The sequence below is a fragment of the Nannobrachium achirus genome, assembly GCF_963921795.1.
Source record: "Nannobrachium achirus genome assembly, chromosome: 2".
NCBI lineage: Eukaryota > Metazoa > Chordata > Actinopteri > Myctophiformes > Myctophidae > Nannobrachium > Nannobrachium achirus.
In genome coordinates, this window is record NC_137811.1 from 18,274,105 (window position 1) to 18,416,127 (window position 142,023).

Consider the following 142,023-nt stretch of genomic DNA (forward strand, 5'->3'; position numbering starts at 1 on the left):
GCCTTTTGACTCGGAGGCTTTCAGCTTTCAGGAAGTAACCAATAATGTACCAGGGTAGACATATTTGCATAATATTATTATAAACACACCTGGGCGTCTATTAGAGTAATGTTAACTCCATAGACACATACAAAACAGAAAAAGTATGGCACCACCACCTCTTTAAAATAACATTATCTTCACTATGTATTTACTTAAGTCCCAAGCATTGTTTCTAACGTATTTAAACTTGAGTGCCACAAGTAACTCCTCTCAAATCAGGCAGAGAGAGGAAAAATGTAACCTGTTGGTAAGCAGGTAAGAGTAAGAGTAAGAGTTCCATGTTGGCAGCATAGTCCCCCATGCAGGCCCAACCCAGAGCCCCCTCCAAAGGGCAGCTGAGCCCTCCCTCCCGCCCTCACCTCCAGAAGGTGCTCTGAAAGAGAGTGCTGGCTTTATTGGAAATGTGCTGAGCCAAGCGAAAGGAATGCTCGGCTCCCAGCAGGCCAGGAGAGAGCTGGTTTGAAGTGGTGCGTGGGGGCAGGAGGATGGCGGTGTGCTCAGTGGCGTCAGTTCAGAAAAAGCTAAGGTACGGCAACATGACTGGTGTCTTGCATGCGCGCCCTCGCGTGCATGCAAGACACCAGTCATGTTGCCATACCTTAGCAACAGGCAAAACATTTTTTTTTAAAGAAGTACATTTAATTTTTTTCCCTCTGTAGCCACAGTATGGCAGCTACCATAGCTTGCCATACCCAATTGACGCCTCTGGGTGTGCTTCCAACAGACTGGGAACGATCACAGTGTTCTTAAAGCTCTGTTTACAGATGTGCCGTTTCAATCTTCAGGCTTTACTGCTCGAAAAATCCTGCAAATGTATTTTTTCTTTCCTTGTTTTTCTTTTCTAATTTCTATGGAGAATGGAGCGTATTTTTTGCAGAAACCTGCAAATGGCAAGAAACCACTCCATTCAAAGCATAATCCACCTTCATAGCTTTATTTAAGGTAATAACAATAGCAAAAACAGCTGATCTACAAGCTCAATGTCCTGCCAATCCACTGGAAATCTACTGCCATTGCCAATGGCAGAACGTGGGAAGTTTTGAAATGGCACTTCTGTAGGCCTATGTATCCTCGCCGAAGGTCCGTCTATATCCCTGAACCCCCTATCCCACACTGTGTGAGGTAATGCCGAAACATTAGCATTATTACACAGATAGATCTCAAAGACAAAATCCCCTCAGAATATGATGGCGTCGTGCGAAAATAGCTGCATCACAACACGCTTGTAGATCTGCTATTATTGAACAGTTTTATGATTTTTCCCTACAATGACATGCCCAAAATGTGGAAGCCAGGTTGAAAGTGGTTACATTCTGCAGTGGATGTCGGCCATTGCCGAGTCTCATTTATACTGACAGCCCTATTTTCACCACTGCCTTGCCCCGTATCATAAACTTTTTCGCCATTTTTAAATAGTTCAAATTAGCCTATCTACAAGCTCACAACGTGTCCATGTAGATCGGCTATTTGAACTTGAAGACGTTTAGGGATATAGGGGTAAGGGCCTCTGAGTGTACACTGGCTCTGGGCAAAGGGACGGAGTCAGGAGCCGAGATCCAAGTCTAACACCACAACCTCATTTAGACATCCATGCAGGACAAGAAAGTAAGAGAAGACACAGACACATATAATCTGCATCAATCAACCATGCCAGATAACATTCCACCGTGCAGCCATGAATAGCACAGTTTTCCATTTCCAGTATGTCTTCACCAGACGACTCTGCTTTTAGGTGTGTGCTGCACAGTATATGAAAACATACATGAAGACCATGTTGTGTTTATCTTGCGACTAATCCTGTATCCAAGCAGCCATATGTTCTAATTCTGGTATCTTTTGATTTCCTCAGAGTACACTCTGAGCCAAGCAGAGGACAGGTACTCCATTCTTTTTTTTCCAAAAGTGACATTACTGGCTAAACCACAGCGAAGTCTTGCTATGGGCCATATCATGTGCTGTGTGTGTGCATCTTATATAAATACCCAAGATCCCATCCCAGGTGATGACCACAGCCTCGTTAATCAATCTAAAGTAGAAACAGTCTAAAGTAGGTCTGGCCGCTGGTGTCATCTCATGACAGAGCTCATGTGCGATTCATGAAATGGACATATTCTGCCAGTCATAGCATAAGAATGTTTGAGTGCTATATATAAAAATATCACTCCCTTAAATATTATTGTTTTAGAGGCCCCGCCCCCTCAAGGTTCTGACATTAAGAAACGGAATATGGCCCATAAGATAAACTTCTAAAAAATCAATGTTGTTTTTAAATGCAACATTTTTATTGCATGTAATTATGTGTCACCCGCTATCACAATCCTGTTGGGACGAGCCGTCCCGGAACATTATAAGCCCCTTTTCCACCCAGGTTGAAAAGGTTTTGTCCTTTTTTCCGTCTAATGTTTAACCAGTTCAGAGTGTTTCCACTGAAAATGAATTGGTTCAGAACCCTAACATTTTTCAGAACAAAGATAACTTGTTTTTTCTTGCCGGGAACTGGGAACCAAAGTGGGCGAGTCACTATTCTACAGGTTAGAAGATGCAGATGTGATATAAACAATGGCAAAACCAAGTAGAAAATCGTCACCAAAAAAAAAAGAAAAGTGAAACGGTTACTGCCATTTACGACCAAATTTCTCCCGTTAAATGGACACTTTGACCGGTCATATTCACACATTGCTGGCCAGGCCTGGAATTGAACCTGGGGCAACTAGTGACTCCTGCTCCTGAAATGGTTCTGCTTTAAACTGGTGGAAACGTTTGTGACCGGTTCTGTGTAAGCACCAAAGGTTCCAAGAAACTCAAACAGAATCAGTTCTAGAACCAAAGTTAGTTCTTTTGGTGGAACAGGGGCCAAAATTGAGAAGAAGGGGCCAAAAATGCTCTAAACAAGTCTGTGAGCGATCAGGGGCGATTTGCAATCTTACTGAATTCCCAAAGGAGCTGTGCTCGACTTTCGGTGGCTTTACTCTGTCTTAAACAGACACAACTTTGAGCGGATGTGACACCTCCTCCCCACCTCCGTTTCGTCTTTACAGTTGTGCAAATTTGTCCGAATACCAGTAAGACTCCCTAATCGGGAGATAAGCGACCATCAGGTCAGCAGCCAGTGTTCAAAAATGTGTTTGAAAAAATGGGCCTGATGGTGGCGCTAAATGGGACAGATGACGAACAGATGCAGGCTTCCTGTCTCGGATTTTGAGAGGTGCAGTTCCAGACTTCATATTGCATTCGGGGAATGTGGAATAGTTGTTTATGCGAGACTACTTCTCAGTCAATCCATCCCCTTCCATCTATGTTTGTTAGGAATCATTAAAGTCCTATCTCATCCCTTCCCATCTCAGTCAACCCATCCCATTCCCATGCAATATCCCCCATATTAGGAAACATCAAAATCCTATACGTAAGCTCGTCTCATCACATCCCATGTTTTCTTTTCCTAGTTACAAATGAGTTGTTTTACTTTTCAGTTGCGTTTCTTTCTTGTTGAAGTACAGTTGTATAGATCTCTTTCTTAATTGCAGTTAGGGTTTTACTTTACAGTCGTGTGCCTTTATTTTGCAGTGATGTGTTTCCTGCTTTTCTTAGTTACTTTCTGTCTCATTGGCCTTTCATGTTGTGTCTTGTAGTCCTAGCCAATCATGTGTTAATTTGTCCTTAGTGCTCACCTGTCCTGTTAGTCCCTATCTATTGAAAGCCCTGTGTTTGCACTTGACTGCCATTGTTAATTATACTATGTTGTTGGTACGTAAACATTGTTCCAGTTTCTTTGATTCCCAGTTTATATTCATCTCTATAGTGTTTTCCCAGTATAGTTTAGTTCCATGGCTAGTCCCTGCAGTTTACTTCCCTGTGTTCCCTGTTTTTTGTCATATTAAACCCCCTTGAATTTGGATTGCTCTGCCTTATCGTTTTTGCACTCTTGACACACTTTAGCGGGCTCTTTTCCACAGGCCCAACACCACACTCCACACCGCACCGCCCACTTGAGCCAGGTTTTCCACTACAAGGACCTGGGTAGAGTGGTGTAAAAGTGGTACTAAACGTGGTACTAAAAAGTATCCAATCTTGAGTAGGTCTGAGCTAGGCCAAACAGGGCCAAACACTTCATAATGACTGATCACTCACTGACTTTTCATTTTGACCACCAGGATATAGTTGTAATACATGATAATAGTATATTGTGTTATAACCACAATTATAATCTATTATAGTGTATTATAATTATCATGGTAATACATTAATCCATTATAGTGTATTATAATTTAGGATAGTTGTAATACAAATTGATATTATATTATAATCACAGTTAAAAGGGTAAATTTGTTTCTTACCGATAGGGGTACTTTTGTGTAATGGAAAATGTCGATATTTGTATGTGGTGCGGTGTGGTGTGGTGTAGTGTGGTGTGGTGTGGTGCTAAAGCTGCAGTCGAAAAGGGGCTTAGACATCCTATCCCATTTGTCTCCTTTAGGAATCTATAGATCTCATCTCATCCCATTTAATCTCATGTCATTGTCCCGCTATTAAGAATCCTTAAAATCCTATGCAATGCAATCCCATCTCCTCATCCTAGTGTGTCCCCATTGTGTTGGATTCGTACATTTTTTGAATCAAACTTGGGTATTTTATTGAACAAGAAAAAGCAGACTTGAGACCCACTTAAGCCACATTTATTCCAATCGAGTGAGACAGTGCATAATCTTAATGACAGTAGTAGTGGGGTGGCATCATATACCTTGACGGCCTAACAGAGGTGTTAGAGAGTGTGCAGAGATGGAAGGGTCGGACGGAAGAGAACAATACAATCCAAAATGTCACAATCAAAAAAGAAATATCTCACTCTTTGTTACATGTCTTAACAACACAGCTGATGATGATGCGTGAGGACAAACGACAACAGAACAGAAACTGTCGGCACTTTCGTATAAGGACTCGCCGCGACCGAGCTGTCTTTTACAGACGTCAGAAACCTGCACACACACGCGCACACACACGCGCACACACACACACACACACACACACACACACACACACACACACACACACACACACACACACACACACACACACACACACACATGCACGTGCACAAGTTCATCTGGAAAGTGAGATGTGTGATCTGATCTCCTCTCCTCTGGACTTCCCGGGGTCCTGATTCCTCCTCGTTTCTCAAACAAACAATTTGTTTTGTTTTTCAGGGCTGGAGAGGTCATACGATGGGGAAAGGAACATTCTTTTAGCCGTGGGTTGCGGGGGAGAAGCCGGCTGGTCTGATCTTCATCTCGGTGAAGGGGATGGACGAGTCTTTGCCCTTCCAGTCTATCCAGACCACACCCTGCATCGGGACACAAAACAGTGGAGGAATTACCATTTGGAGATAATGTACCACAGTGGTTCTCAAACCTTTTCATGTCAAGGAACCCCAAAATTGACACTTTCTTTCTTTCTTTCTTTCTTTCTTTCTTTCTTTCTTTCTTTCTGTTTATTTCGAACATCATACAATAAAAAGTCACAGTAAAAACAATAGTAAAAATATAATATAAAAACAATTCAGATCATCTCAATAAACAATAAATCATAAATGTGTTCGAGTAGGAAGAAGCTGATGCTTATAATATCCTACCCCTTCATATCAGTTTTATACAGTGTTAACACAAATCTTATGAGAAATATATACTATATTAAAACAAAAAACAAATAGATGAACACACACATTTGAATTTCACATACCGTAACTTCCGCATCCTTTCCATAATTAACAATTTCAAATTCCCTCCTCATTTCTGTACATAAAAATGCTTTTTTAATATTTATATTTAAATTGTGGCATACTAGTGCTTTGTCTTATCTCCTCCTGCAGTTCACACTTATTAGCCTGTGGACCCCCATAAGAGAAGGTACCGGTATTTAAGGCTCTAGCAGTGAATCTGAAACATTCTAATTTCAAGGAACACCATTTAATGGCATTTCAATCTCTGAAACCCCAATTTATATTGCAAAATCAATGTTAATTTATCTCTGAGAGAGTACAAATGGAACCAAATAGACCCTTATGTGTACCTGATTGTTGCTGTTCATGCCGTAGAGGCCGTTGAGGTTGGTCTTGTAGCAGTTCTTGTACCACCAGCCACCCATGTAGGCCCGGGAACAGTGGATGCCCAGAGGGTCGGGGTCCTTGTCCTTGGTGGAGAACGGGCGCCCGTTGTGGTACTTCATAGAATCACCTACAGCAAAGCGACATGGAAATGATCACACTTCAGGGAGGGTGGGAATTATACAGGCACAGCAGAATTCTCCTTTTATCCAATAGTAAGCAAAACATACTTTTTGTGCAATCAATTCAAGTGAACATATCGTCGTTGTCGGGTGAAAACCTTGTATGTCCAAAACAGCTTCTTTCACATTTTTTATTTTAAAAACGATTTAAACTAGTGAAAACAGCCGATCTGCAAGCACACAACGCCTCGCGGTGCAAGGTGTTTGCACGTAGATCTGCTGTTTTCACTACTTTTGTGCGACGGACTTGTATGATGAAGCAGGGCTTTACTTTGCGAAAGAACGTACACATTTGAAACTTGGAGATACGAGGTTTCCACCCGACGACGACGATATATTTGTGTGAGAGTATATTCACACAAAATGCTAATATTAAACGTAATTTGTATATGTATAAATGAGTCATCGACTACTGTATATGAATAGGTTTGATTCTTAACATATGGTGGTGAGTATTTAGCAGTTGAGTATGGCCCTGGTGTGTAAAGGCCTTTATCAAAAGTACAATTTTCAATTTAGGCATTTAGCAGACGCGGCGGAAGCTAGGGAGTGAGTCTGCAGTTCTAATTGCAATGGGGAGTTTATTCCACAGTCTGGGGGCCAGAAGGGAGACGAGTGGATCTTTGTCCTGGGGTATTTAGCGAGGGTTCTCTCAGCTTCCCTGTGTTAGCTGAATGTTACAAGCCGCGCTAGGAGGACAGACGTTATAATATAACTGCACCTGCTGTTCCAGTGTAGCCGGAGAGCGTGAGGGTGTACTGATTCTCCTCTGAGTCCACAGAGAAGTTGGCGTAGTGAGCGTAGGCAGTGTCCGGTCCAGACGTCATGTCCACCCTCAGACTCACAGCGCCCCTGGTGGTCAGGTTGTGCAGCAGTTCGTTTCCTGGTGGTGGAATGGAGAACAAACTGACTTGAATGCTCTGCTTGTAGATCTGCTATCTTCACTAGTTTCCCAGTAAACACTAGCCGTCATTTAGCCCAATGGTTATGTTTAGCCCTCATTTGAACCGTCTATCGTCAGTCTGATATAGACCGATTGTAGCTGATTTGAGCATTTAATCCATTATTCCATACTTGTTGATTAAAAAAAACAGCTTTAATATCCACACCTGGTTTTCAAATATTGGACTAAAGTAATTTTAAGAGCCAATTTCACTATATAGTCTAGTTGAGTTGTAGCCGTCATCTGAACGCTTCCATGTAACGATATATCACCGTTTTGGGCAAACGTGTGTTAGACCATCTTTTTTTTAAATACATTTTTATCAAGTTGTTCATTATCGGATGCTAACAGTAACGTTTGAAATGATTAGATCTCCCGGTTCTACCTCGTAGTTGTAGTTGGATCCACATGAGCAGTTTCCTGGCTAATTAGCGTCTGTCAGACGTCTATTAGTCCTTTTAAAAGGGATATTAAATAACGCCGTACTAAATGCCTCGGCGCTCGACAGTCGACTAAACTTAAAAAATAAACTCAGATAATGACCCACAAGCTCTCTATAGCAGACCATTGGGTTACATAATTCATTCTGACACCAACAGACACAAACACACAAGACCGGCCACATTCCCACCCCCACCATACGATAATGATTAAATAAAATCGTTTTATAGCTATCCATCAATATAAAGTTAGTTTGTGTTGTCAAACAAAATGCACCGACCCAAAACGAACAGCGGGAGGCGATATCAACTACTAATAGCTGCTGGAACACCTACGGAATCACAAGCTGCCGTGGCCGAGCGGTAGCGCGCAGGTTTCAAGTACAGAGGATCCCGAGTTCGAACCCCGTCGACTCCCAGTGTCAAGTAATAACAGTGCAAGAAATCATCACAAACTCGATCAGCTGCGGTGGTTCAGGTAGGATACGGCTCTCAGAACCGAGGAATAATGATTTTAAACCCTGCTGGCTGCCATCATTTTCACTACATTTTCACTACTTTCGGCGGCCGCTAGGGGCCGCTAAAGGCGTTTAAATGACGGTGATGTATAGCCGCTGAAAAAACGTTAAAATTTAAACTCGTCACAGACCGGATCTAGCTAGACGTCCGGTTAGTGCGAAGACGTGTTTTGAACGCGATTTAACCCCCAAATTGCTTAGTGGGTTGGGTCCCGAGCAAAAGTCTAATCTATCTTTAACTGAAAAGTTTGGGAACCACTGTGTTGCTGCATGTCGCTGTATGAAAAGTGCTATGATAAATAAAGCTCATTATCATTATCATTGAATTGAATTATCTTGTGGAATGACTGTAGGAAACACTGTTCACAGGAGTGGATCCTGCAAATTTAACTCTGAGAGCATAATGTAATCAAATTGACCTGTACGGGTCCATTTGATTACATTTGTACGCTCTGAGAGTTATAAAACCATAAGGAGCCATTTGGTTCCTGTCAATCATTTAGCTGTTACTGTACTTCATCATTTACAGGCTTTCTTTTTTCTTTTCTTTTTAGCAAAGGATGTAATAAGAATCGGGACGAGCCCCCATCTTTACCGAGCCAGAACTCTTCACTGATGTTTCCAAAGCCAGTGCTGTATTCACTCCAGGTTCTGTAGAAATCTGTTTTTCCGTTCATCCTTCTCTGGAACACCTAGATGATGATCACAACACAACAAATTAAGACACTCTGCAAACTAAACATGCCCCTTATCAACGATAACATAGGTAAATCTTGTTTTGGATGGCACTGTTCATGTTGGGAAACTTGCTTTTTAGAAGCAGCGCTTTGAATATTTTTTAGGATAGCTGCCTATTTCTAAAGTTACAATTTAAGGACTTTTTAAAAACAAATTGGCCAAATTGTCAAATCGTAAATAAGAAAGAGGCAGACATTTAGAAAATAGCTGATTTGCAAGCTCACATTACATTGCAGTGCAAATCAACTGCTAGACTATTTTCACAATATTCATCTGTGGAATCAAACCAAACTAAATGTAATGTCTCAACTCCTACAATAACGAGCGTTTGTCAGGGTGGGGGGGTCACCAGTTTAGATATGATTATTTTTCGTGGTCCCCAGTTCAAATTATGGAGGGCCCCAGTTCAAATATGACTATCTTGGCGGGTCCCCAGTTAATATTTTGGGGGGAGGTCGCACCCTGTAGAGTTTGGGAACCCTAGCTCTCTCACCGTCCAGCCGCCTCCGTCGGTCTCCATGTCGCAGTAGACCCTGACGGGACCCCCCTCTCTGCCGGACGGGTAGATGTCCACCTCCCCGGACTGCAGCGCTCCATTCAGCAGCTCCTGAGCACACTCCGCGGGGAAGGGGAAACGCAGCTTCCCTGCAACATGACAGTTGGTTTAACGGTAAGTTAGAGCAGTGGTTCTCAGCCTGTACAGGCCGTGACCCTGCTAAAATAATCATATTTGGACTGGAGACCCACTAAAATAATCATATTTGGACTGGGGACCCACTAAAATAAAAAAAGTCATGGAAGGGGAAATTTCTCAGACCTTCACAGGGAGAGTTATTGCACTTTGCGATCTCAAAACCGGCCAAAATGACCTGTTAGTCACCCGTGCGTTAAACAGACACAGCATTAAGTGTAACACTCTAGAATGGACAGTTGCAGCTTTTAGTGTAACACTGTGGTAGAATCTTGCAAGGCAGTTTTATTTGTATGGCATATTTCAACAACAAAGCAATGCTTTAAGCAGAACATCAAGCAAGGAAAAACAGTTTTAAAATGACTTTAGGATGCATAAAACAACAGAAGGTAGCGGCAAGCAGAAAGGTATTTCATCACGCTGCGAACTCTCAGAGCCATACATATCTTATCAGAATGTTCCCTATTTGGAATCAATCAATCTCAGCTCATCTTATCCCATTCATGTTTACCACTCATCTCATGCCACTGCCTGTCTGCCTCCCGTCCCATCTAATCTCATCTCATCCATCCATGTTTATTAGTTAGGAATCAATAAAGTCCTTTCCCTTCCCATCTCAGTGGCCAGGCTGTTTTCTCACACAATGTTCAAATGCTTCCGTCATCCAGTCTGGAGCAACGGAAGCTCTGGAAATGAATAGAGGAGGAAGCGGATGTGAGGCCTCCTCCCCGCCTCCGTTTCGCCTTTAAAGTTACGCACATTTGTCCTAATACCAGTAAGACTCCCTAATCGGGAGATAAGCGACCGTCAGGTCAGCAGTGTCCAAAAAATGGGCCTGATGGTGGCACTAAATGGGACGGATCCATGTTGATGACATGAGTCTAGACATACTGTGTATACAGCTTTGCGTGATTTTAGGGCAAAATATGTAGGAGCAGTGTCCAAAAATGTGTTCGAAAAAATCGGCCTGATGGTGGCGCTAAATGAGACAGATGACGAACAAATGCGCAGCTTCCCGTCTCGGATTTTGGGAGGTGTAGTTCCAGTCTTTATATAGCATTCGGGGAATGTTAGTTGTCTATGCAAGACTACTTTTCTCAGTCAATCCATCCCCTCCATCCGTCCCATATCAGGCAGCCCATCCCATATATCTCCCATATTAGGAAACAATAAAATCCTATAAGCTCATCTCATCACATCCCATGTCAGGATCTGTCGTGTTCTGTCTCCCTGCTGCGTTTTCTTGTGTTTTCGTTTCCTAGTGCAAAATAGTAGTTTTACTTTTAGTTGCGTTTCTTTCTTGTTCAAGTAACGTTGTATAGATCTCTTTCTTAATTGCAGTTAGGGGTTTATTTTGCAGTCGTGTGCCTTTATTTTGCAGTGATGTCCTAGTGTTTCCTGCTTTTCTTAGTTACTCTCTGTCTCATTGGCCTTTCATGTTGTGTCTTGTATAGTCCTGGCCAATCATGTGTTAATTGTCCTTAGTGCTCACCTGTCCTGTTAGTCCCTATCTATTGAAAGCCCTGTGTTTGCACTTGACTGCCATTGTTATACTATGTTGTTGGTACGTAAACATTGTTCCAGTTTCTTTGATTCCCTGTTTATATTCATCTCTATAGTGTTTTCCCAGTATAGTTTAGTTCCATGGCTAGTCCCTGCAGTTTGCTTCCTTGTGTTCCCTGTTTTTTGTCATATTAAACCCCCTTGAATTTGGATTGCTCTGCCTCATCGTTTCACACTTTAGCCCCTTTTCCACTGGCCCAACACCACACCACTCCACACCGCACCGCCCACTTGTGCCAGGTTTTCCACTACAAGGACCAGGGTAGAGTGGTGTAAAAGTGGTACTAAAAAGTATCCAATCTAGAGTAGGTCTGAGCTAGGCCAAACAGGGCCAAACACTTCATAATGACTGATCACTCACTGACTTTTCATTTTGACCACCAGGATATAGTTGTAATACATGATAATAGTATATTGTGTTATAACCACTATTATAATCTATTATAGTGTATTATAATTATCATGGTAATACATTAATCCATTATAGTGTATTATAATTTAGGATAGTTGTAATACAAATTGATATTATATTATAATCACAGTTAAAAGGGTAAATTTGTTTCTTACCGATAGGGGTACTTTTGTGTAATGGAAGATGTCGATATTTGTATGTGGTGCGGTGTGGTGTGGTGTGGTGTAGTGTGGTGTGGTGTGGTGCTAAAGCTGCAGTCGAAAAGGGGCTTAGACATCCTATCCCATTTGTCTCCTTCTTTCTTTCTAGTGTGTCCCCAGTGTGTTGGATTCGTACATTTTTTGAATCAAACTTGGGTATTTTATTGAACAAGAAAAAGCACACTTGAGACCCACTTAAGCCACATTTATTCCAATCGAGTGAGACAGTGCATAATCTTAATGACAGTAGTAGTGGGGTGGCATCATATACCTTGACGGCCTAACAGAGGTGTTAGAGAGTGTGCAGAGATGGAAGGGTCGGACGGAAGAGAACAATACAATCCAAAATGTCACAATCAAAAAAAGAATATCTCACTCTTTGTTACATGTCTTAAAAACACAGCTGATGATGATGCGTGAGGACAAACGACAACAGAACAGAAACTGTCGGCACTTTCGTATAAGGACTCGCCGCGACCGAGCTGTCTTTTACAGACGTCAGAAACCTGCACACACACGCACACACACACGCACACACACAGACACACACACATACACACACACACACACACACATGCACGTGCACAAGTTCATCTGGAAAGTGAGATGTGTGATCTGATCTCCTCTCCTCTGGACTTCCCGGGGTCCTGATTCCTCCTTGTTTCTCAAACAAACAATTTGTTTTGTTTTTCAGGGCTGGAGAGGTCATACGGATGGGGAAAGTAACATTCTTTTAGCCGTGGGTTGCGGGGGAGAAGCCGGCTGGTCTGATCTTCATCTCGGTGAAGGGGATGGACGAGTCTTTGCCCTTCCAGTCTATCCAGACCACACCCTGCGTCGGGACACAAAACAGTGGGGGAATTATCATTTGGAGATAACGTACCACAGTGGTTCTCAAACCTTTTCATGTCAAGGAACCTCTAAATTGACTTTCTTTCTTTCTTTCTTTCTTTCTTTCTTTCTTTCTTTCTTTCTTTCTTTCTTTCTTTCTGTTTATTTCGAACATCATACAATAAAAGGTCACAGTAAAAACAATAGTAAAAATATAATGTAAAAACAATTCAGATCATCTCAATAAACAATAAATCATAAATGTGTTCGAAAAGGAGTAGGAAGAAGCTGATGCTTATAATATCCTACCCCTTCATATCAGTTTTATACAGTGTTAACACAAATCGTATGCTAAATATATACTATAGGCCTATATTAAAACAAAAAACAAATAGATCAACACACACATTTGAACTTCACATACCGTGACTTCAGCATCCTTTCCATAATTAACAATTTCAAATTCCCTCCTCATTTCTGTACATAAAAATACTTTTTTAATATTTATATTTAAATTGTGGCATACTAGTGCTTTGTCTTATCTCCTCCTGCAGTTCACACGTATTAGCCCGTGGACCCCCATTTGAAAAGATACACCAGGGACCCCCATAAGAGAAGGTATTTAAGGCTCTAGCAGTGAATCTGAAACATTCTAATTTCAAGGAAACCCCTATTTATATTGCAAAATCAATGTTAATTTATCTCTGAGAGTACAAATGGAACCAAATGGACCCTTCTGTGTACCTGATTGTTGCTGTTCATGCCGTAGAGGCCGTTGAGGTTGGTCTTGTAGCAGTTCTTGTACCACCAGCCACCCATGTAGGCCCGGGAACAGTGGATGCCCAGAGGGTCGGGGTCCTTGTCCTTGGTGGAGAACGGACGCCCGTTGTGGTACTTCATAGAATCACCTACAGCACAGCGACATGGAAACTGTTTGTTTCTTACAAAGGAAATGATCAGACTTCAGGGAGGGTGTGAATTATACACGCACATGCAGAATTCTCCTTTTATCCAATAGTAAACAAAACCTACTTTTCGAGATCAATTCATCTGAACATATATTTGTGTGAGAGTATATTCACACAAAATACTAATATTAAACGTAATTTGTATATGTATAAATGAGTCATCGACTACTGTATATGAATAGGTTTGATTCTTAACATTCGGTGGGGAGTATTTAGCAGTTGAGTATGGCCCTGGTGTGTAAAGGCCTTTATCAAAAGTACAATTTTCAATTTAGGCATTTAGCAGACGCGGCGGAAGCTAGGGAGTGAGTCTGCTGTTCTAATTGCATTGGGGAGTTTATTCCACAGTCTGGGGGCCAGAAGGGAGACGAGTGGATCTTTGTCCTGGGGTATTTAGCGAGGGTTCTCTCAGCTTCCCTGTGTTAGCTGAATGTTACAAGCCGCGCTAGGAGGACAGACGTTATAATATAACTGCACCTGCTGTTCCAGTGTAGCCGGAGAGCGTGAGGGTGTACTGATTCTCCTCTGAGTCCACAGAGAAGTTGGCGTAGTGAGCGTAGGCAGTGTCCGGTCCAGACGTCATGTCCACCCTCAGACTCACAGCGCCCCTGGTGGTCAGGTTGTGCAGCAGTTCGTTTCCTGGTGGTGGAATGGAGAACAAACTGACTTGAATGCTCTGCTTGTAGATCTGCTATCTTCACTAGTTTGGGTCCCGAGCAAAAGTCTAATCTATCTTTAACTGAAAAGTTTGGGAACCACTGTGTTGCTGTATTTCGCTGTATGAAAAGTGCTATGATAAATAAAGCTCATTATCATTATCATTGAATTGAATTATCTTGTGGAATGACTGTAGGAAACACTGTTAACAGGAGTGGATCCTGCAAATTTAACTCTGAGAGCATAATGTAATCAAATTGACCTGTACGGGTCCATTTGAATACATTTGTACGCTCTGAGAGTTATACAACCATAAGGAGCCATTTGGTTCCTGTCAATCATTTAGCTGTTACTGTACTTCATCATTTACAGGCTTTCTTTTTTCTTTTCTTTTTAGCAAAGGATGTAATAAGAATCGGGACGAGCCCCCATCTTTACCGAGCCAGAACTCTTCACTGATGTTTCCAAAGCCAGTGCTGTATTCACTCCAGGTTCTGTAGAAATCTGTTTTTCCGTTCATCCTTCTCTGGAACACCTAGATGATGATCACAACACAACAAATTAAGACACTCTGCAAACTAAACATGCCCCTTATCAACGATAACATAGGTAAATCTTGTTTTGGATGGCACTGTTCATGTTGGGAAACTTGCTTTTTAGAAGCAGCGCTTTGAATATTTTTTAGGATAGCTGCCTATTTCTAAAGTTACAATTTAAGGACTTTTTAAAAACAAATTGGCCAAATTGTCAAATCGTAAATAAGAAAGAGGCAGACATTTAGAAAATAGCTGATTTGCAAGCTCACATTACATTGCAGTGCAAATCAACTGCTAGACTATTTTCACAATATTCATCTGTGGAATCAAACCAAACTAAATGTAATGTCTCAACTCCTACAATAACGAGCGTTTGTCAGGGTGGGGGGGTCACCAGTTTAGATATGATTATTTTTCGTGGTCCCCAGTTCAAATTATGGAGGGCCCCAGTTCAAATATGACTATCTTGGCGGGTCCCCAGTTAATATTTTGGGGGGAGGTCGCACCCTGTAGAGTTTGGGAACCCTAGCTCTCTCACCGTCCAGCCGCCTCCGTCGGTCTCCATGTCGCAGTAGACCCTGACGGGACCCCCCTCTCTGCCGGACGGGTAGATGTCCACCTCCCCGGACTGCAGCGCTCCATTCAGCAGCTCCTGAGCACACTCCGCGGGGAAGGGGAAACGCAGCTTCCCTGCAACATGACAGTTGGTTTAACGGTAAGTTAGAGCAGTGGTTCTCAGCCTGTACAGGCCGTGACCCTGCTAAAATAATCATATTTGGACTGGAGACCCACTAAAATAATCATATTTGGACTGGGGACCCACTAAAATAATCATATTTGGACTGGAGACCCACTAAAATAATCATATTTGGACTGGGGACCCACTAAAATAATCATATTTGGACTGGAGACCCACTAAAATAATCATATTTGGACTGGGGACCCACTAAAATAATCATATTTGGACTGGAGACCCACTAAAATAATCATATTTGGACTGGGGACCCACTAAAATAATCATATTTGGACTGGGGATCTTCTAAAAATCTTCTTTGTGAGCTTGTAGATCGGGTATTTTCAAAGGTTTTACCTCTTTCTTATATTATTTGACAATGTGACCAATGTTTGACCAGTTTTTAAAGTATATAGTTTGTTGATTACTTTTGATGCAGTAATGGTCTTTTTTTTCTCTCTATTTGAAAATAGCAGAGCTTGTAGATCTGCAATGTTTTCAAAATGTTTTCAGATCGGTTTACAAGGAAATTGCACATTAATCTGGGGGTCCTTGACATGTTTGAGAACCACTGGTTTAGCCAACATTAGGAGACAATGCCAAATAGGCAAAAAATGCAACCAATATTTACAAGCTAATAGAAAGAAAAACACGCCCCAAAGCTGCTTATAATAAGTGGATGTGGCAACACTGGCTGGAACAGATACGTGTTTTGGGGCGTAGAGATGAAAATAAAAATGTAACTTGTCAAAAATAACACATTTTAGGCTTTAGAAAACACTAGTTGTTGTAACGCTGTACCTGTGATGAACTCTGTGGTGATGATGGAGGTGTAGTGTCCATCTCTCTCTCCTTGGACCAGAACAAAGTACTTTGACATGGCAAACAGACCTGTCAGCTTATACTCTGTGATGGTGGACTCCAAGGTCACCTCCTGAACCACACATGCACGCATGCACACACACACACACACACACACACACACACACACACACACACACACACACACACACACACACACACACACACACACACACACACACACACACACACACACACACACACACACACACATACAGACAGACAGACAGACAGACAGACAGACAGACAGACACACACACACACACACACACAGATAAATAGACAAACATACCTACAGTACAGTACAGTACAGTACAGTACAGTACAGTACAGTACAGTACAGAACAGTACAGTACCCACCAATACATCTTGTTTCCAAACAAATAAAATCTACAATAGAATAGATCAGGGGTCTTCAACAGGGGGTCCGGGACCCCTAGGGGGTCCTCAGAGTTACTACAGGGGGTCCTCCAAATCTTTTTATGATAGAAATTTTGTTTCTCCTTTTTACAGTAGATTAACCACTTGAACCCTAGCGTCAATATTCTGGAACAAAAATAGCAGATCTACAAGCTCACAACGCCTCGCAGAGCGAGGCGTTGTGAGCTTGTAGATCTGCTATTTTTGGCAAAGAGGTTTGGTGTAGAGAGGAAAAAGAGCAGACTAAGTACAAAGTGAAAGGTCAAGTTTATTAAGTATTGACGGTTCAAGTGGTTAAATATCTGAAAACACAAATTAACATGAATCCAAAATACGCTGATGATTGTGCTGTCAAACAATGAAACGCTATGGAATCTATGAATAGGTTGTGGGGGTCCCTGCTTCATCTCTCTCTCAACTAAGGGGTCCTTGGCCTGAAAACATTGAAGACCCCTAGAATAGATTTTAAGTCCATTTTCACCCTCTCCTGGCAGAGCGAGGGAACTGCTACAGTTACAGTATAGTGTCTGAACTGCAATAAGCCATGTAGTAGCCCTAAAAGGGCATTTTTGACAAATCTGCCAACTAAATCGTTTACAAGAAAAGGTGTGTAATAACATGCACTAAAAAAATCGTAAAAACGCCTCTCACAAAACTGTGAAAAGTGATGACTCATCACTCAACCATAGTTCTGTGGGGCCATAATGTTTTTCGTGCAAATCAAATACTTGCAATGGATTCAGAATCATGAAAAAACTCTAATTTGTCCCCTCACATGCTACTGTTTTCGACCCTCAACTGGAGAACAAACCAAGGATAAGTGTGAATGTTCAGATGACTCTCTGACCTTGGCCTCCTCTCCTGCTACCTGGTACGTCACTCGGTAGCTGTGGAAAGGAACAGCAGGGGCTTTCCATGAGATCACCGCAGAGCGAGCAGACACCTCGCTGGCTTTAACCGCTGTGGGACACAATATGAAGCAGTTAGTTAAACTATTAGTCATGAAGAACACAATATGAAGCACTTAAGCTGGTTGCACACTGCTGCGTTTTTCGTTGCAAAATGCGTTTTTCAGGGCAAGGAGAGAGAGAGAGATAGAGAGAGCAAGGGACCGAGTGGTGCGCGAAACGGGCGGCAGTGTGCAAACGTGACTGACATAACGTGAGGTTGATTTTTTTATTCACGCGCTCCGAAATTCACCCCGATATTCGGCCCGAAAAACGCAGCGGTGTGCAACCACCTTTAGTTCAACTATTACCTGTACTCATAAAGAACACAATATGAAGCAGTTAATTAAACTCAGATTGTTTTCTCCAAGTTTTTCCACGTTGTCCTTTGTCATGGGAGAACTGCCTTTGAGGCCACTTAAAGAGTCTGGGTCCCCTGAGAACATCATGCACCACAGTGTATGCCCGATCCTCTACAAACCGTGACATCTAGAGACAAACTTGACCTGATTTCAGCTGTCAGCTGTACATGTACATGGGATTTCAGCTCAGGGTTGTATCTGACACATCTTTAAAGGGTCTTGCAACACAATATGAATAAGCTTTCAAATCAGCCCGCTACTACAGGCCCACAATAAAAGTCATGTTTGTTGTTGTTTGTTCACCGTTAGCAGTGGTGAAGGTGGTGGAGATGGAGGTGCTCTGCAGGCTGTCCTTCTGGCTCAGGGCTTTGACGGTGTACAGAGTACCTCTCTGCAGCCCTTTCAGGTGGTGTTCCACCGAGGCCCCAGACACCATCACCGTCACCGTCACGTTGGGGGCTGCAGAGAGTGTGGGGAGGGAGAAAACAAAACAAAACACAAGAAATAGGTAAATCTCAAAACACATATTTCCATTGAACAATGGGTGTTGCCTGCCGAACTCACAACGCCCTGTGAGCTTGTACTGTAGGTCGGCTATTTTCCTTATTTGAAATAGGGCTTGATGTTGATTCACAATGTACTTTTCCCTTTCCTAGACAAGTACTGTAGCTCTAAGTGTAAATTCAATAAGGAAGATCTATGTTGTCATTCACAGCTCAAGTGTGAGCACTTCTAGCCAATCTGCAGTCAGCCAGTCAGGCAATTGGACTCAGTTAAATATCAGTGCCACTGACCCTTTCTCAAGCTTCTCAAGTCAATCTCTTTTCAGCAACCCAACAAGCAACCCACCTCCATCCCCAACTCCACCTTGTCTCAATCATCTAGAGTTAAGAAGGAGGTTCATCTGCACTGCCACCATCGGCGTATAGACTCCATGGGGGGGCTAATCTTATGTGTTTACTGTTAAGGTCTAATTTCCAAAATGTTTTAGGCCTATTCCATTCAATCATCAGCAATAAAACATTTTGTTTCTCTCTCTCATTGAAGTCAAATAAGGCACAATATTTGTCTTTGAAATGTAGTGTAGCTCACAACGGACTGAAAATAGCCGACCTTCCGGCTATTTTCAGTCCGTTGTGAGATGGAGCAAACGTTAGTCATTAGCCTTTCCAAGGTTATTTGAAGGCATTTCTGGATTAAGGTTGGAATAGTGCTAGGATTGTGGGATGTCACCAAAACGCTTCACTCACTCTTTGAGGACTCGTAGCTGATGATGAAGCGGTCCACCTTCCCCAGACTGGGGGTCCATTGCAGCACAGCCCTGGTGTCTGTGATGTTCACCACCTGGAGAAGAGTTGGTGGGGCGGGCACTGCAAGCAGGACACATGACAGGTTATTATCTTCAAGTTCTTCCATGCGTGTCACTGTTCATCTAGACCAGTGGTTCTCTAATTGTGTGCAGGGGAACGTTGGTGTGCCGTCAATACTTTGTGTGCGCTCATTTACCAATACAGGGGCAAGTTCTATACCCCCAAAAAGTAAGTTAAACACTTTCAACCCAGTGCCCCTATTTAGGGCATGTCATTGTAGGCGAACATTCACATTTATATTTTCATTCATTCTTTACATATTTTATCACAATTTCTTTATATCATGAGGACCAGTTATATGAAGATTGAAAACGGGAGAGGTCGTATTTTTTAAATGATAACTTTTTTTGGCCACCCCTTATTTTCTTTCTGAACATCTCTGACTGAGCTAAAGCCAAATGGCCATGGGAAAGTACATAAAAGAGACCATAAGGCACACTAAGGTAAGCTGATGAAATGATTAGACATGAAATGATCCCTGGAGGGGATTTGGAGTCAAACACAAGTGCAGTTGGCTGTGTGTATACTGTATGTGGGCCTACCTGTGGTGATGGTGGAGGTGAGGGCATCGCTCTGGATCTTGCCCTGTGTGACGGTGACGCTGACCATGTAGGAGGCTCCGGCAGACAGCTGGGACAGAACCACATGGGACTGCTGGGGGTCCACGTTCACAAAGCCGCTTTGGCCTGCATGGTTGGGCGATTTGCACAAACATCACCAATAAGCGACTTACTGCAATAAATTAAAAAATGTACTCTTAAGTAATGTGGTCAATGCTGGCAGGGAGTAGAAATGTCAGCCAGAGATTCATTTAGCCCCATTTGGAACCTCTCTTTCCACAATAGCTAAACTCTGAGATCTCTGGGAAGGCACAGATTATTACCCTTTTCCGCACATCGAAATCCAAAAAGTAAAGGTACTGTAGTCCGAAACAACCGTTTACATAGCTTATTTAGTCAGCCTGATCCATGTTTTCCGATTCAACCCCGGACCACAGGTGTCAGCTCTGCTCGCTCACTTAAATTTTACTTTCTGTGACTTCCGCCGTGCGCAACCTCCGCCGGGGCTGGACGCAGCAGAACCTCATCTCTGAGCTATTGTGGAGAGTGATGTTCCAAACAAGGCTGGGCTCATATACCGTAGGTATGAGGTAGTTGTGACCAGTGTTGTCAATTGTGACAGACCTGTGACAGAGTGAGTGTAGGTGATCTTGAAGCCTGTAAGTGTGGTCTTTGGTTTGGTCCAGGAGACAGCCAGAGAAGACTCTGTCACATTGCTGAACACAAGCTCTGTGGCAGGCTCAGGTCCTGGTGTGAGAAAGAGAGAAATGAAGGCAGTATGAACTAGAGCAGATTCAACATTACATAGTCTTCGTGAACTTGTACAGGAAGGAACCAATGCTAAGTAAGTCTGAAAGTAGTTTTTTATAAGATTAACTTTTATGAACCACCTCTATTTGCTTTGCGTTGACTATGATTACCTGTCATAACGGTCACTCTGTGAATCTTGGACCTTCGCGTGGTGCCAACGCCGAATACGTGCAGAGAATAGCGGGTGAGCGGACGGAGGGAAGTGAACTCCACGGAGCGCTCGGTTCCGGGAACGATCACGGAGAATCTCTTGCTCTCGGCTTTGCCTCTGGTGGCGGGAACTTTAGTGGTGGAAGCGGTGGCGTTGCTGCCGTCGCCGCCGTGTACCAGGAGGTCGGTGGCGTTCTTGGCCTTGTCGTCAAGAAGTCCTTCCTCGACCTCCTCTTCTTCGTCTTCTTCCTCTTCCTCGCCCTCTGCTCTGTACTCCCTTCTGTTGACGGTGAAGGAGTTGAACATGCCCTGCGGGGCGGCCCACGTCAGGGTGAAGGTGTAGGACGTGATGTTTGTGACCTTGACGGAGCCGAGGCCAGTCGCTGGTGCCCTCTTGATGGTGTCGCCTGCAGCTTCTGTGTGGCTCACGTTCACCATATACTGACTTCTCTGCACGCCTTTCCCTTTCCCAGGAGCTGTCTTCTCAGCCAAGGTGGACTGTTCAAAGGCCTCTTTCCCTGCTCTGGTCTTGTTGTTGGACGCTGCGGTAACCTTGGTCAGAATGGTCAGGACTTTAGCCGTACCATTGGATTTCTTCACCGTGCTCTGAGTCACGTTGATTTGAGGCTGGTCTTGTGGTTGGCTGGTTCTGGCATTGGCTTTGTCTGCAGCTGCCTCTTTAACTAGCTTGACGTCGGTCTTGGAAAAAGTTTTTGAAGTCAGGACTGTGGTTTTGCCTTTGCGGGCCTCCTCGTGCTTTCTGCCCTCGTGTTTCAGGAGAACCTGGCCAACAGTCGGGCGGAGGGTTGTTTTGCCACTTGCAGAATCTTTAACAGTTGTTTTGATAACGGAGGCTCCCTGGTTTGCTTGTGTTTTAACGAGACCCACTTTTACATGTGTGGCTACTTTCTGTTTAGTGTCGACCTCTGTAGCCTTCTTCTGGTCCTTCTTCTGTGTGGCATCCCTGATGGCGTTGCTTTCTTGGTTCGCCTGCAGTGTCATGGAATCCACGGTTACCTTCTCTTTAGCACTTCCTGGAATTGAACAGAGCAGAGGTTGGGAGAAGAAGATACATGGGATTATGTAAAGGCACAGAAACCTGTCTAGTAGCCCTCTCTGGCTCTACCATGTTCAATTGCATTTGTAAGCTACAAACGGACACTTACTCTTGTTACAGTCGACTCCAGGGGCGCATTTACTGCAGTCTGGACCTAGGAATCCCTGCTGGCAGACGCATTTCCCCTTGTCACATCTGCCATTGGCACTGCACTCATTTGGACAGTTGAGTGAGCACGGACCTTGGCACAGATAAAAAGAAACTCCATTAGAGAGGTTGCTTATGAACCAAAGAGTGTTGTGGATCATGTCAGTCATAAACCCTCATCTGTAATGTATGTATGCGTATTTACTAATTAAACCATCAATAAATAAAAAACACATTGTACATTTCATCTTGAGGCTGGACATCTCTTTCTCGAGCCTTGCCACGCGTCCTTTGAGCGCGGCCATCTCCACCAAGCAGCTCCCGGTGCAGGATCCAGGCACCAGGCTGATCTTATGCGTCAGGACCAGGGGAGCACCAGGCTTCAGCTTGATCTCCTGCTCCTTGGTCTGGCTGGGGTCAAAGCCACTGATCACCACCTGGATGGGCTGGACTGGAGCCGGCTTGTCTTTGGCTGCCGCAGTCTGGTTGGTGGAGGAGGTGGTGGCCTTGTCTTTGACTGTGGCGGTACTTGTAGTGGCGGCAGGCTTGGCGGTGGTCGATGGGACAGTCTGAACCTTGTCTTTGGCGGCAGGCTTTGCGGTGGTCGACGGGACAGTCTGAACTTTTGTGTCGGGCTTGGTCAGGGTCTGACTGACGGGCTTGTCTTTGTTGGTCTTTGTTTCGTCGGTTGCAGGGGACTTGGCGGCAGCTGTCTGGCTGGCTTTGTCTTTGTTAGTCTTTGTTTCATCGGTTGCAGGGGACTTGGTGGCAGCCGTCTGGCCTTTGTTAGTCTTTGTCTCGTCGGTTGCAGGGGACTTGGTGGCAGCCGTCTGGCTGGCTTTGTCTTTGTTAGTCTTTGTTTCGTCGGTTGCAGGGGACTTGGTGGCAGCCGTCTGGCTGGCTTTGTCTTTGATGGTTGCAGTGCCGCTTGCCGTGGCAGCCTTGGAAGGAGTGGAGAGAACGGTCTGGACCACTGTGGGAGTGTTCTTGTCTTTGACGGTCTTCGGGCCGCTGGTCGCTGCAGGCTTTGAGAGAGCGGTCTGAATCACCGCTGCCATGGGCTTGCTTTTGGTGGTCTTTGCAGCGTTAACCACTGGAGGTTTTTGGTTGGTGGCCGGGGTGGCTGCAACGGTCTGATTACCGATGTTTGGCTTCGGGGTGGCCCGAGGGCTCTGTCTGGCAAGAGCAACAGTGGTTTTTGGTTTAGTGAGGGTGAGAGCGACGTTGGGTTTGGCCATGTCACTTCCTGTGGAGTTTCTCCTTTCATTGGCCGGGCTTTGAAGGGAGGGGAATGGGGTGAGCAGGAGGAGAAGGCCTAGAGTAAACAACATCTTTACCGGGCCAGTCGTAAACCTGAGACGGAACAGCCTTGTGGAGGATGTGTGTATGTACAGTGTGCTGTAGGAATAGTATGAACTCCTCCCTCTACTTGTCAGAGACCAGGAGGTTAGGTCCTTTCCTAGGAAAAACAAAAAAACAAGAAGTAGAAGATTAATCGCCGTTCAGATGATTACTTCACTTTTACTACAAGCCCTGATGAGGAGGTATTCACGCACCTCAGATGCCATTGATATACTGTATAAAACACAGCTGTAAACAATGGATATCTCTAAGAGAGCAAACCACAATGTTGGTCCCACGTTATACATCAAGCTCATCAGTATTTATTAAAAGCACATTCTTGAAAGCAGCTGCTGAAATGAACCACTGATGTTGTTGTAGGAGGTGATGTACAGTATATCAAATTGCTGTATCAGGTAAAGAATAAAATGCCTAAATGTTTTGGCTGTAGTACAGTAATTGCTGTGCAAGCCCTTATATTGCTTTGGGGCCATAATTTATCTGACTGAACTCAAAACATTTATAAAAGTCAAAATTGAATACAATATTGTGCCCAAGTCAACGGTGGATTTTAATTTAATGGCAGGGTCAATGAAACCTTAGTGAGACATTAAAGGAGTAGTTCACCCCCAAAATGACTTTCTTTCTATTGATTACTCATGCCATGGAGACTTGAGTTCAATAATATTTATTCGTATTTGTCGCATTCCTAAAACAAAAAAAATGTATTATAGTAAATGTACCCCCAAAATTACCCCCCATTGATTCCCAAATGCATTTGGGTCCCCATCCAGAATCAATGGGGGTACATTTATCGTAATCAAATTATTGTCTTAGGAATCGACAAATGCGAATAAATATTATTGAACTCAAGTCTCCATGGCATGAGTAATCAATGGGAAACAAGTCAATTTAGGGGTGAACTACTCCTTTAACCACTGATGCCCTTTATACCTCGCCATTCGGCAAATGTGGAAGAATTGCCAATCTGCTATTATTTATACCTATAAAAAATACATCCAGTACATAAAAGATATTTAGAAAAGTCTCTGGAAATGGAGAGGGCCAGGCAGGAAGGAGAGAGGTGGCTGCATGGTGCCTGTTCTGTGGAGAGGCTGTTGGCCATCAGGAGACAGAGTGAGCAGAGTGCTAACAGAGCCGTACTGTATGCACCGCTGGGACACTGTATGTCTTTGACTATACAGACCTACAGTTACATAATCCTCCTGCACCCGCATATCATGAAAACCGCTAGGAGAAATATGTTGCCCTCTCGGCCCTTAAATCTCCCAGGGAATTAAATAAATCAAGGTAGTATGTTGGAGATCCATGAAGGAACTCCAAACATCTTAGCCAGCAAATATTTTCTGAGCCCACGCAGGGGGTTGTTTGTTTGTTTGTGTTAATTGGGCTTCGTGGCTAATTCGGTTTTATGGCTGAATTACAGCCAGTCACCCGCTGCTTTGCTTTACTGCTGGACATGGACAAACTACCACAGTGATTGGAAAATGGAATGTGAAAAATAAACGACATATAAATAATGAAAATATAAAGTCAAAGTTACAATTGCTGAAATAACATATTTCAACAAACATAAAACTATAAAGATCATTACCTCGCATCCAGTTATGAAAAGCTAAAGCTATGGTGCATTTAAATTCATCAGTGCATAGCAACAGTACTTTTGGATGAATAAAACTGGATTCTACTTGTTGTTGGAAATTATTGTCCCCTCTCCTCACAGGAGATACTTACTAATGTGTTATTCACATCTGTCTATTTTGTCTTCATTTCTCCAAAACATCACTCAGTTATCTGGCCACAGATTCCAGCTGTGCTGATAATAACAATGTCAAGCAATATACTGTACAATATACACTACATAGTAAATCCTCAGTGTTGATTCATCCATTTGTTCATCTGAGTTCCATTTAACGGGGAGGGGGAATTTATACTGTGTAACTACTGTCCATCAGTGCATTGACTCAGTTGATCTGCCTTACTGTACAACACATACTGTATTGTTTAAATTAAATGATCAATAACTCACCTGGATAAAGGATTGTTTTCCCTCCTCTTGACTGATTGCTTGTCTTTCTGTCTATCTGCACGTTTCTCCCTCCATCTGTCAGGGACAGCTCTGGTAGAGGTGCTGGAGGCTGACGAGGAGAGCAGAGGAGAGGAGAGGAGGAGAAAGGACCACCACTAGAAAGGAGGCGAGTGATAAAGTCTGCTCCTACTTAAGGACCCCCCTCTTCTCCTCCTTCTCCTCCTCCTCCTCCTCCTCCCCTACCCGTTCCCAACTTGTGGAGGCTGCATGCATGCATGCATCCACCGCAGAAAATATTTGTATTGGACAGGTAAGAACAGTGGCATTTCTGCATAGATTAGCACTCTGTCCCGAAGTAATCCGCAGCTGTGATTTACAGCATAGATCGTTTGTTTGTTCTTAAAGGAGTAGTTCACCCGCAAAATGACTTTTTTTCCATTGATTACTCATGCCATGCACATTCCTAAGACAAACATTTGATTCGAGTAAATTTACCCCCATTGATTCCGGATTCCGGAACGAATGGGGGTACATTTATTGTTATCACATTTTTGTCTTAGGAATGCGACAAAAAACTAAAAATATTATTGAACTCTAGTCTCCATGGCGTGACTAATCAATAGAAAAAAAGTCATTTTGGGGTGAACTACTCCTTTAAACTTCACTGGGGAGTATTGTGTTTTTTGGCAGAACACTGGTGTAAATAATCAATAATTGATCAGTTGGATGATTGTAATTCTCAAAGCAGAGATTCGCTGTTAACATGAATGATTTGTCTGTTTAGAGTCAATAGTGTTTCGTAAAATGAGCAGTCATAGCTGAGTGGGTATAACGAGTCTGTCTGGGAATTAACCAGAAGGCCGCTGGTTAAAAATCCATGGCTTTCAAAGTGCCCCTGAGCAAGAAACTCAGAGTAAACCTATAAATTCTCAGCCCAAAATAGCAGATCTACAAGCCCAGAAGGGCTCACATTGTGAGCCTGTAGACCCGTTCTGTTATGTAACATTTAGGACAAATTTTGCTCAGTGTAATGTTTGTGGAATGTCACATTCTCTTTCTCTCTCAAAAAAAAAGAAGAAGCTGCATGACATGCATGCGTGTTTCACTCGACGATGTTTTGTCACAGAACACGAACACGAAGGGAACAGCATGAATCCACCGTGGGTACGGCCTGTATCGGTCGGGAGTTACGTGACTAACACCTAGAGAGGGCCAGCTTGCCCTTTCGTTGAATAAAGCCCTTAGTCTGCGAAGCGTGATTCAGCTGGAACGCATAGCTCCACACCGCAGGTATTCACCGCGGCCCTGCGCGGCTGGACAGGAACCTCTCTCCGTATGAATCGGCTGTTTGTCGGGGCTAATGAGATGTAACTACGTGGGAGTTATGTAAGTGACCAAATATCCAGCGGCCTCTAACGGATGCTCTATGCAGGGCGTTGCGACTCCCACCGGCCACCCACCGGCCCACCTTTTGTAGACCACATGAAGATCAGTACACTCTGCTCACATACACACACACACACACACACACACACACACACACACACACACACACACACACACACACACACACACACACACACACACACACACACACACACACACACACACACACACACACACGCGCGCGCACACACACACACACACACACGCGCGCGCACACACGCACACACACACACACACACACACACCGGGCACTCAACCCTGAAAACATGTGCCAGCCCACATGGACACTGACACGTACGCTATGCGCGCACGCACGCACGTGTCCAAACACGCGTTATGCATGCACAGATGTGCCCATGCCGTGCACGCACCTTTTCGCGCGAACGCTCACACCTCTCACCTGTCCAAACGTTCTCCAGAACGCTGTACAGCAGAGCCGGCTTCATTTATAGTCTTTCTTCGGTGTGTTTTTGCTTTATTTACTTTCATGTATCTTTTCATCGCGTTTGATTTCCAGCCACGCAGCTGTTGACAGAAGGCTGCCTGCCCCAGCACCCCCCGTAAACTTTGTGACCCGCGCTAGAAAGTGGAAAAATACTGGAAAACAATGTGTCCTATCATGTCTCCTACAGGCCTGATAAGGTAGTGCAATAAGGAGTGCATCTCGCATGGGTCTGAGATGTGAGTGCCGTGCCATGCAGGTACACTCCACTTCACGCTGAGATGAAACGGCACAAAGAGCACTTGTCACTCGCCTGCGGACATTCAGAGTGGGTGGTCCCGTCTCGTTAGCGCCTCCGTGTGGTGGTGGCCTGTAGGAGCGGCTCCGCCCTCTCTGCCTCCCACTCCCACCCCCTCGCTACACACCACGGAAGGACCACCATCACACCGCTGACCCTGCTTTGGCCTTTTGGAGAAGAAAAAAAAATAGCGGCTGTCAAACCTCCGACAGTCACGATACAGAACGTTACGCGTTACACAGATTTCAGCGCGGTTCGGTCACACTCGTTTCAGTCTCTTAGCCACAATTCACAGAAGCTATAATACGGAAGAATGATCTGTACTTATAGCTGAGAATAATGGAGGATTAATCCCCGGATATTCGAAATTTGGGTTCCTTTATCAACTGCTCATGTTTATTGTCAAAAGCATATATGTGTTTCGTTGTCATCATTTTGACATAAGCATGACATGCCATTATTATTGGGCACTGGGGTGGAAATAGAAATCTAGGTACTGTATACTGTATGAAGAATCATGACGGGGAGAAGGTTTAAGTATGCGTCTTCCCGTCCTCGTGTAAGCCCAATAATAGACCATTTACAAGCACCGCTAACCACAGGGATAAAAGTTGCTTACACAGGGGGAAAAAAGTGACGAACTTGTGACGCGCTGACGGTGTCGGCTAAGGTCTCCTGAACCATAGAAGTGTGATGTTGAAGGCAGCGGACTGGCCTGCCCCCTTTATTGATTCAGATTTAATGAGAAGTCTAATGGTAAAGGCTGAAACAGTGGGGGCTTTGAGTGAGCCTGTGATTAAAGTGATGGTCGCTCCTCCGCGTTGCTTACGTTGGACTTGGCTTCACAGATTAGAATAATACAGGCACTATAAGCCGGGGCCTGTTCCACTCTGCTCAGCCCCAGAGCCCACTGCCCGGCCCCCAACCTCATGTTGCCTCCTTCTCATTATAATGAGTGTCTTTAGGTCTATCTATACCTGTATGCTGTATACATACTGTATGTATCTTTAGCATCCACTGAATCTACAGGAATGAAGCAGTGATTCTCTGCTCTTTTCATTTCCAGGACCCACAGTTTTCTATGCATTAGGCCACAGACCCCCATTTGATACAATTTATTTTTTCTTATTATCCCTGGGACCCTGATCTACGGTACACTGCAATATCCCCCAGTGTAACTCTGGGGCGGCAGTGGCTCAGGGGTAGAGAGTTGTTCCCAAAGGGATCCCAGTTCGATCCCGGGCTCCCCCAGAGTTAGTGTTGATGATTCCTTGAGCAAGACTCTCAACCCCTAGTTGCTCCCAATGAGCAAGTTAGTGCCTTGCATGGTTTCCTCCGCCATCGGTGTGTGAATGTGTGTGAATGGGTGAATGTAATGAACAATCTCTGTAAAGGGCCTTTACTGTAAATGCACCATCTGTACAAATGGAACCAAACGTGAGGGTCCATTTGGTTCCCAACTACCATGATGTGGGGGACCCCCTGGAACCCACTCAAGGACCCCATGGGGGTCCCTGCCCAGACCCCGTGTTGAGAAGGAAGGGTATGTGAGCGCAGCATTTTGCTTGGCTCTGGTCGCCATATATGAGGCCACCTGTCACTCTGTAACTCCACCTAGAAGCATCTCAGGCCAGGCTCTTAGGGAGCGCTTGCCATGTCTGCTTATTATGAGCGACTTTGGGTTTTCTTTCTTTCTTTTTTAAAATGTATTAGTATTTATTTACCCCGTTATGGCAATTAATTCCTCCGCACACACAAGTACAAGTCTGTGTTGCCACTGCTACTGACACTGCCCTGTAGTAGATTATATATTATCATGATTGATTATGTGTGACGTTATAGAGTAGATCATGTGTTCATTGATTATATTAATATCTAGTTCTTATTCTTATCTCATTGATACTGGAAAGCTTGTAAGAGTCTAGGTGTCTCACTAGGACTGAGCTAGTGTTTTGGTAAAGCCTATACAGCTCGTCCCAAAGGCCTTGGAGCCATACAGTATAACTCTAGTGTCTGACCATTATTCTTGGCAGAACTACTTTGCACTGACCGAGTGTTAATCGTACTTCTGTCCATGATATTGCATAACCACCATCGCCTAATACATTGTCTTGTCTCCTCATCTTCTCATTGATTATTGATTGATCTGAATTTCCACCACAGCCCCCACCGGGAGGACATAGAGCCTTTATCCTACGTCCTCCCACCCAACACTCCCTGCTGACATGTCATGGTGCCGCCACAGGCCGTATCACCCTCCCCGCCCAGCTTCCCACCCCGAAAAAAAGGCAATTTCTTTTTATCCCACCCACCTCTGACCGGAGGTGAGTCGAAGGCATTTTTTGCAGCAGCCCATTATTGACAACACTGTGGATACGTCACCGCCATTATGCAGGACAGATTTAAACAAGGAAAAGGAATTGTCGAGCGATACAAATAAGTGATTTAGCATTCCCAACGATCGCAGTCGGAGCTGACGATGGACTTGAGATGAAAAATTAATAAATACAATGTACAGACCGTTCTGGAATAATATAACACCAGATAAAAATGGCTAGTCCGGAATTCTCCTTTAAATGTTTCACAGATATTCCAAATATTTCACTTTTATCACCTGCGACGTCCCTTGAAAGGTCACGAGCCTCGCATAGCGACACGTAGTGAACTTGTAGATCTGCTCTGTAATACATAACGTGCAAGTGTAGGTTTAAAAGTGCTCATGCGGCCTCTCGTCCCCATAGCCGCGGGAACTAATTTACAGTAGGGGGTGCTGTCACGAGCTCCTCATGCACGCGCAAGCAGCGCACGTGTCGCGCGCGCAGCGTGCGCAGCGTGCGCAGCGTCTGGATTTCTTGGTACCAACAGTCAGACAACAAGTGCCAGTTTCATAAAATCATTCAGTTCCCGGAGCGTTTCAGTTAATCTACTTAGTTACTTTACACCACTGTCTACAACAGCAAGCATGATGGTTCCCAAACTGTTTAGCCTGTGAACCAAGAGACATTAGGGTACCCTGTACCAAACAAGTAGTAATGAATAGCAGATCTACAAGCTCACAATGAGTCGCTTCGCACTGCGTTGTGACCCATACAATGTGTCCGCCGCATCGGTCCCGACCCCAGTGTTAGGAAACAGCTGGTTCTGGTTAGCCCAAACAGTACATTAGCCAGCACAGCAGCATAGCATAGCATTCATCATTATAAGTATATATAACCAGTGTTGCAGTGGTCTTGGGTCGCGCGCCCCCGACGACCCAAACCTTTTCTGAGCCGGGGTCTCGCACCCGCCCAAGTTCACACCTCGACAACTGTTTAACAAAGAAACTAGCCTATTTGCATATCAATAGACCTGTATAGTAGGTGTCGAGCGACGTCCGCGACCCCCCAAACATTGAATCACCACTGCACCACTGTATATAACCACGACTCACCAGTGAGGACGCAACGTCACGCGAGGACTAGCAGAGGGTCGATGTTTAATGCCTAGGTTGTGTTGTCTTGGTGTTCTGTTTATATTCCTTTATGCCCGTGTTGTTATATTTCACCGAGTCCAAGACGCACCGCACCGTAGTACGCACGGGGAGAAAGTTAAAAGGGAAGGCCTTTGAAAGCTATTTCCTCTCTAAACAGTGCCCAGAAGCACATTTCAAAACAAGAGTCTTTCTTTTTTTTTTTGTCTATACAATCGATCATTCAACACATGTTTATTTTGAAATTGTACTGGAAATAGAAGTAGCCAATAGCTCCTACTTCACGCCACTGATGTCAGAGCCTCTACTTGCCGAGGGGCAATATTTTTCCCCCAACCCCCCTTTAGGGGGTGCGGTGGGGGGTGCGGTGGGACCTGGGGGAGAGGGTGCGGGCACACCCCCAGCACCCCTACTTCCCTCGGGTATGCTCGTCCCTTATTTTGGGCTTGTTGGTCCTTTTCTTTTTGATCCGCGGCTGCTTATTTCCCTCGCTAAATCTGGCAACACTGATCCCCCCCCCCGGCCTTCACCACCACTCGTCCTCATCTCACAGATGTGAGTGGAGGAGGAGGAGGGGGGAGGGCATGGGGGGTGCTTTCAGCACAGAGGCCTCTCTCATATCCTTCACTGCCAGCAAAAGAAGAAAAAATATATATACCGACATAAAAAATAAACACATTTCGGTAGGAAAGCTAAGTCACACCAGTAAAGAGCCAACTGGATCTCAACTCTCCGCATGGCTGGACATCAAAGAAAGACATCATGTTTGTGGATGCTCTCTAGCTAGCTAGCTGCCCCGCTGCAGCGCTATAAGCTGGCTGGCTTGTTCTTGAGTATAGCCAGGAGTGAGTGATTTGTTAAAAGTGGTCCACGGTTCTGTTCCATTCCAAATATTATGTTGGGTGTAGTATCTCAGATCACAGTGATTACTGTGTACCGTTCGGGCATGTCTACCAACACCACAGCATTTGACAAGATGGCAGTTTCTTTTTTTCTTTTCTTTTTTAATTTTTTTTATTATCATTGGTTAGCACTGAAATGTGTTTTGAAAATAAAATGTAGCTCTACAGTGCCTAAGCAGTACAAGTTTTTAAGACAAGAAACTTTTAAGTAATACAGCTCTAAAAATATATATTTTGAGATATGGACTTTTGATTTTCATAAGCTGTAGGCCTATCCCATAAAGTTTTGAATATTTCACTGCATGGGCAATGTATCTAGAATAAATGAAAGTTAATATTTTTACGGAGTTAGGGATAATAATGACGTTTTCCACAATATTCTAATTGTTTTAGACAAAGCTGTATTTCAGCCAGTGGCAGTGTTTTCTCAGAGTTGATAACTAAATCGTCTCTGTCGGGTGGAAACCTCCTACCGGTATGTCCAAAACAGTTTTCAGATATAAATTCAAAAATAGCAAAAGTAAAGATCCAAGCTCAAAAGCATCGCTTCACACTGCGTTCACTGTCTGCAGCCGTCTGTTTGGTACTCAGACACAAAGTCCTTGAACCAGCGGCAGAACTTTTTCATTCTGCTCTTTGCACATTGTTTTGCTCCAAGCTTCTGTTCAATCCATGTGTTAGATTCCAACAGATACTGCATCCTGGAGAGAGAGAGAGAGAGAGAGAGAGAGAGAGAGAGAGAGAGAGAGAGAGAGAGAGAGAGAGAGAGAGAGAGAGAGAATATAATGAGCTTATAAACATCTATCCAGTTATACATTCGCTTTCTAGATATTATTTTAACCTTGTATCCACCTGTTTCCGCGAGAATTTACTGTAGCATTATTTGCGGTACACATACAAGCTCACGTCGCGTCGCAGATGCAACCGTTGTGAGCTTGTAGATCACTCTCGGCTGCGGCGCCGGAAGCTGCCTGCACATTCTGTGCAATGCACGATGGGATGTTGGAAAGTTGTGGATAGGCACAGTACACCAGGCCCATTGCAAGATGCTGTACTCTGTCACCTACTTTGAACTACACCACGCTTTCATGGTGATGAACGGTAAGGTGGGCCCGAGGAGGAAGATCAAGCACGACCCTAATCAGTTTGTTCTGGGCTCTGAATGTACCTGGGTTGCCATGTCTGCTTATAATAAGCAATTTGTATCTATATATATCTATAATATAGTATCTAGTTGCTTATTGGGCTTACATTCTAATATTTTTTAAACCAGTGGTTCCCATATTTTTTCCCCTCAATATTTTTTAAATAGCAAATATACAGGCTCACAATGTGTCGCAATGTGACACAATTGTGAGCTTGCTGATCTGCTATTTTCAAATGTAAAGTAGTATAGCCTACTGTAGTTGCTTCTGTTGGGCTTATTTTTTTGGCAAAATCTGGCAACAGACAATTCCATGTCACTTCCTTACTTGGGAGGAAGTGAAAAGATGTTTTTGAAGCAGCACACAGAGAAAAACTCTCTAGCGCCCTCTGTAAAAGAAAATGGCAGCCTCCATAGAGAGGGCCAGGAATATGGTGAATAGGTTAGCCTCCAGGATACAACCCAGGTAGAAGACGTGTTTTTTCTTGTTATCACAGTGTCACCTACTTTAATTGTGACTTTGCTGAGTTTCTGACTAGATCCAAAGAGGATACGTTCAGTTTTACCTAGGTGAATTGAGAGTCTGTTGTCATTGAGCCAGGTAAGGTGCAGATCATGTTTAGTTCACAGTTAAGGGCCTTTTCAACCTGCAATATGTATCTACCTGAGACTAGGAGAGCCTAGTCATCCACTCACAAGCAGATGACATGTCGTTTAATATGTATATTAAGAACAACAGTGGTCAAAGTATACTCCCTTGGGGGACTCCACAGTTTACTGATAGGGGGGGGGGGACAGGGTTCCGTTGACTTCCACCATCTGTTCCATCCCCACCAAGTAAGAGTGCATCCATCTCACTGCTGTGCTGTCAAGACTGATAGCTTTACGTTTATCAATCAGAATAGAGTGATCAACGGTGTCAAATGCCTTCTGGAGGTCCAGCATGACCATGCTGTAATATTTGCCATCGTGAATCGCACGTTTGATGTAATCATTCAAATAGATGAGGCATGTGTCTGTGGAATGGGACTCTCTGAAGCCAGATTGGAACTCATGAATCAATTTTTCTCTTCAAGATATCTAGCCAACTGTTCGTAGGCAATTTTTGCCATTAGAGATGGAACTAAGGATTGAAATTGGGTGGTAGTTGCCAGGGTCACTGTGTTTTTTGTGCAGGGGGGTTACTTTGGCTTGAATTCCTGGGGGATGTAACCCTGCTTGATAGATAGATGATGACACTTACTTTCCGTTTGAGTCTGTGGTTTCTCCATCTTTGCCCATGATCAGATATTGTTTTCCTGTGACCAGCTTCCCCTTACACTGAAACCTCTTGGCGAACACGCGAGTGTCGCTCACCGTCACCAGCGTGTCTCCGTCTGTAAGGCACAGTGCATACCGTTACTCACACTCAAGCCCCCAGTACCACGATAGAACGTTGAAGCAGCCTTAGCCTGGTGGTCAATGCGTGCGTATGCTAATGCTACTGTATACTCTAGTCAGTGTGCCTGCTCGGTGCCTTGCGGTGCTCAATACTTCTGCAAAATTGGCTTCCTTCTCGTTGCCAATTCTAGTATTTCCAGCAGTCTTCTGGGTGCTTCAAACACCACTGAGTAACTTTCATTGAAATGAATTGCTGGGGGCGGGGTAGTCCGCTCTCTATTATATATTACCTCTATGCTCACACTACCTTTCACGTCAGGTGGAAATCTCATGAGTCCAAAAACTGTTCAAGGCAGTGGTACTCAGTGAGTACCATTCTAGATGCGGACGGATATTCTGTCTATTTCAAAATAGACAGTGCTTGATATAGAAATCTACGACTCAGTCAATGTTCCACAGGAGGGTTCAGAAATGTCAATGTTCAGTGTATGACAAACAGGTGAGAGATAAATTAACACACTAAACAGCATTTCTCAAACAACATTTCTGGTGAGTATTACTTACTTGCTTTGAGCACCTCCAGTACTCTGGTGGTGTACAGCTCAAAGTTGCTCTTCACAGAGATATTGAGGACCTCAACGATGAATCCTGAAACAAACATCACAAATCACACAGTATCGTTCATGAAAGGATTTAAACTTTTTTTATGTGTGTGTCATTTTACCAAACTCTGTATACCAAGTCTGTATTTATAATGACTTTCTTTATGGATCGGTTGGGGTTTTATTTTGGAGCCTTATACTTACCATAGTCTACTGTAGGGAAGTAACACGCATGCTGCTGACGCTCATCTGATCTTTTTGCTCCAGATACACTCCTCTCCTTATGGCAGGGTCCTCCAGGAAGGAAGAGAATGTATTGAAAAACAACAACAACCAACCTGTATAGTCATTGGTAAATGGTGCTTTTATATAACGCCTTTATCCAAGTCACTTGGTAGATTGTGGATTACATTCAGCCATTCACACACACAGATTCATACACCAATGGCGGAAGATACCATGCAAGGCAGCAACCTGCTCATCGGGAGCAGTTAGGGGTTCAGTGTCTTGCTCAAGGACACTTCGACAGTAACTCTGGGGGAGCCCGGGCCGCTCTACTCTACTGTTGTTGTGTCATCATGAGATGTAGTTTCAATATGAATTTATTTTGAGGTGAGAATGATTTGTTTCAAATTTCAAATCCATGGTCGATTTTATCAAGATAAGAACCTGCTTGAAAATGTGCTCGCATGTTTTCGAAGCCGTGAGGTACCCATGTATGAGGACCACTTTTTATGGGTCGGAAGTAAATATCCACTTTTTCATTTCGATCAATTAAAAACAATTCCGACATTTTTCAAAAGTATTTCACAAATAAATAAATAAATAAAAACATTTTAGAAGGAGTGAAAATAGCAAATCTACACGCTTGTAGGTCTGCTATTTTCACTAAAGTTTGGGTCCCGGACAAAAAATATTATTTCTCTTTTGGGTCTTGAGTGCGTGCGTGCGTGCGTGTGTGCGTGTGTGCGTGCGTGCGTGCGTGCCTGCGGGCGTGCGCGAAATTACAGTATGCATGTCTGTGAGGAAGGATAGAGGTGGGAATAAAAAGGCCTACTTTCTGCACATTGGCACACATCCCCTGAACAAAGTTTGGAGACCATCTTGCTTCTTTGGGGGGCAGAGTAGAACACAGTGCACTTTCTGTCTGTGGAGGAAGGAAAACACAGAGAGCCAGTTGTATTCCCTAAATGAAACACAGGTGACCTCCAGTCCCTTAAAGGTGATTCCACAGAATCCACACAGAACCAGAACATACAGTATGTATGGCTGCTGTCAGGTGGAAACCTTGTATGTCCAAAACTCTTGGAGGAAAAACTAAAGAATCTGTGTTAGTCAATCCACTGTAGTTATTTTTAGTCACAAGCTCTGGTTGCACTGGTTAAATATTCATGAAAACCCACTTTGAAAATCTGCTGATAAATCTACCTCTGATTTCTTTTCCCAGATTGAGATTTTGGTGATAACAAGCTCTATTCAACTGCCCATAACTCGGCTATTTTCTCTACAAGTAACTAATCAAAAGATTAATTATGGAGATACAAGGTTTATGTCCAACAGTGATGATATATCCAGAACACATTAGATGTAGGTTTGAACAGAAGAAAGGCTTACAGTGTGCTTACTTGCAGTGGAATAATTACCCCGATATTTTACTTAAAGGTGTGATGTCACGCACGGACGTTTAACATTATGAAACAGTAACACGTGGTCTCTCTGTAAATGTTCTAAAACAGGCAGCGAGAGGCAGCAGCGCAGACCTGGAAATTGAGGAAGTAGCCTCAACTTAAAATGTATTTTAATTGTAATTCTGCACACGTATATAGAATATACCGGTATACGAATTTTGTTATCTTAGTTACCTCAATATCGTCCACGGGAACTAGTCTGTTCACGCTATCAACACCTCCACCGGCTGTCAGTCAGTCTGTCAGTCAGTCAGTCTGTCTGTCCGTCACACGTCACATCACACTTTTGCCCTACTCATATCTCCGCCACCGTTGCCTCTATCCATGCCAAACTTTGACACATACTCCTTGGTTGCCAAACTACAACCTCCACCCCTCATTTCTCACATGGCCCTCTTCTAGCGCCACCATCAGGCTGATATTTTCAAACACATTTTTGGACACTGCTCCTACAGATTTTGCCCTAAAATCACGCAAAGCCGTACACAGCATCTCTAAATTCATGTCATCAACATGGATCTGTCCCATTTCCCACATTCCCTCCTGGCTACCATTGCCTTCTAAAGTTTTTGTATGCGACCTGACGGTCGCTTAATTATCTCCCGATTAGGGAGTCTTACTGTTATTTTTGTACAGTACTTGAATAAATACTTACCTGGCTCATAATAGTCATAGACTGAGGCTGAGGCAGGCTGTAGGAGGCCTACAGGAACGTTCTGCACTGCCCCAAATGTGATGCATTCTCTGGGGTTCAGGAGCTAGAGCAGCATGGAAGATGTAAACAAAAAAATCAGAACCAGTGTGAAGTGAGCGGTGCTAAATATACGTTAATTTCATTAAGCTTCCCGCGAAGCTTGGCCAGTGTGGGATGGGGCGGGACATACGTACATACTGACGCGGGACATGGATACATACAGACAAAGACAGATGTAGGAGCAGTTAGCACCGCTCAAACACATTTACTTTTTAAAGTACCGGTACATTTTCAATGACAGTGGGACACATTTAGCTTTGTTTCGCTTCATTTTGACAGAGAGGCAGCTGAGATTGAGTTACTTCAGTACATGAGAAACTAAACTCAGTCCATTTCGATCATAAAAACGGATTCCCTTGTGATATGTTGTTGTTGGTAGAACATAAACAATAAATAAGTTGAACTAAAATTGGCATAATAGTGATCATATATTTTTACAAGACGTTTTTGTATATTATGTTTAAATCTGTCTCTTACCTCATTGAAGTAGAGCACCACTCTTCCCTGGATGACTTCATAATGTGAAATGTATTGTTCGGGTGTCTCTTTTAGCTGTGGAAACAAGAAGAGTTCAGAATGGGGGAGTTCAATCTTTCCTGGTTCCTTAAAAGCTGCAATTTTACTATTGGTCGAAGAGAACCCTTACAGTAATGATGATGATGATGATGAAGAGGAGGATGGTAACTCACCTTTTCCAGATCTGTGATTTGGGCCTCAAAGCCACTGAGCAGTCTGATGTCAGCGATGGCCATTCCTGTGAGGTTTCTACTCAGACTATGACTGGACAGACAGACAGACAGACAGACAGACAGACAGACAGACAGACAGACAGACAGACAGACAGACAGGTTGATACAGGGCAGTAAAGACAGACAGAAATTAAATTGTGTACGGTATGTACTTCTGAGCCTACTGAAGAAATGAGTGAGATTGTGAGATTAGCTCCGGAAAGACAGACGGCTCGTTATCGTGATTATTGGAACGCATGTGTTGCCGCAGCCACGAGCCGAAGGCGAGTGCCCGTAGGCAGCGCAGAAGTTCCAATAATCACATAACCCACACCCTCTTGTGTAATATTGTGATTATAGTTGCCCTAAAAAAAACGTGTCAACTTAATTTCATTGTAATTAAGATATTCAAGCTACTATGTCCCTGAACTTCACATGAAAACTGCTAGCCTAATAGCCGCTAGCATAGTGTTGGGAGAGGGAGCGCTTCAGCTCTTTCGCAACCAGCACAGCTGATATCTTTGTTTGATGAGACCTTTGTGGTAATGCTCATTATTCGCACAGGTAGAGAGCTATTTCAGATTGCTTCGTCTGAACTACCTGTTGTATAATAATATGTAACTGATACAGACTTCATAGTGATTATTAACTGACCTGATGCAGACGTCATAGTTCACAGCATTGAGTGCACTGAGGCTGTGCTGTGTGTCTCTCCTGCGTCTGCTACGAGCGTCGAACCACTCGATGGCTGACGGCGGGACAGGCTCCTCTCTCACAGCACCTCCATCACTCTGATCGTCTTCGTAGTCATAGTAATCGTAGTTTTCCTCAATCTTAGCTGGTGAGAATGAAGCAGTCTGAGGCATTATAATGATTCTCTTTCCATAGTTCATAATTTTCAGATTCTTTTGACATTTTGATTGTTTTCAATGCAAAAGTATTGAGTTATGCAATTATTCAAACAATGATGTATGGATTTATTGAAACCGAATGGCAAAAAATTACAACAATAACTAGAAATCATAGCTGATAGAACTGCAGCTAATTTGCTTAATTTGCCTAATTTCTGCTCAAAAACAAGAACCCAATGGCATATTTCTTTTAAAACAAAACAGTTAAATAAATACCCAATAAAGCTCACCAGTATACTGCACTTTGCCCTCCACCTTGACTTGGATTGAAAGGAGTTCACACTTCACGTCCTTGGGTTCCATTAAATGGTAGACCTTTACAACCTGCCAGCAAGAAGCTCATTAACTGTACTAACTACTGTATGCCAGACACTTTCAATAACTTCTGCATGCACAACAAACAGGGACGATAAATAATAATAACTGAAAAGTGAGGATTTGAATGAAGACCTGCTTACACTCTAATCTCCTTGATACACCACATAGAGATCCACTTACAGTAAAAGCAACACACTCACTCACCCTTATCTTGGTTTCCCCCATTCCTGTTATCTGCATAGTTATATTGTTCCCTATTAATTTCTAATAGGAGAAAAGAGGAGAGAGAAAAGAACGGAGTGAATGCAAGTCCAGGGGTAATCAAAATATTTTCAAAACACAAAGAAGTATAGAAGAACAGGACGGGACAGGACCTTCAGTTCTGTTTCCACCTTGTCGCTGCTATCTCTCAGTGCCATCTTGACAACGTTAGACCTTCCCTGGACAGAGAACACTATGTCCATGTTGGTGGGTTCTTTGGGGGTGGTCCTGGTGGACAGATCGTACTCTGAGAGGGCCTCCAAGGCTATGAGGGTGTCCTGAACACAGTGGTTATGCAGTTTTAGCACACATCCCTTTGAACTAAGACAGTTGTTCTCAAAGTGTACTATTATAGCCTACTATGTACATAGCAGAGTTGATTGAAGTATCTGAGCTCTGTGTGATTCCAAATGAATTACAACATTCAAAGGTTATTTGAGACAAATCTCAAGTCACATTTTGAGAAAAGTCACACATCACAATTTCTGCACGTTGCTTTGCGTCCAACTCAGTCTCAAGTGTACCAGGTCTGCCCTTCCCCATAATTGAATATCCATGGCATATCCATATTTAGTTTCTTGTTTACATAAAGGCAAACGTGCGTAAAACAAGAGGCTACGGTAACCAAGTATGTTAGTGATATCTGCTTCACTTTCATAGTGTTCTAGTTAACATTTTGTCTGCCCATTTATGTATCATAACTTCTAATTTTACTTGTTTAATCTCTGCCCTGACAGAGTTCTCTCTCCTGATTGGATTAGAGACAGAGAAGCCCTTGTTAATGAACAAACACTCTATAGCAATGATTACCAAGACTATATTTAACATGATTATAATTACATCTAACAATGCTTCTCCTCCATTCACGTTTGGTGAACGTAGCCTTGGCCAGGAAAATTTGATGTCTTCAGGTGGTAACCATCGATCATAAGGTGTTTCGAACCGCAAACCACAACACCCTCCTGATGGCCGGTTCGGCAGTGGTGGCCAAATCACTGCCCATCTCCTCCTCCTGACCAAGGCTAAACTCCCCTCTCCTGCACTATTTGTTTTTTTCCCAACAAGAGGCTTCTCTGGGGAGGTATTGGGTGGGTCCCTCCTGAGGTCTTGAGGTGACACAGGTGCGTAGAGTTCTCCAGTACTGTGGGGTTATTCCTGCCTGGAGTTCTCCTTCGTCTCACCAACTCACCAACCAAGTTGTGCGCTGCACCTGTGACCCCTCTTCTCCAATGTATTATAACCAGAACAAAATACAAAATGCACCTTATTGCCACTTTACAGCTCACTAGCTCTGCCACTTTCATTAACGCGTCATTCCCACCGGGCAGATAAAGATACATTTGAACATTTAAAAAATCGTTCTCAACTCATTTGGATGGTAACGTCCACATCACAACAATAATGCCGACATCATTGATGTGAACGCAGACATAATTATCGTTACAAATAATTATCGTTGTAGTTATCTTTATCATTCCCACCGATTTATTGTATCGGTGGGAATGACGTTTAAGTCTGACATTCAAATGGACCTGTGTTGATTTGAAGCCTCCCCCATAGTTCTCCTGTGAAGTCAGCCAGCAGGCGGCGCTCTTTGCCCACTCGGTGTCGCGGTGTGCCACCGCTGTGAGGAGGGCGTAGGCCGTGGTCTCCACGGACACGGCCTCGGCAGACGGCTTTTGAGCATAATAGGCACTTGATCTCACCACCTCTTCACGGAGCGCTGCATCACTGGCTGTCCACGACCTGCAACCATCTTTATCTGGTGAGTTAAAGAAACAAAAGGGGAAAACAGTTTTTTTCAACAGCACAAAGTTAAACCTAATTTCAACTAGTGTGAAGTGAGCGGTGCTATTTATGAGTTAATTTCATTAAGTGTCCTGCAAAGCTTGGTCAATGTAACCCCCGGAAATTGTCAATCCGGTTGTACGTCACACACTGAGAGTGTGGACCCAGTTCAGGAGAACCTATAATTATGGAGATTTGTCTCTGCTAACCCCGGTAGCCTCCAACCACGTTTTCGCTCCCTCATTAAGTGACATTACCTTTCGAAATTGGCGCGGGAAAGGCATCAAAAGTCTCAAGAATTTGTTCTTAGACGGGGTCTTCGCCTCTTTCGAACAACTAATGAGGAAATATGGCCTGCCTAGATCAGATCAATTTAGGTTCTTCCAAGTCAGGCATTACGTGAGATCTATAATACCCGATTTCCCTGACAAACCTAATACTAACCCCATAGATACCTTTTTATCTTTTGATCCGACAACAAAAGGCGCTATATCAATCCTATATGACACCATCTCTAATCTGAGATTCGCGCCGTTAGATAGGATAAGAGCTGACTGGGAGCGGGATCTAGGGCTCACATTATCGGAGGAAAAGTGGGACTCAATTTTTTCTTCTATACACAAATCTTCCCTCTGTGCCCGTCACTGTTTAATACAGTTCAAGATAGTTCATAGGGCCCACATTTCTAAAACCAGACTTGCAAGCATATATCCCGACGTAAGTTCTAGCTGTGATAAATGTAACAATGAGGCCACTCTTATACATCAATACTGGACGTGCCCACGGCTACAGCCGTTCTGGGAGGGTGTATTCAGCACGCTATCCAACATTTTACATCGTGACATAGACCCAGACCCCTTATTAGCTCTGTTTGGTACAGTTGGAAGCGAGGGCCTTCCTCTAACACGGACGGAAAGTCGTATGGTCGACTTTGCTTTATTGATCGCTAGGCGCGCCATTTTGCTTAAGTGGAAGGATGCTGCCCCGCCTGTGCTCAACCTGTGGCTTCGCGCTATAATGTCCTGTCTGGAATTGGAAATGTTGAGGTTCTCCATTGCCGGCTCTGAAAAGAAATTTTATAAAACCTGGAGCCCTTTTATGATGTTCTATCATAATACTCAAACGGTGTAGTGTGGCGCTTACCTGTTTGACCAACCCAATACGCAGCAAGCTTTGATTATTTATTCTGCTTTATTGTTTTGATTATTTACTTACTTACTTTGTTTTGACAGTTCAACCGTCCTGGGGATTGAGGGTGGGGGGAGGGGGGATAGGGGATGGGTTTTATTCACTCTGTTTTTCTACATGTGATGTATCCATCTTTTTGAGATTGTTTACCCGCCTCTGGGCTTTGCTCATTTGAAAATTGAATAAAAAGATTTGAAAAGAAAGAAAACCCAGTATCCATATCATGTGGAAAGCTTATGCTGAAAATCTCAGATCGACAAGCTCACGACACTAACAGAAAACAGGAAAGACACCAGTATAGAGCCCTGAGGGACTCAACCATTGTGGGGTTTAAGTGGTTAAAACCAAGACTAAAAGTGCTCTGGGTGTAATGTTTAGTCCAGAATGGGACGTGCCTGGTTCCGTGGCCAGGTCCTGGAGTTTCTTCCAGGCGATGGCAGCGTCTCTGTGTCCGTGGGGCAGGCAGAGAGACAGGCAGTAGGCTGTGATGGCTACAGCGTAAGGCCTCTGCAGTCCATCCATTTGACTCACGAGGTACGCCGTCGACCGAGAGATGCTTTTCTCCTAATGAAAAACAGCACAGAATGAACACATGCTTTCAGCCACAATCCTTATTGTTTTAATGTATAAAACTTGATTTTAACCGTTTTAAACAACTACACTTCTACTTCTGTGGTTGAAGGTGCCACTTCCCCTTAGGTCAATTCAGGGCAATGGTTTCTAACACCTTTGTTCTAGATTGTAACTGCTTTCATTATTTTTTGTTAATATCTGTTTTGTTCCTTGAACATTTTTAGTATTCTGTCTTCTGATTTATATTTTAATATTGCTGCAAATACATGTCTATTCCTGATGATTGTATCTTGGCTACGATGATGATGATGATGATGATGATGATGATGATGATGATGATGATGATGATGATGATGATGAAGGTGGTCTCCCTACTCTTCCATTGGGACAATTTGACCCGGGTAGGACAACTACTGTATTGCTCGACAATGTCAATAAAGTTATTTGCACTGGATCGGACACTAGAGGAGCCTCCATCTTTAATCTAGTTTGGACATTGTTGCAGTTACCTCTCTGCGTCAGGAGAGGGAGACAACAGATATAAAAAAGTAGTGATATCTTTTTTGCAGATTTCATCATTATATTGAAACACAAGAAAACAAAACAACTACTGTAACAAAAGCATCAGTACTGTCGGCATCATTCAGAGAGATGTTTCAGCTCACCACTTGTCTTCCCTCGTCCGCAGATGAATTGTATGAAGTTATAAATTGCAGGGACCGTTTCAGTGCAATAGTTATGAAGGCAGTCATGGATGCTTCTTGCTCTTTGCCTCCCATGCCCCCCTACAGCAAAACAGAGAGATTAGGTTATATTTCACCTCCCTTGCATTGTATTTCGCATATTACGTGATCAAAACACACCCAACAAATGTCCTCAGCCCCTCCTCACGCCTGAACCAGATTGGCTCTCCCATATTTTTATCCTGAGCGCATTGATTTATCTATATTCTATCTTAATTTCAGGAATCTCTGCATGTACTGATTATTTGTCCTTTGCATTATGAGAATCGCTCATGCGATAAGCTTCACACTTGACGGGTGTATTACTGTTGACCCAAAGGAGTGCAGCGTCGAGTGTTAAGTCCATCGGTTTTCGAAAGAAACCTGCAAGCACTCATAACCACAATTCTCGACAACACTGCAAGCAGCACTTCCAGCGTTTCGAACTGTCATCACGTGCCAAAATGGTGTCAAAATTGCATCCACAACTACTAGCGTTTTATATTTGAAAAGCAGTGTTACTGTTACCTGCATCTCTCTGGTTATGACGGGATGTGGGTCTTTGAAGGAGCCGTCTCCACTCTGCACAGAGACCAGGTACCTGGTGGAGAGGGTGATCTCCTCTGGAGATACAAACTGTGAGCCCCTGCCTTGCTCTTGCTTCACCGTCTGGCGCTCTGCTACCATGGAGAGGACTTTAACTACAAGGCCTGTAAGCCTGAGGAAGGAGGCCAAGGCAATGAGGGGAAGGAGAGAACAAGAGGGGGGAAGTTTAGGTTTAGGTTGTGCAGTGTAAAGTGTATAACAATAATGACAAGGACCCCCAAATTGATATGTACTGTATTTGGCCACGGACAACCCTCTGAAAAGAGTTTGTGCCAGCAATCCCCAGAAGAGAAGATTTGTGTGTGTGTTTTTTTTTAAAGGTTCAATATGTAATGAATAAATAAATGCCACTCATGCTCTCAACAAGCTCACATTTCTAGCTTGTATATCTGCTTTTTTTCAATACAAAGTATAACATTTAAACTGATTGTGATGCCATATTAACACATTTTGCTGCATGGGGACACCTGGAAGTAACTTTACTTACCAATAACTTGATGGATACGTAACCCATGCTCCATAAGATCCATCTCCTTTTTTGAAAGTTAAAATTCTCATGTAGCCTGAAGAGGAAGAGATTTTTTATATTGTAACTGTCTGATTTTCCAAAACTGTCTCCCTTTCCAAACACGAGTCATCCGCACCTTGCTCAGTCGTATGGAGGGCCTTGTCTCTGGTGCCAGGCAGCAGCTCACGCCAAAGCTGACCATCATCAAGGTAGCGCAGGGCTATGGCCGTAGGGGCCAGCTTTTGCATAGTCTGCTCTGCACACCCATAGGGCAGCCTGAGCAGGCCAGAAACGCCCTCAGGAGAGAGGAGGGTCCGGGCTGTGGTCTCACCAAAGCCATCCCCTGTCCCTGATCGGATGAGAGCGTGGAACAGAAGCATACAGTTATGGTCAAATATCAACCTCAGCCATAGCCACTTAAAACCGACTGTGCCGTTGTATGATCTACTGCAAGCTCAACACACTGTGAACTTGTAGATATGCCATGCATTTTCACCAAACGTTGGCCTATTTTTTGCCGAATGTTCACCTGTTATCTCTGAAAGTCTGCCTATTATGACATGCCCAGAATGGGGACACTGTGGTTCATGGGGTGAAATATTACAAGTAAACTGTGTTTTGGTTGATGGAGAGTAAGGAGAATCAAGTTAAACTGCACACGCACGCACGCACGCACACACACCTTCTATCGTGATGAAGATGTTGGAGGTGGAGTCAGGGACAGTGTCGTCAGGCAGTCGTCCATCTATGAACCTGAGGGAGGTAGAGCTGCTCCTCCCTGTCCAGACCATGGAGAAAATTTAACAATGAATATAGCATGGCTGAAAGATGACTTCATTCATTGCAGTGTTGATTTTATCGTCTAAAGCCCGGAACATAGTCGGGTCCGCGGTGGAAGGCTATCCACCGCAGTGTAGTCTTTTCGAGTCTTTTTGAGTCATGAAACTATACGTTACATCATTCCTCGCGGTGGAGAGCTTTCCACCTCGAGTCCCAACACATCTCTCTGTTTTTACTATCAGACAGACAGGCTCTACACCCCGTTCACTGATTGGTCAATCTAGACTAGTCAGTCACGGTGAATAGGACTCCACCGTGGCGTACTATGATGGCCTGCACTTATTTTCTGACTTCTGACCATTATCTTGCTGCTCCTAAATTTGCGGTGGATAGCTCTCCACCGTAGACTCTGATCCGGGCTTAAAGCTACGAGGAAAATCTTTCGTCAACGACCTTTTTTCACTGACTAAAATGAAATGAAAACTAAACAAAAACTAAGCTACGATGACTAAAACTAATCTAAATATATTGATGACACACATTTTGTCAACAAATAAAAACTAGACTAAAATGTCAGGTTAATGTTTTTGTTTACTGTTTTTGTGTGGATTTTTCTTTTTGCTCTATGTGGTGGTGGAAAAAATATATATAAAAATGTGTCAAAATGTCCTTAAAAAAAACAAAAAAAAGGACATAACATGTTAAAAGTTCTGAAGAATGTTATGATGAAGTGATGTGCATGTTCTGACACAATAAAGTATAAAAAGAAATGTCAGGTAGGGACTAGTGGAAAAGAGATACTGCAAAACTAAAAAGACAAGTCATTTTATGTTTGGTTGCGCTCCTGTATTGTTATTATATTCAGTCGACTAAAACTAGACTAAAACTAAAACATTTCAGATGACTAAAAGTGTACTAAAACTAAATGGAACTTTATTCAAAGGACTAAAACAATAATCTGTAAAAATCAACACTATAATTCATGGCACTCAGTTGACACGCACTGAAAGTACCACATTGGCGCTCATGTTTGATTGTTTTTTGTGTGTGTGCTTTTCACAGATATGTACAAATATATGTTCATGCACGTTGTGTACGCACGTTGTGACAATCAATGAACTGAAAAACAAATACGAACATCTCACCATGTTTTACAACAGCAGCTCCAACTTCCTCTCGTGCCACTATTCCCTCTGTCTAAAAGAATAAGAAAGGTTGAGTGCTTCTTTCGTGCCATCAATCGTTTGTCGTATTTAAATGGTTATTAAAATCACTCCAGGTTCCTAGTCTGTGGTTAGCAGCACTTCAAAGACTTTACAGTTCATCACATAAGGATAGATTATCCGCACGCCATTATCTTGCTGCTCCTAAGTCACTCACAGTGTCTGTTTTGTTTTTTCCACAATTTATTTGTTTATTTATGTTTTATCTTATTTTATTTCTCCCTGTTTATTGGATTGTGCCTTCTCCTCACTGTCTGGGTTTGTTTGCTGTGGCCGGAATGATTTCTCATGTTTGTATGGACTTTGCCTTGTGCTCTGGTTTGGATGTGTGCCTTCTCCCTGTTTTGGATTTGTTCACCTGTATTCATCCTGCTTACATGTGTAGGCCCTATCCTGCTTCCCCGAGGGACAGCGAGTGCAATGCACTGGCCCCCCCCCCTTTTTTTTTCTTCTTCACTGTGTCATAATAAAGGAACTTTCAAGCTACTTACCGAAACCTTCAGTATCTTTTCAATGGCGTCTATGCCCCATTCGTGTGTTATACTGTAGAGGCGTATTTTGACGGGTATCTCCCCCGTTTCCATAGGGACCGCGGAGAAAGAGACCAGCTGGGAGGACTCAGGCTGCACCGTGACGTTCACATAACTGATAGAGGTGGCCGACCCTGGAGAGCAGAGGCCTGGGCTTTGAGCCATGTGCACCGCTATCTACAAAGACAGGCACGTTTTTAGAGAATTTTACAGTTTAGTCATTTAGCAGATGCTCTTAATCCAGGGCGACGTACAAAATACAAGGTAAACACATGCATCAAATACAAAGAGTTGTGTAGTGTGTTGCCTCTGTAAACTTGGATCACAGATAGACCAAGAACCTAGAGGATCAGTCTAACAATATAGGTAGCCTACTATTAATACCTGCACATTGAAGCTCTAGGATACCAGATAAAAAATACCTAGCTATTTAGATCTAAATTACATTTTAACCTTGTGGTCAAGAAGAACAAATGATCATGGTAAGACTGCATATTGAATATTGTAACCAAATGGACCCTTACAGGTCTGTAACTAACCCTACTGAGAGTGTATAAATGTATACTCTCCAAGTTATGAGGGTTTGTGGCCTATAATACATGCTGTGTCAAACTGGGGGTGGTTGAAATAAAAAGGTTTGAGAGCCTCTGCTTTGGCATTCAGTACCTTCACTTCCTCGTCACCATAGTTGTAGATGACAGGCTCGATGGCTATCTGCTCATGTCGTCTCACTGAATAAGGCAGTCTCAGAGACACGAATATCCGCTTTAAAACCTTGAACTCGTAGGGCTCGGCTACACAGAATCCTGAAGACACGCGGGGACGAAGCAGTAAGTGAATTGCCGTGGATAATTTCATTCAAAGATACAACCGAAGATGAAACAAAGGGGAATCCATCTTACCGTGACTTGCAGAGAGACTGACAGCTTGTATCTCCCATGTGGTGATGGAGTCGGGCAAGACAAAAGAGTGACTGTAAAGAATGTCATTGTTTATTTTTCTTGTGATAATAGTGATTCTGACATCGACTGTGAATAACTTGATATTTCAGGCTCTTTTACAAAGCAATGCTACCGTGTGTAAGCTTGAATTCTAAGGTCACTCATATTACAACCAACAAACTTATATTTATTTGTCTATTTTTCATTCATGTTTTGTAACTTAAACATGTCCGGATCCTACCTTTTTTCACCCTTTACATCTAATACTCTAAATTCAAAGCTTGGGGGGAAATGTCGCCGAATCTCTTGAGTGGTTTGGTCGAAGAAATCTTCAATGTCTGATTCACTTGCAGCTATAGGGACACAGAAATATTGTTCCGTGATTAAACTCTCTTTAAATGATCAAGTTGAGCTCTAAAATGTTAATGGTCTGTGATCTGACAAAAACTTCTCACTTCGTGCAAAATCTCTCTGAGCGACCTCTTGCCTTCTCCTCTCTCTCAGCTTTTCTCCTTGGCGGCAGCATTCAAGGAAGGCCTCAGTGCAGGCCTCTGCGTCTGTATTGAGCTGAGAAACCCTTCCTGCTCTTTCTTCACACGTTCGCTTCATAGGAATGCGTTGAAGACCGCTGGAACAGCACTTTTGTAGCTTCTCATCAGTGTAGTTTGACTCTGTAGCGAACACATGGGAGAAACATGCATGGTGATATACATTTGGTTTTGTTTAATTTTTTAGAAGAAGCCACTGCCTTCTCGAGAGTGTAGCTGATGGTTACTGTAGTATAGAGGGTAAGCGCATGCATAAAGTGAATGGCAAATCGAGTGGCAAAGTGAATGCCAAAGTGAGTTGTTTAAAGGGCCTACACCATGCTTTTAAAACTATATTTTTTGTATAAATATATGCTCAAAATTGAGTCTTAGACAGGTTTTAACCCTCAACAAACACTCTGACCATTCTTTTTGTTTGTTCTAGCTCTACTATAATGAGGCTCTCCAGCTGCAATACCAAAACGGCCTCTGTTTGCTCAGGGGCGCATCTAGTGGGGTTTTTCCACCCCTCCCCCCTCCCCTCCTCTTCACTCCTCCCCGGACCCCACGTTGACAACAAATAATGTTAATATTGGGCCAATACAAAAATAGGATAATGTTGCAGCTCTGATTATAGCCTACTGTAGGCCTATGTTGTATGTTATAGGCCTACTGTCAAATGACACAGGGCGACCGTTGCTAGACCAGACATTGCAGAAAGTTAATCTACATTAGACAATCAATCCCACCTGCATTGTATTTATGTCTAAAAAAAAAGTAAAAAAAAAAAAAAAATGTTTTGAAAAAAAAAGAAAAGTTTTTTGAAAAAAAGAAAAGCTTTTTGAAAAAAAAGAAAAGTTTTTTGAAAAAAAAAAAGTTTTTGAAAAAAAGTTTTTTGAAAAAAAGTTTTTTGAAAAAAAAAGTTTTAAATTTTTTTTGAAAAAAAGATTTTTTTGAAAAAAAAAACAATTTTGAAAAAAAATATTTTTTGAAAAAAAAAAATTGAAACAAAAAAAATGGGAATCCGTGTGACGTCACACGGATCAACTCTCAGAACAGCACTGTTCTGAGAACCCGTGGAAAGCTTTTCATCTCTGTCTTCCCAAAACCAGAGAAAGACACAATGGTCAGAAATAGGACTTTGTGAGGATAGAAGGTGCCAGTGGGACCCCAAAAAAAGGTTTTAATATAGAAAAAGTGAAAATTCATGGTGTAGGTCCTTTAATGCAATCAGAATTTTCAGTTTGGATGTATGGGCTGAAAGTATTTTTTTGCCACTCAGTAGGTGTTCCCGCATAACTTCCGGGTATGATGATGATGTCACTTGCATACTCTCTATTCAAATACACTTGCTTACACAAATCATACATGGAGGCGATATATAATGGTAGGCTACTCATCTTTCCACCTCCAAGCCGGGAATGGAACTGAGGATTCGCTGTCAGGATTTGAGTGGTACGCGCCTTAACCATTCAGCTATCGGGCGCCACAGCCATTGTATACTCTTAATTCAGTTATTACTTGGTTGCTTGCAGGACACTTTGTTGTAGGCTCTGTTGTAGCCTTTTCTCCACCAGCCTAATGTTGTGACTCTGTTACTGCTTATATTGGTAGCCTACTAACTCGCCTTGATTATCTTATTATCAACATTTTGTTGTTTGTGTTCTATATCAGTTTTCTAATTATGAACCACAGTCGAACCTTAGTTTGCAAAGATGCCACATAAAACAGCGCATTACTTACTTAAGTTTTGAAACGCTTGTCGTAGGTCTAATGAGCGCTTATTCCGTGTAGGACGTGATTCACAGCCAAACCCTGGGAAAGGAAAGACATAATATGGTTAGTATTTGTCCATAGGGTGTTTCTTTAGGCCTACTTCATTCACATCACAATAATAACATGCATGGTCTCTTTCTGCGTGGGGAAGATAGGATCCCAGGTTCAGTCCAATTATCCCGCTTCGCCATCTAATGTCTCCATGAGCAAGACACCAGAATCCCTATTTATTCACTCATTCTCATCTGTTGCTCTGTACTCGAATATCAGCCAAATGTCTAAACTCTAAAAAACTGAAGTAAAACGTCCTGCTGGTTATAGCAAGTGGTTTCTTCTGTGTCCCTTTGGCTGCCGTATAGTTTTTTATGTGAGGGTGAGCAGTCTGGATTGCTTTGGAACAAAAGCAGCTTGCCTTGCCTTGTTATCATAATTCCCCTTGTTCATCGGGAGGGCCTACATATCGGACAAAGCAGCTTTAAGTAAAACAATAACCAATGCGAAACATGATGCAGCAAATTAAAACCCATACCCTTTCTCAGTAATGACTGCTGTGATGATCTCTCGGATGGAGAGAGGAAGGCGAGGCCTGCGCCGTTTAATGTTGAAACGAGGTCTGATCCTCCGCTATATGAGCAGCCCAGGTCATAGGACATCATGGAAGAAAACACCTGGACACAACATGGAAAAGTTAAATAATAGGCTTTATATTGGACAGTCATATTGGACAGAAATTGGGCCTCAATTCCTTGCTTCCTTCACATGTGTTACCAATCAAACATATAATTTTCCAAATGTCTGAGTGTCTGTCTGTCTGTGTCGGCGTTTCTCCTCAGTGGCTGGAGCAGTTGATCTGAAATCGCATCACCATTAGCATATGAACACACCTGACATAACTGTGAAGCCTGTTTGTCACTTTCACAAATCATGTGCTGTATATTAGCATTTTTATGGTGTATCTACCATCTATTCTGCATCTAGCATGAGGCTTATCTATTCTGCATCTAGCATGAGGCAACATGTTTAACCAGCTGTGTGTGTGTGTGTGTGTGTGTGTGTGTGTGTGTGTGTGTGTGTGTGTGTGTGTGTGTGTGTGTGTGTGTGTGTGTGTGTGTGTGTGTGTGTGTGTGTGTGTGTGTGTGTGTGTGTGTGTGTGTGTGTGTGCCATTAAACAAACAGGTATTTTTTACATTGATGCTCCTCCATATTATCATGCAAGCACCAGTTAAAGTTACTTTCCATCCCTCATATAGTGTGCACAGTGCACAACCCATAACCCACACACTGCACATCATTTCAGAGCTCATATCTTTGAACGGGTAAGGGCTAGTAATACTAATTAAGGCTCTGTGCAGTACAGTGGTGTAGCACAGTGGTTCTCAAACGTTTTAATTTCGAGGACCCTCATAACTCTGAGAGAGTACAAATGGAACCTTTACGGTCCATTTGTTTCTATTTGTACACTCAGTTACACAACCGTAAGGGCCCAACCCTCTCAAGGAACCATGAGGGTCCCTGGATCTCACTTTGAGACCCACTGGTGTAGCAGAGAGTTTCCAGTGAGATACATGCACAATATCAGCACCCTGAGCACCCATTGGCAACACATGTGAAGGAAGTAAGGTAGAGACCCAATTTCAATAGGGATGGCCTATCTTCCTATTAAAAATCTTTTATGTGGATACTGGGAAGAATAAAAAACAAGAAAAAATAGAAACATTTGAATTTTATGGTGTAGCCCCTTTAAGTGAACTTGACACCAGCTTACCTGTTTTTATGACACTAGAGCTTACCTGTCTGGCAGTCAGCTTGTTGTTGGCTTTCAGAGCGTAGATGGCCTTGTCCACGGCCAGCAAGGCTACTTTGGCTCTCTGGCCTTCTAAGTCGATCTTCAATGTTGCAATTTTCCCAGGGGTAAAAACGTGTTGACTTGAGGTGACCTGGTATTTGAGTGCAAGCGATGAAAACGACGAAAACATACATTTGACCTCATCATAAATTTGTGCACACCCATGTCCATGTGCACACACATACTGGAATATTACGACACTATCATGCACCACAAAGTATAAATATAAAACAGGAGGTATTAGATATTAAGATGGCTCTCCATCAAACAGATTAGGCCTACTTCCAACTGCATCAAACTGCTAGTCTGTTGTAGTCTGCTGTGCTGGGAGGGAGCGTGTCGCTGTTACTACATGTCATCTTTTCGACACCCGACTCTAACCCTCACCCTAACCCTAACCTCCGTGGAGTGAGTCGCTAACCCTCCGGTCGAAATGATGGTCGTTCGAAAGAGCGTGATTTTACCGTGCTGGGATTAGTTGGCAAACTTGGCATTTAAAAGTCGGCGACGATGATTGCATTCAGATGACACCTCCACACCACAGCAGGAGGTGGATGCCAGTTGCAGGTCTGCTTATTATAAGCGACTTTGGGCATTTTTTATTGTAAGGTCGCTTGTAAATATTCATAGTTGCGGGTTGCTTTTGTTTGGTTTGATTCTGAAGTGTAGTTGCTTATGGCCTACTTTCAAAAAGCTATTTTTCTTTTTGAAAATAGCTGATGTAATAGCTATGGCTCAAGTGGTGAAACTGGTTGCTTCTTTTGGTGTTGTTTTCATAGACCTGGTCGCTTGTATGTCTCACGATTTAACATCGTTCCTCTAGTTCATATAGCTTAATCAAATTAACTCCTCAGAGGCATCACTCACTTCACAATGGGTGTGACACTCTTAAGGTCTTTGCACACTGCTGCGTTTTTCGTTGCGAAATGCGTTTTTCAGGGCAAGAAGAGAGAGAGAGATAAAGAGAGCAAGGGACCGAGTGGTGCGTGAAACGGGCGGCAGTGTGCAAACGTGACTGACATAACGTGAGGTAATTGTTTTATTTGCGCGCTCCGAAATTCACTCGGATATTCGGCCAGAAAAACGCAGGAGTGTGCAACCAGCTTTAATCCAGAGCGATTTACAGCTAGAAAGATGCAATTGGAAATTGCAAGTGTGGTTGCTGACGTGACTATATTCTGCAGCAAGCTGAAGCTCGACCAATTGATTCCCTATTGATTCCCACTCCCATTGATTCCCTACTGATTCCCACTCCCATTGATTCCCTATTGATTCCCACTCCCATTGATTCCCTACTGATTCCCACTCCCATTGATTCCCTACTGATTCCCACTCCCATTGATTCCCTATTGATTCCCACTCCCATTGATTCCCTACTGATTCCCATTCCCATTGATTCCATCAATTTCCAATGGCAGCGGAAAAGTTTATCTAGTGAAGTTTATCTATTGAAAATGACGTTTCCCCAGAACTACAGTGTGTTGCCCTTCGGGCAACCACACTAATAAGCAGGTAATACATCAATACAATACGCAGTCAATACATCAACAAATAACTCTATGGTTAGTTGTATATTCTAACGGTATGGTTCTCTGGACTCCTCCTCACCTTGAGCTTTCCCTCACATTCATCCTTGACATCCACCCACACAGAGTCAGCAACCACGTCACCGTTGGAGTGGTAGTAGTAGCCAATCAGACGGAAGGATGGGATCATGGCGGCTGTGATCCGCAACAGGTGTTTTGATAACAGTCCAGACGACAGGGAGCCATGTTTAACGAGCAGTCCACGGCTAATTACCTGTAACACACAGATGTGTTCCCTTCTAGATGAGAATAACATTTCAAATGTTACAAAACTATGAAACATAATTATGTATTTTGGAGAAAATGTATAGCATAAACTATGATAATCTAAATGTTTTACTTTGATTTTCTCCAATGTAAATGTTTAATTCAATTTGTAAGTTTGTAAACATCTGCAATGACGTGTTTATATTTTGCAACCATAGTTTATATATATATTAGGGCTGGGATGCGATTAAATATTTTAATCTAATTAATTACAGGCTCTGTGATTAATTAATCGCAATTAATCGCACATCGATATTTGACCTGAGAAGCATTTTTTTTTTCAAGTAAAACACATTTTGTTGTACGAGTGAATCAACGGGTGAGTTTTTTTAATCTAAATTTCTCATCCACTGGGCCAAGCAAAGCGCTCTGATCGGCTACTTCTCCCTTTGTGTTTGTTGTCTCTTCTTGGTTGGTGCATCGCTATGATCGGTATGCCCGAAACTGAAGGTTCTGTGGTGCAAAACTTTTTTCATTTATGAAAAAGGGGGTAAAGATTTAATACAATAAAATATTATTAAAAAGTTATCAAAAAAACACGGCCAGCTCACGTATTAGGAGGGTATTATAAGTCCCCAGATAAAATATGGGTGTTTTTGATGACTTTATCATGGAAAAATGGAGTTACAAAGAATGGGCCCTGGATGGTGGTGTCTGATAAAATGAATATCAAATATCTAAATATTGAATCAAGCAACTTCTGTCCAGGGTGTTCACAAAAGCCTGATTAGACGATAAGCTTTTTTGAAAGTGGAATATCCCTTTAAGCCCATATCTGGGAATGCCCACACAATAGAATCCCTTTCATGCCATCAATATTAAGCCCATATATTGCTCAACCTCGCCCTTTAGGGGAAGGTCGCTTTTCGCCCTTAGGCGTCTTGGCTGGTATGTCTCAAGTTCTCTGAACCTTATTCCTAAACTTTGAAACTATGCCTAAACCTAAACGTATTCCTAACCTTAACCTCACTAAAACAAATAGAAGAATACAAGAACTGCTAGGGGTGAGCGGGTCCACGGAAAAAAAGTGGAAGGCGAGTGTGTTTTGGAGCAAGCGTTCCGCAACTTCCGCTTACCGGCGATAGGCTATGCCATGTCTACAAGTCTTACCATGTAGTACAGAGTTCCATCCTGTGGCTGCCCACCAATAACCTGGAACGTAACACTGAGCTCATCACCCACAGGGTGAATTTTGTTGCTGACGCTCAGGTACAAGTAACTGTTGCTTCCCGAAGAGGCTTGTCTAATTGCTTTCCTCTCACGCTGACCCTCTACTGTAACCTATATTAGAAACAGCGGGGAGATAAAACAAATGTAAAATAAAACAAACAAACAAACAAAGGAGGCGAGGGAATCAAAGAGGCAATCAAAACTGTCAGCAGAAAATAAACCATAGAGTTTGACTGCACTGACTTCAACATTAACAGCATTGTTAGAAGTGGAACTGGGGAGATTAAAGGAGGAAAACATTGCCCCCTCCTGGCTTGTTTCTGCTTGATGAGCCGCCTCCCCAGATGTTGGTACATTAACATGCACTGTCACTCCAGCTGCCGGGGACCCATTTGGGTGACGCACCACCACCTGTGGGCAATATATTACCATATTGATGCACGCACGCACGCACGCACGCACGCACACACACACACACACACACACACACAGAAACCCTTAGAAGTCTTATAGCCAACTAGAACCATTTATCCTTTTTTTTTTGGTCTTTTCATTTGACTTGTCTTGCCTACCACCACATCCAGCGGGACCCCAGGTATGAAGTGGGAGCGGGTTCGAGACAGATCAATGGTGTAGCGCTGTGAGACGACGGGGAGAGAGATGTCTGCTTCCTGTAGCTCACCACCTGTGTACATAATGCAGAGACATTTATTTACATTATGAACAGGCATTTAAAGATCTGTGTGAACTGTACAAATGACATTTCGAATGGGGGGGGGGGGGGGGGGGGCATTGGTTCCATTTGTACACTCACAGTTAAACTAAAACTCAGTATTTTACAGATACAGGATTTGAGTGTCCAGATTGGAATCCATACCATAAAGCCTCAAAATGTGTGGTGCTGCGCTGCTGAGTCAGTGACAGACAGTGTGGTATGCTGCTCTGACGCCTGTGTGGAGAGGCAACATCTTAACCACCTATTCACCATATTCCTGGCCCTCTCTATGGAGGCTGCCATTTTCTTTTACAGAGGGCACTAGAGAGTTTATCTCTGTGTGCTGCTTCAAAAACATCTTTTCACTTCCTCCCAAGTAAGGAAGTGACACGGAATTGTCTGTTGCCAGATTTTGCCAAAGAAATAAGCCCAACAGAAGCAACTATAGGCTACTTTACATTTACAATTGAAAATAGCAGATCAGCAAGCTCACAATGTGTCACATTGCGACTGGGACGTTTCTCCATTCCCACATGTCTCCATTAGAGACACAAATTGCTTATTAAAAGCAGACATGGCAACCCAGGTACATTCAGACTCAGAGCCCAAAGCCTAGAACGCCAACTACCGACACTTTAATGCAAGGACAACAGGAAACCAAATTATGTTTTTCAGGCCAGCTTTTTCAGCCTCCGCCTCTTTGAGGATATGAACAGGAAGCCGGGGGCGAGGCCAGGAATAACGTGAACAGGGTTTTGTTTTTTTGTTTTATAAATGGTCATCAGGCAGAGCCACTCTGTGCTGTGCTGCATGCGCTGTGCTGTGCTGTGCTGTGCTGTGCTGTGCCGTGCTGTGCTGTGCCGTGCTACGCTGTGTGTTGTGTCCTGGGGCCTTACTGTAGATGTCAGTGACAGACACAGCCATGTAAAGCTGTGCTCCACTCTGCTCCAGGTCAGACAGTTCCTTGTTCACTTGTTTCTGTAGATGTTCATTCAGTTTAGCAGTCGATAGATTGTATCTCGCTTCACCGTGCTGGATCTGTAAAACATGTTTTATTTTAATTTAAGTACATTGAGGTCACTTGAACACAAAGAGTCTACACAAGCTGGCAAGATTGGCAAGAGCCTCTAAACTTAACTTCATCACCCTGAGTTCTTGAAAGGAGATGTCTAACAGATGCTAATCTAATGATGTACGGTACCGTGTCTATTTACATAATATTTGAATGTTTGAGTGTGTATAGGCCTACTGTGGTTTATCAGCTCAGTGGCCTTGTGGTTAGAGTGTCAGCCCGCCCTGACTTTGGGAGGTCAGGGTTCGATCCCCACCCGGGTCTTACCAAAGACTATAAAAATGGGACCCAATGCCTCCCTGCTTGGCACTCAGCATCAGGGGTTGGATTGCGGGTTAAGTACCTGTTACATACTAGACTACAATTTACAATTTAGGCATTTAGCAGACTAGAGTGAGTCCATGTCCATCAAGCTGCCTCGCGCTACAGAAACGGGAGATATAGGGTTCTGCCCCATGGGCCACACAGCCTCGGCAAGGCTTACTTACTTTTAATGTGGTTTATGGGACAAAACACTGAGGCTGGTGTGGTTCTACGTTTATTCAGAATTAAAAAAAAGAAGAAAAAAAAAGAAATATACTTATATATATTTTTTTTATATATACTATATATATATATATATATATATATAAATTAAACTAAAAGTCAGGGTAATTCAGTGTGTAGATATGTATTTGTGTTTAGTTTAGTTAGTTCTTCTCACCGAGCCAGTCATCTCCAGTCCCTTGATGAAGACAGGCTTTGCTTTTGGTCCTCCTTCAGAACCTGGTATTATCACTCCAACACGGCTATGGTAGGATCCTTTCACCTTCTTACCGTACGAGTACCTATAGATGTAAACATGTTATTAAACACTATGGTAGGGTCCTTTCACTGTACGACATGTGCACACATCTAAGGGGGCTTGAGCCCCTGCCCTTTTATCCGTCTGTATAAGTGCCCTCTCCAGACCATGAATGCCGTTTTTACTATGATGAAAGAAATGCAAATGCCCTCTTTCCATGCCATACCTGAAGGCAGTATTCAAGAGAATTGCCTTGTCCAAACTCTCTGAACTTGAATGCAACATCTTATGTTGAAAGAATTGCCCTCTTTGTGAAGAAATCTATGTCGTACCCCCCTTGATTATGCTTAGTTCAGTGTGGTATCAAGCACCGAAAATAGCCGACCTCCAAGCTCACAACTCGTTGCGCTGCGAGATTGGAGGGCTGCTATTTACGATATTTTCATGTCTATCTATTTTCATCTGGTCTTTGTCTCGACTTGGACCCCCTTTCACCCCCTCGGACTTGTTCTTGACTTGGACTTGCTTTAGGTGGACTCGACTACAACACTAGTAAACATGTTATTATAAACACTATGGTAGGCTGCTTTCACCTTCTTACCGTACAAGTACCTGTAGAGGTAAACATGTTATTAAACACTATGGCAGGCTGCTTTCACCTTAAAAATATGTTTTGTACATGTTTTTTACATGAAATTATGTATGTCATATGTATATATTCTTACTGGGCTGTGATGGTGAAATCCATCCGTTCTGCATCCAGGAGCACATAGCTCTGCTCTGATTGGATGTTCACCTCGAAACTCGGCATCACTGACGTGCAACGACAAAGCATTGAGCAACGTTACCTATTTGGTGTGTGTGTGTGTGTGTGTGTGGGGGGGGGGGGGTATCCCTAAGGTGGGTTTTGTTTAAAGTTCCCTGATTTTGCATAGCAAGCATGCATGTACAAAATTCAGAATTCACGGAGCCATTTAAAGCCAAGTCTAACTGTATTCCATCTGTTGCAATAAATCTACTATGATGTGAGTGTTCCTGACACAACTATAATTATGATATGCCGTTTAGGGTTAGGCAAGGCATTAAGGTTACCTGATCCTAGATTACCGTGGCACTACAAACTTCACTTTGGTTTTAGTGTAAGAGATTGGGATTTTAACCACTTAAACCCCATATGGGAAGCCGGCTTCCCATAACCAGTACACAACTGTTCATTGGTCAATAAATCAATAGAGACCAAATCAAATTACAATTTCAATGTTGATTCTGCTACAGGGGCCCTACAGCACATATAATCAGTTGCCATTGTATTTTTCATCCATGCATTACTCATATTACATTATTATTACACCTTATTTTTACTTGTTTTTATCATTACTCACCCTATACTTTTACATTACTAATATTACAGCACTACTCTCACTAAAACATCTGTAGAGTTTACATAGTTTGAAATATATTCATAAGATTTTGCCTATCAATTGATGACAACTTGATGGACAATTTCTCTATTCACTATATATGTCTCCAATGAGGTTGTGGAAAAGTTCACTGGACAGTCCCTCCCCCTGGCCCATCATGAACAGCTCCACCCACCACACCTGCACTCACTCCCTAATCATAGCCTACTGACTATATAAACTGCCTGAGTTCCTCACTCTGGTGTGGCAGCAGCAGAGGCAACAGCAGCAGCAGCAGAGCCTAGCACCAACACCAGAACTCTGGCCTGATGGCACACCAAATCCAGTTATGCGTTACTGACTAATAAACCATAACATAAAATGGACAACCTCCCCTTCATGGCATTCTTACCGATGCAACCGTGGTGATGTTAAAACCCCTAGCCAGCCCCAAACCTAGAGATACCCTATCTACTTTACATGGTCCTTCGAAGCCGAGAAGTGTAACATCGCCATGGCTCAAGAGGAGCTCAGCACCAGCCTAAGCCGTTACCTGGAGGGCAACAGCAGGATGCAGGAGAACTACAAGAGAATGCAGGAGAACTACAATAGAATGCAGGAGAACAACAGCAGAATGCTGGACGTACTGTCCTCCCTCCAGTCCAGGCCTCCAAAGGCCCCTCCTGTCTCCATGCCTGCTCCCAAGGCTCCCAAGGCTCCTGTGCCCAAGACTCCGCCTCCACCTCAGGCTCCTGCACCCAAGACTCCGCCTCCTCCTCAGGCTCCTGCGCCCAAGACTCCGCCTCTTCCTCAGGCTCCTGCGCCCAAGACTCCACCTCCTCCTCAGGCTCCTGCGCCCAAGACTCCGCCTCCTCCTCAGGCTCCTGCGCCCAAGACTCCGCCTCCTCCTCAGGCTCCTGAGCCCAAGACTCCGCCTCCTCCTCAGGCTCCTGCAACCAAGACCTCGCCACCAGTGCCCCGGGCTCCTCCTCCTGCCTCCTTGTCCCCGGCGCCCCGGGCTCCACCTAGTTCTCCTCCTCCTGCCGGGCTCCCTAGTCGTCCTCCTCCTGCCGGGCTCCCTAGTCGTCCTCCTCCTGCCGGGCTCCCTAGTCGTCCTCCTCCTGCCGGGCTCCCTAGTCGTCCTCCTCCTGCCGGGCTCCCTAGTCGTCGTCCTCCTGCCGGGCTCCCTAGTCGTCCTCCTCCTGCCGGGCTCCCTAGTCGTCGTCCTCCTCCCGGGCTCCCCAGTCCTCCTCCTCCTCCTGCAGCGCCACCCAGTCCTCTTCCTCCGCCTGCAGCGCCACCCAGGGCTCCTCCTCCTCCTGCAGTGCTGCCCAGGGCTCCTCCTCCTCCTGCAGTGCTGCCCAGGGCTCCTCCTCCTCCTGCAGTGCCGCCCAGGGCTCCTCCTCCTCCTGCAGTGCCGCCCAGGGCTCCTCCTCCTCCTGCAGTGCTGCCCAGGGCTCCTCCTCCTCCTGCAGCCAGGGCTCCTCAGTCTCCGTCTCCCCCTGCATGTGGGCCCCCACAGCCACCACCGGAGCCTCCCCCAGCACCTGGGCCCCCTCATCTGCCACCACCTGAGCCTCCCCCAGCACCTAGGCCCCCTCGTCTGCAACCACCTGAGCCTCCCCCAGCACCCATTGTTCTTCATGGGGCGGCCCTAGAGCCAGTGACTTTTTTTCGGGTAAATACTGTCGTATTTGGGGCGGCTGTGGAAAAGTTCACTGGACAGTCCCTCCCCCTGGCCCGTCCCTCCCCCTGGCCCATCATGAACAGCTCCACCCACCACACCTGCACTCACTCCCTAATCATAGCCTACTGACTATATAAACTGCCTGAGTTCCTCACTCTGGTGTGGCAGCAGCAGAGGCAACAGCAGCAGCAGCAGAGCCTAGCACCAACACCAGAACTCTGGCCTGATGGCACACCAAATCCAGTTATGCGTTACTGACTAATAAACCATAACATAAAATGGACAACCTCCCCTTCATGGCATTCTTACCGATGCAACCGTGGTGATGTTAAAACCCCTAGCCAGCCCCAAACCTAGAGATACCCTATCTACTTTAAAGTCTTTTTCACTATTCAGAATGCAAATTTTCCATAGGCGGAGGTGTTTTTCAATCCTCTTTTCACTAGTAAGTGATCACAGCAGGACAATTTGGTAAGAGGAATGTGATATTTTACACTGCATTTGTGAATCTTCAGGGGTTAGCTTACATTTGGTGGGTCAAGAGTAGCCACAATCATTGTAGTCTTGTGTCCACAACTGTTCCAATTTGGGCATGCATTTTCTGCTGCATGTTCCAGTGTAGGCTTAGGTTGTGGTTAGATTAAGTTTAGTGTTTAAAACGGCAGATTAAATAAAAATTGCAATATTGATGAATGACAAAATGTGTATGAGTCTGGTGGAGATTATAATAATGCGTATGAGTCTGGTGAAGTGGATACCAAGTCTGTCTACTCACCAAATTTCTGGACCTTGAACTCTCTAGTCGCAATGTTTGATTTAGAATCATCGTCTTCATAGTGAGCCTGGATCTTCCATGTACCCGTTCTGTACAACAAACCATACATACATCATGATAAATGTGAATCGTGTCGCTTTCTGAAATTGCGTTCGCACGCTAGCTTAAAATGTGGTTTGTGATCATCAACATACTCTGACACATCAGGGATGTAGAAGGAGTCGGTCCATATCCCTCCTGTAACCCTTCGATCTGTCTTCATTACACTGTTTCCAGCCGCATTCTGAGGGAGAAATGAGATACTGTAAAAATACATTTATGAATCCCTCTCTACAAGCTTAAGCTTGTAGATCTAAGATCAACAACACTGTTGCACGACAAAATCATCAGAAATTGTATTTAATCAAACAGCTTACCTTCGAACCAATCAGTGCACAAATGTGTTGTACTCACAATTATAGAGAAGTGGACAGTTTCCTCCTGTTGTGGTCTCATGGTGTGGTCCAGAGTGAAAATCCTGTACCTTACTAGCAGAAATAAAATGGTAAATGGTGCATTTACTGTATATTCTCCAAAGGGCATCACATGATTCACCCATTCACACACCAGAGACAATCTGTTCATCAGGAGCAATAGGCTAAGTGTCTTGCTCAAGGACACTTGAGCAACCCATTAACCCACAGGAACTAGGAAACTTGCGATAGAGGATATGCGTGTGACATCATCCTCATACCCGGAAGTTATGCTTACTGAGTGGCAAAAAACATTCTGGCCTCTACAGCCCATCCAAACAGAAAAGTCCTATCTGATTGCATTAAACGACGTTAAACGGTGTTAAACTAACTTTGCCACTCACTTTGCCATTCACTTTATGCATGTGCATATACCCTCTATTCCCAAGCGGCCGCTGAGTCATTGCCACAATAACTATTGTAGAGTATAGTTGAAACGACTAAAAAAAGATCAAAACATCAACCTGGTTTCGTCACTCTTGTACTGTACATTTTATAGATCAAACCATTTCATTCTCTCTCCTTACCCTTCTGCATGGGGGTTTGAATGGGCTGGTCGGTCCTTACCTCTCTGTACAGGGGTGTAGATGGGCTGGTCGGTCTGGATAAAGATGTAACCCCTGTGTTTGGACAGTAAGACCCTGGTTTGTTTGACTCGTCTCCCGCCTGTCGTCACAGGGAAGGAGTCACACTCTGCCACCAGCATGAGGTAGGGGGTTCCAATGAATGGGAGGCGCAGTTCTGTGGCTGCCATCTTCTCCCTGTCTATCTATACAGACAAGACATTACCTCCTTTTATGTAAATACTTTGAAAAGTACAAGGCACAGAGTGGAGGAGGGGGACAAGGGAAAACACCATGGGTCATCAACATGTTGGCTTGGGGTGGACATTTTTGTCTAAATATCTTTTTTTTGCCATGGACAAAAAAATGAGCGAACAATAAGATCACCAGAAACACGTAAAGAGCTAGCCCTGAATTACCATAGCAGGTCTGTAACTCTGAGAGCCTACAAATGGAACCAAATCCATTTGTACGATGTCAGAGTTATTAAGTGGAGGTGGGGTCTATGTATTCCTGACAGGTGTACGCCCTTCCATATTATGGAGTTCCAGATGCGCTTATCTCCTTATATGGAGTTCCATCTTCATATATGGAGTTCCAGACAGATGCACTTATCTGTGTATATATATATATAGAGAGAGAGAGAGATCCAGATGCAGTTGGGTGGGCCTTGCGGCAAAAAAAGGTGGCTAAAATGTGCCTGAATACTTTTATATTTATATCATTTTATATTATATTATATATTTTATATTACAATATGTAAGCACATTCATGGTGGGGAATATAGCTTATTATAGGAATAAGTCGGACAAGTATTACAGACACACTAATTATGACAAACAATAGTGTTGTACAAAAGAGAAGAAGTTTTGCTTTAACTAGAACTCTCTGTCGAGGTCCTAACTTGCAATTTGTTATTTATCAGGTCTTACTTATTTATTAGTGGTGACGCTGCTCCCTAGGCTAAAGGCCCTGCCTCTGTACTGTCGGCCGGAAACAGATGGCACCGTAGCGTGCTCTAATAATTTATGTAGGATCCAATGTGTTACGTGTTTGCAACACTGTGTGTTATTGGTGTTCATATGATGTGGGTGGGCACTGATACCATGAGCTCCACTGTAGCGATCTCTCCATCCCTAGAACAGGAGGTGGACACTCTGTCAGACACCAATCTTCCCTGATCGTGCTCGGCCTCCAGGTAGAGGGTGACCTGTCTGTTCAGGAGGGATCCTCCCATCTGGACAAAGACCCTCTCTTTCACCCCCAGGTGGAACACATTGGGAGCTGAGATGAAGAATCTGGACATTTGGACAGAAACAGAGTTAATAGCCTGTGCGTTTACACGGTCAAATCCTTAGTGTTCATTCATCCATTTGTAACTCTGAGTGTACAAGTGTAACCAAATGGACCCTTTTGCTCTCCATTTGCTCACCGCCCATTTGGTTGGTTACATTTGTGTAGTACTCTCAAAGCTAAATGAACACTTTACTTGGAGCTGTGTGTAGAATAATCATGCTTCTCTGCCTAAACATGAAGGTGCATGTAGATTTTGTCCAACCTACGAGTATGTAGCCCTACAAAATAATTTGACACTGACAGTACAACGCGCTTCAATAAAAGTAAATGAATAGTTTACATGAAAACATAAATTCACATGCCCAAACACATGCGAGCGTGCACGCACGTGCACGCACGCACGCATGCATGCACACACACACAAATAGGGACTTAGACCTTTGGCATCTGCAACCGTTCAAATGTTGCAAGAGAAACAAATTGCAGACAGATTAGTCTACTAAACATTTAAGAGAAAACCACCAAATATGAATGCAATTTATTGAGCACCTTTAATCTAACCTTGGGAAGCAATATAGGAATTGTATCTTCTGAAGAACACAGCTCTAAATAAAAAAGCCAGGCCATGACATGAAATTAAAGGCAGGGTATTATGTGATATATTTGTAGAAACGCTCTATATTCTGATAGTACTCATTGCTATAGAGTGTCTGTTCAGTAACATGAGTCTCCATGTCTCTCTCCAGCTCTTCAATAAACAGAAAATGCATGTCCAGGTCAAATCAGGACAGAGATCTATCCAGATTAAACAAGTGAATTTAGAAATGAGCAGACAAAACAGGAACTGGAACACTATACAATTGAACCTGAAAAATGTGTACTCTCTTAACGTACCTGAACATTTTCTATTCTCTGTTTATCAAAGAGACAGGGAGACTCCAAAACATTTCACTTACCCTACCTTTAATCATCATGAGACCCATTCTGAAACTAACTGGAAGCCATTTTATAGTGTTTATAATTGGACTGATGCTCTCCCCTGGTAATGCTTGTCGAATGCCTGCCTGCATTATCCCATTTAGGACAGGAACACCTTTTGGGGGTTGTTGTTGCTATGTACAGTATATATAGTATTAGCAACATCATGTTTTTGTACATTTTCAATAAATATTTGATTATTTATTTATTTTAGAAAAACTAAAGATTTAGATGGTGTTTTTTTTTTGGCCTCAGTACTAAATGGGTTCATCTATTCACGTTGAACATAATTATGATGCTTTCAAGGTTGAACTACTTCTAAATAATTGAAATATGAAATCCCAAAGACTCCCTGCACTAAACTCAACATGATCTCCAACAACAACAACAACAACAACACACACACACACACACACACACACACACACACACACACACACACACACACACACACACACACACACACACACACACACACACACACACACACACACACACGAATATAAGGCATGCTCAATATAGTGTTAATAATGCAATGTACCTGTCCTGTGCACTCACACAGCCCAGGGTGAAGATGAACAGCAGTGCAGGACCAATGGGAACCTCCATTGTGGTTCTCTTCTTGTTTGATGTGGTGGTGTTTTGGTCTGAGCTGGGTGCTTTTATAAGCTCTCTCTCTGTCTCTCTCTGTCTCTCTGTCCTTCTGTGTGTGTGTGTGTGTGTGTGTGTGTGTGTGTGTGTGTGTGTGTGTGTGTGTGTGTGTGTGTGTGTGTGTGTGTCTCTCTCTCTCTCTCCTCTCTCTCTCTCTCTCTCTCTCTCTCTCTCTCTCTCTCTGTCTCTCTCTCTCTCTCTCTCTCTCTACCCCTCTTATTTCTCAATCTCTGAATTCCCCTCAACTTTTTTGTTGTTTTCATAGCTTTGTAAACAAATGGCCTACTAGGCCAGTGGTGGAAAGTCAATAAATACATGTACTCAAGTACTGTACTTGAATAATATACTTTGAGGTATTTTTTACTTTGCTGGAGTATTTATGGGACATTCTGCATAATGAGTAAGCATACTTTCTACTTTTGGTAGGCTACTTTAAGAACATTTTGATGCCAATACTGTTTTACTTTTACTCAAGTAAATGTTGAGTAGGGCTACTGTTCCCACCAACTGACCGGGGGGACATAATTTGGGGTCTTTGGGGACTTGAGACATGCCCATGCCGTAGTCCCTTCTTTATCCTGCACCTCAGTCCAGTTGTGTTGGACAGTGGTTCTCAAAGTGGGGTTTTCTAAACATCACTGACCATTATTCTGGTCCCAGGCCAGACTGTGTCTGTGCCTTGCACACAGTATAGTTTTTTTGGAAGCTGTGTCTGTCTGTCATTTCATAATCTACACAATCCCTTCAATTTCGATTTCCCCAAAATCATGTGACTTTAAAGAATTCTGAAGCCTTCCCATGTCGCCCCCTGTTGGACAACTGGGTGATTTGCAAATGATTCACCCAACATGTTTTCATGACTTTATGAAACTAGCCCTTACCCGTTCAAAGATATGAGCTCCAAAATGATGTGCAGTGTGTGGGTTATGGGATGTGCACTGTGCAGTATATGAGGGATGGAAAGTAACTTTAACTGGTGCTTGCATGATAATATGTAGGAGCATCAATGTAAGAAATACCCGTTTCGTTAATGGCTAACCCCCCCCCCCCCCCCCCCCCCCCCCCCCGCCCGCCCGCCCGCCTGCACACACACACACACACACACTCACCCCCCCCCCCCCCCCCGTGTGTGTGTGTGTTGTGTGTGTGTGTGTGTGGGTTTGTGTGTGATTGTGCATGGGCTGAACAACAGCGCCCCTCCCTTAACATGTGTGGTCACAAAAGGTACTGTAGGCTAAATAGATATAGATACACCATAAAAATGCTATTATACAGCATACGATTTGTGAAAGTGACAAACGGGCTTCACAGTTATGTCAGGTGTGTTCATATGCTGATGGTGATGCGATTTCAGATCAATTGCTCCAGCCACCGAGGAGAAACGCTGTTTCATACAGACAGACACTCACTCAGACAGACATTCGCAAAATTATAGTATAGATGTACCTACAGTATCACACCCCTTTACCTTGTTTTTTTTTCTTTTTTTTTTTTTTTCAATCAGATGTATTAAATTATCTTGTACTACTACCACAAGTACTACTATTACAACTACTACTTTATAGGGGTGGCAGTGGCTCAGGGGTAGAGTGGCCAGGTAAAGAAGCCATTGGGAAACTTGAGGTTCCCAACTTCCCAGTTCGAGACTGCCCACTCTGAACCCCTAATTGCTGCCGATGTGCAGGTTTACTTTTGTTACTTTTTGTGTGACGTTGTAGGGTGTTAATTTATGAAAAAAGAAAGAAAGAAAGAAAGAAAGAAGGAAAAAACTCAAAAGTTACAAAATGTAAGACGTTTCTGTCTGACAGCAACTAAATATCCCAACAGTATCTGCATTCACAAGTATAGTGACCATAAGCATGGATGTGGTGCTCTTGACAAAAGCACCTGTCGCCTTAACAGAGTCAGCAAGAGGAAGCAAGAGGAAGCATTTCTGGGAGATGGTTTTCTACCAGAGCCCTGGGAGAACGTTCAATTCAATTTTATTCAATTCAAATGAGCTTTATTGGCATGAGAAAACATACGTTTACATTGCCAAAGCAAGTGACACAAATAAAATAAAAACAGTTGAAAATGGGGAACATATACAGTTGGAGGGGGTACAGCATTGTATAAACAGAGCTATGTCACATGTTATACATATACAGGCTATAAAGCTTTTGGAACAAATAACAGCATTATTTTTTTAAAGGTAGCAGCTCTGTTTCATACTGTATGTGCAGTAGGTCTAGATGTCAATCCATGGTTTTAGTACTTAGGATGGTTGTGTTCACTGTCTGCAGCCGTCTGTTTGGTACTCAGACACAAAGTCGTTGAACCAGCGGCAGAACTTTTTCATTCTGCTCTTTGCACATTGTTTTGCTCCAAGCTTCTGTTCAATCCATGTGTTAGATTCCAACAGATACTGCATCCTGGAGAGAGAGAGAGAGAGAGAGAGAGAGAGAGAGAGAGAGAGAGAGAGAGCGAAAGAGAATATATAGACAGAAGCTTAAAAACATCTATCCAGTTCAGCAGTAATCATATAGCCTACTTTCAATTCTGGATATTATTTTAACCTTGTATAGGTACACATTGTTAATGCGTCCATTTGTAGTCTATCATAGTTAACTCACTACCAATGATGAGATACAGTGAGTATGACAGGCTATTTTAAAAAGCATTCTGTACCAATGACGAGTCTTGACAGATATCGTTTTTATTGCATTTAACATTACACTGCTCAAAAAGTAGCGATTCTTGTTTTGACCTGAAACAGTTAAAAATGGATGGATGGATGGATGGATGGATGGATGGATGGATGGAAGGATGGATGGATGGATGGATGGATGGATGGATGGATGGATGGATGGATGGAAGGATGGATGGATGGATGGAAGGATGGATGGATGGATGGATGGATGGATGGATGGATGGATGGATGGATGGATGGATGGAAAAACTAAAAATAACCGGGATATGATGAGTAGTTTGGTACTGGTTGTGTGATCATTGATCACTTACTTTCCGTTTGAGTCTGTGGTTTCACCATCTTTGCCCATGATCAGATATTGTTTTCCTGTGACCAGCTTCCCCTTACACTGAAACCTCTTGGCGAACACGCGAGTGTCGCTCACCGTCACCAGCGTGTCTCCGTCTGAAAGGCACAGTGCATACCGTTACTCACACATACCTTTCACGTGTTGGCAGCCATGCTGTAATATGATCAAGCATGGGTGTTAATTTGACTGGAAAAGTTGAAATATGGACATAAGAGGTTTATATGATAAACGGATATTCAGTCTATTTCAGAATAGACAGTGCTTGATATAGAAATCTACGACTCAGTCAATGTTCAACAGAGGAGGGTCAATGTTCAGTGTATGACAAACAGGATGGAGGGATAAATTAACACACTAAACGTAGCATTTCTCAAACAACGTTTCTGGTGAGTATTACTTACTTGCTTTGAGCACCTCCAGTACTCTGGTGGTGTACAGCTCAAAGTTGCTCTTCACAGAGACATTGAGGACCTCAAGGATGAATCCTGAAACAAACATCAAGTCACACAGTATCGTTCATGAAAGGATTTAAACCTTTTTGAATGTGTGTGTCATTTTACCAAACTCTTTAAGAGTCTGTATTTATAATGACTTTCTTTATGGATCGGTTGAGGTTTTATTTTGGAGCCTTATACTTACCATAGTCTACTGTAGGGAAGTAACACGCATGCTGCTGACGCTCGTCTGGTCTTTTTGCTCCAGATACACTCCTCTCCTTATGGCAGGGTCCTCCAGGAAGGAAGAGAATGTATGAATGTATTGAAAAACAACAACAACCAACCTGTATATTCATTGGTGCTTTTATGTATCACCTTTATCCAAGGCACTTGGTAGATTGTGCATTACATTCAGCCATTCACACAAACACATTCATACACCAATGGCGGAGGAAACCATGCAAGGCAGCAACCTTCTCATCGGGAGCAGTTAGAGGTTCAGTGTCTTGCTCAAGGACACTTCGACAGTAACTCTGGGGGAGCCCGGCCGCTCACTACTGTTGTTGTGTCATGAGATGTAGTTTCAAGATGAATTTATTTTTAGGTGAGAATGATTTGTTTCAAATTTCAAATCCGTGGTCGATTTTATCAAGATCTGCTATTTTAACTAAAGTTTAGGTCCCTGACAAAAAATGTTATTTCTCTTTTGGGTCTTGAGTGCGTGCGTGCGTGCGTGCGTGCGTGCGTGCATGCGCGAAATTACAGTATGCATGTCTGTGAGGAAGGATAGAGGTGGGAATAAAAAGGCCTACTTTCTGCACATTGGCACACATCCCCTGAACAAAGTTTGGAGACCATCTTGCTTCTTTGGGGGGCAGAGTAGAACACAGTGCACTTTCTGTCTGTGGAGGAAGGAAAACACAGAGAGCCAGTTGTATTCCCTGCTAAATGAAACACAGGTGACCTCCAGTCCCTTAAAGGTGATTCCACAGAATCCACACAGAACCAGAACATACAGTATGTATGGCTGCTGTCAGGTGGAAACCTTGTATGTCCAAAACTCTTGGAGGAAAAACTAAAGAATCTGTGTTCCAGTCAATCCACTGTAGTTATTTTTAGTCACAAGCTCTGGTTGCACTGGTTAAATATTCATGAAAACCCACTTTGCTGATAAATCTACTTCTGATTTCTTTTCCCAGATTGAGATTTTGGTGATAACAAGCTCTATTCAACTGCCCATAACTCGGTCGGCTATTTTCTCTACATTTGAGCCACACAATGAAGTATAAAGTACTAGGCCAGTAGGGCAATCATTTATGAAGAAAGTAACTAAACAAAAGATGAATTATGGAGATACAAGGTTTATGTCCAACAGTGATGATATATCCAGAACACATTAGATTTAGGCTATGACACCACACTGTGCCGCATTTGTCACGGTCACTGAGCACAACCACCATGTATCCATCTTAAGCTCCCTCCTAAAATACATTTTCTCGTAAGGCGACTTGGTTTTCATAGTGTGGGCAAGGGGAGACGGACCGGCCGGCGACCAACAGTACAGTACATACAGTGAAGTAGAGTAGAGGCGTGCTGTGACGTCATCAACAATATTAGCCAAAGAGATAGCTTGATTTAGCTGTTTTGGGCGTGTCATCACAGCTTCAAGTAAAGCATCCACACCACAATACTGTATTCAAAATGTACAGAAATATCAGAAGTGTATCTACAAGTAAATCTACAAAGTAAATTGTAACTAAAGTGTGGAGTATAAGTAAACATACAGACAAAGCTACATACAAACATACACACAGTCACGCATAGGAGACGGTGTGCCAATGCTCAAATACAGTATATTAAAAAAAAGAAATGTATTTTTGTACAGTACTTGAATAAATACTTACCAGGCTCATAGTAGTCATACACTGAGGCTGAGGCAGGTTGTAGGAGGCCTACAGGAACGTTCTGCACTGCCCCAAATGTGATGCATTCGCTGGTGTTCAGGAGCTAGAGCAGCATGGAAGAAGTACAAAAAAATCACACCCAGTATGAAGTGAGCGGTGCTAAATATGAGTTAATTTCATTAAAAGGATCCCTGGCTAATACAACAAATATGCCTTACTTACATACTGATGCGGGACATGCGTACATACAGACAAAGCCAGATTTACTTACTGAGTTACTTCAGTACATGAGAAACTAAACACAGTCCATTTTGATCATAAAAACGGATTCCCTTGTGATATGTTGTTGTTGGTAAAACATTAAAAATAAGTGTAATGAAATTGGCATAATAGTGATCATATATTTTTATAAGACTTTTAATGTCTTGTTGTGACCGAAGGTTGCAGTATACCATGAGAAATGTCGCAGCCTGTCCGTACAGGAAGTGCGTCCGTACAGGAAGTGATGTCACAAGACATCACCTCATCAATGTCTCTGTGACATCACAGGTGATATCAAAGGTGACATCACCTATGTAAAAGTCCATATATGGGTATCCCTTTTATGCCCATATAGGCTATGAACATCTCTGATGTCATCGATATATATCACTAGCCAGATGGAAAAGGCATGGCCCATATATGTGTGGCTGGTTCAGATAGGGATCTCCATGTATGGGCATAAAATATATTTTATGTATATGGATACATATATTATTAATTAATAAAGGATAAAATTAAATAAAAAGTCCATAAACAAAATCCCTTTTATGCCCATGTATGGAGATTTCTGAAGTCATCAATCCCAGGCCCAAGAGCCTGCTTTAATTTGATTTACACCCTATACCTTCCCCAAAAACGTTAATATTAAGTATATATATATATATATATATATATATATATATATAAATATATATATATATATATATATATGTGCGCTATATAGGATAAAATAAATAAAATGTCCATATACAGTATGGGCATTCCCATACCCCCTTAATGCCCATATATGGGCATGTTTTGACCTAACATTGTTGACTACCATATATGGGTAACTGGTTCGATATAGATCACTGGCCAGATGGCACGACCTCGCCCTTTAAGGCGAGGTTGCATGTCTAAATGTGTCTCTTACCTCATTGAAGTAGAGCACCACTCTTCCCTGGATGACTTCATAATGTGAAATGTATTGTTCTGGTGTCTCTTTTAGCTGTGGATCAAGAGTTCAGAATGGGGGAGTTTAATCATTCCTGGTTCCTTAAAGATGGGGTGCCATGATGATGATTTTTTCCCCCTCTAAAACATGATTATCATCTGTAAAGTGTAAAGTGGAAAAATGTGGCCACACCCACTAAGTATGCCTGGTTGTCATGGTAGGTGGTGACCCAGCTGAAGTTAGCCACACCCACAGTGTGGGTGTGGCTAACTCCGTGGCTAACAAAGTGAATGGTTGATTCCATGATGTAATTGTATCTGTGTTTTTCGACCGGCACTTTTGACCCAAAAGGTGGCATCCTCCAGGAAAAAACCCAAATACAAAGGGAATACATAATTGCTCATAACGACCACACCAGGGGGTCTAATGAAGTACTGTCAACCTCCTAGACACATGAAAACCAGAAAAAGTACAAATCTATGGCACCGCCTCTTTAAAAGCTGTAATTTTTACTATTGGTCGAGGAGAACCCTAATAGTAATGATGATGATGATGATGATGATGATGATGATGAAGAGGAGGATGGTAACTCACCTTTTCCAGATCTGTGATTTGGGCCTCAAAGCCACTGAGCAGTCTGATATCTGCGATGGCCATTCCTGTGAGGTTTCTACTCAGACTGTGACTGGAATGACAGACAGACAGACAGACAGACAGACAGACAGACAGACAGACAGACAGGTTGATACAGCCATACAGGGCAGTAAAGACAGACAGAAATTTAAGTGTGTAGTCACTTCTGTTTATATAGCTGTAGCCTACTGAAGAAATTAGTGAGATTGTGAGATTAGCTCCGGACAGACGGCTTATAGACGGCTAACTCCACAAAAGCACACCACAAAAATGTGCAATTATTATATACTTTGAAGATTCTTTGAGGCACACATGGGTATTTCTGGGTTTTCTTCTCTGGGTGAAACAGCTTTCATCATTGGAATTGCATTAGGGAACATATACACGTTGTTACATTTAATGGTTTTGTTCTGTCATAACACAAAACACAGTGAAGTATTGTAGTGCAGGAACAACCACCGATCTTGTGGAAAAAATAAAAACGTGACCGCTAAATATCCAACACTTTTCATGATTCTCCCAATAATCATATTATTTGAGTCACACATCCGAGTTTTTGCCGTGGCCAAACAAGGGAACCATGTGACGTTGGTCCCCTTCTCCTATTCGCTCATACTAGGACATGATGTATGTGTAAGCAGAAGAATTAAGCAATATTACACGCAGCCACAAGCCGCAAGTAGAAGTTTGCAGAAGTTCCAATAATCACATAACCAACACCCTCTCGTGTAATATTGCGATTATACAACTGTTGCCCTTAAAAATACACATCAACTTAATTTCATTGTAATTAAGATATTTGATAGAAAATGTGTAGGCCCTAATGCCACATTTAGTGTCCCTGAACCTCACATGGAAACTGCTACCCTATAGCCGCTAGCATAGTGTTGGGAGAGGGAGCGCTTCAGCTCTTTCGCAACCAGCGCAGCTGATATCTTTGTTTGATGAGACCTGTGTGGTAATGCTCATTATTCGCACCTGATGCAGACTTCATAGTTCACAGCATTGAGTGAACTGAGGCTGTGCTGTGTGTCTCTCCTGCGTCTGCTACGAGCGTCGAACCACTCGATGGCTGACGGCTGGACAGGCTCCTCTCTCACAGCACCTCCATCACTCTGATAGTCTTCGTCGTCGTAGTAATCGTAGTTATCCTCAATCTTAGCTGGTGGGAATAAAGCAGTCTGAGGCTTTATAATGATTCTCTCTCCACAGTGCGTCATTTTCAGATTATTTTTACATTTTTGAAATTGAAATTGTTTTCTAGGCAAACGTATTGAACTATGCAATTATTCAAACAGTGACGTATGGCTTTACTGAAACCGAATGGCAACAGATTTCAACAACAACAAAACATTTATAGAACTGCAGCTAATTTACTTAATTTGCCTAATTTTGCTAAAAACAAGAACCCAATGGCAATAAATTGTTCAAAAACTAAAAAGCTAAATAAATGCCCCATAAAGCTCACCAGTATACTGCACTTTGCCCTCCACCTTGACTTTGATTGAAAGGAGTTCACACTTGTCCTTGGGTTCCATTAAATGGTAGACCTTTACAACCTGCCAGAGAGAAACTTGTTAATTGTGCTACCGTATGCCAGGCACTTTCAATAACCTCGTACAATAAACAGGGACCATAAATAATAACTGAAAAGTGATGGGTGTGAATGAAGCTTTTTGATGAAGCAGGCATCAAAATGTACAAGTACCAAAAGTACTCATTATTATGCAGAATGTCCTGTTTCAAGTTTTCAAATGTATCAAATATTTTTGAAATATATATAAATATAGGCTATATATCTTTTGAAAATAGCAGATTTACAAGTTCACAATGCGACGCATTGTGACCTAGTAGATCGGCTGCAGTATTTTGGCCGAAATGTACAGCCTATTAATGTTTTGTAATAAAAATGGATCTACAAAGTCACTAGTAACTAATGTTTTCAAATAATTGTAGTGGAGTAAAAGTACAATACTTGCCTCTGAGATGTAGTGGTGTAGAAGTAAAAGTATTGAAAATTGGAAATACTCAAGTAAAGTACAAATACCTCAGTGTTTTACTTAAGTACGGTACTTAAGTACATTTACTTAGTTACTTTACATCACTGTAAATCAACACACACACACTCACTCACCCTTATCTTGGTTTCCCCCATTCCTGTTATCTGCATAGTTATATTGTTTCCTATTAATTTCTAATAGGAGAAAAGATGAGAGAGAAAAGAACGTGAATGCAAGTCCAGGGGTAGACAAGGTATCTTCAAAACACAAAGATGGCGGCAGTGTGGGCGAACAGGACGGGACAGGACCTTCAGTTCTGTTTCCACCTTGTCGCTGCTATCTCTCAGTGCCATCTTGACAAGGGTACTCTTTCCCTGGACAGAGAACACTATGTCCATGTTGGTGGGTTCTTTGGGGGTGGTCCTGGTGGACAGATCGTACTCTGAGAGGGCCTCCAAGGCTATGAGGGTGTCCTGTACACAGTGGTTATGCAGTGTTAGCACTAGGGATGGGACGATAAGCGATATTATCGTTTATCGTGATAAAAAAAACACTCACTATAATCGTATCGTGGAAATTCAATTTATCGTGAAATCATCCTCCGTCATGCACTGGGATTAATTCATATTTTATTTGACGATCTGCATATCCGGTACCATTTAAACCCTCTATTGGTAAAACGTACTTATAATATACGTACTTGATACAGTCTTTTTTTCTCACTCTCTACCACATCTCGTTGCCAAAAAATAGCCGATCTACAATCTCACATCTCAATCTTGTGTGCTTGTAGATGTGCTATTTTGTGGCAAATGTTCTGCCACAGGATAATGGATGATGGGGATATTTTGATTATCATGATAATATCGTAAATCACGATTTCTTTGGTCACAATAATTGTGATATGAAATTTTCATATCGTCCCATCCTTAGTTAGCACACATCCCAGTGAACTAAGACAGTTGTTCTGAAAATATACTTCTTATACTATGTGCCGCACATAGCAGAGTTGATTGAAGTCTATGAGCTCTGTGCAATTCCAAATTAATTATAACATTCAAGGTCATTATTTGAGACAAACAAGTCTACCAACTCTGCCCTTCCCCATAATTGAATATCCATGGCATATCCATTTAGTTTGTTTGCAAAATGCAGAACTGTGCACAAAGCAGTAGGCTAATAGTTAGTGATATCTATCACTTTTATAGTGTTCTACTTAAAAATGTGTCTGCTCATTTCTGTGTCATCACTTCTAATTGTACTTATTTAATCTACTGTATCCTGTAATCCTAATTCTCTCTTAATTGGATTAGAGACAGGAAGGACCCTGTTAATGAACAAACACTCTATAGCAATGATCACTAAGCCTATTTTACATGCATTTTAACCAGAACTAAATACGAAATGCACCTTATTTCACCTTTACAGCTCACTAGCTCTGCCACTTTCATTAAATCTGACATTCAAGTGGACCTGTGTTGATTTGAAGCCTCCCCCGTAGTTCTCCTGTGAAGTCAGCCAGCAGGCGGCGCTCTTTGCCCACTCGGTGTCTCGGTGTGCCACCGCGGTGAGGAGGGCGTAGGCCGTGGTCTCTACGGACACGGCCTCGGCCGACGGCTTGCGGGCCCATGAGGTTCCCACCACCTCCTCACGGAGCGCTGCATCACTGGCATTCCACGACCTGCAACCATCTTTATCTGGTGAGTTAAAGAAACAAAAAGGGGGAAAACTATGGTGAGCATACAGTTTTTTGTTGTTTTTTTGTTGTTTAGTTAAATCTAAAAAAAAAAAAAAGTGAAGTGAGCGGTGCTATTTATGACCCCCAATGTGACCCTGGGGTGTACAGCAAACTTTGAGCGCTTTGTGAAAGGATGTAGGCCAGATGTAGGCCAAGCTTTGCGTTTTCTTTTAGGACAATTCTTAACAGTTACTGCACTTTTCACCAGAACCAGAACATGATAAACACCATATAAGCACTCAAAACAAGTGTTATTATTTCAATTGTGGTGAAAACCAGTTTGTTAGTGAATGTTGAAAACCGTGACATTTTAGCATTTGTCACGGTGACCAGATGTCCCAGCTTGAAACTGGGACTGATGTCCCATTAAAACAGACAGAGTTTACCACTTCACCACTTAAACCCTAATCTGGCTAGCCATCGTCAAAGAAAAGGGAACGCCCACTCGGGTTGTCCCTCTTCCTTTGAAGCGTAAGCTATCATGACTCTGTCTCGAGAGAATGTTTAAACCCCAGTATCCAAATTGTGGGGAAAGCTCTGAAAACAGGAAAGACACCAGTATAGAGCCCTGAGGGACTCTGCTCAACCATTATGGGGTGTAAGTGGTTAAAACCAAGACTAAAAGTGCTCTGGGTGTAATGTTTAGTCCAGATGGGACGTGCCTGGTTTTGTGGCCAGATCCTGGAGTTTCTTCCAGGCGATGGCGGCGTCTCTGTGTCCGCAGAGAGACAGGCAGTAGGCTGTGATGGCTACGGCGTAGGGCCTCTGCAGTCCATCCATTTCACTCACGAGGTACGCCGTCGACCGAGAGATGCTATTCTTCTAATGAAAAACAGCACAGAATTAAGGCATACTTTCAGCCACAATCCAGGACTTATTGTTTTAATGGATAAAACATGATTTTAACCAACGTGTAAACTAGTACATCTACGGTGCCACTGCCTTCCTTAGGACAATTCAGGGCAATGGTTTCTAACACTTTTGTTCTAGGTTGTAACTGCTTTAATAGATTTTTGTTAATATCTGTTTTAGTTCTTTAAACATGTTTTTGTTTTCTGGTATTCTGTTTTCTGATTTATATTTTAATATTGCCGCATATAAATGTCTATTCCTGTTGATTATTGTGTTGTATCTTGGCTACATTGAAAATGAGGGCCTGGCCCTGCCCTCAAATGTACTCCGGGTTGAAGGTTGATGATGATGATGATGATGATGATGAGGATGATGATGAAGGTGATCTCCACACATACATTACATTGTGACAATTTGACCCTGGTGTCTGGTAGGTTTGATTTACAATGTCAATCAAGCGCCTTCATCTAGTTTGGACATTGTTGCGGTTACCTCTCTCCACCAGGAGAGGGAGACAACGGATATAAAATGTAGTTTTGCAGATTTCATCATTATATTGAAACACAAGAAAACTAGACTACTGTAACAAAAGCATTAGTACTGCCTGCATCATGTTCAGAGAGATGTTTCAGCTCACCACTTGTCTTCTCTCTTCCGCCGATGAATTGCCTGAAGCTATGAATTGCAGGGACCGTTGCAGTGCAATAGTTATGAAAGCAGTCATGGATGCTTCTTGCTCTTTGCCTCCCATGCCCCCCTACAGCAAAACAGAGAGATTAGGTTATATTTCACCTCCCTCACACTGTCATTCTCAGTTTTTCTTGATCACAACATGCCCAACAAAAGTCCTCAGCCCTTCCCCACCCCTGAACCAGAACTCTCCCATATGTTTACCCTGAGCTCATTCATTTATCTATCTTCTATCTTATATCTACACATTTCAGGAATATCTGCGTGTACTGTTTATTTGTCCTTGGCATTTTGAGAACCATGCGATAAGCTTCACACTTGAGGGTGTATTGCTGTTGACCCAAAGGAGTGCAGTGTCGAGTGTGAAGTCCATCGGTTCTCGAAAGAACGTTGCAAGCACTCATATATCTCGACAACATTACAAGCAACACACACATCAAACGTTTCGAGCTGTCATCGCATGCCAAAAGGGTGTCAAAATTGCATCCACAACAACTATATTTTGAAAAGCAGAGTTACCTGCATCTCTCTGTGCAGGACGGGATGTGGGTCTTTGAAGGAGCCGTCTCCACTCTGCACAGAGACCAGGTACCTGGCGGAGAGGGTGATCTCCTCTGGAGATACAAACTGTGAGCCCCTGCCTTGCTCTTGCTTCACCGTCTGGCGCTCTGCCACCATGGAGAGGACTTTAACTACAAGGCCTGAAAGCCTGAGGACGGAGGCGTAGGCAATGAGGGGAAGGAGAGAACCAAATGTGGGGGAAAGAGAGAGAGGAAATGGGGAGATTGGGTTTAGGTTGTGTAGAGCAGGGGTTCCCAAACTTTTTTGTCTCAGGGCACCCCATAAACATATTTTTAATCCGAGGCACCCCTACATTATAATTTTCACTCCCAGCACCTTATATTTATAGCATATCGTCGTTGTCGGGTGGAAACTTTGTATGTCCCAAACCGTTCATTTTGTATTTATTGTGTGCTTGTAGATCTGCTGTTTTCACTAGTTTTGTGCGACAGTCTTGTATGATTAGTCGGGGGACTTAAGGATATCTCGCGCTAATCAGTCTAAAAGCGCGGAATTTTGCACAGATGTAGCTCAGGGCATGCTCTAATGATTTAGCTAGGGCGCCCGAGTCGGCGACCTTCGGGGTCGCCACAGCGGCCAAATCAAGTTGGGCTCACATTGACTTTCTATACAGGAGGAAAATACCCAGAAAAACTTTTTTTTTCTGGGTATTTAAGTAGGATCTGAGGGGTCTAACTAGGGGTTTGTCATCATGCTGAATCCATTGCAAGCATTTGTTTTGCACAAAAAATATTCCTTGGGCTAGAAATGGCATCAGAAAACGATGCATGTATGGGTGAGCATTCATGTTAGTCGGAGGCCTTAGGTTTTTTTTTCTCGTGCTAATCAGTCTAAAAGCGACACATTTTGCACAGATGTAGCCCAAGGCATGCTCTAATGATTTAGCTAGGGCGCCCGAGTCGGCGACTTTCGGGGTCGCCACAGCTCCAGAAAACACCCAAAAAACTCTGAAAAGTGATGACTCATCACTTTTCATCACTAAACCATCGTTTTCTTGGGCCATTTGTAGCCCAAGGAATGTTTTTTGTGCAAAACAAATGCTTGCAATGGATTCAGCATCATTACAAACCCCTAGTTAGACCCCTCAAATCCAACTTAAATATCCAGAAAAAAGTGTTTTTCTGGGTATTTTCCTCCTGTATATAAAGTCGATGGGAGCCCAACTTGATTTGGCCGCTGTGGCGACCCCGAAGGTCGCCGACTCGGGCGCCCTAGCTAAATCATTAGAGCATACCCTGGGCTACATCTGTGCAAAATTTTGCGCTTTTAGACTAATTAGCGCGAGATTACCATGTCATCTCCCTTAGGCCCCCGACTAGATGAAGCAGGGCTTTGCTTTACCAAAAGACGTACACATTTGAAACTTGGAGATACCGGTACGAGGTTTATGCCCGACAATGACGATATTTTTGTGATTATGTTGCGAGGAAAACGTTGAGATAATATTTTTTCAAGTGTCCAAATAAATTCCAAATATTATCAAATGGACTGCTGTCGCGGCACCCCAGGGTGCCCCGTCACCCACTTTGAAAACCCCTGGTGTAGAGTAAAGGGAATATAACAATAACAGAATTCTGTACTGTATGAACTAAGCCAGTGGACACCCATTTGTATGACAAGGACGCCCAAATTGATATGTACTGTATTTGGCCACGGACAACCATCTGAAAAGAGTCTGTGCATGCCAGGAATCCCCCTAAAATCTAAAATTGCCAGTCACGCTCACAACAAGCTCATGTTTCTAGCTTGTCTGCTTTTTAGTGTAAAATATAAACTGATTGTGATGCTATATTAACACATTTTGCTGGCTGGGGACCACTGAACCATTAAACTACTGTAAGTAACTTTACTCACCAATAACTTGACGGTCTATGGAGCCATGCTCCATAAGATCCATCTCTTTTTTTGTAAGTTAAGATTCTCATGTAGCCTGAAGAGGAAGAGATTTTTAAATTGTAAATCGATTTCCCAACACTTTAAACTAAGCAACTACATTAATCTTCTCTCCCTTTCCAAACTCTTTCTCCAAACACGAGTCATCCGCACCTTGCTCAGTCGTATGGAGGGCCTTGTCTCTGGTGCCAGGTGGCAGCTCACGCCAAAGCTGACCATCATCAAGGTAGCGCAGGGCTATGGCCGTAGGGGCCAGCATTTTCATTGTCTGCTCTGCACACCCAAAGGGCAGCCTGAGCAGACCAGAAACGCCCTCAGGAGAGAGGAGGGTCCGGGCTGTGCTCTCACCAAAGCCATCCCCCGTCCCTGATGGGATGAGAGCGTGGAACAGAAGCATACAGTTATGGTCAAATATCAACCTCTGTGATTAAACTCCTCCTCACCCATAGCCACTTAAACCCGACAGTGCCATTGTATGTTCTACTGCAAGCTCAACACACTGTGAGCTTGTAGATATGCCATTTCCACCAAACGTTGGCCTATTCTTTGCCGAACGTTCACCTGTTATCTCTGAAAGTCTGCCTATTATGACATGCCCAGAATGGGGTGAGCTGTGGCTCATGGGGTGAAATAACACAAAGTATTACAAGTGTGGTAGATGGTGAGTAAGGAGAATCGAGTTAACTGCACGCACGCATGCATGCATGTATTGCTGTGTTGATATGGCGGTTTGATACTTGACAGCATTGACTAGCATTGACTGTTGTGTGCACTTTTTTTTTGTTTGGCACTGTTTGTTAAGTTATGCTTTGAGTATAGCTTTTTTTTGTGTGTGTGACGTGTCACTTATAAGCGTTGAATGTTTCGTGGTCACTTTATGTATATATTCTTATTTTTTTTGTTTTGTTTTTGTTGCAATAGCTCTTCAACACTTTGTTTATATTTTCTTTTTTTGTGCTTGCTCTTTGGACTAGTACAGTACTATTTTTCTTTCTCTTACTTCTTTGTAACTTGTAACCTTAAACTGCTGTGCTGCCTCTGGGCAACTGAATTTCCCCCGTGGGATAATAAAGGTATCTATCTATCTATCTATGTATGCATGCAGTCACACGCTCACACACACGCACGCACACACACCTTCTATCTTGATGAAGATGTTGGAGGAGGAGTCAGGGACAGTGTTATCTGGCAGTTGTCCATCTATGTACCTGAGGGTGGTAGAGCTGCTCCTCCCTGTCCAGACCATGGAGAGAAGAGATCATAAGCAGTTGACTGAAATGCACCGTTCAATTTAACAACGAATAGAGCGCGGCCGAAAGATGACTTCATTCATGGCAGTGTTGATTTCGTCGACTACCTTTTTTCACTGACGAAAACTAAATAAAAACTAAACAAAAACTAAGTTATGATGACTAAAACTAAGACTAAATATATTAACACCAAATTTTGTCAACAAAAACTAAAAAAAAAAATAGACTAAAATGTTAAAAGAGTAGACAGTACAGTACAGTAGAACTAAGTCATTTTATGATTGGTTGCACTCCGAAAATAGCCGATCTACAAGCCCATAACGCGTCGCGCTGTGAGCTTTTTGTGAGCTTGTAGATCGGTTATTTTCAGCATGCAACCAAGTGACGAGGTCATCAAGGCCTGCCAAAATACTTTTTTGTAGACTGTCTAAATCACATTTTAGTCTACATTTAGTAGACTAAAATGATATTTGGTCGACTAAAACTAAATGGAACTTTATTCAAATGACTATGACTAAAACTAAATAAAAAATGTCTGTCAAAATCAACAAAATCAATTCATGATGCATTGAAAGGACCACATCGGAAATAAACGCTCTATGTGTTTGTTTGTTTTTTGTGTGTGTGCTTTTCACAGATATGTAAAAATATACGTTCATGCATATGCACGTTGTGAATATCAACTGAAAAACAAATACAAACATCTCACCCTCCAGTTTTACTACTTCAGCTCCAACTTCCACTCTCTCCACTATTCCCTCTGTCTGAAAGAAGAGAAAAGGTGTTGATAGTAGATAGATAGTTACCTACTCCTCCCACGAGGGAAATTCAGATATAGCAGCCCAACCCAGCTGCTTTTTTTCAGCTTAACCCACAAGGAGCGCGAGGGGGGGAGCAGTGATAGCTGGAGCAGGGAATCGTACCTGCGACCTCTGGGGTCTCCGGAGTCCTAGGTATGGACACTAACCACTCAGCCATCACTGCTCTTGAGTTCTTCTTTCGTGCCATCATTGTGGCAGGTTCCTAGACTTTGAAGTTCATCACATAAGACTAGATTATCCACACGCCATTATCTTGCTGCTCCTAAAGTAATCCGAGTCCCCAGAAGATTTTTTTTTTTTTTTTTTTGCCACTTGGGGGAGGGGGGGCGAAAACCCCTAAAGTCACTCACAGTGTCTGTTTTTCAATGATTATCTATTTATGTATTTATTTATTTATGTTTTATCTTCTTTTATGTTATTTATTGGATTGTGCCTTCTCTCATCTGGGTTTGTTTGCTGTGGCCGGACTGATTTCTCATGTTTGTATGGACTTTGCCTTGTGCTCTGGTTTGGATGTGTGCCTTCTCCCTGTTTTGGATTTGTATTCAGACTGCTTACATGTGTATCCTGCTTTTTCTTCTTCACTGTGTCATAATAAAGGAACGTTCAAGCTACTTACCGAAACCTTCAGCATCTTTTCAATGGCGTCTACGCCAAACTCGTGTGTTATACTGTAGAGGCGTATTTTGATGGGTATCTCGCCCGTTTCCATAGGGACTGCGGAGAAAGAGACCAGCTGGGAGGACTCAGGCTGCACCGTGATGTTCACAAAACTTGTAGAGGTGGCCGAGCCCGGAGAGCAGAGGCCTGGGCTTTGAGCCATGTGCACCGCTATCTACAGAGAAAGGCACGTTTTTAGAGCAATTTACAGTTTAGTCATTTAGCAGGCGCTTTTTATCCAGGGCGATTTACAATAAGCAAGGTAAACAAATGCAAAGAGGCAGTGTAGTGCGGTGCCTCAGTAAACTAGGATCACAGGTAGACCAAGAACCCATGGGATCAGTCACTATAGGTACTATCTAAATAATGATCTGCACATTGAAGCTCTAGGATACCAGACACAATAATGACCTATTGCTCATTTAGATCTAAAATATACATTAACCTGTGGTCAAGAACAAATGATCATGGTAAGACCAAGAAAGTGTTTGGATAGATGTTATTACAGGTCTGCAAAAAAAAAAAAAAGAAAAGGAAAAAGAAAAGAAAAAACAAATACATCAGTAGTTCTCAAAATGGGGTCATTGAGGGGGTACCAGGGGGTCCCCAGCTAAATGGGTGATGGTTAGGAGGAACCAAATGGACCCTTACAGGTCTGTAACTCTGAGAGTGTACAAATGGAACCAAATCGACCCTTACAGGTCTGTAACTCTGAGAGTGTACAAATGTGTAATCTCTGAGTTATAAGGGTTTGTAGTTTGTACATAGGCTACCGGTATACATGTATATGTACTGTATAACACTGGGGGTGGTTGAAATAAAAAAGGTTTGAGTGCGGCACACCACATAGGCGCTGATTCCTGACAGTGTGTCACGGGTTCGTGTGCCGAACCCGACGACCTATGTTGCGTGTCATTCCCCATCTTTCTCTCCCCGTTTCCTGGCATAAAAAGCCCAAAAAACACATCTAAAAAAAGGTTTGAGAGCCTCTGCTTTGGCATTCAGTACCTGCACTTCCTCTTCGCCATAGTTGTAGATGACGGGCTCGATGGCTATCTGCTCGTATCGTCTCACTGAATAAGGCAGTCTCAGAGACACGAATATCCGCTTTAAAACCTTGAACTCGTAGGGCTCGGCTAAACAGAATCCTGAAGACATGCGGGGGTGAAGCATTAAGCGAATTGCAGTGGATCATTTCATTCAAAGATACAACCGAAGATGAAACAAAGGGGAATCCATCTTACCGTGACTTGCAGAGAGACTGACAGCTTGTATCTCCCATGTGGTGATGGAGTCGGGCAAGATCACAGAGTGACTATAAAGAATGTCATTATTAATTATTCTTGTTATAATAGTGATTCTGGCATCGATTGTGAATAACTTGATTTTTCAGGCCTTTACAGCACTACCTAAAACTCTTTTACAAAGCAAATCAACCATGCGTAAGCTTGAATTCTAACGTCACGCATATTACAACCAACAAACTTTGTTTATTTGTCTATTTTTCATTCATGTTTTGTAACTTAAGTGTCTGGCGCCTACCTTTTTTCACCCTTTACATCTAATACTGTAAATTCAAAGCTTGGAGGGAAATGTCGCCGAATGTCTTGAGTGGTTTGGTCGAAGAATTCTTCAATGTCCGATTCACTTGCAGCTATAGGGACACAGAAATATTGTTCCGTGATTAAACTCTCTTTAATGATAAAGTTGAGCTCTAAAATGTTAATGGTCTGTAATAGTACAAATCCTTCTCACTTCGTGCAAAATCTCTCTGAGCGACCTCTTGCCTTCTCCTCTCTCTCAGCTTTTCTCCTTGGCGGCAGCATTCGAGGAAGGCCTCAGTGCAGGCCTCTGCGTCTGCATCTGTGTTGAGCTGAGAAACCCTCTGCGCTCTTTCTTCACAGGTTCGCTTCATAGGAATGCGTTCAAGACCGCTGGTACAGCACCTATGTAGCGTCTCATCAGTGTAGTTTGACTCTGTAGTGAACACATGGGAGAAATATATGTGGTGATACATTTGGTTTTGTTTAATTTTTCAGAAGAAGCCAGGAATGGTACTGAGGATTCGCTGTCAGGATTTGAGTGCGCCTTAACCATGGTCATGGTATACTGACTCTAACTTAATTCATGGCTAGTTCTTTACTTGGTTGCTTGCATTACACTTTGTTGTAGCCTATAGGCAAAGTATGAATTATCCTTTTCTCCACCAGCCTAATGTTGGGACTCTGTTACTGCTTATATTGGTACTAACTCGCCTCTTATTATCAACCTTTTGTTGGTTGTGTTCTATATCAGTTTTCATATTATGAACCACAGTGGAAACTTGGTTTGCAAAGATGCCACATAAAAAAACAGGGCATTACTTACTTAAGTTTTGAAACGCTTGCCGTAGGTCTAACGAGCGCTTATTCCGTGTAGGACGTGATTCACAGCCAAACCCTGGGAATTACATAATATGGTTAGTATATGTCTAGGGCGTTTCTTAGGCCTACTTCATTCACATCAACATAATAACAGCATGGTCTCTTTCTGCATGGGGAAGATAGGATCACAGGTTCAGTCCAATTATCTAGCGTCCCCATCCAATGTGTCCATGAGCAAGAAACCAGAATCCCTATTTATTCACTCATTCTCTGTTGCTCTGTACTCGAATATCATCCAAATGTCTGAACTATTAAGTAAAACAGCCTGCTGGTTATAGCCAATTGGTTTCTTCTATGTCACACTGCTGTGTAGGCCTAGTCTTTTATGTGGGGTGAGCTTTCTGGATTGCTTTGGAACACCAGCAGCTTGCCTTGCCTGTTATATCGGTAATAATAATTACTTGCGCCAGCAGAGCGCGCAAGTACTGCGTTCGGTGACGTATCTGTCGCGTATCTGTCTGTGTTTACGCCCGTAGCCAATCAGGGACCAGCATTCTTGGTGACCTCACCATCAACAGCCAATGAGGGACCAGCATTCTTGGTCACCATCAACAAGTGCGACCTGATATAAATAACAGGGTGCGCACTGCTGGTGCACAAGTAGTCCATACTTGGCCACGAGTGCAGAAGGGCCCACTTCCTTGTTCATCAGAAGGGCCCATATATCGGACAAAGCATCTTTAAGTAAAGCAATACGTATTGCTTTACTTAAAGATGCTTTGTCCGATCAAAACCTCGGTTCGAAGTGAAGCGGTGAATTTTTATTGTATGTGTACTAGAGCTTTGAAATCAGTGTTCCAGATCTATACATCCTGTGTTCTAGATCTATACTTTCTATGTGCTTTAGTTCTATACTTTTATGAATTCTGAATGAATGAATGATTTTGTCTGGAGGGCCAAATTGTCATGTGAAGCTTGACCAATCCTCAATTCTGCATGCACGAGACATGTACGGGACATGTACGGGACAGACATTCTCACTCCTTGAGAATCTATGGGAATCCTCAAAAAAACAGGTACAGGACATGTACGGGACAGACATTCTCACTCCTTGAGAATCTATGGGAATCCTCAAAAAAACAGGTACGGGACAGACAAAGCCACTCCTTGGAAGCGGCTTTCACTGCTTCAAAAATAATGCAGCAAATTAAAACCTGTACCCTTTCTCTCTAATGACTTCTGTGACGCAGATGGAGAGAGAAAGGCGAGGCCTGCGCCGTTTAATGTTGAAACAAGGTCTGATCCTCCGCTATATGAGCAGCCCAGGTCATAGGACATCATGGAAGAAAACACCTGGACACAACATAGAAAGGTTAAAGGATGGGCTTTATGCACAGCAGCAATATTGGACAGAAATTGGGCCTCTTCCATACTTCCTTCACAGGTGTTACCAATGATTACAATTTACAATTTAAGCATTTAGCAGACGCTCTTAATTCAGAGCGACTTACAATAATGATACTAACTACAAAGATGCAATTTGAAATTGCGAGCGTGGTTGCTGACGGTTGCTGACTATATTCTACAGTAAGCTAACTGTCATGTGAAGCTCGACCAAATGATTTCCTATTGATTCCCACTCCCATTGATTCCCTACTGATTCCCACTCCCATTGATTCCCTATTGATTCCCTATTGATTCCCTATCACTGCCATTTCCAATGGCAGACCCTAGAAGACTATAAAGAGTCTATAAACGGTTACCCTATAAGTCTATCAAGTTTCCCTAGAACTATAATGTGTTGCTCTGTCAGACAACCACATTAACTAGAAATATATGCAATTGGAAATTACAAGTGTGGTAATCTTTAATATGGTCTATAAAGCCTGCTGTCAACCGGGGTGAACTTAAAAGTGAACTTGACACCATAGCTTACCTGTTTTCATGACATTAAGTGAACCTGGAAGTGAACTTTATGACACTATAGCTTACCTGTCTGGCAGTGAGCTTGTTGTTGGCTTTCAGAGCGTAGATGGCCTTGTCCACGGCCAGCAAGGCTACTTTAGCTCTCTGGCCCTCCAAGTCAATCTTAAATGTTGCGCTTTTCCCAGGGTTAAAAACGTGTTGACTTGAGGTGACCTGGTATTTGAGAGCAAGTGATGAATAACATTTTAAATGACATCATAAATTTGTGCACACCTACTGTATGTCCATGTGAACACACATACTTTAAGTTAATATTGCGACACTGTCATACTCAACAAAGTATAAAACAGGACAAGGTATTACGTATTAAGGTGGCTCTCCACCAAACAGACTACTTCTGACTGCATCAAACTGCTTCAGACTGCTAGTCTGTTGTAGTCTGCTGGCATTAGTTGGCAAACTTGGCATTTAAAAGTCGGGTGATGATCAATGCATTCAAATGACACCTCCACACCACACCAGGAGGTGGATGCCAGTGTTGCCAGGTCTGCTTATTAAGCGACTTTGGGCATGTTTTCTTGTAAAGTCGCTTGTAAATATTCATAGTTGTGGGTTGTGTTTGTTTGGGCTTGTTTCTAAAGTGTAGTTGCTTATGGCATCCCTTTTGCATATAGCTGATGTAATAGGGCTCAACTGGTGAAACTGGTCGATTCTTTTGGGCTTGTTTTCATAGACCTGGACGCTTGTATGTCTCACGAGACAACAACAGACAACAACAGCTGCAGTCACTGTCTGAGTGGTGCTGTTGGGCTGCCTTGAAATGAATGGACAGGGATTTAACATTATAGCTTAATGAAATTAAATCCTCTCACTTCACACTGGGCGTGATTCTTTTTACAGTTAGTGACACTATTTTCTAACACTATGGTTAGTCTATGTTCTAACTCTATGATTAGTCTATGTTCTAACTATATGGTTAGTCTATGTTCTAACTCTATGGTTAGTCTATGTTCTAACTCTATGGTTAGTCTATGTTCTAACTCTATGGTTAGTCTATGTTCTAACTCTATGGTTAGTCTATGTTCTAACTCTATGGTTAGTCTATGTTCTAACTCTATGGTTAGTCTATGTTCTAACTCTATGGTTAGTCTATGTTCTAACTCTATGGTTAGTCTATGTTCTAACTCTATGGTTAGTCTATGTTCTAACTCTATGGTTAGTCTATGTTCTAACTCTATGGTTAGTCTATGTTCTAACTCTATGATTAGTCATATATTCTTACTCTATGGTTATTTGTATATTCTAACTCTACGGTTAGTCTATATTCTAACTCTATGGTTAGTCTAAAGCAGTGTTTCTCAAACTTTCAAATTTCAAGGTCTCCCCTTAACTCTGGCAGGGTTCATTTGGTTCAACCCATACAAACCTGTATGGGTCAATTTACTATAGAACCCCCCAAAAGAACCCACAGAGTACCTGAAATCCACTTTGAGAACAACTGTTCTAACTGTATGGTTAGTTCTGGCCTCTGGACTCCTCCTCACCTTGAGCTTTCCCTCACATTCATCCTTGACATCCACCCACACAGAGTCAGCAACCACGTCACCGTTGGAGTGGTAGTAGTAGCCAATCAGACGGAAGGATGGGATCATGTCGGCTGTGATCCGCAACAGGTGTTTTGATAACAGTCCAGATGTCAGGGAGCCATGTTTAACGAGCACTCCACGGCTAATTACCTGCAACACACACATGTATAATGGTCTGTAGTACTGTCCGTTCCCTTCTAGGCAAGAATAACGTTTCAAATGTTTCAAAACTATGAAAACTATGTACCGGTATTTTGGAGAAAATATATAGCATAAATTATGTTAATCCAAATGTTTTACTTTGATTCCAAAGTAAATGTTTTATTCAATGTGTAAGTTCGTAAACGTATGCAATGATGTGTTTTTATGTTATATGTCTAAACCTAACCTCATTCCTAAACTTCAGTAAAACTATCAATAAAGCTAACCTTATTCCTAAATGTAACCTGTAAAACTATGCCTAAACCTTAAGGGAAACTAGGCAAGTCTGTGTGTATAGAAACACATTCCCCCCTCCCCCTCCACTCTATGACAGGCATCAAACCGGTAGTTGTCTTTGATGCTTTTATTGATTAGAGAGATCACTAACGAGCACTTGACACTTTTATGGCCCAATCAATTATCTCAGTACACAACCCCTTTGAAGTTCAAAGGGAGCATTTAAGAGCTCTGGCCAGCTCCCCCTGACAAAAACGTCCATCCATGGCATGAATGTCAACATAAACACAGGAACAGAATCAAAATACAGACAGGGGGATGTGTCTTTCTGCAAGGAAACACCCCAGCAAAATAATATAGTGAAATGACTGCTAAAAAATGTATACATATATTAAAAATAGTCTTAAAGTTACCTAGTTTCCCTTTAACTTATTCCTAAACGTAACCTCCGTAAAACTATACCTAAACCTAACCTTATTCCTAAACGTAACCTCAGTAAAACTATACCTAAACCTAACCTTATTCCTATAACTTAACCTCTGTAAAACTATAGAAGAATACAAGAACTGATGGGGGTGAGCGGTCCATGGAAAAAAAGGTGGGCAGGTGTGTTTTGGGGCGAACGTTCCAATATGTCATGTCTACATGCCTTACCATGTAGTACAGAGTTCTATCCTGAGACTACAAGTCTTACCATGTAGTACAGAGTTCTATACTGTGACTACAAGTCTTACCATGTAGTACAGCGTTCTATCCTGTGACTAACAAGTCTTACCATGTAGTACAGCGTTCTATCCTGTGACTAACAAGTCTTACCATGTAGTACAGAGTTGCATCCTGTGGCTGCCCACCAATAACCTGGAACGTAACACTGAGCTCATCCCCCACAGGGTGAATTTTGTTGTTGCCGACACTCAGGTACAAGTAACTGTTACTTCTCGAAGAGGCTCGTCCAATGGCTTTCCTCTCATGCTGACCCTCTACTGTGACCTATTTAACAGCGGGGGGGGGAGGAAAATAAAAACAAAGGAAGTGAGGGAATCAAAAAGGCAAGCAAAACAGTCAGCAGAAAATAAACCATAGAGTTTGACTGCACTGACTTCAACATTAACAGCATTGTTAGAAGTGGAACTGGGGAGATTAAAGGAGGAAAACATTGCCCCCTCCTGGCTTGTTTCTGCTTGATGAGCCGCCTCCCCAGATGTTGGTACATTAACATGCACTGTCACTCCAGCTGCCGGGGACCCATTTGGGTGACGCACCACCACCTGTGGGCAATATATTACCATATTGACACACACACACACACACACACACACACACACACACACACACACACACACACACACACACACACACACACACACACACACACACACACACACACACAGGGAGAGAGAGAGAGAACCCCTTAGTAGCCAATTGAACCATTTATCTTTTTTTCTTCTTTTTTTTGGTCTTTTCATTTGACTTGTCATGCCTACCACCACATCCAGCGGGACCCCAGGTATGAAGTGGGAGCGGGTTCGAGACAGATCAATGGTGTAGCGCTGTGAGACGACGAGGAGAGAGATGTCTGCTTCCTGTAGCTCACCACCTGTGTACATAATGACATTTATTTACATCATGAACAGGCTTTTAAAGACCTGCGCGAACTGTACAGATGACATGGGGACCATTGGTTCCATTTATGTATACTCACAGTTAAATTAACACTCAGGATTTTACCGATAAGGAATTTGAGTCCCCAGGTTGGAAATCCATCTCCCGTGATAAAGATAAATATAAAAATAACGATAACGATGAAAAAATATTGTTCTCAATTGAAGTGGGTGGCAGCATCCACACCACAACGATAAAGACAGCGATAGCCATAAATGATATTGTTTCAATCACTTTACGCACTATCATGGCGTCAGATAATTATCGTTATCTTTGTGCTGTGCTGTGCTGTGCTGTGCTGTGCTGTGCTGTGCTGTGCTGTGATGTGTCTAGGTCTTACTGTAGATGTCAGTGACAGACACGGCCATGTAAAGCTGTGCTCCACTCTGCTCCAGGTCAGACAGTTCCTTGTTCACTTGTTTCTGTAGATGCTCATTCAGTTTAGCAGTCGATAGATTGTATCTCGCTTCACCGTGCTGGATCTGTAAAGCATGTTTTTTTATGAAGTACTGTACAGTACACATGAGGAGTCACCTGGACACAAAGTGTGCAGAGTCTACACAGGCTGGCAAGATTCAAATAAAGAGCCTCTAAAACAGGGGTTCCCAAACTTTTTGGGCTCAGGGCACCCCTATAAATATTTTTTTCATCTGAGGCATTATATTCATAATTTTCACTCCCAGCACCTTATATTTTAGCGATTATCTTGCACGGAAAGCGTTGAGATAATAGCCATTTTGGTTAGTACTGACTGAAAATAACTTTTTTTAAGTGTCCAAATAAATTCCAAATATTATCAAATTAGCTTGCGGCACTGGACTGCTGTCACCCACTTTGAAAACCCCTGCTCTAAACTTAACTTCATCACCCCGAGTTCTTGAAAGGAGATGTCTAACAAATGCTAATCTACCTTGTCTATTGACAAGGTAGATTAGCATTTGAATGTTTGAGTGTGGATACTGTGGTTTATCAGCTCAGTGGCCTACCAAAGACTCTGAAAAATGAGACCCAATGCCTCCCTGCTTGTCACTCAGCATCAGGGGTTGGAATGGGGGTTAAGTACCTGTTACATACTAGACTATGTCCAGGTGTACTTGTACATATAAAATAAACGTACAGTCAGGATAATTCAGCGTGTAGATATTTATTTTTGTTTAGTTTAGTTCTTCTCACCGAGCCAGTCATCTCCAATCCCCTGATGAAGACTGGCTTTGTTTTTGGTCCTTCTTCAGAACCTGGTATTATCACTCCAACACGGCTATGGAAGGATCCTTTCACCTTCTTACCGTACGAGTACCTATGGTGTTAGTAAACACTATGGTAGGCTGCTCTCACCTTAAAAATATGTTTTTTACATGTATTTCACAAGAATTTATGTATGTACGTAAGTATATATAGGCTACTTACAGGGCTGTGATGGTGAAATCCAGCCGCTCTGCATTCAGGAGCACATAGCTCTGCTCTGATTGGATGTTCACCTCGAAACTCGGCATCACTGACGGGCAACAACAAAACATTGAGCAACATTACCTATTTGGTGTGTGTGTGATTCTGTTCAGTGTCTGTGATAATTGACAGCTGTCTGTGATAATTGACAGCTGCCTTATAGGCATGCTTCCTGTACCCGTGATCTGTGTTCTGACATTTCTTTGTTGAGTTTCCCAAGTTTGTGCATCTACTGTACCATTGTTTCTGTTCAAGAATTTCTTGTTAAATGAACGCAAATAAAGATGTTAATGTGTGTGTCTACCATGTTTACTATCCTTGTGGGGACACCACGAGGACATAAAACCAGAACAGGCAGTGTTCTGGATCCCATGTGGAAAAGGGTCATTTATGGTTTAAAAGTATTTAAAGAAATATTTGAAAGTACAAAATATATTTATGAATAATCAGGTGTTAAGGTTACCTATGATCCTAGAATACTGAGGCACCGTCTCTATGCATGTGATGTCTTACCTTGTGTTTACCTTGCTTGCTTACTTACTGTAAATCGCTCTGCATTAAGAGCGTCTGCTAAATGCTTAAATTGTAAATTGGTCAGGAATAATTTGGTTTTAGTTTAAGAGATTGGGATTTTAATGTAAGGCTTAGGTTGTGGTTAGATTAAGTTTAGTGTTTAAACCGGCATATTAAATAAAAATGGCATTATTGATGAAAGACAAAATGTGTATGAGTCTGGTGAAGTGGATACTGGATACCAAGTCTGTCTGCTCACCAAATTTCTGGACCTTGAACTCTCTAGTCGCAATGTTTGATTTAGAATCATCGTCTTCATAGTGAGCCTGGATCTTCCATGTACCCGTTCTGTACAACAAACCATACGGTACATCAATGATAAATGTGACATGTACAAGGTACGTTTTTAATTATATAATTATACTTCATTGAATGATTGTACAGGGTTCCCACACATTTTTACCAATGAATTTCCAAAACCTTTCCAGAATATTTAACCCAATTTCCAAGACTATATTATAACAATAATTCCGCTCAAACACGGTTCTATTGTGAAAATAGCCGATCTACATGCTCACAACGCCTCGCAACGAGGCGTTGTGAGCATGTAGATCTGCTATTTTCACAATTTCTGACTCTAATATTTAACAATTTGGCCAATGTTTAATTTGTCATTTCAGAGGTATTAACAAAATCAATAACCAAAGACAATGCACAGCTATTTTTTCCAGGACCTTGCAGGACCCTTGATCAATTCCAAAACTTTTCCAGTACTGGAAAAATATTTGTCAAATTTCAAAATATTTCCAGGAATTTCATGACCGTGGGAACCCTGATTGAATTATTGTGTCGCTTGCTGAAATTGCGATCAACGCGGTCTCACGACAGTGTAAAATGTGTCTTGTGATCAGAGCAGCTCTCAACATACTCTGACACATCAGGGATGTTGAAGGAGTCGGTCCATATCCCTCCTGTAACTTTTCGCTCGCCCTTCATTATTCTGTTTCCAGCCGCATTCTGAGGGAGAAATGTCAGATGAGCTCAATGTTACTGTAAACATAGTTCAAACATGTATGAATCCCTCTCTACAAGCTTGAGCTTGTAGATCAACTCTGATCAACACTGTTGCACGACGAAATAAATCAGTCAGAATTTGTATTTAATCAACAGCTTAAAGGTAGGGTAAGTGATTTCACTTAAAGAGGTGGTGCCATAGTTTTGTACTTTTTCAGGTTTTCTTGTGTCGTGTGTCAGAGGTTGACAGTATTTCATTAGACCCCCTGGTGTGGTTGTTATGAGCAATTATGTATTCCCTTTGCCTTTTGGATTTCTTTCTTGAGGCTGCCACCTTGTGGTCAAAAGTGCCCATCCAAAAACACAGAGTGACATCACTCTATCTGGAGATAATCATCCCCTCTCCTTTTACCATTCACCCAACACACGTGGTGTGGCTTCAGCTGGGTCACCACCCACCATGACAACCAGGCATACTTAATGAACTGGTGGGTGTGGCCACATAAAAACCTAAGTTTAACTCTTTCTGTACACTTTTTTGGAAAGAATCTTCCTCCTATTATCATAATACATGATAATCATGATAATCAAGGGGGGGTAAAAATCATGGCACTTCATAGCTTCAGTTTTCATGTAGGTGACAGGCAGGGGCCTTCCTCCAATCATGATCAAGTGTGGGCAGGCCTTGTTGTGCATAATGTCCGCCCCCACTCGACCATGATTGGAGGAAGGCCCCACTCTATCCTGATTGGAGGAAAGCTTGTCAACCTCACAGGAGATAAGGCTGATGTCCAAACATGGACCAAACACTCTATAATAGTAACTATGATCAGAACATATATCCTTTTTGTTATTATTTTAATTAAATGAAATCACTTACCCTACCTTTAAATTTGAACCAATCAGTGCACAAATGTGTTGTACTCACAATTATAGAGAAGTGGATATTTTCCTCCTGCTTGTGTGGTCTCATCGTGTGGTCCAGAGTGAAAATCCTGTACCTTACTAGCAGAAATAAAATGGTAAATGGTGCATTTACTGTATATTCTCCAAAGTGCATCACACGATTCACCCATTCACACTCCAGTGGCAGAGACAATCTGTTCATCGGGAGCAATAGGCTAAGTGTCTTGCTCAAGGACACTTCGACACTAACCCATGGAGAACCGGGGATCAAACCGGGAACCTTGCGATTCCCAAACGGCCGCTGAGCCACTGCCACAATAACTATTGTAGAGTAGTTGAAATGACTAGCTAAGATTGAAACGTCAGCCTGGTTTTGTGACTCGTACTGCACATTTTATAGATCAAACATTAGGTCGTTTCATTCTGTCTCTCTACCTTTCTGTACGGGGGTGTAGATGGGCTGGTTGGTCTGGATAAAGATGTAGCCCCTGTGTTTGGACACTAAGACCCTGGTTTGTTTGACTCGTCTCCCGCCCTCCGCCACGGGGAAGGAGTCACACTCTGCCACCAGCATGAGGTAGGGGGTTCCAACGTAGGCTTTCAGTCCTGCCATCTTCTCCCTGTCTATCTATACAGACAAGACATGACCTTTCTGTATATACTTTGAAAGGGACAAGGCATGGGGGGGGGGGGGGGGCAATGGACATACAAAATGAACGGACAATAATATTACCAGAAACTGGTAACAGGTCTGTAACTCTGAGAGTGTACAAATGGAACCACCATTTGTACACTGTCAGAGTTATGGTGGTCCTTGCAAATAAAACATTTGAGAACCCCTAGTACTAGTGGACTCATAATGTGCCATAGCGACGTAGTAAATATATAGGCTATATGTGAAGAAAACCTGGAGACTTGACGTTCAGTAATTGGGTATTATGATGAAAATAATAAATGTAATATGTCAAACTGAAAATCAAACATTTGCCACGGACACCTTTGTCCGTGTACGGACATTTAGAGAGATATTGATTGATTCTGGGCATGTCATAACTAGTATAAATAAATGGACATGAGTCTTCCAATGAGTGACAATATACTGTATAGGACCTTTCATACATAATGAATAACTTGAATGACTGTCATGAGAAACAATTATGACAAACTATAGTGTTGTACACAAGAGAAGACGTTTTGCTTGAACTTGACTATACACTCTGTCCAGGTGCCAACTTGCGTCTTGCGCACTTGTACAAGTACTGTGATCGGTGATGAGTGCTGTCTGTATGTATGTGGGAGGGCAAGTTGGCACTCTGCCGGGGTGTCAACTTGCGATCTGTTATTTATATCAGGTCGCACTTGTTGGTGGTGACATCACCGAGAACGCTGCTCCCTTATTGGCTAAAGGCCGGAAACAGATGGCACCAAAAGTAGTACTTGCGTGTAATAATTTAGGTAGGATCCAGTGTGGTACGTGTTTGCAACACTGTGTGTTATTGGTGTTCATATGATGTAAGTGGTCTCTGATACCATGAGCTCCACTGTAGTGATCTCTCCATCCCTAGAACAGGAGGTGGACACTCTGTCAGACACCAATCTTCCTTGATCGTGCTCGGCCTCCAGGTAGAGGGTGACCTGTCTGTTCAGGAGGGATCCTCCCATCTGGACAAACACCTTCTCTTTCACCCCCAGGTGGAACACATTGGGAGCTGAGATGAAGAATCTGGACATTTGGACAGAAACAGATTCAAAGGACAACTTTGTTTTTTTACAACAAGGGTTCATATTTTAGATTGTAATTAGAGAAAAGAAAACATGAGTGTTAAAATGTTTTCATTTACTGCTTCTACTGTGTAGAAGAATCATGCTTCTCGGCCTAAAACATGAAGGTGCATGTAGATTTTGTCCAACCTATATCTACGAGTACGTGTACGTGAATATTTTGACAGTACAAAGCGCTTCAATAAAAGTAAATAGATAGTTTACACGAAAACATAAATTCACATGACCAAACCTCGCTCACGCACGCACGCACGCACGCACGCACGCACGCACGCACGCACGCACGCACGCACGCACACACACACACACACACACACACACACACACACACACACACACACACACACACACACACACACACACACACACACACAAATAGGGACTTAGACCTTTGGCATCTGCAACCGTTCAAATGTTGCAAGAGAAACAAATTACATGGACAGATTAGTCTTCTAAACATTTAAGAGAAAACCACCAAATATGAATGGAATGTATTGAGCACCTTTGTCTTTAATCTAACCTTGGGAAGCAATATTATAATATTGGAATATTGTATCTTCTGAAGAAAACAGCTCTTAATAATCTGCAGAAGCCAGGCCATGACATGTGATATATTTGTTGAAAAGCTCTATATTCTGATAGTACTCATTGCTATAGAGTGTTTGTTCAGTAACAAGAGTCTCATGTCTCTTTAATAAACAAAAAATGCATGTCCAGGTCAAATCAGGACAGAGAACTCAGTCAGTATCCAGATTAGTGAATTTAGAAATGAGCAGACAAAATAGGAACTGGAACACTATTATAATATTTGAACCTGAAATGTGTAGCCTACTCTCTCCTGTTTTTCAGAAAACTGAGGTCAGGATTTAGATGGCGTTTCTTTTAATCGGCCTCAGTACTAAATGGGTTCATCTATTCACGTTGAACATAATTAATGTGTGAGAGAGAGGATTTGAAATCAAGTATTTTGTTTTAAATGTGGTCAATTAAATTAAGTCGCCTAATTTACAGCAAATTACATCCTACACATAATTCTACATTCATTATAATTCTGACTGGGATATAGGTGGGTTATTGCTCTGAGTCTAATGATCGTTACTTATAACAATGTCCCTTGATGGGTTCTCATTACATTTTATGTTGACCTGGCACACTGACTATCTAGAAAAAAAACAAAAAGAAACATGGCACTTTATTTCAAAAAGGTTGCTGACCCCTGATGTAAATAATTGAACAATATAGCACAATATAGAGTGTTAATAATGCCATGTACCTGTCCTGTGCACTCACACAGCCCAGGGTGAAGATGAAGACCAGTGCAGGACCAATGGGAACCTCCATTGTTGTCGTCCGGCTTCAGAAAGGTTCTCTTCTTGTTTGATGTGGTGTTTGGTCTGAGCTGGGTGCTTTTATAAGCTTCTCTCTCTCTCTCTCTCTCTCTCTCTCTCTCTCTCCCCTCTCTCTCTCTCTCTCTCTCTCTCCCCTCTCTCTCTCTCTCTCTCTCCCCCTCTTATTTCTCAATCTGTGAATTCCCCTCTGCCTGTCCCAGTCTCCCCGCTGTGTGTCTCTAGATACAAATGCTGTGTTTGTTTGTTTTTTGTTGTTTTCATAGCTTTGTAAACAGAAGTACCTGTAGGCCAGTGGTGGAAAGTAACTAAATACATTTACTCAAGAACTGTACTTGGGGCTGTACTTAAGTAACATTATAAGGTATTGTTTGACTTTACTGAGATATTTTTACATTTTAGTTATACCTTTACTAGGCCTACTCCCCTAGCCTACATCTCAGAGGCATATATTATACGTTTACTCCAATACAATCATTTAAAAAACCTAATTAAGTTACCAGTTACGTTGTAGATTTTAGATTATTATTACAAAACATACATTAGCTATCCACTTCAACCTTGTAGGCCTATATATTTTGGCCAACTAAAAATAGACAATCTTGTAGATCTGCTATTTTCAAAAGATCCTGGGACATTCTGCATAATGAGTAGGCTACTTTCTACTTTTGGTAGCCTACTTTAAGATTTTTTTTTTAATACCAATATGTTTGTACTTTTGCTCAAGTCAATGCTGAGCACTTTTTTCCATCAACTGACGTTTAGGTCATATTTGGGGGGCTATAGACTTGAGACATGATAACATGTAATACTTAAAGAATACAGCAGGTAAACTGATAATTCTTGTTTGTACAACATACACAGTATGTTTTTGTTGTAATTCCTTATCCTGCACCTCAGTCCAGTTGTGTGGTTCTCAAAGTGGGGTCCTTGAGGAGTTTCCAGGGGGTCCCCAGCTAAATGTGACGTCACTTTAACCCTGGCTATTTGACAGCAGCTGATCTACAAGCTCAAAACATTAACAACACCCTGGCACAAAATGTTTTCGGATGGGGGTCCTCGGCAAAATACATGTTCATTTGGGAGTCCGAGACCCACCACTGGTGATGGATGTGCACGCCAGTAACCTTTAGTTTTTCTTTTAAATAACTGACCATTCTGGTCCCAGGCCAGACTGTGTCTCTGTGCCTTGCACACAGTAGTTATTTTTCTTCTTTTTTTGGAAGCTGTGTCTATGTGTCATTTCATAATCAGTACACAATCCCTTCAATTTCGATTTCCCCAAAATCATGTGACTTTATGGAATTCTGAAGCCTTCCCATGTCGCCCCCTGTTGGACAACTGGGTGATTTGCAAATGATTCACCCAACATGTTTTCATGGCTTTATGAAATGTACCTATCACACATGTTAGACCCCTTTACCTTGGTTTTCTCTCTCAAAATCAATCAGATTTATTATATTATCTAGTTCTACTACTACTACTACTACTACTACTACTACTACTACTACTACTACTACTACTACTATACTACAACTACTTTATAGGGGTGGCATTGGCTCAAGATCCGGTAGAGAGGTAGATGGGAAAGTTGAGGTTCCCAGTTCGATCCCGGGCTCCCTATATGTAAAGTGCTTTGGATAAAAAGCGCTATATAAATGAAACTACTACTACTAATAATAATAACACTAATAATCAGCATAATAATTAACTTTATTTGTAAAGTACCGTTCATGGTGCTAAGCGTTTTACATTTGAGATTAAAAAATAATTACACAGAATAAAAGAATGCAAACAAGAGAAAGTGCTTTGCATTCCAAGAAGAAAAAACAAGAATATTCTAAAAGGAAAACAGACTTGTCTTAACTAAAGCACATAATCACCCAACAGGAATGTGACATTTATAACACAGGTCTATGCAGTTGATGCACGGTCAAAACATGAAACTGTACTTTTTTCTATTGCAAACTTCTAATAAATTCTTCAATCAATCAATCAAAGCTTTATTCATGCTGGATTCATCTTGTATACTTGCATAGTAGCCTGATTGTGGGTCAAAGGGAATTGAACAAATATTGAAGAGCCAAGCTCTGCTGACCATAAACACTCTTGCCAAACCCAGACACGCTTAGGCTACGCCATGCTGAAAGGAAGCAGCTCAGTAGGTTACTCTAGCCCAGAGGCGTCAATTGGGTATCGCAAGGTATGGCAGCTGCCATACCTTGGCTACAGGGGAAAACAATAAAATGTACTTCTTAAAATAAATTCATCATGCCTGTTGCTAAGGTATGGCAACATGACGGTGTCTTGCACACCCGCCTTCGCGTGCGTGCAAGACACCAGTCATGTTGCCATACCTTAGCTTTTGCTGAACTGACGCCACTGCTCTTATCAAACCTAATGGCACTGTAATCAGTGGGGGAAAGCAACCAAGTACCATGCACTCAAGTACTGTACTTAAAGATGCAGTGCCATGATTTCCCCCCTAAAACATGAGGTATTATGATTATACTAGGAGGAAGATTTTTTCCAAAAAAAAAGAAAGTGTACAGAAAGTGTTAGAATTGTGTTTTATGTGGCCACACCCACCAGTTCATTAAGTATGCCTGGTTGTCTGGTGGGTGGTGACCCAGCTGAGGTTAGCCACACCCACAGTGTTGGGTGAATGGTAATGAGTTTATGATGCCATTTAATCTGTGTCTTTCAGCTTTCAGGAAGTAACCAATAATACACAGGTAAGACAAATCTACACATTATAACCACACCTGGGGGTCTATTAGAGTAATGTCAACTCCATAGACACTCACAAAACAGAAAAAGTACAAAACTATGGCACCACCTCTTTAAGTAAAGTGTGTGCTTTTACTTCTACTCCACTTAATAGGCCTACTACATCTCAGAGGCAAATATTGTACTTTTTACTCCACTACAATTATTTGCAAACTTTAGTTACAAGTTACTTTGTTGATTTGGATTATTATTACATAATAAACATACACTAACCACTTCAGCCCTATTTCAGCTTTGGCTATTTGAAAATAGGCGATATATACAAGCTCACAACTGGTCGCATTGCAACGTGTAGATTCTCAGCATGTAGATCTGGAAACTAAAATGAGACATTCTGCATAAAATGAATACTTTTACTTTTGGTACTTTAGCCCATTTAGGCCTAGAATTATTGAGTGCTTTAACCTGTGAAAAATAGCAGATATACAAGCTCACAGCGCGGCACCGAGTGCCGCGCTGCGAGCTTGTAGATCTGCTATTTTTGAAAAAAAGTTGTAAAAATGTGTGCAAATCTTTGAATATATGTATTTTCAAAGCGAACAGTTGTAACTCAAATTTTACTTCTGGGACTAAATATTTTGAGATGGGGGTCCGTGGCCCAAGGTTATTATAGTAAACGAAAACTAACTAAAAAACGAAAACTAGAATGGAAAAACATTTTAGTTAACTGAAATAAAAATAAAAAGCTTTTTAAAAAAAACGAAAACTAACTGAAACGGTATTGTGTGTTTACAAAACTAACTAAAATAAACTAAAATTATAGAGAAAATCTCCTTAGTTTTCGTCTTTTGTCTTTCGTGGAAATAAAAAATAAAAAAACACCAGTTGGTGAGGTCAAAGAGAGAAGTTGTATGTCTCAACATTCCTGCCACTCAACAATATGATGTTTTGTTGATTTTCTTTATTAGACAATACTTTTTCCGGAGCTTTTTTTATCTCACCCCTGAAAAATACCCCATATTAGGTAAAAGACTAAAACTAACACTAAAACTAGTAAAAACTAAACTAAAACTAAGCATTTTCAAAAAATAAAAACGAAACGAAACTAGCAACCTCACTTTAAAAACGAATTAAAACTAAACTGTAATTGAAAACAAAACCTCAAAACTAATACAAATAAAAACTAATGGAAAAATCCAAAACTATTATAACCTTGCCGTGGCCAAATAAATATCATTTTGGGGGTCCTTCAACTGAAAAGGTTTGAGAACCACTGACACAGTAGTCTCTCAAGAACAGACTAACTGAGCGAGTTCAGTGAAAAGGACCTTTTCTTTGACGATGGCTGGCCAGATTGCTGACATATAGAAACATAGGTTTTTAAAAAAATCTTAGAAGAATTCAAAAGACACTTATAGAATCGGGTCAAAATTCTAATTTTCACGATTTTTCAAAAATAGTTAAGTATATTTGATGCCAATACTTTTGTACTTTTTACTCGAGTAAGTTTTGAATACTGGGCTTTTACATGTAAGGGCACGGTCACACAGCACTTTTATTCTACCTATGAATAAATTGGTGAATTCTGCCAATGCATATCAATGGGAATGGAGCGGTTTGCTACCATTTGCGGATTTCTGCAAAAAAGTATTGATACCAGGGGTGGACTGGGCATCTTGGAATACCAGGCATATGCCCGGTGGGCCGACTATACAAGTGGGCCTGTGGGCCTGTTTATTTTTTATTTTTGCCACCATTTTAGGATAGTTATTTTTGGGGTTGGGCAGCCACTAAGTGGAGAGGGACAATCCTTCAGTAAGCACCGGCCCACAGAGCAGAGAGACGTCACATGATTGGCCCACTGGCTTGTCTATCATCTGAATACTGGCTTAGTAGTCCAATCACCGGCCCTGATTGATACTTTTATTTAAGTAAGAAATGTAAGTACTTTTATCTCCACTGACTGTAACACTGGCTCACTGTTTCAAGTTCACACACAGATTTGATCTCAATGAAGATAGAGAATATATATTGTGAGAGGGAAAAAAGGGGTAAAATGTTGCTCTAAATATAAGCAAAGAAAAGGTAGGCCTTTAGTCTTTCTTGGGTGGAAACCTTATATGTCCAAAACAGTTACTTTTCAGGATTCAAATTCAAAAACAGCAAAAGTAGCAGATCTACAAGCTCAAAACGTGTTTCTAGCTTGTAGATCTGCTCCTTTTTATGCTTTTGTGTGACGCTGTAGTATGATCAAGTAGGGTGTTGTGTTAATTTACGAAAAAACACAAAGTAATAAGAGTTTATGTTCAAAAGCAATGATATAAAAAATAATGTGAATGATCTCTCTCTAAAGAATGAATGTGAATAATTGTTATCTCTCTACATTTGGCATAATGCAGAAAGATTCATGACATGAGTATGCATTAGTTGAGTCAGAAGTACTCAAATGTTTTACTTAAAGGAGTAGTTCACCCTCAAAATGACTTATTTTCTATTGATTACTCATAACATGGAGACTTGAGTTCAATAATATTTTTTTGTTTTTTTGTCACATTCCTAAGACAATAATTTGATTACAATAATCAATAAGAGTAATCAATTGAAAAAAGTCATTTTGGGGGTGAACTACTCCTTTAAGTACAAGTAGCAATACCATTGTAAAAATAAAAATAAAATAATTCAACATTTTTAAGTACAAAAGTATTGGCATTACGCGCCAAAAATAAAGACTCAAATTTCTTTTTTGAAAATAGCAGATCTATAAGCTCACAACTTGACTTGTAGATCAGCTGAATAAGCCATAGTATAAAACAGGGCTTGATTGGTTAATTTTTTTTAAATTAATAATCTAAATCTGCAAAGTATAGCAACAATGCCGTCAAATAATCATAGTGGAATAAAAGAAAAGTACAATATTTGCCTTTGAGATGTGGTATAAAGAATAGAAGCAATAATTCATCTTTGTTACGTTAGATTCACCACTTTAACCATTATTTTATGCTTTAACTATTAAAAAAATAGCAGATATACAAGCTCACAGCGTGCCACCGAGTGTCGCATTGTGAGCTTGTGGATCTGCTATGTTTTCAATAAACGTGAAAATGTGTTAAAATCTTTAAATATATAAGGGGGACGGGGGTATATTTTGAGATGGTGGTTGGCGGTCAAATACATATATTTCTACAGGTCCTTGACATTAAAAGGTTTGAGCACCACTGATCATATAGAAACATGTTTTTCAGAAAACCGTTTTAGAAGACATTTCTAGGCATTTCTCAGGCCTAAATGGTCCATGTATATCAGAGTAAATGTCCTTTAGTTACTTTCCAGCGCAGTGATCCATCATGGTCCAGGTGTCAGCGGCCCGGGGCTAGCAGAGGGCCGGGGGGATGATGTCCATCCACAACTCCTGAATATGCATCAAGGAATACAAGAATTGCGTTTGGACAATCAAACCCTGGCTCCCCGTGGCGTCTGGGGGGGATGAATGGAGTCATACGTGGCCATCGATAATCCCCCGGCTGTCAAAACCTGCAATGGATGGAATTATATTAAGTATGAAGATATCACATACTGTAAGGTTACACCAACAACTGTCATCGTCACTATATATAGTATAATAATATACTAATAATAATATACTAATAATAAATAATATTAGACACATTCATGTCTGCTACAGACTCTGCCTTGCTGCTTGAGCATTGGGCTTAATATGTAATGTCAGTGAATTAACTGGAAGCATAGGAAAACATGTTTGTAAGCTAAAAGAAAAGCACAGTTTTAGAGGATTATGATTATCTAATAAAATAGAAGAAATTAGAGGATGGAAAAAGTCAACAGATAATCTAGCATCTTGTTTGTGTCTTGGGAGAGACACATCTTGTTTCAAAGGTCTCTTCAGCCATCAAGTTAAACATCACATAGAGCCATCACTGTTGTTTTTTTGTAATTACTTAGTTTTAGTTTTTCCTCAACAAACAAATAGTAATTGAGTATAAAGCATATGAGGGTTAGGGTTAGGGTTAGGGTCATTCCTTATAGCTGGCTTCCAACATCATTTGAATGAGTGACCCGCTGATGCAAAGTGCACAGAGGCCATTTTCATACTTACATCTCTTTGGTGCCCAAGTGAGTCAATACTCAATAATAATCCTGAAGAAAGTGTTTGTTTGTTCTCTAGCTCTATATGAACGCGAGACAACAAAATGTTCTTTTTCACTGCCTAACCTAACTAACTCAAATAATATAGTTCCATGTTGGTTGCACAGCACAGCGCGCAGTGTCCCGCGTCCGTCCTGGAGAGCTGTGTGTCCCGTCTGGCTGTCCATGTCCCTCTCTCTCTCTCTCTCTGTCTCTGTCTCTGTCTCTCTCCCTCTGTCATCTCATTTCATGCAGCACTGGGGTTACCTAAGAGACTGGGCCTCAATGGAGAAAATCTCTTTTGCTACGATTAACTGTGAAAGTGACAGAGGGCGGGGAAGGAGGGAGAGAGAGAGAGAGAGGGGGGTGCAGAGAGAGAGAGAGAGAGAGAGAGAGAGAGAGAGAGAGAGAGAGAGAGAGAGAGAGAGAGAGAAAGACAAACATGGACTTGCAAATGGCAGGTGGAGAGATGATAACTTAAACAACGTAAAATTTGCCCTCATTTTGACGGGCTATACCAGTGGTTCTCAAAATGGGGTCCAGGGACACCCCAGGGGTCCTTGAGGGGGTTCCAGGGGGTCCCCAGGAAAATGAGTTTAAGCATCACTATCATTTTGTCCAATTTACTAATAATTTATACCTTAGCTATTCAAGAATAGCAGATCTACAGACTCACAGCGTGTCACTTTGTGCCCCACATGCATATCTACTATTTTTGAACATTTTTGAAAAATTATTCATCCGACCCTGGTATAAAACATTTTCAGATGGGGGGTCCGGGGCCAATATGAATTTGGGGGTCCTTGACATGAAAGAGTTTGAGAAATACTGGGCAACAACATTCAGAGACCACAAAATCAGGAATTTTGGCAACAGAAAAGGTCTGTTAACCACTTTGAACCTGGCGTCCTTATTATTTATGTCATTATATGAGACATCTCAAAAGAATTCACAAAACTACACACAATAAAAAATAAATAGAAAGTTCATTTACAGCAAGTAATAGCTCACAATGCGCTGTGATCCAACGTGTTGTGAGCTTGTAGATCTGGTATTTTCGCTATATGTCCATACGGGCTTATAAGTGGTAAAAGCTGTTGTCGATTATTATGAATCAATCATCTGAAACTCGTCTCCAGTTCTGTTGGTTTCTGTTGAGTTTGTCCAATGAATTCTAAACCTGTATAGACAAAAACTCAGTCAAATTGGTTGATCTTTGCTTGCTGTATGCTAGCTTGCAGACACTTTTCATTCAGTCATTTAAAAAAACAAAAACCCGTATATTTATATATTATCATATTGACATAATAGCCTCATGGCATTTGCTTGCTTGCGGTTTAGGATTAGGCCACATTAGGGTGCATTACACTGATCCCAGGGAGGGTGAACTAACGCCTGGAGCCAGGGGTGTCGCACCACATTCTGGGCCCCATGGGTACAATGATTCACTGCGGGGGCCCCTGTGCTTTAACTATTGAAAAATAGCAGATATACAAGCTCACAGCGCGGCACCGAGTGCCGCGCTGCGAGCTTGTAGATCTGCTATTTTTTTTTTTTTTAAATCATGAAAATCTTTGAATAATTCAAATCCTTCTAAGGTTTTAAAAAAATATATATATATGTTTCGATGTCAGTGGAGCTCAAACCTTTTTCATGTGAAGGACCCCCAAAATGGTATGTATTTGGCCACGGACCCTCATCTCCAAATATTGAGTTCCGGGGACACCCCCCAGAAGCAAAATTTGAGTTACAAAATACATTCAAAGATTTGCACACATTTTCCACGACTTTTCAAAAATAGCAGATCTACAAGCTCGCAGCGCGGCACTCGGTGCCGCGCTGTGAGCTTGTATATCTGCTATTTTTCAATAGTCAAAGTATAAAATAATTAAGGCCCCTCCTTGGGCCCTAGTTACTCAGTCCCACTTTCCTACCCCCTTGTGACGCCCCTGGGGTGAACTAACCCGCCTGGCGCGCTTCCATCTCCGCAAGCTGTGGAGGGGAGTGACCGGAGGGTTGCCATGGAACGACGGGCACAAAAGGGTGTGGCGTGGGAATGTCTCCAAGGGTCAGGAGTGAGGGTCAAGGGGTCGGGAGGTCGCAGCTAGCCGGACAGCACACAAGGGGAGACGAGGGTGAGAAAAGGGGGTGGGGAGACCGGCCGGCCCGGGCCGACCGACCGGACCCGACGGGACATTAAACCACATCATGAACCCCGCAGGCGACACTATACTCTGGGCCATGTCACCGTAAGAGAACGTTAGGCGAAAAGGTGGCGGAAATAGCCGATCTATAAGCTGACTATGTGTCAGCTAGATAGGGAGCTGTTTTTATTTGCTATTTGACGTTTAGGCCAACAACAAAGTGTATATAGGGTTTAAGTGCTTAGCATTGAACTGATGGGAGACGAGCCGACCAATGAGATGTAGGCTGTGACACACTGGTGTCTAATGGTCCGTGGTAATTGACAAGTGACACGCATCTCATTATGGATGCGGAGAACTGCTGCCAATGGCACTGCCAAACGCTATAGGCTGGAGTGTCCATTTCAACCCTGAGAGGGTAAAGATGGAGTTAAATACACACTGTTTCACAGCGTTCTATAGCTGTGGATGTGAGTGACTCAAGCCTGGTTTTATCTTATTAAGTGAACAACACTGCTCATTTTTATGATAGCTTCTTCTGAAATAAATATCACTGCAAGATATTAGAGTTGTTTTGGTGTTTGTTTCCAGTGTGTAATTTTAAAATGGGACATAGCAAGAGTATTGTTCTTTAGGCTTAAAAATGACAAGGCAAGGCAGGTTTATTTTATAGCATATTTCAAAGACAAGACAGTTCAAAGTGCTTTACACAAAACATTAAGCATTAAGATATTAAGACATTAAGAGAGTAATACAACTAAAAGAAAATCTAAATAATCAAAAATATAAAACAGAAAATTAAGAACACATTACAGAGCTGAAGATTGTTTTACTTTATTCTTTTAGCTTGGCAAATGGCATAAACAAACAGAAAGTCACAAAGAGCTGTGATTTAAGTTGTTGCAGACCTAACAGAGAGTTTACTAGATACAGTATGAGGGCCAGTATGTGGTGCATTAAAAACTGAACGTCACTTCTCCACGTTTTGTTCCCACTCTGTCTTTATCTGGGTTCTTAGAGAAGACCTAAGAGGACCCAGACCTCCTGACAGCTCTGGATGGTTCATGATGTAGTCCAAGATCAGGACTGCATTTAGGCCCTACAACATTAAGTGTTTATAACCATCAGTAGTACTATTTTGAAACCAACGCTTTGACATAAAGCAGTGGTTTTCAACCTCTTTCATATCAAGGTCCATTTATCCGGCATTTGAGCCACGGACCACCATTTGATGAGATTTTAGCCTCTCAGATGTACAAAACGTACAATATTTTGTAAATATCGTTGGATATGTAATTGTGGACAAAATATATATTGTGTCCATGCTGAATTGATGTGGTACCATAGGAGAGACACTCCCTAGCTTCCGCCGTGCAGGGCTGAAGACTCACCTCTTCAGACTCCACCTAAACCCATAGCACTACTGAAACACTCAATGACCATACATGAAGCTAGTTAGCATTTAGGTTTTTTGAAACTTCTTTTTACTGATTAGGTGCATGGTCTACCTATGTTATTGTTTTTTTTTTCTTTTCTTTTTCTAGATTGATATACCTATTCATTTGTTATATTTTTGTTGATGTTCTGACATATTTTCTTGCTTATTCTTGTGATGTATTATCTGCTTGTAAGTCGCTTTGGACTAAAAGTGTCTGCTAAATGCCTAACTGTAAAGTGAAGTGATAGACCTGGAGTGATACACTCCACTTTCTTGGTCTTAGATTCAAGCAGCAGTGAATCTACAGCAGACGTTGGATTAGGGAGACCTGTAAAGACACTGTTTACAGTAGTCAAGTTTATTGAAGAGGTCCCCCCCCCCCCCATTACCCCCCCCCCCCCCCCCCCAAATGTTGCAGAGACATTAATATCTGATATTTATTTCATTTAGCAGATGCTTTTAATCCAGAGTGATTTGCAGTAAGCAAGGTAAACAGGAGGTGATACATCAAATGCATAGGGATAGTATAGTGCCTCAGTAATCAAGGATCATATGGTAAACCAGGAACCTTGTCATCTCATCATCAGTCTAAACATTATAATATCAAAAAATAGATCACATGTATTGAAACTATACATTAGGACAGTACTATAGGACAGTGGTTCTCAACCTTTTCAGGCCGCGACCCCCAAAAATAGAGTTGAGGCATTACATTTTGTATAACATGGTTCTATTGCGAAAATAACAGATTTACATGCTCACAACGCCTCGCAACACGAGGCGTTGTGAGCATGTAGATCGTCTATTTTCACAATTTCTGTGTCTAATATTTGCCCTTTTAGAGGTATTAAAAAGTCCTTAAATTGTTACTTTAGAAATGTGCAGATACCCTCTATAGACAACATGCCTGGCCACGCCCCCTACTTCCGACCGGAAGCCCTTTTTTGGGCTTGATCGTAGCGCGATTTCCTGTTTACGTTCATCTGATCTGATTCTCCTCTTAACTAATGAGACGGGATTGTTTTACTTTGTAATTTTACTTTGTAACTTATGTTAACAATGTCACTTAATGGCAACACTCATCCACTCTGCTGATAAATAAATGAGTTGTGACGATACACACCTGTTCTGCCATCATTCAATGTTATGAGTTGGAGGGAAAAAAAAAGAGATCTCAATTGAAACAATTGCCATAGGCTTTCTTGGGCGTATGCTTTTAGTTGACCTTGTACTAGTGTACTGTCATGAAACTACCTTTTTTCATATGCAAACTTCTTAAAAAATAACGCTATTTAAATTGTTTCAAAAGCTTTATACCCTGTATATATATATATAAAATGTCACAATGCGACATAGCTTTTTACACAATGCTGTACTCCCTCCAACTGCATGTCATATTATATGTTCGCCATTTTAAACTGTTTTTATTTTATTTGACACTTGCTTTGGCAATATAAACATGTCTTCTCATGCCAATAAAGCTCCTTTGAATTGAATTGATATAGGCCTACAAATAAACAGATTTGTGTATTTGAAAGCAAGCATTGAACCTAATCAGTATTTCATGGAAGCGAATGTTGTATGATTTCTAGCTAGCAAACCTTTTCCCTTCAGAACGCTGGTTGATCATGTCAAACGTTGTCATCTCCATTCTCCTCTGTTCTGGGATGAAGTCACAGTTGGCTTGTGTTGTGTGATATGCATTAATGTTTTTACAAATAGGCCTGTCAACAACTCAACCCACTCCAGAATAGACATAATACACATTAGCCCACCTATTATGTGCATCCTATGCTGTGTTCATTTCACTATATCACTGTAAATCATCGATTTAATCCTAATCAAGGCAATATAAATATCCATTCATATTTAATGCTCATTTAATCATTAAATCCTAAACTGTCACGTCAAAACAATGAATACATTTGGCTTTAATAGATACAAAAACAAACTGGATTAATTGAAAATGACAAGTGTTTAAAAGCATTCCTTCAAAGCATCATTGGGAACATTCCTTATCTCAATAACACAATATACAGTACAACATTTGAAACCCTCAACAGTTAAAAAAAAAAGGCATGGACAAGTCAAAGAAAAGTGTGTATAAATATTTTATTGCAATAAATATGATGAGGAGACCCTCACATCTGGCTTCATTGGTCCTGGACGTACAGTACAGGTCTGAAAGACAGAAAACAATTGCATTCACAGATACAACACAACAGCGAAGAGCTTGTATTTCAATTATAATCAATGTTGTGTTGTCACAAGTGAAAATAACTTGTACTTAGTTGTAACAAGAGTAGTCCCCATACAGTAAAAGATCGTAGCTAACAAGGCTAATTAGCTAGCATGAGAGTTTTACCTTGTTGTTGTTGTTGTTGTTGTTGTTGTTGTGAGTCGTGCTGCTTCTCTGGGGAGTTTGCTGAGTTTAGGATATGTTAAGGATGTCATCAATACTATTAACTGGTGTAGATAGAATAAAAACATCGAAGATAGCGGTGCGCTTGCATATCAAGAGACCATGACCGCAGTCACCGCACCATCTGACAGCTGGAAAAAAAACCTCCGTTGGTTTAACCCTTTCAGTTCATTGTCATAATCTTTTACTGCAGCGCTGGGCAGTGTTGCCAAAATTTGTGAGAGAAATAAGCCAAACAAGCCAACTCTTGCAATATAAATAAGCAAAAAAAACAAGATAGTTTAGGTAAATAAATTGACTTGGCAACACGTTTATATGCATGCCTGACAGAGAGAACACGGAAGTTCCCTTTCGACTTGGGGGCGGGGCGTCCCTCCTGCAATCGGCCAGGAATGTTGTCTATACACTTAAACTTTATGTTGGTGTGTTCATGTTTACTGTTGAGCGAGAAAACAATGTTGCACATTAATTTAATCATCTGGGGACCCCCCCAAAATAATTTGGAGACCCCCTGGGGGTCCCGACCCACAGGTTGAGAACCACTGCTATAGGATGCCAGGTCAACAAATGAGTGTTTCGAGCTTGAGAATCTGCTACTTTTTGTGTGATGCCGTAGTATGATCAAGTAGGCCGTTAATCTACAAAAACAAAACTAAAAACACAGAAAGTTAAAACACGTAGATAAGAGGTTTCACCGACTATAAAGTAGCAGAAAATGGAAAATGACCTCAAAATTGGTCAACTGAGGCGCCCTGTTACTTTTGCACCAGTGGCTTTGACTGGAGCCGCTGCAGGTCTTCTGTCTATGATGACCGTGATGATGGACAGACCAGGGGGCAGACAGAGGACCCTGTCCTCCTAGTGAAGGTCAGGTCAGCGAGGGCAGCAGGCAGTCTGGACCCCGTCCCCCGCACTCCCAAGGACCCCCCCACCCCCCCACCCATCCCCCCCAGCCCGGTGGTCTCCAGAAAAAGACAATCTAGGAGGCCCAGCCCGGGGGGTCAATATGCAAATAGTCACCCCGAAGTGAAAGGCAGAGGGGAGCGGATCAATGTTTCTCACATCAGTGGGCTGCCCGTGACTGTGAATGTCTCCCCCTCCCCCCTGCTCGGTGTGCTGGGCTGTGCCTCGGCGCTGCGTGAGAGTCACTGATTCAATGACATTCAAAACGTTCCCCACAATGGAAGCCACCGGCAGCTGGATGTCAATGGATGGTGTCCCACATCACATCAACTCTTACACCAGTCATTCTCAACCCTTTTTTTTCCATTTTCAAGGACCCCCAGTTTGATATGCATTAGGGCCCATTAGGGCGGCAGTGGCTCAGGAAGTATAGACTGACCGCTTGGGTTCCCAGTTCGATCGCGGGCTCCCCCAGAGTTAGTGAGGAAGTGTCCTTGAGCAAGACGCTGAGCCCCTGATTGCTAGAGACCACTAAGATATACCCATGTACCTGACAAAGATCATGTTCTCCACAGATCATGTTCAACCCAGATTCGTCTCAATTAAGGGTCAAATTCATTCTCCTGCTATACCACTAAAATGTTTAACGCCCTACCGAAGGCATTAAAGGAGTGTAAATCCTTAACTTCCTTTATGACCGCTCTGAAAAAAACACTTATGGGCGGCTGCAACTCAAAACTGGTAACAGTAAACCTATCCAAAACGTATCTCTCCCTGACCCTTCTATTGCAAAGACCATTTATTTTGCATTGTATTTTTACGACTGTCTTCTGAATATGTGTTCTATCTGTCTGTCATTCAATGTTATGAGTTTTTTTTATGAAAGGATGTCAATGTAAATAAGCCATGCCTATCCCGAGCTTATCCTTTTAGTTAAGCTTGTACCAGTGAACTGCACTGTCATGAAACTGTACCTTTTCCTATGCAAACCCTTAATAAATACTTCATTCAATCAATCAATGCTCCCAATGAGCAGGTTGGTGCCTTGCATGGTTTCCTGTGCCATCGGTGTGTGAATGGGTAAATGTAATGTACAATCTATGTAAAGCGCCTTGGATAAAGGCGCTAATGCACCATGTACCACACAGGTCCATTTGATAGGATTCTTTTTTTATCTCTGGGACCCGCAAGCTACGCTGTTACACATATCCTTCCTCACTCTTAAGAGGTTTATCAACATGCCTGCTGTTCTACCTGTTTTTAAAATCAATTCTATCTTTTCTAAGTTGTTGCTGTCGTGCAGAAACCACTTATATGTTATATACGTCCCTGATCTTACAACATCACACAAAAGCATCAAAAGTAGCAGATCTACAAGCTCGAAATCCACAGCGTGAAGTGGCGCGCTTCGAGCTTGTAGATCTGATACTTTTGCAGTTTTTGAATTTGAATCCTGAAATATTAGGTTTCTTTCCACCCGACAGAGATGTCTTTTTATGATTGTTATTAAAATGATAATTATTATATTGTTAGCAAAGTCCCACCAGCCATTTTGCTGCTTTGTATGAGTGATAGACACATAAAAACCCTCTCGATAAAACTCTTTTTTTCATCTCACACCGTAAAATCCTCAGTTTAACTCAGAGACTGTACACATGTAACCAAATAATCTTCGATTTTATTGAATTCTACAAAGAAAAAGCCACATCAGAATCATACATAATAATTACGCAAACACAAACAATAAAAGGCACTATTAAGATGGTCTGAGAACAATATGCACCAAGTCAAGTTCCATCCAAACTGTACTGATACTGTATGTATGATCACATATTAAACCACTAGACTCATAGACTCTGAATTGCTGTTAAGATTCTAAATACTAGATAGACTGTGAACGAAAAGATGTAAAACAATGAAATGAAACCACAGACATCTCTAAAAGTCATTTGAATTCCAATAAGCGCTGTTAAACAGGTAAAAAATTATAATAATAAAAAGAAAGAAAACAACAACAACAACACTGCATTTAAGTGAAGGAAGGTTACGGTTGGTTTCCTTAACCAGTTAAGGAACATGGATACTATTACTAAAACATCAAAAACAATCATTCCACACAGAATGGCAGACAATGTCATTATTTCCATCAAGTGGTAGAGCGGTGACTCATCAATCTGTATTCATTTTGCGGACTCCCACAGTTTTAAATGCATTATTAGGCCACGGACCCCCATGTGAGGCATTTAGTTTCATGCCGTGCCTTTGCAGGAGTCTACTTGTCTCTCTGGGACCACAATCTGCATTGCAAAATCCTACCGCAACAATGGGGAGTGTTCACTTAACATGGTCCCTTGAGGGTCCATTTGGTTCCATTTGCACACCCTCAGACATACAGACCCATAGGGTCCATTTGGTTCATATCAGTCATTTATCCGGGGACCCCTCCTTCCCTGGAAGGAACCCGGCCAAGGACCCCTGGGGACCCCTGAACCTCATAATTGACAAGCACAGACTCTCTCCATGTTTGGGGGGGGCTAGCATGTGAGGCAGATGAAATTATGTCTCTCAGTTTCAGCCAAGCTGACCCACTGCTGCCCTCCAGTGGCCTCAGCGGCACCTGCTGGCGTGACCCCACCACCACAGTGTTGCTGTAGTAGGCCCTCCTCGTCCTCCTCCCCCGGCCCGTGGCCCGGGGCCCAGTTCTCGTAGCAGCCGCCGCCGTGGTCCGAGCCGACCCAGAACCAGAAGTGGAACTTGCAGGTGTAGCGGAGGCCCAGCCACACGTAGGGCGAGGTGGCGCGGCGGGCCTCCTGGGCCACCCGGCGCTGGAGCTCCTCGGAGGTCACGGACACCAGGTCCACGTGATGCTCCCTGCAGTAGCTCACCGCCTCTGTCCACGTCCTGTTCTCCTGGATCAATACCAGCTGGTCTGGATGGGGGGATACATTTCAACATTATTACATGTCATACATTATAACATTTTATTTAGAACGGGTACACATTATTGTGTATCACTATTTTATGCTTTAACTAATGAAAAATCGCAGATATACAAGCTCACAGCGCGGCACCGAGTGCCGCGCTGCGAGCTTGTAGATCAGCTATTTTTGAAAAATCGCGAAAATTAGAATTTTGACCCGATTCTATAAGTGTCTTTTGAATCCTTCTAAGATTTTTTGAAAAACCCATGTTTCTATGACAGCAATCTGGCCAGCCATCGTCAAAGAAAAGGTCCTTTTCACTTCAACTGGAGCTCAGTTAGTCTGTTCTTGAGAGACTACTATGTCAGTGGTTCTCAAACGTTTTCATGTGAAGGACCCCCAAAATGATATGTATTTGGCCACGGACCCGCATCTCAAAATATTTAGTTTCAGGGACCCCACAGAAGCAAAATTTGATTTACAAATGTTTGCTTTGAAAAAACATATATTCAAAGATTTGCACACATTTTCACGACTTTTTCCAAAAATAGCAGATCTACAAGCTCGCAGCGCGGCACTCGGTGCTGCGCTGTGAGCTTATATATCTGCTATTTTTCACTGGTTAAAGCATTCAATAATTCTAGGCCTAAATGGGTTAAGACAGGGAGAAACCTCTTATCTCCATATTCTAACGATTTGTTTTTTATCGTAAATTAAGCGAAGCGATGTGTTTCGAGCTTGTAGATCTGCTACTTTTGATGCTTTTGAATTTGAATCGTGAAAAGTATAACAGTTTTTTGGACGTACGAGATTTCCACCCGGAAGACAATATAATCTGTGTGAAATTAGTATAGTATCATGTAATACAGTGGTTGTCAACCTTTTTGTTTTGATCTCAAGGATACATTAAAATGTATTTGGCTGCAGACTCCATTCTGAAAAGGTCTCCCCTGCTGGCCCAGGGCAGATTATTATTACTCTCGGACGCAGTACCACTTGACAACCAGTAGGTGTCCTACTCGACACCAGGGCCAACATCTCTCAATGGAAGAGTAGGGAGACCACATCCAACTACTGAACAAATTCACTGTACTAGATATATTGTATTAGCATCATCCACCGAACTGGTTAAGGGGATGTTTCACTTACAAAACATGGTTGGGGTCTCTAACATGTTTTAGGGATTAAAGGGATATTTCACTTTCAAAAAAACTTTTGGTCATTTTATCATCTAATCAGGCTTTTATGAACACCCTCAACAGTTTTTAATTTGCTTGATTCAATATTTAGATATTTGTTAAATGTTATCCGCCCCTCCAGGCCCAGGGCCTCTCCCCATACACACCCATTGTAACTTCAAACTCCATTTTAACCATGATATATTCATTAAAAACACTTCCTGAGCCACTGGTGACTCATACTACCCTCCTAATACGTGAGCAGGCCATGTTTTTTCAATAAATTTTTTCAGTTATTTTTAATAATTCTTTGGGAAAATGGAAAAGATTAATAGGCTACCTACAATAAAAGATTATTAAAAATAAATGAAAAAGGTTTTCGTAAAAAAAACATGGCCTGCTCAGCCAAACTCTGCTCTATTAGGGGAGTACGCATCGGCCCTTAGAAGGACATCAGACACCAGAACCAAGGAAGGGTGTTTTTGATGATGATCATGGTTAAATGGAGTTTGAAGTTACATGGGTTTGTATAGGAAGGGGGCGTGTCCGATAAAATGAATCTACAATATCTAAATATCAAAATGACCCTAAACATGTTTCAAAGTGAAATACCCCTTTGAACCCTAAATTGATGGACTCTCCCCAGGGTCTACACAAGGCCCCCTCCTTTTTTTCCTCAATACCAATTCTCATCGCAAAAATGGTCAATCTACAAGCTAGTAACCTGAGCATCACTTCAGAAAGAAAAAACTAGAGGGTGGGCAAAAAAGTGAGCTATTGTTGTCAATGTGAAAAATATAAAACAAAATAAATATTGAGTAATAAAAATACAAATAAAAGTGAGCTATTAATAAGCTGCGATGTGACGTGTTGTGAGCTTGGAGACAGCTATTTTTGCAATAAATAAATTAGCAAATAGGAAATGTTTGAAAATGCACAAAATCGGGACACTAGGTTGAAAGTGATGATTCATTATATGTATGGTTTCAGTCAGAAAACATGTCTTATATGTGTGTCACATGAGCATGTACTGTAGATGGATGGTGCGTGAATTTAAATCGAATAACACAGTTCTAAAATCAGGTTAATCTACAAAAATCATAGCGGAAAGAATGTGCATAAAATAGTTTTTGCCAAATGTTTGCCACAGAATAGTGACACTCCAATTCAAGTGCTTAGCATTACATACATTAGAACAAGTCTTGGATTGAAACTTTGAAGTAAATACGTTTTGTTTGTGAATTTTGGTTTGATAAGTGACTTCAACCTTGAATGTTTCCAGGGGGGGTTACAGAGGAGTAGTGTGCAGTGTTGTGGAGTGTAGTCTTCTCTGATGATGCAAGGATGTCACCTGGACGGTGCTGTCTGTCTCTATCAGTGTCAGTCTCTGTGTTTACATTGACAAGCTCGGTGCTGGAGCTGAGAAATGTTGTATTACGTGCAGTGTCCAGTGGAGTGGGTTCAACTTCTATGACATTTTGACCCAGACTATTTCCAGTTGTGTTTCTGTTAACGTTTGATAGTGGAGTAATAATTACAGTGTTAGGTTGATGTGTTGTAATGTTTGATTGTTGGGGTGTATCAGTGGTTCGTTCAAATGTCGTAACTGCTGTGGTTGGGTCAAGTGTAGTCATGTCTAATTGCTGGGAGGGTGTATTAACTAAAGTGGTTGGTTCGGGTGTTGTAACTTCTGATTGCTGGGAGGGTGTACCAAATACTGTTGTTGGGTCAAGTGTAGGCACATGTAATTGTTCAGAGGGTTTATTAACTACAGTCATTTGAAGTGTTGTCATGTTTGATTGTTGTTGTTGTTGTGTAACTACAGTGGTTGGTTCATGTATTGTAATGTTGGTTTGCTGGGAGGGTGTATTAACTACAGTGGTTGGTTCAAGTGTAGTAAATTGGGATTGTTTGGAGAGTGTATTAACAATAGTCATTTGCAGTGTTGTAATGTTTGATTGTTGTTGTATAACTACAGTGGTTGGGTCAAGTGTAATAATGTTTGATTGTCGGAAGGGTGTATTAACTACAGTGGTTTGTTCAAGTGTAGTAATGTTAGATTTCTGTGTATGTGCATTAACTTCAGAAGCTGGTTCAAATGTTGTAACGTTTGATTGCTGGGAGTGTGTAATTCCTGCGGTGGGGTCAAGTGTAGTAATGTTTGATTGCTGGGAGGGTGTACTAAGTAAAGTGGCCATTTCAAGTGTAGTAAAATTGGATTGTTCAGAGAGTTTACCAACTACAGTCATTTGAAGTGTTGTAGTGTTTGATTGTTGTTGTTGTGTAACTACAGTGGTTGGTTGATGTGTTGTAATGTTTGGTTGTTGGGAGGGTGTATTAATTACAGTGGTTGGTTCAACTGTTGTAATGTTTAAATGTTGGGGTGTTTTAGTGGTTGGATCAATTGTTGTAATGTCTGATTGTTGGGGTGTTTTTGGATCAATTGTTGCAATTTTTGATTGCTGGGAGGGTGTAAATAGTGTGTTTGGGTCAAGTGTAGTGATATCTGATTGCTGGGAGAGTGTACTAATTTCAGTGGTTGGTTCAAGTGTAGTAACATTTGATTGTTCAGAGGGTTTATTAACTACAGTCATTTGAAGTGTTGCATTAATGACAGCAGTTGGTTCAAGTGTTGTAATTTGTGATTGTTGGGAGGGTGTACTAACTACTGTGCTTAGTCCAAGGCTAGTGTTTGATTGTTGGGTGTGTGCATTAACATCAGCAGCTGGTTCAATTGTTGTAATTTCTGATTGTTGGGGTGTATTATTGTTTGGTTCAATTGTTGTACCGTTTGATTGCTGGGAGGGTGTAACTACAATGGTTGGGTCAAGCGTTGTAATGTCTGATTGCTGGGAGGGCGTATTAACCAAAGTTGTTGGGTCAAGTGTAGTAAAATGTGATTGTTCGGAGGGTTTATCAACTACTGTTATTTGAAGTGTTGTAATGTTTGATTGTTGTTGTGTAACTACAGTGGTTGGTTGATGTGTTGTAACATTTGATTGCTGGGAGAACGTATTAACTACAGTGGTTGGTTCAAGTGTAGTATTGCTTGATTGTTGGGTGTGTGCATTAGCCACAGTAGTTGGTTCAAGTGTTGTAATGTTTGAATGCTGGGAGTGTGTATTAACTAAAGTGGTTGGTTCAAGTGTTGTCAAATTTGATTGTTCTGAGAGGTTATCAACTACGGCCATTTGAAGTGTTGTAATGTTTGATTCCTGTTGTGTAACTACAGTGGTTGCTTCAAGTGTTGTAATTTGTGATTCTTGGGAGGGTGTACTAACTACTGTGCTTAGTCCAAGGCTAGTGTTTGATTGTTGGGCGTGTGCATTAACATCAGCAGCTGGTTCAATTGTTGTAATGTTTGATTGTTGGGGTGTATTAGTGTTTGGTTCAATTGTTGTACTGTTTGATTGCTGGGAGGGTGTAACTACAATGGTTGGGTCAAGCGTTGTAATGTCTGATTGCTGGGAGGGCGTATTAACTAAAGTTGTTGGGTCAAGTGTAGTAAAATGTGATTGTTCGGAGGGTTTATTAACTAAAGTCGTTTGTAGTGTTGTACTGATTGATCGTTGTTGTGTAACTACAGTGGTTGGCTGATGTGTTGTAATGTCTGATTGCTGGGAGGGTTTATTAACTACAGCAGCTGGTTCAAGTGGTGTAATGTTTGATTGTTGAGGTGTATTTGTGGTTGGTTCAAACATTGTAATGTTTGATTGTTTGGAAGGTGTAACTACTCTTGTTGGGTCAAGTGTAGTAATGTCTGATTGCTGGGAGGGTGTAACAACTAAGGTGGTTGGTTCAAATGTTGTACTGTTTGATTGTTTGGAGAGTTTATCAACTACTGTTATTTGAAGTGTTGTAATGTTTGATTGTTGTTGTGTAACTACAGTGGTTGGTTGATGTGTTGTAAAATTTGATTGCTGGGAGAACGTATTAACTACAGTGGTTGGTTCAAGTGTAGTATTGCTTGATTGTTGGGCGTGTGCTTTAGCCACAGTAGTTGGTTCAAGTGTTGTAATGTTTGAATGCTGGGAGGGTGTATTAACTAAAGTGGTTGGTTCAAGTGTTGTTAAATTTGATTGTTCTGAGAGGTTATCAACTACGGCCATTTGAAGTGCTGTAATGTTTGATTCCTGTTGTGTAACTACAGTGGTTGCTTCAAGTGTGGTAATTTGTGATTGCTGGGAGGGTGTACTAACTACTGTGCTTAGTCCAAGGCTAGTGTTTGATTGTTGGGTGTGTGCATTAACACCAGCAGCTGGTTCAATTGTTGTAATGTTTGATTGTTGGGATGTATTAGTGTTTGTTTCAATTGTTGTACTGTTTGATTGCTGGGAGGGTGTAACTACAATGGTTGGGACAAGCGTTGTAATGTCTGATTGCTGGGAGGGTGTATTAACTAAAGTTGTTGGGTCAAGTGTAGTAAAATGTGATTGTTCTGAGAGTTTATCAACTACTGTTATTTGAAGGGGTGTATCAGTGGTTCGTTCAAATGTCGTAACTGCTGTGGTTGGGTCAAGTGTAGTCATGTCTAATTGCTGGGAGGGTGTATTAACTAAAGTGGTTGGTTCGGGTGTTGTAACTTCTGATTGCTGGGAGGGTGTACCAAATACTGTTGTTGGGTCAAGTGTAGGCACATTTAATTGTTCAGAGGGTTTATTAACTACAGTCATTTGAAGTGTTGTCATGTTTGATTGTTGTTGTTGTTGTGTAACTACAGTGGTTGGTTCATGTATTGTAATGTTGGTTTGCTGGGAGGGTGTATTAACTACAGTGGTTGGTTCAAGTGTAGTAAATTGGGATTGTTTGGAGAGTGTATTAACAATAGTCATTTGCAGTGTTGTAATGTTTGATTGTTGTTGTGTAACTACAGTGGTTGGGTCAAGTGTAATAATGTTTGATTGTCGGAAGGGTGTATTAACTACAGTGGTTTGTTCAAGTGTAGTAATGTTAGATTTCTGTGTATGTGCATTAACTTCAGAAGCTGGTTCAAATGTTGTAACGTTTGATTGCTGGGAGTGTGTAATTCCTGCGGTGGGGTCAAGTGTAGTAATGTTTGATTGCTGGGAGGGTGTACTAAGTAAAGTGGCCATTTCAAGTGTAGTAAAATTGGATTGTTCAGAGAGTTTACCAACTACAGTCATTTGAAGTGTTGTAATGTTTGATTGTTGTTGTTGTGTAACTACAGTGGTTGGTTGATGTGTTGTAATGTTTGGTTGTTGGGAGGGTGTATTAATTACAGTGGTTGGTTCAACTGTTGTAATGTTTAAATGTTGGGGTGTTTTAGTGGTTGGATCAATTGTTGTAATGTCTGATTGTTGGGGTGTTTTTGGATCAATTGTTGCAATTTTTGATTGCTGGGAGGGTGTAAATAGTGTGTTTGGGTCAAGTGTAGTGATATCTGATTGCTGGGAGAGTGTACTAATTTCAGTGGTTGGTTCAAGTGTAGTAACATTTGATTGTTCAGAGGGTTTATTAACTACAGTCATTTGAAGTGTTGCATTAATGACAGCAGTTGGTTCAAGTGTTGTAATTTGTGATTGTTGGGAGGGTGTACTAACTACTGTGCTTAGTCCAAGGCTAGTGTTTGATTGTTGGGTGTGTGCATTAACACCAGCAGCTGGTTCAATTGTTGTAATGTTTGATTGTTGGGATGTATTAGTGTTTGGTTCAATTGTTGTACTGTTTGATTGCTGGGAGGGTGTAACTACAATGGTTGGGACAAGCGTTGTAATGTCTGATTGCTGGGAGGGTGTATTAACTAAAGTTGTTGGGTCAAGTGTAGTAAAATGTGATTGTTCTGAGAGTTTATCAACTACTGTTATTTGAAGTGTTGTAGTGTTTGATTGTTGTTGTGTAACTACAGTGGTTGGTTGATGTGTAGTATTGCTTGATTGTTGGGCGTGTGCATTAGCCACAGTAATTGGTTCAAGTGTTGTAATGTTTGAATGTTGGGAGGGTATATTAACTAAAGTGGTTGGTTCAAGTGTTGTCAAATTTGATTGTTCTGAGAGGTTATCAACTACGGCCATTTGAAGTGTTGTAATGTTTGATTCCTGTTGTGTAACTACAGTGGTTGCTTCAAGTGTTGTAATTTGTGATTGTTGGGAGGGTGTACTAACTACTGTGCTTAGTCCAAGGCTAGTGTTTGATTGTTGGGTGTGTGCATTAACATCAGCAGCTGGTTCAATTGTTGTAATGTTTGATTGTTGGGGTGTATTAGTGGTTGGTTCAATTGTTGTACTGTTTGATTGCTGGGAGGGTGTAACTACAATGGTTGGGTCAAGCGTTGTAATGTCTGATTGCTGGGAGGGCGTATTAACTAAAGTTGTTGAGTCAAGTGTAGTAAAATGTGATTGTTCGGAGGGTTTATTAACTAAAGTCGTTTGTAGTGTTGTACTGATTGATTGTTGTTGTGTAACTACAGTGGTTGGCTGATGTGTTGTAATGTCTGATTGCTGGGAGGGTTTATTAACTACAGCAGCTGGTTCAAGTGGTGTAATGTTTGATTGTTGAGGTGTATTTGTGGTTGGTTCAAACATTGTAATGTTTGATTGTTTGGAAGGTGTAGCTACTCTTGTTGAGTCAAGTGTAGTAATGTCTGATTGCTGGGAGGGTGTAACAACTAAGGTGGTTGGTTCAAATGTTGTACTGTTTGATTGTTCTGAGAGTTTATCAACTACTGTTATTTGAAGTGTTGTACTGTTTGATTGTTGTTGTGTAACTACAGTGGTTGGTTGATGTGTTGTAAAATTTGATTGCTGGGAGAACGTATTAACTACAGTGGTTGGTTCAAGTGTAGTATTGCTTGATTGTTGGGCGTGTGCTTTAGCCACAGTAGTTGGTTCAAGTGTTGTAATGTTTGAATGCTGGGAGGGTGTATTAACTAAAGTGGTTGGTTCAAGTGTTGTTAAATTTGATTGTTCTGAGAGGTTATCAACTACGGCCATTTGAAGTGTTGTAATGTTTGATTCCTGTTGTGTAACTACAGTGGTTGCTTCAAGTGTTGTAATTTGTGATTGCTGGGAGGGTGTACTAACTACTGTGCTTAGTCCAAGGCTAGTGTTTGATTGTTGGGTGTGTGCATTAACACCAGCAGCTGGTTCAATTGTTGTAATGTTTGATTGTTGGGATGTATCAGTGTTTGGTTCAATTGTTGTACTGTTTGATTGCTGGGAGGGTGTAACTACAATGGTTGGGACAAGCGTTGTAATGTCTGATTGCTGGGAGGGTGTATTAACTAAAGTTGTTGGGTCAAGTGTAGTAAAATGTGATTGTTCTGAGAGTTTATCAACTACTGTTATTTGAAGTGTTGTAGTGTTTGATTGTTGTTGTGTAACTACAGTGGTTGGTTGATGTGTAGTATTGCTTGATTGTTGGGCGTGTGCATTAGCCACAGTAACTGGTTCAAGTGTTGTAATGTTTGAATGTTGGGAGGGTATATTAACTAAAGTGGTTGGTTCAAGTGTTGTCAAATTTTGTTCTGAGAGTTTATCAACTATGGCCATTTGAAGTGTTGTAATGTTTGATTCCTGTTCTACAGTGGTTGCTTCAAGAGTTGTAATTTGTGATTGCTGGGAGGGTGTATTAACTACTGTCGATGGTTGATGCGTTGTAATGTTTGATTGGTGGTAGGGTTCATTGGCTAAAGTGATTGGTTCAAGTGTTACACTGTTTGATTTTTGGGTTGTAGTAACTGCAGCAGTTGTTTTTTGTGTAGCAATATTTGATTTCTGGGAGGGTGAATTAATTACAGTGGTTGGTTCCAGTGTTGTAATGTTTGATTCTTCATAGGTTGTTTTAACTACAGTGGATGGTTGAGGTGTTCTAATGTTTAATTGTTTGAATGTATTGATTGCAGTGGTTGGTGTAGTAATGTTTGATTGTTGGGAGGGTGCAACTACATTAGTTGGTACTTTTATAGTAATGTTTTGTTGTTGGGATGATGTATTGAATATAGTGGATGGTTCAAATGTTGTATTGTTTGAATGTTGCATTGTACTCACTTCAGTAGTTTGTTCAAGTGTTGTAATGTTTAGTTTTCGGTACGGAGTAGCAACTACAGCAGTCAGTTCTTTTGTAGCAATGTTTGATTGTCGGGGTCTAGTAACTACAGTGAATGCTTCTTTTGTAGTAATGTTTGAGTGTTTGGAGGGTGTATTAACTACAGTTGTGGGTTCAAGTGTTGTAATGTTTGATTGTTGGAGTGTATTGACTGCAATGGCTGGTACAAGTGCTGTAATGTTTGGTTTTGGGGATGGTTTAGCAACTACAGCAGTTGGGTCTTTAGTAGTAATGTTCGATTGTTGGGAGGGTGTAGCAACTACAGTAGTTGGTTCTTTTGTAGTAATGTTTGATTGTTGGGAGGGTGTGTCAACTACAGTTGTGGGTTCAAGTGTTGTAATGATTGATTGCTGGGAGGACGTATTAACTACAGCTGTTGGTTTGAGTGTAGAAAGGTTTGATTGCTGAGAGGTTGTTATAACCACAGCATTTGGTTCATGTGTTGTAATGTTTGATTGTTGGTAGGGTGTACTAACAACAGCAGTATGTTGGGTTGTGACTATAGCAGTTGGTTCTTGTGTAGTAATGTTTGATTGTTGGGAGGGTGTAATAACTACTCTGATTGGTTCAAATGTTGCAATCTTCAATTGTTGGGAGGTTGTAGTCACTACGGCAGTTTGTTCCTTTGTAGTAATGTTTGATTGTTGGGAGGTTATATTAAATCCAGCTGTTGTTTTGTGTGTGTTGACTGCAGCAGTTTGTTCAAGTGTTGTAATGGTTGGTTTTTGGGAGGGTGTAACAATTACATCAGTTGGTTCTTTTGTAGTAATGTTTGATTGTTGGGGTCTAGCAACTACAGTGATCGATTCTGTTGTAGTAATGCTTAATTGCATTGAAGGTGTATTAACTACAGTGGTTGGTTGATGCGTTGATGAGTTTGTAATGTTTGATTGTCGGGAAGGTGTATTGGTGAACGCGGTTGGTTCTTTTGTAGTAAAGTTTGATAGTTGGGAGGGTGTATTAACTACAGTGGTTGGTTTAAGTGTTGTAATATTAGACTTTTGGGGGGTTGTAGTAACTGTGGCAGTTTTGTCTTTTGTAGTAATGTTTGATTGTTGGAAGGGTGTATTAACCACAGCAGTTGGTTCATGTATTGTAATGTTTGATTGTTGGGAGGGTGTGTTAACTACAGCAGTATGTTCCATTGTTGTTAAGTTTGATTGTCGGGGTGTAGTGACTATAGCAGTTGGTTGTTGTGTAGTAATGTTTATTTGTTGGGAGGGTGTATTTTCTATGGCTGTTGTTTCAAATGTTGTAATGTTTGATTGTAGGGGTGTATTAACTACAGTGGTTGGTTCAAGTATTGCCATATTAGATTTTTGGGAGGTTGTAGTAACTACGGCAGTTTGTCCTTTTGTAGTAATGTTTGATAGTTGGGAGGGTGTATTATCTACAGTGGTTGGTTCTTTTGTAGTAAAGTTCAGTGGTTGGGAGGATGTATTAACTACTGCTATTGGTTTGAGTGTAGGAATGTTTGACTTTTGGGAGTTTGTGCCAACTGCAGTATGTTCAATTGTAGCAACATTTAATTGTCTGGAGGTTGCATTAACTACTGCAGTAGGTTGATGTGCAGTAATGTTTGGTTGTTGGGAGGGTGTAATTATTAGAGCCGTTACAAATGTTGAGCTGTTTGATTGTTGGGTTGTGGTGACTGAAGTGTTTTGTTCAGGTGTTGTAATGTTTCGTTTTTGGGAGTGCATATGTATGAATATGTTTGTATGAAGGGTCGAAGAATGTGTGCTGCTGGTTGGCATTGAAGATGGCAAATGACTCACAGATGTAGCTGACAAAGTTGGCATTTGAGTTGGGTTTGAAGATGTTTTGCTAGTGCTTGCAGAAGTTGTATTTGTTGCAAAGCGTGTGAGAGTTATGGTGTTGGTTTGAGATTCAGTAGAGCTATTTGTAGTTGCTGTAGTTTGGACTGTAATATCTGATGTTTGACTGGTTTGAATGGTTGAATAATGCATGGTACCAGTTGGTATCGAAGACTGTGAAGGCCTCATAGATGTATGTGACACTGTTGGGCTTTCAGTTGGGGTTGAAGATGTTTTGGTAGTCCTGAATGGAGTTGCAGAAGCTGGATTCGTGGCAACGTCTGTGACAGTTACAGTGCTAGGTTGAGACTGGGAAGGGCTATTCGTAGATGATGTTGTTTCAAATGGTCCTTGTGATGCTACACTGGTATGAAGGGTCAAAGAATGTGTGCTCCTGGTTGGCATTGAAGATGGCGAATGACTCACAGATGTAGTTGACAGCGTTGGGATTTCAGTTGATTTTGAATATGTTTTGGTAGTGCTGATTGAAGATGGAGAAGTCGGATTTGTTGCAAAGTCTGTAACAGTTACGGTGTTAGGTTGAGACTGGGAAGGGCTATTTGTAGATGATGTCGTTTCAAATGGTCCTTGTGATGCTACACTGGTATGAAGGGTTGAAGAATGTGTGCTACTGGTGTTCATTGAAGATGCTGAATGACTAACAGATGTAGTTGACAGCGTTGGGATTTGAGTTGGGTTCGAAGATGTTTCGCTAGAGCTTGCAGAAGTTGGAATTGTTGCAAAACGTTTGAGAGTTACGGTGTTGGTTTTAGATTCAGTAGAGCTATTTGTAGTTGCTGTAGTTTGGAATGTAATATCTGATGTTTGACTGGTTTGAATTGTTGAAGTTTGCATTGTAGCAATTGGTATCAAAGACTGTGAAGGCCTCATAGATGTATGCGACACTGTTGGGCTTTCAGTTGATTTTGAAGATGTTTTGGTAGTTCTGATTGAAGATGCAGAAGTCGGATTTGTTGCAAAGTCTGTAACAGTTACGGTGTTAGGTTGAGACTGGGAAGGGCTATTCGTAGTCGTAGATAGTCCTTGTGATGCTACACTGGTATGAAGGGTCGAAGAATGTGTGCTGCTGGTTGGCATTGAAGATGGCGAATGACTCACAGATGTAACCGACACAGTTGGGATTTTAGTCGAGTTTGAACGGCTATTCGTAGATGATGTTGTTTCAAATGGTCCTTGTGATGCTACACTATGAAGGGTCGAAGAATGTGTGCTACTGGTGTGCATTGAAGATGGTGAATGACTAACAGATGTAGTTGACAGCGTTGGGATTTCAGTTGATTTTGAAGATGTTTTGGTAGTGCTGATTGAAGATGCAGAAGTCGTATTTGTTGCAATGTCTGTAACAGTTACGGTGTTAGGTTGAGACTGGGAAGGGCTATTCGTAGATTGTCCTTGTGATGCTACACTGGTATGAAGGGTCGAAGAATGTGTGCTGCTGGTTGGCATTGAAGATGGTGAATGACTCACAGATGTAGCTGACATAGTTGGGATTTTAGTTGGGTTCGAAGATGTTTTGCTAGAGCTTGCAGAAGTTGGAATTGTTGCAAAGCCTGTGAGAGTTACGATGTTGGTTTGAGATTCAGTAGAGCTATTTGTAGTTGCTGTAGTTTGGACTGTAATATCTGATGTTTGACTGGTTTGAATGGTTGACATTTGCATTGTAGCAGTTGGTATTGAAGACTGTGAAGGCCTCATAGATGTATGCAACACTGTTGGGCTTTCAGTTGATTTTGAAGATGTTTTGGTAGTGCTGATTGAAGATGCAGAAGTTGGATTTGTTGCAAAGTCTGTAACAGTTACGGTGTTAGGTTGAGACTGGGAAGGGCTATTCGTAGATTGTCCTTGTGATGCTACACTGGTATGAAGGGTCGAAGAATGTGTGCTGCTGGTTGGCATTGAAGATGGCAACACTGTTGGGCTTTCGGTTGAGTTTGAAGATATTTTGGTAGTCCTGAATGGAGTTGCAGAAGTTGGATGTGTGGCAACGCCCGTGACAGTTACAGTGCTAGAATGAGACTGGGAAGGGCCACTCAAAGATGTTGTAGCTTCAAATGGTCCTTCTGATGTTTCACTGGTATGAAAGGTCGAAGAATGTGTGCTACTGATGTGCATTGAAGATGGTGAATGACTAACAGATGTAGTTGACAGCATTGGAATTTCAGTTGATTTTGAAGATGTTTTGGTAGTGCTGATTGAAGATGCAGGAGTCGTAGTTTCAGTAGTAGTAGGTGGTGTCATAGTTTCAGTAGTAGTAGGTGGTGTAGTTTCAGTACTATTAGGTGGTGATGTAGTTTCAGTAGTTGTAGGTGGTGTCATAGTTTCAGTAGTAGTAGGTGGTGTAGTTTCAGTAGTATTAGGTGGTGATGTAGTTTCAGTAGTAGTAGGTGGTGTCATAGTTTCAGTAGTAGTAGGTGGTGTAGTTTCAGTAGTATTAGGTGGTGATGTAGTTTCAGTAGTAGTAGGTCGTGTCGTAGTTTCAGTAGTAGAAGGTGGTGTCGTCGTAGGTTCGGTAGTAGTAGGTGGTGTTGTTGTTTCAGTAGTAGTAAGTGGTGTTGTAGTTTCAGTAGTAGTAGGTGGTGTCGTAGTTTCAGTCTCAGTGGTTGGTTCAGGTGTATTCGTGTGTGATTGTTGTGGTCTTGTAACTACAGCAATCGGTTCTGTTGTAGCAATGTTTGGTTTTTGGGAGGGTGCAATAACCTCAGGGGTTGGTTCACGTGTTGTAATGTTTGATTGTGTATTAACTACAGTGGTTGGTGCGAGAGTACTAATGTGTGATTGCTGGGAGGGTGTACTAACTACATCAGTTGGTTCAAGTGTAATGTTTGATTGTTGGGGTGTGGTTACAGCAGCGGTTGGTTGATGTGTAGTAATGTATGCTTGTTGGGTGGGTGTATTACCTACAGTGGTTGGTTCAACTGTAGTATAGTTTAATTGCCTTGACGGTGTCCTAACTACGGTGGTTGGTTGAAGTGTTGTAATCTGTGATTGTTGGAGTGTATTAACTACAGTGGTTGGTTGAAGTGTTGTCATCTGTGATTGTTGGAGTGTATTAACTACAGTGGATGGTTGATGTGTAGTAATGTGTGATATGTGGGGTGTATTAACAACTGCAGTTGGTTCAAGTGTTGCAATGTTTGATTGTTGGTGTGTAGTTGTTGTTATTGGAGTAGTTGTCGTCATCGTCGTCGTCGCCATCGTCGTTGTAGTCAAGGGTTTCGTTGCTGTAAAGATAAACAACATTTACATTGAGAGAGACACTGAAACCCCTGTACAGTCTCATCCAATGCTACACAATACTATGAAATCATTTAAAGAAATATTTAAATGTTAGCTCACTTCCAGGCTTTACAGGTGTGCTACTGATGTGCATTGAAGATGGTGAATGACTAACAGATGTAGTTGACAGCATTGGAATTTCAGTTGATTTTGAAGATGTTTTGGTAGTGCTGATTGAAGATGCAGGAGTCGTAGTTTCAGTAGTAGTAGGTGGTGTCATAGTTTCAGTAGTAGTAGGTGGTGTAGTTTCAGTACTATTAGGTGGTGATGTAGTTTCAGTAGTTGTAGGTGGTGTCATAGTTTCAGTAGTAGTAGGTGGTGTAGTTTCAGTAGTATTAGGTGGTGATGTAGTTTCAGTAGTAGTAGGTGGTGTCATAGTTTCAGTAGTAGTAGGTGGTGTAGTTTCAGTAGTAGTAGGTGGTGTCGTAGGTTCGGTAGTAGTAGGTGGTGTTGTAGTTTCAGTAGTAGTAAGTGGTGTTGTAGTTTCAGTAGTAGTAGGTGGTGTCATAGTTTCAGTCTCAGTGGTTAGTTCAGGTGTATTCGTGTGTGATTGTTGTGGTCTAGTAACTACAGCAATCGGTTCTGTTGTAGTAATGTTTGATTTTTGGGAGGGTGCAATAACCTCAGGGGTTGGTTCATGTGTTGTAATGTTTGATTGTGTATTAACTACAGTGGTTGGTGCGAGAGTACTAATGTGTGATTGCTGGGAGGGTGTACTAACTACATCAGTAGGTTCAAGTGTAATGTTTGATTGTTGGGGTGTGGTAACAGCAGCGGTTGGTTGATGTGTAGTAATGTATGCTTGTTGGGTGGGTGTATTACCTACAGTGGTTGGTTCAACTGTGGTATAGTTTAATTGCCTTGACGGTGTCCTAACTATGGTGGTTGGTTGAAGTGTTGTAATCTGTGATTGTTGGAGTGTATTAACTACAGTGGTTGGTTGAAGTGTTGTCATCTGTGATTGTTGGAGTGTATTAACTACAGTGGTTGGTTGAAGTGTTGTCATCTGTGATTGTTGGAGTGTATTAACTACAGTGGATGGTTGATGTGTAGTAATGTGTGATATGTGGGGTGTATTAACAACTGCAGTTGGTTCAAGTGTTGCAATGTTTGATTGTTGGTGTGTAGTTGTTGTTATTGGAGTAGTTGTCGTCATCGTCGTCGTCGTCGCCATCGTCGTTGTAGTCAAGGGTTTCGTTGCTGTAAAGATAAACAACATTTACATTGAGAGAAAGACACTGAAACCCCTGTACAGTCTCATCCAATGCTACACAATACTATGAAATCATTTAAAGAAATATTTAAATGTTAGCTCACTTCCAGGCTTTACAGGTTTATAAGACTCACAAAAACGAAAGTACTCACCGCCTTGACAAATGAATTGGCGTGCTTTATTAGAGCATGCCAAGTCATTCCACTCTCCCCTGTCCCTGAAAACAGCAACAATACACTTCTGTCTATTGTTTTTATAGTTAGGTTGGTTTGGTTTCCAGAAACGGAAGGAGGAATTGCTGCCATCCGACCAAACCCAGGGGTCTCTGAAGAGGCCGATCCACACGGTGTGGTTGAGCGAAGCCTCCTTCACTGCCTGGTTCTCCCACGCTGACTGGATGCTCACCAGGTCGCTCGACAGGTTCCTGCAGTGACGTTGCGCTTCTCTCCACGTTTTCCTCTCCGCGAAGAACCCAGTGGCACCACCTGTAGGTGCAAAGGTCCATTACGTTAAACACTTAAGCTTAATGTATATTTGCATCCAACATTTATTATATTAAATATCAGCCTGGAGACAAGCCTTCAGCACGTTATACTTTGTCACAAAATGGTGTCGTGCAAAAATAGTGAAAATAGCAGATCTACAAGCTCACAATGGAGTTACTGAACATCAACAGGACAAACACATAACCAACAACTGTCTGTATGGGAGGCTAACAGCTGTATCAGAGAAGATAGCAATTAGGAGAATTAGACTAGCCGGTCACTGTCAACAAGCTTGTACTGCAGGAACCCACCTACACACGGGCATGGATCAAGATGACGTCCCTTACCTACCTACTGAGCTACATGGATGTGCTAAAGAAAGATGTTTGAACGGAAAGCGCAAACGAGCTGACCGGATGTATGGAGTATCGAGGTGACTGGACACGGCAATGGAGGGCTTGTCTGACGACCACGTACCGGTAGTAGAGAGAGAGATGTAGAGGTCCAAAAGAGACAAGGACAGAATTAATTTGCAAGTGTGGTTGCGTGACGCGAGTCACACTTGCAAATGAACTCTGTCTCGGCCATATATGGTGCGTGACATGAGGCGTGGCTGACTGACTGACTGGTCGCAACTCGCAATAATCGTTAAATCGCAATTATTTGTGTGAAAATCACTTCGTAATTGTGACACTCACTCACCGTCGCAAACAAAGCTTTTCTTGGTGTCACAGTCGCTGTCGAACCAGTGTCCATATGGATCCATGGCCCCGCAGGTGTCCCGGGACTGGTTCCGTGGTTCTCCCGGCCTCCAGTTCAAGAAGTCCAGCCTCTGGTCGGGCAGAGCCCAGTGCCACGCCCACTCACCCATCTCCAGGCCTATCCAGGCTCTGACAGCGTTGTTGCCAACACTGGATATCAGATGATCCATCTCTGCAGAGTTGTCCACCGTGATCAGGTCGGTGAAGCTCGTCCTGCAGAACTGCTTCGCGTCAGCATACTTCTTAGAGGAGGAGCTGAGGTGAAATGTCTGGGAGCTCGATGTGAGAGGGGAGATGCTGTAGTAATACGAGCTTGATGTGACACTGAACAACTCTGTGAAGAGAGCATAGAATATTTTATTCAAGGCCCGCTGTCACGCCCCGAAATTATAATAGTATGATACAGTAGGTCATGTGGTCTCTCTCCCGTGTGGATCCTGAAACAGTCTGAAACTGTCTCAGTGTAATCTGCCCAACAACAGCTGTCCAGTACAGTGAGTAGTCATACAGTCAGGCTATACAGACAATTAATTAGATTGGCTTATAATTGCGCATCCCCACAATGACATCATAAAAATATTAACTTGTTTTTTAAGATGATTCTTAAAGTGACAGTAACCCTTTAGGTGACAGGCCCCCTTTCAAACATGTACACCTCAAATAAGTAAGACTTGCCGAGCCTATATCTCCTGTTTCTGCCGTGTGAGGCTGCACAATGTACAATCCAACCCTTGATGCTGAGTACCGAGCAGGAAGGTAATGGGGCCCATTTTAGGGTCTTTGTTGTGTTCTAGCCGGCCGGGAATCAAACCCTGACCAGTCTCAGGGCACTGAGCTATAGTTACTGTAAATAATACAGGTTAAAACAATGTAATAACAATGTAGTGTTAAGGGACCAATATAATTCCGTAATGTATGATGACATGAGTTTGTCAGGTAGGCCTACTTGTCATGTTGGTAGCATAGTTTCTAGAGAGAGGATCCAAATAGGATTTCAATCAATCAATTAACTTAACTGTCACAACACAGGTACAGTTAAAATGTGAGGTGAAACTCTTAATTATGCAGGCCTTCACATTTGCAGTTTAAACGAGTTAAGAAACAATTAGAAGTGAAATAAAAAGGCCTAGCAATAGAAGCTTGCTAAAGGAGTAGTTCACTTAAAAAGGACATATTTTCTATCAATTTCACACTCAAGCCTTGAAGATGTCTGGTTTTTGTCTCATTCCTCCTGAGACAATAATTTGATGACAGGGTCATTGTAGCCTCGCAGAGCCAAACAATATCTGCCAAGGGCATTTTTTTATTATTTTTTTGCCTATATACAGGCTATTATTAGGCTATTATTAAAAACTCAACCGGACTAAATTCTGGTAAGACTGCCCTAGATACATGCCCTCCAGCCTGGATCTCCGCATACAGCCCAGGTGACCCCCCCCCCCCTCACACTCACACACCCAGTTTTGTACATATCAATATACTTGTGGAGACTTCAACATTTTAACCAAGACCTGAGGCTGATTCTACAAATACCTTCTAAACCACTGTCATTTGTTCAATATTTTTCAAAAACTTAAAAAAAAAAATAGCAGAAGTACCCATTTACCCCACAAATATCACACCACACCACACCGGTTTTAACCCACATTAAGACCTGAGGCGGATTCTAAATGACTTCTAAGTCAGTAGTTCTCACACTAAGTACACGTTGGGCGCTTGTATGTCTGCTGTTTTTGAATAGCCAACACCAAAATCTAAAATGACATAGACACTTTCCTGTTTTAGTGATTTAGATTTTTTGAATGCCATTTTTAACCATAATGCCTAATGCTGAAACTAGCTGATCTACTTGTAGATCTGCTCTTTTTTAGTGCACAAGACCAGCGCGCAAGACCAGCGCACATGTAAATCAGGCACTCTTAATCCCTAAATCTAACTTCTAAATATCTAATCCTAAACCTAACTTCTAAATGTCTAATCATAAAACTAACTTCTAATTGTCTAATCATAAACCTAACACTAACCTGAATCTAACTCCAACTAAACGCATCTCTAAAAATATTGTTTCAACAATAATACCAATTTTTTTCTTGTCTTGGACCAGAAAGATTATCCTCACAATGTCTCATTTCTAAAATGCCTACTATACTTGTGGGGGCATAGCTGGCCCTCACAAGCATTGCAGCACAGACACACACGCAAACACGCACGCACGCACGCACACACGCACGCACGCACGCACGCACGCACGCGCGCGCACACACACACACACACACACACACACACACACACACACACACACACACACACACACACACACACACACACACACACACACACTCTTGTGTGTGTGTGTATTCAAGTCCACATAAAGGAGAGCATACAAGGACACAAATAGAATCATGGCATGGGTCTTAATAATCAAACATGTCACTCAGTACTTATGGGTATACTGTAATAATAGTGTCTCCACCATATGTGGCGGCTGCCAATTATGGTGGAGACACTGGCACTGTACTTTGCCAGCCTTTTTTGGCATCACACATGATTCCAACACTCTGTCACAAACGGAGGGCTTAAATCTCCCATACACAAAACATGGGGAAAGAAATGTAGATAAATTGCTTTTCTTTTTAAAATAGGCCTACATCTGTGTCATTTTAGATTTTAACTTATATAGCACGTTTTTCAGAAAAAAAATGTAGGTCTAATAGTGATTTAGAACAGTGGTTCTCAAAAAGAGCAGATATACAAGCTCGCACCACTTTGTGCTTGGTCAATGGTCAATTTACATTTTTGAAAAATCGTGACACACACACACACATTCACACACACCCACGCACGCACGCACGCGCGCGCACACACACACACACACACACACACACACACACGATTCCAACACACTGTCACTAAACAGAGGGCTTAACTCTAGATACACAAAACAAAGGGGAAAGCAATGTAGAGCAAATGCTTGTTTCTATTTCTTACACAAACCTGAAATTAGCAGAAGTTGCAGAATCAGCCGTCCTGTCATCTTGATGACGATGATGATGATGATCTGACGATGATATCAACCTTCCGTCTGGGTCCTTCCGATGACACACCGAAAACCAGACATGATCTTCAGCAGTGACTTAAGCGTCATGGCGTTCTGGAGTTGACCTGCATGTCACCAGCTCCCCACTCAACTAAATGACTAAATGCAGCAGGCAGAGAGATGTGTGCGAGTGACGTGAAGGGGCGTCACACCAAATTATGGGCCCTGGGTACAAGGATTCACTGTGGGCCCCCCATGAATGTTAACTATTGAAAAATAGCAGATATACAAGCTCACAGCGCGGCACCGAGTGCCGCGCTGCGAGCTTGTAGATCTGCTATTTTTGAAAAATTGTGAAAATGTGTGCAAGAAACCTATGTTTCCATGTCAGTGATGCTGCTCAAACTTTTTTTCACGTGAAGGACCCCCAAAATGATATGAATTTGGCCACCACGGACCCCCATCTCAAAATATTTAGTTCCAGGGACCAGGCACGACTTTTCAAAAATAGCAGATCTACAAGCTCGCAGCGCGGCACTCGGTGCCGCGCTGTGAGCTTGTATATCTGCTATTTTTCAATAGCTAAAGTTACTAGGGCCCCTCCACCTTGGGCCCCAGTAACTCAGTCCCACTTTCCTCCCCCCTTGTGACGCCCCTGGTGACGTGCTGCTACAGTAGGTGTGGAGGAGGAATGTCACTCCGCTTGTTAAGTAAGTGCTAAGTGGAGGTGACTGGTGCTGGTGACACAGTGCTGGAAGTAAAAGTATCAATATGACAATTTAGAAATACTCTTAAAAATCACACCTGTGTGAAGTGGAGCTGTGTGTGTGTGTGTGTGTGTGTGTGTGTGTGTGTGTGTGTGTGTGTGTGTGTGTGTGTGTGTGTGTGTGTGTGTGTGGATCATGTGTACCGATTTTTGTGACATTTGAAGAAAATATGTAGGAAAAGGAGCAAAAAGTGTGTTTTGGAGAAAATTCAAGATGGCGGAAAATCTATCATGGCGCAAATGGGCGTGGCCTATATGGGGAGATGCGTCATGACCCAAGGAATCCAGGGAAAAAATATTTTTAATTTTCCGACCTACGGTTCAAGAGTTACAGGCCAAAACGTAAAGTGGGGTGTTATGGCGCCACCATGCGGCCAAATGACACAAGTATTTTTTATTTAATCCTTGAAATCATTATGAACCTCCTCTCCAAGTCTTGAAACTCTAGCCCCTATGGTTTGCAAGAGACAAATAATTGAATGTGAGTTTTTGCAATTCCCATTATAAGTCAATGGGGAAAATTAATTCACTAATAAATTAATATCAATTAAACTATAGAACCTTTCTCTTAGAAAAGTAATAGCCCACGATTCCCGAGTAAGCCGGTCGATTTGACATATGGCGCGAGTGTGTGGTGGCAAAACTGTGGGACTAGTGGCGTGCCGAAGTTTAGGAAGTTCAGGCTACATACAGACAGACACACACACACACACACACACACACAGACCCACACAGCCACGTATAGGGAGCCTGTGCTTCACACAGCTCCAAAAAGTCAAAGGCCCGTAGGCCTATTATACTAATTCAAATAGTTTTTTTTTAAAAGGAATGTCACTCAGCTTGTTTATTAAGTGCTAAGTGGCGGTGGGGACACAGTGGTGTTTTTTGTTTTTGTAGAGTAGAAGTATCAATATACAATTTAGAAATACTCTAAAAAGTAAAGGCCTGTATACAAATTCTACTTGAATAATATAGTATAGATTAGATCGGCTATTTTCAAATTTTTGAATTATAGACAGGGCTTGATTCATCTGCAAAGTAGGCCTAACTACAGTATAAGGTTTTCAAATAACTGTAGTGGAGTAAAAAAATCACACCCGTGTGAAGTGGAGCTGTGTGTGTGTGTGTGTGTGTGTGTGTGTGTGTGTGTGTGTGTGTGTGTGTGTAGATCATGTGTACCAATTTTTGTGACATTTGAAGAAAATATGTAGGAAAAGGAGCAAAAAGTGTGTTTTGGAGAAAATTCAAGATGGCGGAAAATCTATCCTGGCGCAAATGGGCGTGGCCTATATGGGGAGATGCGTCTTGACCCAAGGAATCCAGGGAAAAAATAAGTTTAATTTTCCGATCTACGGTTCAAGAGTTACGGGGCAAAACGTAAAGTGGGCCGTTATAGTGCCACCATGAGGCCGAGTGATGTAATTATTTTTCGATTCATTCTTAAAATCATTATGAATCTCCTCTCCGAGGTTTGAAACTGTAGCTCCTATGGTTTACGAGAGAAAAATACTTGAAAGTGATTTCTTGCATTGTCCCATTATAAGTCAATGGGGACAATTAAGCGTCGTTTTTTGCCGATTACGTCGGCATGGTAAGGCGGATCGGAACGAAAGGTAATAGAACACCATTCCCGGCCGAGCCGCACATTTTGATGTATATATTGCGCGAGTGGCGTAAATGGTGCGGCACTAGTTACGCGCCGAAGTCAGGCTACATACACACAGACAGACACACAGACAGACACACACACAGACCCACACAGCCACGTATAGGGAGCTGCACACAGCTCCAAAAAGTGTGCCACTGAGATGTATTGTAGAGTAAAGGCCCATTCCCACTGGGCCAGATAAACAGATAAGAAATATCTGTCTCCATTCATCCACTTGAATGGAGACAGATATTTCTTATCTGATTATCTGGCCCAGTGGGAATGTGCCTTCAAATTTATAAAGTAGGCTATTTAAAAAGAATACTATACAATTCAAGTTAAAGTAAAGGTTCCTCAAAAGTGCACTGAAGTACACCACTACTACTACTACTACTACTACTACTACTACTACTACTACTACTTGAGTACATGTAGTTACTTTCCACAGTATACTGTGGTTAAGGTTTGCATGGTGTGCCTTTCACTCATTATGTTGACACGCATGTGTGCGACAGTACACATGCTGCTTTGTAACTGCTGGAGGAACATGACAGGAGAACAGGCTTTCCATAATATGAAAAACATTAACCACCTCCACTGTGACGACCTGAACAACCTGTTGACAGTGACAGGAGAGAGACATTAGATTATTACCTGAGATAAAAAAAATGTAACAAATCATTACTCGAGTACTGTGCGTACGTAAGTAAGCACATTTTTGAAGCACTTTTACTTTATCCCATATTAAGACCACTGGCTGATTCCACAAATGCCTAAAGTTCTAAATCAGTAATTCTTACACTTTCAAGAGCTTTTATATCTGCTGTTTTTGAATAACCAATGCTAAAATCTAAAATGACACGGATACTTTCCCGGTTTTAATGTGTTATTTGAGCGTTTACATAAATAAATGTTAAAAAGGCCTATAGGCTATAATGTGATTTACCGTACCTTTAAAGTAAAAAGTCGATATCAACTAGGTTCGTAGGCTATACAACTCCTAACTAATGCTCATTAAAAGATTGCATAATTTCTGTCTAGTCACTGTGTTTCAAGAAGAAACCTGCCAATGACAACAACTGTAGGCAGGTTTGGTCCTTTCCTTTTTTTCTTTTTTAAGAACAAAGCTGTCCATTTCAAAATGTTTAACTTTCCAGGAAGAGAAAGGCTGTAATTTCTATTAGAATGGAATCCCTTCGATGATGTCAATGGTAGGCAGGTTTCCAAACTTTCCACGGCCCACCAATGACTCACAGAGTGAGTAGACAGAAATTGTGCCATCTTATAATGAGTATAGACAGACTTCTCAGAGCGGCAAACCATTACTGCAGTGTCAAGCGGCTCCTACGTGTGTGTGCGGCTGTGCACAGACACCGCAGCTACATGGCAGCGCTCTGGTATTAGTAAGGGCCATTTATATGAAGATAAGAGCCCTGTGTAGCGTGAGGCATCAGCTTGATTTAAGTAGTAAGTACACCCTCTGGACATGACGCTAGTATGTCACAGGGACTTAACCCCCAATCCAACCCCTGTTGCTAAGTGTCTCAGTGCCAAGCAGGAAGGCATTGGGTCCCATTTTTACAGTATTTCGTATGACCCGCCCAGGGATCGGACCCTGACCTCCCAGTGTCATGCAGGGCGGACACTTTAACTCATTAAAGATGGGCTGCTGTGATATCCCCCCCCCCCCCCCCCCCCCAGAACATAATCATCAGGTATTATGACTATATCCTTGGAGGAAGATTTTTCTTTTTTCTTTTTTAAGTGTACAGAAAATGTTAAAATTATGTTTTTATGTGGCCACACCCACATGTTCATTAAGTATGCCTGGTTGTCAGGTGGCTGGTGATCATGGTGACCCAGCTAAAGTTAGCCACACCCACAGTGTTGGGGAGGGGGATGATTTTATGATGTCATTATTAGTGTATTTCAACTGGGCCTTTTGACTCAGAGGCTTTTAGCTTTCAGGAAGTAACCAGAAATACAGAGGGAAGATTATTTTTGCATATTATAAAAAATAGCAGATCTATAAGCTTGTACAAAGTGACACACGCTATGAGCTTGTATATCTGCTATTTTTCAATAGCCAAAGTACAATTATGCTTTTTAGCTCAAATCTAAAATGACACAGATGCTTTCCCTGCCTTATAGGTTAACTGCAAGTCCAGTGAGCTGAAATGGGTGAAGCGCTCCAGATTGTGCTTAGATTGAACCGTCAAAGAGTTTGTATTTGCCCTGCCCTCCTCCACCTGTGTGCAGTGCAGTTGGTGGGGTTAGTATTAACATTTAACAAAGGTGTTTGCTGACCACTCAAAGGGAGGAAGGGTAAGAATGAAGAGCAACAGGTTTTGCAGTGAGTTTGTAGACCATCCATTGTTGGTCTTGAGTGGGGGGGGGGGGGTCTTTGCATACAGTAGACACTTTACATACAGTAAGCACTTTCTACTATAAAGATCAACAATTTTAGCACTAGCATTTCCTTATCTGCCCAACAAAGTTGGACTATATTTTATTGTCCCTGAATTGAATTTTGATCATAGCAAAGACGAGCAACAATGTCAAATGTTCTAACCAAAGGTTCCACTGTTGTAAACGGCCCTGTAAGAGCATCAATGCAGTCTAATCTAATGCAAAAAAAAAGTTTTGTCATTCGAGTCATTATTTACAATTTAGAGCTTAGTATTTATCAGACACACCTAGGCTATATTTGGTATGTAGACTGACAACACCACAGCCAAGGAATGTGATAATTAAATATCTGCCTGGCACTTACTCACACACACACACACACACACACACACACACACACACACACACACACACACACACACACACACACACACACACACACACACACACACACACACACACACACACACACACAATCGCACACACTCACGCACACACAGTGTACGTGTAAGTAACTAAGTACATTTACTTGAGTACTGTGCTTAAGTACAGTTTTGATTTGTACTTTACTTGAATTTTTCCAGTTTTCTGTACTTTTACTTCTACTCCACTACATCTGGGATCCAAATATTGTACTTCTACTCCACTACATTTATTTGAAAACTATATATAATATAATTATTACAAAACATACATAAACCACTTTAGCCCTAATTTATACCTAGGCCATTTTAAACTATGAGTTGTTCGGCCATTCTCCTGCTATATCCCGCTAAAATGTGAAACACCCTACTGAAGGCCTTAAAGTGTAAATCCCTACAGTACCTTCCTTTAAAACCTCTCTGAAAAGCCACCTACAAGGCAGCAACTACTCGAAACTGGTAAAAGAAAACAAAGCCTATCCTTACCTCCCCCTGACCTTTCTATTTAACAAAGCCTATCCTTACCTCCCCCTGACCTTTCTATTGTAGCCTAAATACCATTTAGGCTATTATGCATTATGTTATATGACTTTTGTTTTTCAGCATACTGTGTTTAATTGAGGTGTCGATCCTTTTAGTTGACCTTGTACAAGTGAACTGTACCTTTTCCTATGCACACTTCTAATACATTCTTCAGTCAATCAATCAATCAATCAATCAACCAACCAATCAATCAATCAATCAATCAATCACTGATTACGTCCTGTATTGGTTCTTAAATGTCTCGATGAATTGAGTACACTCAGTATAGACCACAATGGAAACAAGCCCTTTATAGTTTAGTTATAGTTATAGTGTGTGTGTGTGTGTGTGTGTGTGTGTGTGTGTGTGTGTGTGTGTGTGTGTGTGTGTGTGTGTGTGTGTGTGTGTGTGTGTGTGTGTGTGTGCGTGCGTGCGTGCGTGTGTGTGTGTGTGTGTATGTGTTATCCTTTTAAATTCCACTGTACTATAATTTGCAAACTGTTAATAAAGTATCCAATCAATCAATAGATCTGCTAGTTTTGACATTGTTTGTAATAAAGTGGTTATGGTGGTTCTTATAATTTATTTTCTCAATACA

At 42.0% G+C, this 142,023-nt stretch overlaps 4 protein-coding genes across 4 annotated transcripts; all 4 read right to left on the minus strand.

Annotated features, from left to right (window-relative positions):
• Positions 1-5,281: 5,281 nt before the first annotated feature.
• LOC308296906 (tenascin-R-like) lies at positions 5,282-10,202 on the minus strand (the record flags this gene model as incomplete). The annotated part of the gene is made up of 6 exons (XM_080740258.1): positions 5,282-5,380; positions 6,106-6,269; positions 7,043-7,204; positions 8,818-8,914; positions 9,454-9,605; positions 10,163-10,202. The coding sequence occupies 6 exons, from the start codon at positions 10,200-10,202 to the stop codon at positions 5,282-5,284; spliced, it is 714 nt and encodes a 237-aa protein (XP_080596384.1).
• Positions 10,203-12,033: 1,831 nt separating this feature from the next.
• On the minus strand, positions 12,034-25,873 carry tnxba (tenascin XBa). Its single transcript, XM_080749881.1, has 15 exons — positions 25,627-25,873; positions 22,477-23,694; positions 22,198-22,329; positions 20,992-22,065; positions 20,696-20,818; positions 20,054-20,197; positions 19,392-19,511; positions 18,445-18,600; positions 17,680-17,792; positions 16,353-16,485; positions 15,357-15,508; positions 14,721-14,817; positions 14,103-14,264; positions 13,402-13,565; positions 12,034-12,658 (listed from the first exon to the last, which is right to left on the minus strand). Exons 2-15 carry the CDS (start codon positions 23,564-23,566, stop codon positions 12,560-12,562), a joined length of 3,759 nt encoding a protein of 1,252 aa, XP_080606007.1. The 5' UTR covers positions 23,567-23,694; positions 25,627-25,873; the 3' UTR covers positions 12,034-12,559.
• A 6,391-nt stretch (positions 25,874-32,264) lies between these two features.
• On the minus strand, positions 32,265-66,483 carry LOC308280459 (complement C4-A-like). Its single transcript, XM_080720735.1, has 41 exons — positions 66,324-66,483; positions 64,614-64,806; positions 63,513-63,714; positions 62,887-62,960; positions 62,628-62,716; positions 62,434-62,522; positions 59,297-59,384; positions 58,491-58,614; positions 57,612-57,753; positions 56,573-56,685; positions 56,244-56,411; positions 55,941-56,111; positions 54,586-54,777; positions 52,922-53,068; positions 51,661-51,799; positions 51,099-51,170; positions 49,284-49,499; positions 49,070-49,181; positions 48,790-48,860; positions 48,554-48,693; positions 47,849-48,064; positions 47,280-47,331; positions 46,037-46,132; positions 45,491-45,703; positions 45,334-45,409; positions 44,769-44,958; positions 44,184-44,303; positions 43,341-43,509; positions 41,502-41,731; positions 40,083-40,247; positions 39,913-39,972; positions 39,621-39,714; positions 39,134-39,317; positions 38,441-38,531; positions 38,229-38,303; positions 37,653-37,755; positions 36,367-36,456; positions 35,514-35,603; positions 35,272-35,355; positions 34,571-34,703; positions 32,265-32,884 (listed from the first exon to the last, which is right to left on the minus strand). The coding sequence occupies exons 1-41, from the start codon at positions 66,389-66,391 to the stop codon at positions 32,743-32,745; spliced, it is 5,283 nt and encodes a 1,760-aa protein (XP_080576861.1). The 5' UTR covers positions 66,392-66,483; the 3' UTR covers positions 32,265-32,742.
• Positions 66,484-68,373: 1,890 nt separating this feature from the next.
• On the minus strand, positions 68,374-99,173 carry c4b (complement C4B (Chido/Rodgers blood group)). The gene is made up of 41 exons (XM_080720744.1): positions 99,036-99,173; positions 97,511-97,703; positions 96,416-96,608; positions 96,003-96,079; positions 94,989-95,077; positions 94,320-94,408; positions 93,509-93,596; positions 93,275-93,398; positions 92,442-92,583; positions 91,924-92,036; positions 91,540-91,707; positions 91,256-91,429; positions 89,960-90,151; positions 88,482-88,628; positions 87,710-87,842; positions 86,494-86,565; positions 85,882-86,103; positions 85,669-85,780; positions 85,371-85,441; positions 85,135-85,274; positions 84,086-84,301; positions 83,355-83,409; positions 82,533-82,628; positions 81,549-81,761; positions 81,357-81,432; positions 79,440-79,629; positions 78,868-78,987; positions 78,041-78,200; positions 77,114-77,337; positions 75,949-76,113; positions 75,775-75,834; positions 75,109-75,199; positions 74,619-74,802; positions 73,602-73,692; positions 72,987-73,061; positions 71,813-71,915; positions 70,721-70,810; positions 70,111-70,200; positions 69,873-69,956; positions 69,434-69,566; positions 68,374-68,844 (listed from the first exon to the last, which is right to left on the minus strand). The coding sequence occupies exons 1-41, from the start codon at positions 99,101-99,103 to the stop codon at positions 68,703-68,705; spliced, it is 5,265 nt and encodes a 1,754-aa protein (XP_080576870.1). The 5' UTR covers positions 99,104-99,173; the 3' UTR covers positions 68,374-68,702.
• Between the last annotated feature and the right edge of the window lie 42,850 nt (positions 99,174-142,023).

What these genes read in the sequence shown, in the direction of transcription:
- tnxba (XM_080749881.1), bottom strand. Translation starts at nt 23,566, where the DNA reads ATGTTGTTTACTCTAGGCCTTCTCCTCCTGCTCACCCCATTCCCCTCC. An exon ending in CACCTTCACCACTGCTAACG is followed by an intron (nt 17,793 to 18,444) that starts GTGAACAAACAA and finishes TGTGTCCCACAG; the next exon opens with CGGTTAAAGCCAGCGAGGTG. An exon ending in CCGACGGAGGCGGCTGGACG is followed by an intron (nt 14,818 to 15,356) that starts GTGAGAGAGCTA and finishes ATCATCATCTAG; the next exon opens with GTGTTCCAGAGAAGGATGAA.
- LOC308280459 (XM_080720735.1), bottom strand. Translation starts at nt 66,391, where the DNA reads ATGGAGGTTCCCATTGGTCCTGCACTGCTGTTCATCTTCACCCTGGGC. An exon ending in GTTCAAGGTCCAGAAATTTG is followed by an intron (nt 59,385 to 62,433) that starts GTGAGTAGACAG and finishes GTTGCACGTCAG; the next exon opens with TGATGCCGAGTTTCGAGGTG. An exon ending in AATGTGAGGGAAAGCTCAAG is followed by an intron (nt 53,069 to 54,585) that starts GTGAGGAGGAGT and finishes CTCAAATACCAG; the next exon opens with GTCACCTCAAGTCAACACGT.
- c4b (XM_080720744.1), bottom strand. Translation starts at nt 99,103, where the DNA reads ATGGAGGTTCCCATTGGTCCTGCACTGGTCTTCATCTTCACCCTGGGC. An exon ending in ATGGCGAAGAGGAAGTGCAG is followed by an intron (nt 84,302 to 85,134) that starts GTACTGAATGCC and finishes CTTTCTCTGTAG; the next exon opens with ATAGCGGTGCACATGGCTCA. An exon ending in TGGGGGAAACCAAGATAAGG is followed by an intron (nt 75,200 to 75,774) that starts GTGAGTGAGTGT and finishes TCTCTCTGGCAG; the next exon opens with GTTGTAAAGGTCTACCATTT.